The sequence below is a fragment of the Marmota flaviventris genome, chromosome 3, assembly GCF_047511675.1.
Source record: "Marmota flaviventris isolate mMarFla1 chromosome 3, mMarFla1.hap1, whole genome shotgun sequence".
Lineage (NCBI taxonomy): Eukaryota > Metazoa > Chordata > Mammalia > Rodentia > Sciuridae > Marmota > Marmota flaviventris.
Window position 1 is genome coordinate 49,361,636 of NC_092500.1, and position 144,179 is coordinate 49,505,814.

The window sequence follows — 144,179 nt, forward strand, 5'->3', positions numbered from 1 at the left end:
TTTATACTTCTTCCCCCCATAATGAAAGGATTCTGTAGTGAAAAGCATAAAGAAGAGGAAAGATAACTATTTATTTCAATTGTTCAGGTAGGTGTGTAAAGCAAATGAAGACACACAATAATGAACAGACACACCTTTTGTCTCTGTGGCTAGTATAATTCTTGACTGAATCCTGAAAAATTATAATAACACAGTGATGGCTTACCCAGTAATCCTTAAGAATTTAAATGTTTCATATAATTGAAGTTTTTCAGATGGTTGAAGCTAACTCTACCCAAGCATGAATATAAGTCAACCTTCCAGAGTGGTTACTAGTACATATTAAGTACCCAATAAATATTTACTGTCATTATTTGAAGTATCCAATTTTATTGTTTTACCCATTTCATTAGAGGTCAATCTAAAATTATTAGTTCCCAGATTTTCTGTTATGACTTAGAATTAACAGCAGCAGCAGTTTATTATCACTGCTCTCAAAGACTGAAAGTCTTTTAAGGACTATTGGGACCATTGAAGTGTAAGTCTCTCTATCCTATAAGTACTCCAGTCAGTACATTTCTTGTGTCTGTCATTTATGGATTTTTCTGTTTCTTCCATTACTAGTGGACATCATGAAAAACTTCTACTTCTAATATTCCATGAACCCAAAAGCTAGATACCCAAGCTTGAAAGACCTGTAGTCAATACACAGTCAACCTTTGAGTGAAAACGTGTGCCTATATGTACTCTTGAGAACAAGCACCCTGTGGTTCCTTTTGGCTTCTCTGTGTGTGTTCCAGATGTTGATGATGATGGCTAAGTAAACTCTGAGTTAAAGAAGTGGTATAATAATTAGATCTGAACTCAGCTTCTTTTTCCTCTCCTCTTAGATATTTAGTATGTTTTCATTTTTCCACAAGTTCTAGATGTAGGTGGACTTTTTTTTTTTTAAATCAGCTGGGCTGGGGATATAACTCAATGGTGATCTGCTCAAAGTCCTGGGTTCAGTCCCTAGTACTACAAAAACAAAGGAACAAAAAGCGCCAATATATTTTAAAATCTGACTTTCTCTTTCATCCCCTCTGGATGCTTCAGTTACCCTGAGTATTACTACTGTTTCTGCAGTGAGAGCTCTTTCTTTGTGTTCATTGTATCTGGAAACTGCTAAAATAATTAGAGCTGACTCACATAAATGTGTGAGTATATGCCATAAGATCTTCTAAATACTTATAAATCATATCCTTCCATTAAAGGTCATGGAAACTCTAGAAATTTCATAAGTATCATTATTCACATATCAGAGGGAACCAAATTTTATTTTCCAATAATATTCTCTTTAAAAGTTTTACTCAATTTGATTATGATTTGTAAGAGCACCCACAAGAAATGGAAACAAATAATTTAATAGTGATGTATTTACCTTTCTCAACATTTTTAACTAGGAAAACAATTCAAGAACTGCTCCCAGTATAAGGTGGGAGAGACTAGGGAATGCTGACAAATTGGGTAATCCTGTAGCAGGGATTATGCAGAGGTCTAAACTGGCAATTTCAATAGTTGGTATTTAATCTTAGGTTATCCATGTGTTGGGGAGATGCTGGTCTCTGCTGGATATCTGGATCACTGGGGCCTCTGGAAAAATCACTTTTAGCACATAGAGACTCTCCACAGGTTTCATCTTCCGCACTGTGATGTGAATTATTGGGTATCCACCCTGGAGTATAGACACTTGTGTGGCTGCTATATGCATCTAAAGGGAGTTTCACCCTCTAGATATCCAGAGCCTATATGAACAAGGTTCAGTTTTTCTTTTTTCATGCGATTTCAGTCACTCTTATTCAGGCACACTCTGCAGGTTATAATATGCAACTGGTAGCAACTTCCTTTACACATTCCTGATATGTCTTTGCTTGTTGCCATGAAGCATTTATAGTTAGTCCCTGGGCTGTGCCTGTGGTTGTTTTCTGGGCCAGTGATCTCAGTTCCCATGGAGTTATTCACTCTGAGTGTCCAAGCAATTTTTGTTCGGTTTCATTGAACCACTGTCTTTACCAACTCTATGTTGCTTAAGATCAGTCTCCCTCTCTAATCCACAGGTTTCCCAAACCAAAAAATATCTTTTAAACTTGTCTGTTGTTAATGCCATGCTGTTTCCTCTCTCTCTCTCTCTCTCTCTCTCTCTCCTTCTCCCCTCAGAGGCCACTGCTGTAAGCCAAGCTGGAGCATTTCTAACATTATTTCTTATATTCTGTTTGTAGTTTCCGACTTTCTGTATCTCTATAGTTTCTCTTATAGTCCATATTAAGTTTCAGAGAGTTCCTTTTGTTGCACTCCTTGCTGACGAACAGTCTTTCTGCTTTCTAAGTCTGGTGCTAAGGAACTGCTGGGTAGTACTTCCTTCCTTTAATCTACCATCTTCTCCTCTGAGGTATATAGTTTTTCCTTGGTGAGAGGAACTCTCTACTTCCTTTCTATTATATCCTTGGCTGCTTTCCTCTGCCATACCCTTCCACCATGATGTTCTACCTCACCTTGGATCCAGAGCTATGGAGTTAGGTGACCATGGACCCAAACTCTGAAACCAGTGCCAAAATAAAATGTTTCTCCTCTTGGTTGTTCTTGTCAGGTCTTTGGTAACAGTGGCAAAAGCTGACCAAAACAGCCATTTGGGTTGTTTAGTTTTTCCTAAGAACATTTTTTGTGTCATTTTCTTGACTTTTCCTTGGTTTATTTCTTTCAGTTATATTCCCACAAGTAGATTTTCCAGGACAGAAAGCATGATTAGTATTATGTCATATGTTTCTAGGAATCTTTTCAGAAAGTTTTGGCCAAATATATACTATTATGCCCATTTCCTATGTATCTATCATCATCATTATATTGTTTCATGTTTTATATGTTTTAGTGCACCAGTCATTTTTATTTCAGTAGCATTTATTGCTAATTTATCCTATAGTATATCTATAAATGTGCTTGTTTGCTAAAATTCTTATTTTCATTTATTACATAGATTCTGAAAGAATAAATATATCCTCACCCACCCATAGAAATGCATACATGCCAACATAGTTAATCAAAACTTGCTATCCCACATAAAAATCAATTGTATTTCTATACACTAGCAACAAATGGAACCTCAAATTAAAATATAATACCATTTACCATCTCTCCAAAGAAATAAAGTGCTTAGGTATTGTTTCAGACAGCTTTTTCACTGCTGTGACTAAAAGACCTGACCAGAACAATTATAGAAGAGAAGTTTATTTAGGGACTCATTATTTCTCATTTAGAGTCTCATTCCTTGGGGCTCAAGGTGAGGCAGGACATCACAGCAGAAGAGTATAGTGGAGGGAAGCAGTTCACATGATGATCAGGAAGCAGAGAGAGGCTCCATTCGCCAGATAAAAAATATGCCCAAAGGCATGCCCCCACGATGACCCACCTTCTCCAGCTGCACCCTGCCCACCTTCAGTTAATACCCAGTTAGTCCCATCAGGGATTAATTCACTGATTGGGTTAAGATTCTTATAACCAAATCCTGTGTCCTCTAAACCTTCTTGCATTGTCTCACACATGAGCTTTTGGGGGAGACTTCACATCCAAACTATAACAAGTATAGACTTGACAAAATGAATGCTGAACATTACAGAATACTAATAAAATAAATCAAAGACCTAAATAAGCAGACTGCTGTGTTCATTGATTGGTAAAGATGTCCACTCTCCCCAAATTGATGTAGAGATTTAACATAGCTCCTATCAAAATCCCAGCAAGGGTGTTATACACAGACTTATCCTACCATTTGCATGAAAAGGCCTAAGTCCTAGAAGAGCTGAAACAATGGCTTTTTATTTTTTATTTTTTTAAAGGATGAAGTGAAAGGATTCACTCTTCCTGATACTTAGGCTTACTATATAGATACAGTAATCATGATACTGTGGTTATTGATAGACAAATACATAGATCAATGGGATAGAATAGAGATCACACAAAATAGACCTACAGTCTTTTTGTGCAAAAGTTTCCTTTGTTCTTGTGTCAACATATAGTATTTTTGTCCTTGTCTATTTTTATTGTCTTCTTTATTCTTTTATTGGTGTTATAAATATGTTGTTATGTGTTCTCCTAGTTATAAATTTTTATTTGCTTTTGTTTTGTTTCACATTTTATTTTTACCCACTAGGAATTTTTTCATATAGGTTTTGGTGTGAAATACAAATGCAATTAGTTCTTCTCTATACCAATAAATTATATCACTTATTAAATAATTATTCCATTATATCTTATATGGTTATTTTGAGTTTGTCACACTTTAAAAAATCTCTTTCTAGACTCTTTCTAGACTCTTTCCTATTTAGTTGAGCAGTTCTCTGTTTTATAGCCAATTGTCTAGGATATTTTTTGTCGCTATAGTATATTCACCCCTTGACAGTTGTAGGGAATACAGAAATATTTGTATGGGCTTTTAGACTTTCCAGAATCATAGTTCTTCTCAGACTCATAAACTTGCTGTACATATTTTCATACCTTTTGGGGTCTCATTAAAGTTTCTTGTCTTGATTTTATTTTGCAGTGCTGGGGATTGAATCTAGGGCCTTGTTCATGTTAGGAAGTGCTATGCTACTGAGTAGTATCCCCAGCATCAGAGTTGAATACTTCTTGTGCATGTGTTCTTAACTTTTTTGAAAAGTTATGTGTTTAAATTTTCTTTTTTTTTTCATTCCCAGAACTCCTAGAAATGAAAGACATATCACTTTTTACAGAAGAACAGTGTTTTATTGCTTTGCTAGATTTATTCCTTAACTGATGATAAGGAGAGGAGTAAATTCAGGCACTCAAAAGGTATGGGTGCTGGGATGTTGAGTTGGTTCACTTGCTGACTAAGTGACCTGACCCAGATAATTCAAAACTATTATCTCAGGAAAATTATGAATGAGTAGAATAGTTATTATATTGAATGTTTCTGGGCTTTCTGGAAAAGCCAAAATTGCAAAAATTGAATCCAAAATTGTTAATGGCTGATTTTAAAATCTGGTACATCAAATCCAAACTGAGCTGTGTTATACATATAAAATGTACAGCAGATTCTAAAGATATACTGTGCCAAAAATATGCAACGTATCTTATAAATAATATATACTGATAAATATTGAAATGTCTTGGATATGTTGGTTTTCTTTATTATGTTTTTATTAGCACATTATAATCACCATAATAGCTTGATTCATTGTGACATATTCATACATGCATATAACATAATTTGTTCCATTTCATTTCCCAGTACTTCCCTGTTCCATTCTCTCCTCCATCCTGGTAATACCCTTCCTCTATTCTCACTTTTATTTTCATGAAATCCACCAGCCCCCCTTTTTTAATTCCTTTTTTTTCTTTCTAGCTCTCACAATGAGAAAAAACATTCAATCTTTGAGTTTCTGAGTCTGGATTACTTAGCATGATGTTCTCCAGTTCCATTAATTTAACAGTAAATGCCATAATTTCATTCTTCTTTATGACTGAATAGAAGTCCATTGCATATAAATAACACATTTTCTTTATCATTCACCTGTCAATGGACACATAGGCTGGTTCCACATTTGATTATTGAGAATTATGCTGCTACAACCATTGGAATACATGTATTGCTATAATATACTGATGTTAGTTCTTTTGATAAATTCCAAGGAGTGGAATACTTGGATTATATAGTGGTTTCATTGTCAGTCTTTTGAAGAATCACCAAATGATTTTTGTAATGGTTGTAGTAATTTGCAGTCCCACCAATGATGTGTAAGCTGTTACATTGACCCCATATCCTTGCTAGAATTTATTATTTTTTCTATTCTCAATGGTTGCCATTCTGAGGTGTGATGAAATCTCAGTGTAGTATTTTTTTATTTGTTCTTTTTTAGTTATACACTAGCAGTAGAATCTATTTTAATGTATTTATACAAATATGGAATATATCTTATTCTAATTAGGATCTCAGTCTTTTAGTTGTACAAAATATTGAGATTTACTGTGGTGTGTATATTTATATATGAATGAAAGTTATGTCAGATTCATTCCTCTGTCTTTCCTATTCCTAAACCCCCTCCCTTCCCTTCATTTCCCTTTGTCTAATCCACTGAACTTCTACTTTTCCCCTCCCCCTTCCCTTGTTGTGGGTTAACATCCACATATCAAAGAGAACATTTGACCTTTGTATTTTGGCATTTGCTTATTTTACTTAGCACAATAGTCTTCAGATCTATCCATTTACCTGCAAATGTCATAAAGTCATTCTTATTTATTATGGAGTAGCATTCCATTGTGTATATAAACCACATTTTCTTTATCCATTCATCTGTTGATAGGTATCTAGGTTGGTTCCATAGATTAACTGTTGTGAATTGAGTACAAACATTGATGTGGCTGCATCCTTATAATATGCTGATTTTAATTCCTTTGGATACATACAGAGGAGTGGTATAACTGAGTCAAATGGTAGTTCCATTCCTAGTTTTCTGAGGAATCTCCATACTGCTTTCCAGAAGGGTTGCATCAATTTGTGGTCCCAACAACAATGTATAAGTGTAGTCTTTTTCTCACATCCTTGCCAACATTTATTGTTACTTGTATTCTTGATAATCGTCATTCATGAGTAGAGGTAAAATCTCAGTAGAGTTTTAATTTGCATTTACTAGAGATGTTGAACGTTTTTTCATCTATTTGTTGACCATATTTCTTCTTTTGAGACGTGTCTGTTTAATTCTTTTTCCCATTTACTTATTGGGTTATTTTTTTCAGTATTAAGTTTTTTTGGTTTTTTATATATTCTGGATATTAATTCTCAAAAGAGTATCTGGTAAAGATATATTGATTTAAGTATAATATTTAAAAATATTTTTACATATTTCTTTTTACTTTTATTAGTGGAGCTACTAGATAATTTAAATTTAGCCTATGTGGCTTGTATTATATTTCTATTGGTCAGTGTTAATCTAAAGCAATTTGAATCTTGTAGTGGATATTGATCAACCATGATGAAATACTTCTTCACCCACTTGTTCCCAATCACAAACAGATGATCAATGTGCTTTGTTGATGAGGAGTCAATATTTTGCAAAGGCAAAAGGGGAAGATGCAAAAAAATAATTTCCAGACTCTGAATGATGTGAATTAAGAGTACTTTCAACGTACCCCTTAAGGATGGCATGTATGGGCACCATGGATTTGTCTCATCATCAGAAGACCCAAGGAAATGAAAAGAAACTACAATACCAAAATGCCATAAACCATAGTTTTCTATACAACCTGATAAGCATCCCTGCTTATCTATCACCAACTCATTTTTTTAAACTTGTGAAAATATGTAATCCTGAGGAGACTTTAATTAGGTATAAATACCAGCAGCAAAAGGAGATGTAGTATATTGTTCTGATCATCTCAGGTCAGCTATTAGTAAAGAAAGACCAGCCAGGTCCTTTGGAGCTGATCAGATTAATATAGAAGCTACTGATTCCAACATCCTCAACCTAACTCTCTTCTGAAACAATGAAGTGTACAAATTCCATCTTGGCTTTTCAGCTCTACATCATTTTTGGTTCTTCCTGCTGTTACAATGCAGCCACAATATAAAAAAAGAAGTAGAAAATTCAAGAAAATAATTTATAAGTATGACATTTTAATAATATTTGCTTGTAGTTGAAAATGACTGAATGTTGATCTGTAGTTTATCTGACAGACTGTCATCTCTACTTTACAGTCATTTTGAGAAGATGTGGTGCTATTTTGCTGATTGTGGGCAGGATGTTTCTTGGCAAAATAACCTAATTTCTACTTTACCCCTCTGTTCAATGTGTTATAGAGTCTTAAAGGGGATTTACAAATCTAAAATATGGTCATGACGTGTGTATTAAGCATGATGATAGTGATAATTTTATGGTGAGAAACCTGTTATAAGTTAAGCAGTGCTCATATCAAAAAAACTTAAAAAATGAAAAAAAAATGTCTGTTTCTAATTTCTCAGACTACTATTAAGGTTACAGAAAAAGTCAAATTTAGCAATAAAAACAGTAATAGGAAACAAGTTATCAATTAAAAATAAAGAAAATAAAGTTCTTAACATTTTGGATTTTAAAGTGTCACTTACACATGTTTTCTCCAAAAAGTTATTTCAGAATTCTACCATTCCATTTACATAATTGTGAATTATTACTATGGTCATTCACTCTCTCAGACAATGTAGGAGTTATGATTCTGGTTCAATGTTTTTTAAATTTTTGTTTTATGAAAAAAATTTTAAATTTATGGTTAGTATGTACCTTTTGCATTTAAATAATTTATTATTTGTCCAAAATCTAGCTATTATCATTGTAGCTATTATAATAATGTTCACACATTCACAATTGATTTTATTCTTGAAAGGAAAATCAAATCTCTCTTTCATATACGTATGTATTTAGAACTAATTTTTAAAGCTGAAACAACACGCTATATAAGGGCACAGGTAGATGTTATAGAAACAAGTACCATAAGGGAAAGCGTATTATAATGTGATGGCTTTGATGATTTTTTAAAGTTTGAAGCAGGCTTGACATAATTTCTTAACTTACTGAAGTTATTTGGAATACTTGAAGTGTTACCACCCTTTTCAGTTCATTATGACATCACAATTTAAGGGATATTCTAATAAATGAAGCTAAAAGAACATAATAGACTTTGGCTAAATGTAATCCAGAAGCTTTTGGGAGTACTTACTGTTTAAAATAAGCAGAAGTTTTGAAAATGAAAGAATGAGTATTATCAGCTTCTGAGTTCAATAAAACTTAAAATTCACTTTTAGGACAATTTGTGGAGTAATAATTTTTTTTCCCTTTTCTCAGAATGCAAGTAATCCAGATGTGGTAGATGGGGGGCCTATTTTCTTGGATATTTTGAATAATTGGAAAGAAGTAATTTGAACCTTCCATTTGGCTGATTTTTCTGTTGCTTATTTTCTGATGAGTAAACGAACACTGACCTCTCTTTGTGTTCTTTTTTCTCAAGGAGAGTAGCAAAAAAATAATTCAGAGCCAAATCATCTCCTTCTACTTTAAACTCTGATTAAAAACAAAAACAAACAAAAACAAAACAAACAAAAATACCCCCAGATCATCCAAAAAAGCATGGACACCATCAAGGAGGACCTGATTGTTAAGTTCTTCAGTAGAAGCACCAGCAAACTGGAAGACTTCTGAAGCTGACTCAAATTCCTGTAAAGTTAATTTCAATTCTTTGTTTCATTACAGGGGCTTTTGCAGAGTTTTAATTCTCAGAAAGTTGAAATTAGCTACTTAACAGCGGGCAAAAGCTATGAAATGAACTCCTGGCTGAAACTCTTCCTTACTGATTTCACAAATACTTTGGGTGACTTTGTCACATCAGTGTGGGAATCAATGTGTCATTAGGAGAAATACAAACATAAAACTATTGTACTAAGACATATGAATGGATAAATCCAGATAGAAGGAAGAAAGTGAAGCCATAGAGAAGGATATTTGAATATTTGTCTTTGTCCCTTATTCATTGGATGGAAATTCTTTTACCTTGGATAAGAGGCTGTATGTCTTAATGGAAAGATACATGGGGGTGGATGAGTAGTTTTTTGTTTTCTCAACTGACTTCGGCTGAATCACATGCTAGTTGGTGTCCATTTCCCTATTTTGAAAGGAACTTGCTGTGTTTACTACATAAGTTCTGTGATTTTCTTTGCCTTAAAACTTCACCATGCCGTAGATAGAAAATGAGAGTAAGACAGATGAAAGCTATAGTCTTTTGGGAGTAATGGGGGCATCACCCTGAAATCTTTATTCAAATTCTCAGATTATCCAACCCAATTAGAAGTGAGAATATTTTTGTCTATTTTTAGAGGAAAAAAAATAGAATTTTAACTTATGAAAGGATAATTCGGTTAATTTTCATATAATAGAATATCTCAGCTGGAGAAATCCTTAGATTCCTAAGCATTGTCTCATGATGTTGTCTTGGGTTAAATTATGGTTCCTAGTATCTGGCCTCTCACCTGGATCCCAGGAACTGAAAAGGAGAGATGCATCTGTTCTTCTTGAGCCTCAGGCTAGACATTGAGAAAGCCCTTGTTCCTAACCCAGAACTGCCCTGTCTTGCTCAGTTTTGGATAAGTCTCTTAGATTTTTGGTGATTCTCTGAACATTAAGAAAGAAAATTTGTCAAAACAGCATGTGTAATTTGACCTCTTCATTTTTTTTCCAGTCTACTTCAGGGCTTTATTCAGTATATAATTTTGAAAATTCCATAGTTAAAGATATGTGACATAACCAACCATATTATTGCCGAACTAGCAAATTTATCTTTTTGGCCTAATATTAAGCTAACAACATATTGGTACTCAGAATCACATTTGTTTAAATGACTACTTTTACTGGCCATGATCTTAAGAGGAGAATATCCTGATGGCTTGCCTGAAATTAATTTTGTTGTTTTCTTTCCCATTAGGTAATGGTCCACAGGTTCTACAGAAATAAATCAATGAACTCATCAAAGTGATGACTGACATGTCACCAAGATCTACCCTAAGGAAATGAAAAAGGAGTCAGATATCCTTATGGGGATACACAGCATCCAAATGTGGGTCTTCTTGCATGCAACATTTGAATTTTTAATTCTAAATCCATTTATTAATATTTAACATTATTAATATGGGGAATATGTTTTAGACTCATCTTTCAAAGATTTATAATAGCAATTTTATGTAATTAAAATAATGTCTATGTATTATTAATTATATGTATTATATTTAATTCCTTTATCTTATAACTGTTTCACTTCACCCTTTATTGTTTCTGAAAAATTAGGCAAGAGTATATGATTAAAAGTCCTTTCTCAGGGACCAACTAAGCAGCTGATCTAAGAAAGACCCCGTGGGTTGTGCATTTATTTATACAATGAACACTTATAAATGAAATGATACCAACCAGTTGTTGCCTCTTTGAGAACATGTCTGCATTCTGAGTCACTACTTTAATGGCACATCAGGCAGCTCTTGAATGTGTTAGATGATATGATCTGTTCCCTGATAAACTCAGCACCTCCAGAGATTTCATACCTGGTGCTTCTGAATATTGTTAACAACTGTGACTGCATCCAAATGGAAAGTAACTCACTTGTTCAGTTTATCAATATCTAATATATCTGAATAAAGCAGAAATTCACAACTATTCAAGTTGTGTCAGACTTTTTTCTGAGAGCGGACTGGGGTGATAGAACTGAATACTATTTAACTAGAAAGAAGAAAGTCATTTTTAGCTGTGGAAATCTTAAGAGTAGAATTAGGCCCCTTAAAATATGATATTTCTCTCTATTGGCAACTTGTTGGCTTTTATTGCTCCACCTGGTGGAATTATCTTCCCAACACATAGGTTTAATTATGTCACCATTCAATTCAAGAGTTTCTGTTATAGAAAGATTCTGCTTAACTTGGCACACAAAGATTTATTTACCCCATTTTCCACCTCCGTCTCTTCTCCCTCCCATACTCATCGTGGGCAAATATCACTGGGTACAGGATAATGAGTTTTAACTCTAGGGAGAAAGACCGTGTATTATGGTTTGGGTATGAGGCATCTCCTACAAAACTCCTGTAGTAATGCAGGAATGTCCTAAGGTGAAATGGTGAGACCTGTAACTTGATCAGTCCATCCTAGTTTGAATGGACTGAGTGGTAAGTGTAGGCAGGTGGAGCCTGTCTAGAGGCAGTAACTCACAGGACATGTGTATTGGAAGGGTTCATTTCAATGTGGCCCCTTCCCTCTGCTCCCTCTCTGTTTCCTGGCTGTCATGAGGTGAGTTTTCCTCCTTTGGCTATGATGTTCTGCCTCACCTCAGGTCTGGAGCAATGGAATTACCCCACCATAGACTAAACCTCTGAAACCATGAGCCAAAATAAACTTTTCCTTCTCCATCACAGATAAGAAAAGCTGACCAACGTACCTGGATTGGAATCTGCGTTATCTGCGTTATGCCATTGCAAATAGCATGACCTCTAATGGATTATTTATATTCTCTAAGCTTCAGTTTTCTTGTCTGAAAAAGAGAAATAATTATGTCTTCCTCATAATACTGTAGTGAGACTTATTCTGTCACTCACTTAGTATGTGCCTAGGTGCTTTATATATCTTAGTCAACAAAAATAGACAATAATTCCTGCCCTTGGGGAATTTTAATTTGAAAAAGGGGGAGATGGACAATAAACAAAATTCACATATGTAAGTAAATTACATGGTATGTTAGAAAGTGATTAGTGCCATGGAAACAATAGAGCTGATGGGATTAGAAATACTGTAAGTGGGGTGGGTGGTCAGGTTAGAGGCTTAAATATAGAGATTATAATTGGTCTCATTGAAGAGAAAACATTTAAAGAAGGACTTGTAAGGATGGTGCCCACTTGGATTCCAGGCAAGGAGGAATATCCATACAAAGACTGAAGTGAAAAATTGTCTGGTTATAAAAGAAGCAGACCAGTGTGGTGTTCCCTTAACATAGGAGAAGACAATAGCCACCACTAATAGAAGATGCAGGGGAAGCAGTATCCTTAGGGAAGAACCAGTAGGTAGAAGCTTGAGGATTTGATGAATTTGGCTAGTTTCACTTTGTAGATTTCAGATGATTCAGTGAATTGGCATAAGACAGAAGGTCAACAAGAGAACGTGCAAAAGATTTGTGTTGTGGATTTGGACTTCTTATGATCAGACATAAGTAAGGATAATGGATATAATGTAATTATTTCTGCTGGCTTTGGGATATAGACTGATGATAAGATTGAGAGTGTCAAGGATAGAAAAGGTTAGTGGTTATCTAGAACTTTCTTCGGAATAATTTCATTGAATTCTACTATTGTAGATGGGTTAAGTGAAATAAGTCATGTAAAGGTATCACTTTGGTCCTTGAAATGAAATCAGAGATGGAGCCTTATAGAACATCGAAATTATTTTGGATTTTACTCAGAACCAAAAGAAAAAACTTTGGAGGCTTTTAAGCAGATGATGGATGTGATCTGATTGACAGAAAACAAACATTCTGGTTACTATGTTGAGAACAGACTGATTGGAAAATAGACAAAGGTTATGAAAATGATTCATAGAAGAGGAATTACAAATGAACTATAAACATACAAAATGGCTTTATTTCTGGTAATCATGGAAATGTAATCAACAATGATAACATTTGTATACTGCATTAAATCCTATTTTATGTCTGATAAATTATCTGTTTCCCTAAAATGTAATATAATACTGCAGTTAAAAATATTGAAATAAATCTATGTATATGGAAATAAAATGATAAGAGATCTGTTACTTAAGAAAACTGTAATAATATATACATTATGTTAACAACTTTGCAAAACCCACTCTCTGCACAAAATGTGGATGCATAGAAATAAAGTCTTAATTGGATTCCAGAGAAGCAGAGTCTAAAAGGGTGATTCCTGTTCAAGTGTTTATTGGGAAAGGGCTCTCATGAGAAGCAGTACAGGACAGAGCAAGAATGCTTAGCAAGAATGTAGACTCAGAGGAGACCTGCTCTTCTGATCCCATAGAAGTGCTCTGGATCACAAATTGCCATCAGAGTGGGCCCACCTTGAGGGCATTTTATATATATCCCTGTGTCATCCCACTAGGGATGAAGGTGTTACCAAAACCTTAGTCCTTTGTCCCTGATTCCAATTTAATAATGTGGACATGGTTTTGAGAATAGAGAAAAGAAGGTTTATTGCTTTGCTAGCAAGGGAGAAACACTGGGGATTCTTGTTCCAGAGGCTGTGGGTCTGCCAATCAGGGAAAACAGAGGGCTTTTAAAGAAGTTCTCCAAAGGCTACATTCCAGGTGAACTCTGGCAGGGGGTCCCAGGTTCACACTGATGGTGTGTTGAAATTCACTTGTTAATTTGGGAGATAGTCACTTCCTACTTCTTTGGTGATATCTCCTTCCTGTGGAGAACAGACAACTCAGGTAATCTTGTTCCTTGTCCCCAGGTTAGGGAGGGGGAGAGGGAGAAGAGGAAAAGAAAAAAACATGTCCTTTTAAAAATAAACCTCACAGCAATGAGGGCTATATTCAAAAGGTGACGTGGCCCACTGTTACAAAAGGGGAGCAGTCACAGCTCTCTTTGGTAGAGGGTAATTCTCCAGAGGGGAAGAACTTTCTCACACTAAGCCAATTCCAGCAACAGCAGAACAGGGGATCTGGGGAGAGCAACAATGGTATCTATTATATCCCTACATAGACACTTCCCTGGCACACATACGCACACTCATATGCATGCACCTGTGTTAGTACATGTCCATAAATAGGAGCACATATGTGAGGGAGCAAAGGATTCGAGGGATTCATATAAAAGTGACAAAATGGTTATTTCTAAGGATAGACCCAAGGTTGGAGGATGTTCTCAAGGTGAGCTTTAGTTTTATATTTGATCTTTTAATAATAAAAATATATTATTTGACTTATATAATTAGAAAAAAAAACTTTTTAAAAACAAGCATTTTAATTTCTTGCTTAGGAAAGGACCCCATTATCCCACACCATATCTTGTAGTTTTATTTGTATATTAATTATAAATAACATTTATTCAAAGGAATTATAATAAAATACCAGTGAGTTTTTTGTTTTCATATTTCATAGATCAAGAAAATTGCAGAAAAATCTTAGGCAGATGACATTCCAATTTTCTATTTAATAATAATATGATCATCCACAGTCCAATTTGTGAAATATATATTTAGTTAAATAGAAATACAATAAATCTGTATTTTATTACTGAAGAATAAGTTTCATTCTTCAAGTTCTGTGATTTTGATCAAAGATTATGATTTTGAATGGCTTGGTGAAGACATTAAACCACCACTTACCAATTAGCATCCTTTTCTGCTGAAAGAAGGAAGGGAATCTGATATTCATTCTATACCTTCTGGTGCCTATGTTGTGAAAATTCATTGTCTACTCTCTTATCTATTTAGTCTGCTTATCTGCTAATAACTATTGTTACTATTTAGGAAGGGCCTCTCTAACTTTCTGTATTTAGCCATCACACATGATTTCATAATGTCCCATGATTTCAGATACCATGTTTAGGCCCACGAGTCAGTGCTCTTTTCGAAACTACATTCAACTGGCTAGTTGAAACTACATTTCAAACTGAATGGTTCAATTATCTTCAACTAAAAAGAACTGTTAACTCCCATTCCATGCTCTTACACTGCACTCTCCTTGTGCCAGATCAGTAAAAGTCATTATTCTTCTATTGCTTATGCTAACCATCTGAGCAATCCTTCATTCTCATTTTTCATCATTACCCCACAACAAATTAATCCACAAATCCAATTGACCATACTCCCAAGCATCTCCTAAATCTATTTTTTATCCACCCTCATTAATATTTCCCTTAATCTAATAATAAAAATCTATCTTATGGTCTATTGATGCAACCACTCTCTTTTATTTATTATTGCTTCCTGTTACGCACAATGGTTAGTGAAATCTTTTAAAGATATATATCAGAACATATATTTTTTATGGGTAAAACTCTGAGCTACATTGAGAATAAAATCCATGGTCTAATTGAGGTTTCTCAAAACCCTAAGAACTCTTTGAGGCTATTCTCTAAACTCACTTAATATTTTCCCCTTCTCACTATGCTTTGGCCACATGACTTCTGCTGGTTTCCTTATACAGGCCAGCCCATTTTATTATGAGGCCCTGGATCATGCAGATCTTGTCTAGATATCATCACCTTCTCCGAGAGGTATTCTCAGAGTGCTAATTCAATGTAGCCAGTCAGTTATTTTTTATCATATTTCCTTAATTCTTTCTATAATATTTGTGACCTCTGATTTTTTCTTTCCTTCCTTCCTTTCTTTTTGCTTTGTCTCATTCAAATTTAAACCTTAGAGAAGTGGAAACCTTGTGCAGTTCATATTCTCAGCATATTTGTGGACTAGGTTCTGACATATAATAAGCTCTCAATAAATTATTGGAATGAATGGATGAATGAATGCAGGCAAGCTTGGCTAGTTCTGTGAAAAGCATTATGAGAGATACATGATAAATATAATAATGGTCTCTATCACATATGGAATTTCCAATTTCCTTTGTGCCCAAAGAGAGAACATTGCATGACTAAATAATAGGCTATGTGGTACTGACCATACTGAGACAAGAGTTCAAAAAGATAACCTCAGTCTGGACTTCTGTCCCAGTATTTGCATGATGTATGCAAATCATTTAATTGAATATGTAGAATTTTCATCCATGAATGATTGCAACAGCAGTTAAAGACTGCTAAGACTGTCCAGTAATTTATACTTCAGCAGCTCATCCAGTCAACATTTTTCCAAAGGTTTCTCTTTTTAGTATACTTTCAACAGAAATTATTTGAGTAGGTTTTAAATCTTATCAAAACAGTTAGGCAAACTTCCATCCTTCCTAAGCAAGATACAGGTGTGGGATGACTATAAAGGTTTTTACATTAATTCATAGAATCATAAGTGAGAGCTTACTGATACCAATGTGCCAAAGGCTATTTGTATTTTTTTTTACACATAATTGGCTTATTTTTTAATCTTAATTCATTATATTATTTTGTTTTTTTGAAAAATAATTCTTGGAAATGAGCTCTTTTTGGAATACCTTATTAGCTACTTAAATGACTACCAGAGAAAAAATGAAGTTAGACCCCTTTCTCTCATCCTGCACAAAACTCAAATTTAAATGAATCAAAAACTTAAGAATTAAACCAGAAATTTTACTACTAGAAGAAAACATAGGATCAACACTCCATCATATAGGTGCTGGCACTGACTTCCTCAACAAGACCCCAAAGCACAAGACATAAAACCAAGAATCAGTAAGTGGGATGCCATCAAACCAAAAACCTCTGCACAGTAAAGGAAATGATTAAGAGCTTGAAGAGACAGCCTATAGAATGGGGAAAAATCTTGGTCAACTACAACTCCAAGCAGAGATCAATATCCAGAATATTCAAAAAACTCAACAAGCTTAACACCATAAAAACACCCAAATAATCCAATCAATAAATGGGCAAAAGAACTAAACAGAAACTTCTCTAAAGATGAGACATAAATGGCCAACAAAAATATGAAAAAATGTTCAACATTTCTAGCTATCAGGGAAATACAAATCAAAACTACACCAAGATTTTATCTCACTCCAGTCAGAATAGCAATGATCAAGAATATGAACAAGAATAAATGTTGATGAGGTTGTGGGGAAAAAGACACACTTGTATATTGTTGGTGGGACTGCAGACTAGTACAACTAGCCTTGAAAGCAGTATGGAGATTTCTCAAAAAACTAGGGGTGGAATCACAATATGACCCTGCTATCCCATTCTTTGGTATTTTCCCCAAAGATCAGAATACTAGAGCAATACAGCTACCTCAATATTTATAGCAGCACAATTTACAATAACTAAATTATGGAATCAGTCCAGATGCCTGTCAATAGATGAATGGATTACGAAATTATAATATATAAATATACTTATATTTTTATATACATTGTACACACACATATAATAGTGTTCTACTCAGCCATAAAAGAGAATGAAATTATGAAATTTGCTGGTTAATAGATGGAAATGGAGAATATTATGCTAAATGAAATAAGACAAATTCAAAAACTCAAAGGTAAAATATTTTCTCTCATATGCAGAAGCTAGAGTAAAATAGAGGGGAGGGAAGGATAATATTACATAAGAACAAATCAAATACAAATTAATAGATGAGCAAAAGGAAGTCTAGTAGAGTAGAGGAAGGAGAAGGGGAGAAGGGAGGGAGGACGGGAAGGAAAAGCTGGGGGATCATGAACTGAAATTGGTCTCCATGCACATTTGAGTTTGTCGGGATGAACCCAACTACTATGTATAACTATAAAGCTCTAATTTAAAAAAAGAGAGAGAAAGAAAAGAAAGACTACTAGAATTAGAGCCTTCTTGGCTTGTTGAGCTAATTGATAGTTCTGTCATTTGTCCCTGTGGACCTTGTGCTTGTTTCTAGGAGCTCCTCCTATTTTCACCATTGATATAAAAGTAAGCATATTATTTAATTGAATACTCCTTAAGTTGAGAGTAATTGTTTTAATTTTATGATTTCCTGCTTAAAAGTAAGAAAATAAGTTTTAAAGAATCTGTCAAGAACAAGTGGTTCTTCTGGACCAATCCTGACACAGTTCAAGTATTTACTGCTTTTACTTTTCAAATAAACAATTTGCGGGGTGGGGTGGGATGGGGGAACTGGTGAAAAGCAGCCACACTGCCCTGCCATTGAGATTTTTTTTGTTTTTGGAAGGGGGGTTCTGTATAACTTAGCTTTTATCTTCTCTGCAGCCCTGGGCTGGTGGTAATCCCCTGGCCTCCTAGAATTCCCTTTCTAACACAGTTACTTTCCATTTGTTGAAAGACCCTAAGAAGACCAACGAAGATCTTGTTGGTTTTCTCATTTCCTGACTTCAGTCTGCAGTACATATACAAAATATAGATTTCTACATGAATGAAAGTATGTTCAACTTTATTGGGAAAGTAACATCTTAGTGTAGTTTATTCAAAAGTTAATACAATGAAGTCTTACATAATAGAACCCAGCTAACCCAAGACTTTATTTAACTAGTATCTCTCACCCCCTAATTCAAGTTTTAGGGGAAGAAGAGAAAAGCAGCTGTTTCAGAAATACACTTAATTACTTTAAAAGTTTTTTAAATTAAATATAACTATAAAGTATAATACTTTTTGAAAATATGTCTATAATTTTAGATTCTATTATTTATAATGAAATGATGTTATTGACTGCTGTTTCATCCTATCCTTCAAAGTTCTAAATAAAGGAACACATACAAAATAATCACATTTAATCATATTTAGATAAAAATCAGAATACAACCTTATTAATATTAACAAAAGCCTGATATCTCCTAAAGTAGATGACTTCTAGTAAATAAGCAAGGCCCTTATGAACTGGTTTTAATATATAATTTCTTTTACATAAATTGAAGAAAATAGAACAGTGATGCAAACTGTATGATTTACTCACCCAGTCACCAGATGGGAAGAATGATGCTCTTTTTCTACCCCTGTTTCTAACTCAGAAGAAGCCCCAAATAGGGTGCAGAAATCTGAAGGGAATGACTGCCCTAGGCAGAAAGGAGGCTCCAACTACTGGACAGTGATCTAACCTTTCCAGTAAAACATGCAGCAATGAATATGTGGTGGTTTAGATATATGAGGTGTTCCCCAAAAGCTCATATGTGAGGCAATGCGAGAATTTTCAGAATTGAAATGATGAGATTATGAGAGGTATAAACTAATCAGCGGATTAATCCACTGATATGGATTACCTGAGTGGTAACTCTAGGCAGGTAAAATGTGGCTGAAGGAAGTAGGTCACTGGGCGCATGTCTTTGGGGTTTATATTTTGTCTTTGGTGAGCAGAGCTCTCTCTGCTCTCTGGTTGCCATGTCCTAAGCCACGTTCATTTGCCATGCCCTTCCATCATGATGTTCTGCCTCACTCGGGCCCAGGGTTATAGAGTCAGCCAACTATGGAATGAACTTGTGAAACTGTGAGCCAAAATAAACTTTTCTTCTTCCAAGTTATTCTTGTCAGATATTTGGTCACAGCAACTTAAAAAAGCTAACTAAAATATGATATTGGACTACAACTTAGCATATTAGCATTACAAATTACATTACAAATTAGCATAGAGAACGAGGGTGTTGGCTATGGAGGTGAGATACACTATATACAGAATTTCACCAAGGGTACAGGAGGAGAGAGGTCTCCATTCATAACTGCACAAGCCATAAATTGTAACATTTAAAGCACAGAAGGGCTTCACTTAGAATATGACACAATATGTCTCTGAGGATTGTTCAGCAATATGAGAAATCATCAGTACTTCTTAGGATGTGAATAGGAAGTCAACTATCTGTACTACTCTGGCTGAGTCATTTGATCCCATTAGCCATAATTTCCTTGGTCAGAGGATACTATTTACTTATCCAATAATCATTTACTGCTACTTCATTAGCATTAGATCCCTATATTGATGGGGATATATCTGTATCCACATTGAAATAAAGTATACTTCCCAGCCTGCCTTGCAGTTGGGAGTGGTCCATGGGACATCCCTTTAAATCAAAGTACCTCAACTGGTAGAGTGCACTTTCCCCTTTCTCCCTCCTTCAAATCAGAGCAAGACTATAATAGCGGAAACTGCTACAATTGAAAGGTTATCATGAGGTCACCCTGAGGATGAAAAGCAATACCTAAAGATGATGAAGCAGAAGGAAGGAGACTGGGTGCCCAATTTAGATGGAGCTACCATAGCAACCTTCACCTTTAGGTCTCCTTCTCACATGAGTTAAAAAAGATAATCCTGTTTTGGTTGAGATACTGTTGGTTTTGTTTTCTTGCATATGTGTCTAATCCTAATTGATAGATAATTCACATGTTATTATTTACTTGTGCCACTGAAGAGGAATAAAGATGACATATTAGAGAATATTTTATGAACAATAAAATACCATATTAATGTAACAGTTTTATGAGAATCTGGACTCAATCAGTTTTGCTTTGAGACATTAATGAAAAAATGATGTATAGCTGTGTACTGTGTCATTCTCCCCCACCATCTTTTGGTTCCAGACCATAGTGCCGCTTCCTAGGCCTGGATGGCCATTCCCTGAGGAAAGCTTGACCTGGCCTAGCAGCATCCTCTGCACCTACAGAAGAGTCAGCCATGAGATTCTCAGCAGGGATTGAATAGAGAACAAATCCATGAGGAGATTTGTCCTGAGAGCTGGCGGATTCCTTTCCCCAGGGTTTCTTGGGGTATGAGTCAGAGCTATAGTTCATGATGGGGAAAGTCCTGAAGCTATGCTGATGATGCATGTATAGATGACCTAGAGAATCCTTGGACATTCAGTACAAAGAACTTAGTCATATGATAAGCAATGGGCAAAAAATGATCAAAAACCATCTAAAGAGAATGACATATCTTCCTGGATAGGCTAGGGAAGTCACACCATCCTTGGATGCTGACTGAGAATCCACCTTCCCTGGAGATAGTGGAGAGAAAGAGAGAATATTGGTGTGCTGAGAACAGGATCAAGGAAACCAGGAAGCAATTATACAAATACCTTTTGCAATATTCTCAATAAATTGTCATATAATCCCTGTTTGCACACCAACAATTATGGAATGTTTATTACCTCCATAGAGCAACCAGGCTACTTTGAACTTCTTGTTGTTAAAAAATTTTCTTCTTTTAAGAAATCTAAAAGAGCTTCTACCCATGAAATACAGATCTATTATGGAAAGCAATAAGTCTAGACCTTTCCATCTGTGACCCTACTGTTAAAGTATCTGCAAAGAACTCTCAGAACATCTTGAAAGTCCTTTATGAAGAAGCAAGCTTCAAGTAAAGAAAAGAAAAATACAAAAACCTGAATTCTACAATTAGGGTTAGGATAAAATATTGACTTTATCTTTCTAGGAGTTGCTTGACTTTGCTAATTTGTTTAACTTTTTGCATCTTGTTTTCTTTTCTAGAAATACCAATTATGATTGTCAACTCTTATAATTCTTGTAGATATGATAATAGGTAAAATAAAAGCCAGGCACAGTTGTGCATGGCTGTAATCCCAGTGGCTCAGAAGACTGAGGCAGGAGGATCACAAGTTCAAAACTAGCCTCAGCAACTTAGTGAGGCACTAAGCAATTTAGCAATTCCCTGTCTCTAAATAAATAAACAAACAAACAAACAAATAAATAAATAAATAAAATAAAGGGCTAGGGATGTGGCTCACTTATTATGTCCCTCTGGGTTCAATCCCTGGTACCAAAAAATAAAACAATAGCTAACCTTACTGGTTATAATGCACATCAGTTATATACATTGTTTCACTTACTCCTAATAAGAACCCTATTGGTGAGTACATTGTTATCGAATTTTCAAATAAAACTGAAGCAGAGAGGTTTAGTAATGTACTGATTAGTACACAGCTGCACTTGATCTCTGTCTTGTTCAGCTTTCGGAATCCCAATTCATCTAGCAATTCTCAATATTACACTTTGAAATCCCCTCTTCATCTCCTGATTCTTTTCTTGACTTGTGTTATTTGATTCTTTTCTTGACTTGTGGTGCCCATACTGAATTTAATACATCTAACCAGTCCCCGTATGGCTCCATCATCTCCTCAGCTTCAATATATTCTACCAGTATCGTCAAAGATCACTTTGACTCTTTGGATGGCCATGACACCTGTAAAGTCCAAATCCTTTTTCTTTTGTTTTCCTGCCTGCCACTTCCTTCTTAAAAGCTCAACTAAAATATCACATTCAGTATATATTGGTGCAACCCTCTTGGAAAGTAATTTGACATTATATATCAAGTACCCCAAATATATGACCTTTTGACTATTTTCAAAAAGAAAAGAGACAATAAAACAACAACAATAATAATAACTCTGTACACTGTTGGTGGGGATGTAAATTGGTGAAGCTATTATGCACAACAGTAGGGAGGTTCTTAAAGAAATAAAATTAGAACACTATGTGATCCAGCAATTCATCTTGGGGATATATAATCAAAAGAAATGAAATTATCACCTGTCAAAGATAGTTGCACTGTCAAGTTTATTGCCACATTATTGGCAATAGTCAAGGCATGAAAACAACCTAAGTATCCATGTATGAGTGAAGGTATAAAGAAACTGTAAGATCTACCTATCTACCATCATACCTCCCTCTCATGGGATATTATTCAGCTTAAAAAGGAGATACTGCCATGTGATTTGACCCAGGGAACCATTTCTACTTTCTATTTTGCTTAACTGCAGTGCATTTAATAAAATGTAACAATAAAAAAGACATACATGTCAGTTGCTACAACATGCATGAGCTTGGAGAACATTGTGCTAAATGAAATAAGCCATTCACAAAAAGAAAAATATTGGTTGACCTCATTTATACATGGAATCTAAAAATAAGCCAAAATACACAGAGATAGAGAATAAAATAATGGTTTCCAGGAGCCAAAGGGTAAGGCAAATGGGCAAATGCAAATCAAGGATCCACATCAGCAGATGTGTAGGATGAACAAGTCTGGAGATCTGATATACAACTTGAAGACAATAGGTAATAAAAATTAATTGCTTTATACTTGATTTTTTTGCTAAAAGAGTAGGTTTTAGCTGATCTGTCCATTAGCAAAAGGGGTTGAATTTGTGAGATGGTAGATATATATTGTTTTGTTATAATGAACATTTTATTATCTACATACATCTTATAACATCATGTTATATATTTTAAATATTCATAATATGATTTATTTTTAAAATATAGATCCTTAACTACAGATTCAGAGAAATTAGCAGATTGGAAGCTTTCCTAAGTGCTAAATATGTTTTATAGCCAAAATGCTCATTATTTGCATAATGAAAATTTGGAATCAGCTAAGTGTCTGCTTCAGAAGTCTCTACTAGAAAGTAGCAGCTGAGAGGTCAGGTTGAAGAGTAGAAATGTCTTGCTTCTAGTTCTGCCCCTAACTAGCTATGTGACCTCATGGAAGTTGCATGACTTATTGGTGCCTTAGTTTCATCATCTAGAAATAGGGGATAAGGAAAGGGTTTTGTATAAAAATTAAACAGAATACTGCATATGAATCACCTCAGAAAAAGCCTAGTAGACACTAAATAATAAAAGCTAACTATTGTGTTATTATTCATTTGGTAAAATATTACATGAAATTTAAAAAAATACAAAATTTTATATACACTACTACTATAACTTGAAAGCTAACGTAAAATTACTGTTGAACATTTAAGATGAAAATGTCCTAAATTGTTAAGAAACTTAGCTCTGGCAGAGGTTATGAAAAAGAAAAGGCATTCTGATGAACTTTGCCTGGTTCTCCAAATCTGAATGGCTCTCTCTTCAGGGCAGCGAATTGAGCGTTGCTACTTATAATGCATTACATTTTTTGTGCCTCTCCTCCTTCCTCTGAATATGACCTTACTGGGTAGAAGGAGCAAACCAATCCCCATTATCCCAGATCTAACCTCAGAGGTAATATGATGCAAGTCAGGTTGAATGTCCTATAAGAGTTGCTGAATTCCCCATATGCAAGGGAGAAAGAACAATGAATTTTCTTCATTTATTTTTAAGAAAATCATCTTCCTTCAGGTTCTCAAAGGTGAGAAAGGAAAAACCAAAACAAAACTTGTTGCTCAGAGAAGGAGTGGAAAGGATCCTGGGTTCTTACTCTAACCTTCTGAAGTGAGATACAGTGGGTATCTCCAGCTTCAATCATTTTTATTACCTAGAGATGTATTCTAAGTCTGTGCTTCATCCCTTTAAAATGTGGGAGAAGCTTCTGGGGAGAAGCTTCTAGGGAGAAGCTCTGAATGGATATGTTTTTGGTCTTGACACCTAATCTAGGAGCTTAGTCCAGACTATTCTTATTTGAACTTTTTGGATCAGAAAATTAAATAGAAAAAAGCAACTGACTTAATTTTCATAGTAGGTGCAGAGTACAATCCTCCTAAAGGAAGTGAAAATAAGCATTCCCTATCTTTATACCATGTGCGTTCCATGTCCAGTTAAAGGAACAAGGAGAGCAAGTCTGGGCCAGAATGGCCAAATAGATATCACTTTGAAGGACAATGTGTTTTAGTCAGCTTTTTTGCCTCTGTGACCCAACCAAAACAACTGTAGAAGAGGAAAAGTTCATTTGAGGGCTCAGGGTTTCAAGGTAGCTTTTCTTCCTTGGGGCTCAAGGTGAGACTGGACATCATGGTGGAAGAGTATAGCAGAGGGAAGCAGCTCACATGATGATCAGGAATCAGAGAGGAGCTTCACTTGCAGGATACAAATATATACCCCAAAGCCACATCCCAATGTTCTCTCTCCTCCATCCACACCACATGTGCCTCCATTTACTACTCAATTAACCCAATCAGGCGATTAATTCACTGATTGGGTTAAGGCTTTCATAACCCAATCAGTTCTTCATTTTTTTTTAAGAAAACTTTCTTGCATTGTCTCACATGTGAGCTTTTGGGGGACACCTCACATCTAAACCATAACATACTGGATTTCTCTCTTACATACTGAGAAGTAAGGCGAGTTACTATTATCTGTAGAGAGCTGCCTTCTTACACACACACCAGAACAGCTTCTCCTTGGAATACTGGTCTTACAAGGAACAGAGCAAACTAAGCAAATCAATGATATCACAGCTTCTGTAGCCACACTTATAAAACCCCTCTTCCTGAGATAATGTGTGGATTAGAACACTGTGGAGGGAAAGTGCTCATCCAAGCAGCCTGAACAAGCACAATGAGGGACAGGGGGTGCTACTTTCTGGTGAATCACCAAAGTCACTGTGTAAAGCAGAGGTGTCTATGCAACCCATCATCCCTGGATCTTCTGGTGAAGCACCTGTTCAATCTGTCAGTGAGTCTCCCCTGTAAGAATTTTTCTGTAAATCTTATATCTCACATTCCATCTGCAGGTGTCTTCCTTGGTCTCTCAACAACCTATCCCACTGCCCTAGTGAACTGAGCTGTGAACATTATATGTTTTTTGACATTCTGTAATGTGGTAGGCAGAAAAATAAAGGCCAAAATGACCACATTCTTGTCCTAGGAACCTGTGAATATGTTTTATGACAGGGCAAAGGGGATGGAACTGAGGCTCCTAATAAGCTGACCTTAAAAGAAGAGATTACTTTGGATTATTCAGGTGGGCCTAGTGCAATCATAAAGATCCTTAAGGGGAAAAAAGAAGGAGGCAGAAAAGGTCAGGACAACACACAAGGACTTAATCTGTTGTTGGCTTTGAAAACAGAAGGAAGAGTGTCAGGAGACTTCCAGGATTTGTGAAAGACAAAGACCTAGAATTTCCCCTGCAGTCTCCAGATAGGGATGCAATGGTGCTGACAAAGGGATTTTATGGCAGTGAGACTTGTCTCAGATTCTTAACCCACAGAACTGTAAGATAACAAACTTGTCTTTTTTTTTTTTAAAAGTCACTCAGTTTGTGGTAATTTCTTTCAGCAGTGATACACTTAGGCTTTAAAAAGTCCTTTTAAAAGTATGCAGTGTTTGAGGTAGCACTCTATGAGCCATCATTAAACCTCTTTCTAGCATGCATACTCACTCTCTTTTCTCTCCCCCTTTTCTGCCACCTGGGAAAAAAACAAGCCCTGGTAAAATCCTACTTCTCTGGACTTAACTTTATCAGCACAGCTGAACATGGTGGAGAAAAGCAACCTAGCCAGCCTGGTTGCTTTTATGGACTAAGATCTCTGATACCATTAGCTCACTTGAAGTCCAAGATCACAGGGAGAGAGTGGGACCGCTCAGAAAGCAGAGAGATGACACATTCCTCCAGCCTTTCAGTTTCATTGGGAGTCCCAGGAAAGTGTCCAGAATTTTGACTGACCAAGAACACCTCCTGACTGTTGACTGACCACCTAGGAACTGCATAGTCTGACTCAAAAAAATGGTGTGGTGCTCAGAGGAAATTGAATCTCCCTTTTTTTTGCCTCAATTTTCTACCTCCTTAATCAGTTTGTTAACCTCTGAATACCCCTCAACAACCTTTCTTTGTGAGGGTCTTGATGTTTTCGTTACCTGGGTGATTGCGGATTATGATAGTTTGAGTGATAAGGGAGGGCCCAGGCCACCTGGTAGGGTGACATGATGTTGAAACAATAGTTTTTTTTTCTTTTTTCAGAGGATGTAATTTTGACTGGGGTTGGTTTTGACATACTAAGCCACATCTTCCAGGTGTTTATCTGTCAGATAAGTCTCCCTGTGGTTTTCAGTTGCCCTTCATTGTCATCACCCATGTTGGCTGACTAGCTACCTAAAAACGACCTTCACTTGCTCCTTCACCCTGTTTCCCTACCATCTGCTTCTGTGCCCACACACCTCCCTGTGCTCTTAACCCTTCTCTTGCCTACTCATGGATGTGCTCTAGGCATCCTCCTCCTCCATCATCAAACTCTCTTCAATAATTAATTATTCTCATTAGCATACAAACATTTAATTTTTATAATTCTGAAAATGATTCCTTAGCCTCATTTCTTCCTCTACCTTTAGCCCTCATTCTTTGTTCACCTTGAAAGCAAAGAGAAGGAGGTCGTATGTGCTCAATGTCTCCTCTTTTCTTCGCTTCCCTTCCTGAGCCTGTTATGATCAGGCTCTTTGCTTCCACCACTCCACAGATGTTGACCAATAACCACCAGTTTCTCTAAATCCAACAGTCATTTCTCCATCCTCACCCTGTTAACTATCAGTGGTGTTTGACATAATTGATCTATGCTTGCTTTTGAATTGTCTTGAATTCCTGACACAACACCACTCTCTTGGTTTACTTCTTACCTCAGTGGCCACCTCACACTCCCTTGATGGATCTTCTGCTTCTCCCCAGTCTCCAAATCTCCATATATTTGAACTTTCCCCTGAATCTAAGCTACATTTGGGAATATATATATAATTCAGTATCTCCAAAATGGAAACCCCTTAATTTGTCCCCTTTTGGCTTTCCCCATTTATTTAGACCAAGTATCATTGAGTCACCTCTTTTCTCATTCTCATGTACAATATCCAACTTCTTAAAAAATCCTAAAAGTTTTGCCTTTAAAATATACACAATGTCTGCCAACTTTCTTTCTTCTTTTAAAATAATTTGTCTTACCACCCTGAACTAATCTACCAAAACTCTTGTTACAAAAGCTTTGTACCTGTTCTTCCTTCCATCTTTGCTTATCTCAACAAGACAACCTCAACTGATCTTTAAAAAATGAAAATGAAAAACATAACTTCTCAAACTATCAGTAATAAAGGATTTTTTTTCGAAATTTCCATCCCATCATGAATTGATGCCTTTGTAAGCTATGTCGTGAAATGAATTACTAGAAAAAGAAAATTTAGAAAGGCACACAAAAATACAAGTTGTTTTTTATTATCAGATTCAAAAAGTGGAAAATTCCATTTCAATGATGAGAAGAAACATAAAATTCTTTAACAAGTTCTAAATGCTTGCTCCTAATTTCTGAATTTGTTATGTCAAGAACCTAGAACAAGCTGGTCATGGACTGGCACAGACCTAAGGATCCCACTTGGGAGAATGCAAGAGTGGATCTTGTCTGTTTCCTTCTCAGTCCTTCCAGAGGCTTTCTTGTCTTGCACAGTGGACATGAGAGGCCCTCTGTGATCTCTTATCTGGGTATCTCAGGCTGTGAGAAGTCACACTGGTCTCATGCTCTTCCCTGATCAGGCCATGCATCCTCTCACCCCACAGTACTTGTAGTTTCCTCTGCCTGGAATATATTCACCTGGGAAAGTCACTTGGCTCCTTTTCATTCCTTCTGCTCACAGCCTAAATGTTTATTTTTCATGCTGCCTTTCCTCAGCACTCAATTTAAAAATAGCAGTTCTCTCTCCTACCCAATATATTTTACTTTTATTTATTTATTATGTTTCCCCTTATTAGAATATGAAGTCCACAAGGTAGAAATTTTTCTGTTCTGTTCACTGTTCTTTATTCCTTATGTCTAGAATACAGACTGGGACATAATAGATACTAAAAAACATTTACTGAATTAATACATTAATTGAATGATTATGACATTTAGGATATATCATGGCATTACCAAATATCTGTTAAAAGTTAAATGTACTCAAATGCTCATAGTACTCTTAAAATGTTTATTGAACATTAATAGTGTTATGGTTTGGATGTGAGGTATCCTCCAAAAGCTCATGTGAGACAATGAAAGAAGGTCAGAGGGGAAATGATTGGGTTGTAAGAGTCTTAACCTAATCAGCAATTTAATTCTCTGTTAGGGATTAACTTAATAGTAATTGAAATGTTAGGATGTGGCTAGAGGAGGTGGGAATTGGGGTGTGACTATGGGGTATATATTTGTTATCTGGCGAGTGGAGTCTCTCTGCTTCCTGATGACCATATGAGCTGCTTCCCTCTGCCACACACTCTGCCATGATGTTCAACCTCACCTCAAGCCCTGAGCAATGGAGCTGGCAGCCTTCTTATGGACTAAGATCTCTGATACCATGAGCCCTCAAATAAACTTCTCTACAATTGTGCTGGTTGGGTCTTTTAGTCATAGCAGTGATAAAACCTGACTAAAACAAATAGTAAGAAATAATAATAAAAATTCTAAGTCTCCTATACTCCCACAAACAGGATATTAAGTGGATTATGCTGAACATCTGTCGTTTTGTCTGCCCAGTAAGTCTATTCTCATAGGAAATGTCTTTGCCCAGTCATATGTCTACTATGGGAATTGCCATACTCTAACAGATAATTAGGACAATGGTAGAAATTCAGTAATGAGCCCTTACCCTGAGGTTATGAACATTGTGCTTACAGATTATAAGTATAGTCACAACATTTCCTGCTATGTGAAGAAAGAACATGAAAGTGGACCTAAGGAAGAAAACAGAATAGAAGAGAAGTCTGCAGGTTGTTGAGTCCCTGGCTTTAGTTTTCCCTGAGGTTCCTCTGCACCCTTGCCCTTATTTCAATTATTCACCATTTCTTTGGATTCCATGATCTGCTTAGCCTCTTTTTAAAAATTAATATCCTCATCCATTTGTGTTGGTATTCCCCACTTGAAACCAAATGCACCTACAACAGAGCACGTTGTCGGTAACAGAAAAGATGATATACAGCAACAGTCACTTAGGAGCTCTCCATAATAGATTCCTGCATAGAAAAGCAAGTGGAAAGTAGACATGATACTGTTGTGTAGAAAAGAATGTATTGTGGATACATACATACATTTAGAGAACAGTAGAATAATGTACGACAAACCATGGTTGGTTTTGAGTAGTAAGATTTCTGATGACTCCTGTTTTTTTCCCCCACACTTTTGTAATTTTTTTGTTGTGAAAAAAATTATAAACATTATAATGATAATAAATCTTTGCAAATACAAAAGAATAAGCATAGCTTCCTCTATTGCTTTATTATCCTGATGTTTTTAACTCAAAATGCATTATGTGTAGGAAAGAAAATGGAGAAATGATGGAAAATATTTCTGGAACTTGACCCATTTTCCCTTTAGCTTGCTTTAATAAATTTAATGTCCATCATATCCCCCAAACCCCAACACAATTAATGGAAAAAATTAAAAATACAGTTTGAGCATATATCCTCTGAAATGTTCTACTTTCACTCTTTCTTTCTGCTCTTTTTTAAGCAGAAGATTTTCTTATAATTAAGGTTATTTAGTGTTTTTCATGCTTTAGGTTAGGTATTAAGCATAGGAAACATTAAGAACATCCTCAATGTGAGAAGCCTGTAGATTTTGTAAATAATGCCAAGTCTAGTCCTGCACCCAATAAATCTAAAACCCACATAGATTATAACACAGAAATGCCTGAAAATACAACTACCTATGCAAGACAGCGAATGCTAAACAGTGTGTAAATATCAGGACTTCTTCTGGGGCTGGGGATGTGGCTCCAGCGGTAGGTAACGCGCTCACCTGGCATGTGCCAGGCGGTAGGTTCGATCCTCAGCACCACACAAAATAAGGATGTTTAGTTCACCAAAAACTGAAAAATAAATATTAAAAAATTCTTTCTCTCTCTCTCTCTTTAAAAAAAAATCAGGTCTTCTGAAGGGTAAATTGCAGTACTGGCAGGGATAGTCAGAGAAGCTTTATTGGAAAAGGTTGGATTTAAGCAGGACAGAGAGGGATAAAAGGACATTCCAGGTTGGTGAGTATGTGTGAGTATGTATGGGTGTGTAGGGGTTATTTAAATGAGCACAGACAAGTATGGGAGAGCAGTATGAAATATCTCAGGGGGAAGTATGTAGGGCACTCCAAATGGAACCCAAGGAGGTGGGGTTGTTTTGGGTCAGGTTGTGAGCAATCTTTATGTCATGATTATAATCCCATTAGTTCAGGATTGCACGTAATAGCTTTTAGTTATTGTGCTAGTCCAGTTAGTGGTTGTCTGGGGTCCTTTGAGATGGATCATGAGACAATGCTTGGAAAATGGCATTGTGATAAGTGAATCATGCCAGTTCTAGGCATGAGAAGTAATAGTGGCACAGACTGTGTTAGGGTGTGTTGGATAGTCGGGAGCCAGATTTTGCTGAATTGTGCTTTCATTTTGTTTAATTCTTTAAAATTTTTTTTCATTGCTCACAAAGCAAAATTATTACTTTCATGCAAGTCTTCCTAAATAGCTTAGAGTGTGCAAATTCCTCTTTGCACATTCCTTCTTATGTTTCTAAGATATATTCCTATTTTGGGGAGCTAAGGTTTATTTTTCACTGTTGTAGGATATGTTGTTGAAACCAGCCAACCAGCCTTGCTGACTGAGAATTTTCATGAAAAGTAAAAAAAAAAAAAAGAGGCTTTGAGTATTCCTCTGCAGTTTTACAACAGATGAAGTATATACTAATCATCCTAGATGAGTATGTACAATATGAAAAAGAGATGCTTCTCATCATAAATACATATATTTGCATTCTGATGTCTTCTGAGCAGAAGAAAATCTCACATGGCTGGTCCAGAGCAGCTCTCCTATACTTGATAGTGAAAGGCAGGATTCAAGAGCCTGATACCACAATCGATAACAAAATCTGAGCCTTTTCCAAAAGGTTAACTGTTCCCTAATGATTTTAATCAATTACTCAGGCTCTGTTGGTCACCTTGTAAATACATTTGTTGTATAATATTTGGCATATGCAAAACAATGCAGTAAAACATCAATAAAATATATACCAATGGTTCTACCTCACAGTTTAAAAAAGCATATTGCCATTTATTGCTTGTAACATGTACTTCTCTGATCCTGCCTCTTTTCAGGAGGTAGCCAGTATCCTGTAAGCTGTGGTCATTATTTCCTTTCAGCTTTTTGTTGATCATTTTAGCATACGTGCATATGTAACCATGTGGTTTTATTTGTTTTGAGTTGTATTAAAATATTATATTATTTGTAGAATTTGGGGGAATTGCTTTTCCAATATATTACTTTTTTGAGACATAATCATGTTTTCTATGTAGTTGAAGTGTATTTTTACCTCTATATGAAGCATCGTATTGTGACTTTTATTTTCTATTATATTAAAAACATTTAAATTAGTTGAGATATTTTCACATTACAAAAATGTTTCTATAAGAATTCTTGAACTTCTCAACACCTGGGCAACACTTACTCCAGGTTATATATGCAGGAGTGGGATTGCCTGGATATGGGGTATGTCTATATTCATCTTTATGAGGTATAGCAAAAATCTATTTCAAAATAGATGTTGCCATTTTATTGTTCCACCATGATCTATAAGATTTTGTAATTCCTTAAGGTTTTGGACAGAGAAATTACCTTAAAAAATGGCATTTGGGGAACAGATAATGGATATTTATATTCAAGCTGGACTTGAAGGAGTAGAGATTTAAATTTGGAAATTCAGTAAGGAGGCTATTAAAATAATGAAGTAGGAGTCAGGATCCCATTGTAGAGAGTAAGCAATGGGCATGGTCAATCAAATTATTTTAGTCATTGTATTTGTTTATTAAAAAGGTTAGAGTGTTAGAAATGACTCCAACATCTTTAACCTGAGATAAAATAATTTATTCAAATACAGTAGACTGTGTTCTTGGGTTTCACATCTGAGGATTCAACCAGTTTGGATTCAAATGTTCTGAGGGAAAAAAACAAAACAAAACTGTGCTGAACCTGGGAAGACTTTTTGCTTATCCCTAAACAAGATAGTATAATGATTATTTACAGAGTTTACCTTGAATTAGTTATTATAAAGTAGTGTAGAGACAAGTTTAAAGTACCACAGGAGAACTGCATAGGTTATATGCAGACACTATACCATTTTATATAAAGATTTGAAAATCCTAAGATTTTAGAATCTCCTCTACAGGAAGTCCTGGGACCAATCTCTGAGGATACAGAGGGTTGACTGTAACAAAAATGCATTGAGAACTGTGTCAAGTGCTATGTAAAGCAATGGGAATATAGAATCAGAGACCTCTCTTCAAGACTCCCCATGTAAAGGAGAAACCACCAAGTTACTGACAGCTACCGTGCAGTGTCCTTAGCATGGCAATGGGAGTTAGCAGCAGGGTGACCAGAAGGGCAGAGAAGGGGCACCTAAGCCAGGCAGTTGGAGGGGAGGGGTAGAAGAGAGATCCCAGCTTTGGGAAGCCTCAGTTATCAGGAGAAAAAGTAGAAGGGCCTTTTAAGACAAAAGACATAAATTGTGGAAGGCCAGGATGAGCAAGGAGCCTGCTGCATGTGAGAAACTGTTTACTTCTTTGTGGCCAGTGCCTAGACATGGTGCAGAGAATGTTTAAAGAAAGTTTGAGTAGTATACAGGAGCTGGATCATATCTTGCTCTGGAGCCTGGACTTAAAGACAGTGGGAAGCAGTCAGAGTTCTCTCTCTTTCCCTACTCTCACCTGTTTTTCACCCTTTGCTTTTCAAACGTCTCCCATCAGCTTACACACTGTTATATCATCTAGTTTCTACTACTGAAGAAATAATATGAAAATCCTTCCTAGTTGAAGTGCAAACTACTTCATTTTCTAAGGGCTTGAAGCAATAGTACAGTGTATCCTGGACTTACTTCACCTCCCTGTCTAGCTTCCATCTCACTTCACACACTAAACCAATTTCTGTGTGCTCTGTGATCCTGCTTCACTGCTTCTTGAATGACCATGTAGTTCATCATCCAAACTGGGCCTCTTTATGAGAGTGAAAGGTGGTGCTACTAATAGTTATTCTGGGAAACAATGATAAATCAGGATTGTCCCTGGGCAAACTGGGATATATGTTCACCCTAGATTTATCCAGAGTGCTTCATCTTGTCTTTTTTTTTTCTGCTTGTGTCCTATAAACAATTTGTCAAGCTGTGTCTTAATGGCAAGATTTTGTGCATTTCTTCAGTAGGACAAGCTTAGCTGCTTAGATTTTTCTGTATGTTTTGGATTTTCTGTATATCTTAATCTGATGTCTTCTAAGATATCCAAGATCATCTGAAACTTATTCTTGGGTATCAGAACAGAAACCTGAGGTAGTAAGGATGGTGGTTGTTGATTGGGGAAGGCAAATTCTCTCACAAAAGTGGGCAATGATTTAAAACTTATAGGTCCCAATGTCTCTACTTGTTACTTAAATACCTTCTAACATAACATTTTGAAGTAAGGATTACATCCATTTGGAGGCTCAGAGAGATTAAAGAATTCTCCTGAGTCCCTGTATTAGTAAGGGTTCTTTCTCTAAAGGAACAGAATCCGCAGGAAGGATAATTATAAAAAGGGGACTTATTAGGTTGGCTTATGTGACCAGAAGCTGGATAGTCCAAAATGGCCATCTGCAGGCTGGAGAGCTGGAAGAGCCAATAGCTGTGCAGTCCAAGAGGCTGAAGCCCCAGAACAAGAGGGGTCAATGGTGCTACCTAGTATGAGACCAAAGGCTTCTGGAGAATCACTGGCAGTGTCCACTTTGGAAGAGTAAAGAAGTGAGAGTCTGACATCCTCAGACGATTGCAGCAGCAATCAAGAACTTGTTCTAGAACCAAGCTTCCATCTGCTGCTGCCTTTTATTCCATCCAAGCCATCATCTTATTGGTCTGTGCTGCCTATGCTTCAGGAGGATCTCTATTTCAATTAGCTATTCCACATCCCAATCATTCCTAGACACACAGCCCTATGTTCACAGAGAAAAGAAATTGGGGGATAATTCAAATGCAGGATGTGTGTTCAGTTATGCTGGGAAGACTGGGAGTGTTCAATTGGCCATCATTATCCTAAAATTCTCTTCCTCTCTCTCCCACCCCCACCCCCAAACAGTCTTCTGCCTCCTTATTCATTCAACACCAAACTCTTAGAGTTGCATTCTCTGTGGCCTGTCACCACCAACTCACCAAATATGCCAAGACAGGACTGAATTCCAACATTGTAAGCTGAAACTCCATTAATTGCTACAAATGGACACAACCGACCCCCAAACTAGAGACCACAAAACCAAAGAATATGAGAAAAGAACTTCCCAGACCTAATCAGGAGTACAGACAGGTGTTCATCATGGTGAAAGTAGATTTAATTTATGGTAATTATTCATATCTGGGAGGCCATAGTGTTTGCTTTCTTTTTTCTTTTAACTTTAATTAATATTTGACTGAGCTATCTGCCACTGTGAGGGTGTTGAAGGAGATCTAGAGAAGACCTCTATTTAGACTTTCCAGGTCCTCAACTGTTGCTAAAAGTAATTTAAGGATGATTTAAGTTTTAGCAAAGAGAGGAAAAACTTTATTAGGAAGCAAAAGGCAAGGGTGTGTACTCTTTTATGGGCTGGATTGGGAATGTCCTCTGAATTCATGTGTTGGAAGCATGAGCCCCAACACAGCAAACTTTAGAGGTGGCACTTTTAGGCAATGCTTAGGGCTTTGACCTTATCAGTGGATTAATTCATTTTTTTGATTAATCCATAGATGAATGGACTACTTATTGAGAACTGTAGGCAGAGGGGGCATGGCTGGAGGAAGTAGGCCACTGGGGGCATGCCCTTGTAGACTATATCTTGTCCATGGATGTTGAGAGCCACAGCCGAAGGGGCCCCAGCAAACTTCCAGCTGCCAGCAAATTTCCAGCTGCCAGTTGATGATTGGCTCACAGCGGCCCCAGCAAACTTCTAGCTGCCAACTGATTAGCTCCTCTGCAGTGATGCTCATTGGGCTGTTTCCCCGCCCTTTCAGACCATGGAGCTGCTCATTGGGGGACTTTTTTGGCTCTGCCCACGCGACCCAGCCAATCCTCCTCAAGAGCAGGAGGAGTGGGGGAGGTGGAGAGGCTTGTGGGAAGCCGGTGGTGGCAGTTGGGCTCTGAAGGTTTTTCCTGAGGAGCTGTGTGGTGTGGTGTGTGGTTCTAAAAATAAAGTTTGTTTCTTTTGACAAGTGGCTCCTGAATTGTGCCCAGCCAGACTGTGGCACCTGGATCCCCTCGTTCTCTTTCTTTTTCCTGTCTGCCATGTACTGAGGAGTTTGTCTCCATCACCCTCTTCTTCCCGGATATTCCTGCCTTGGAGCCAGTTGAGCATGAACTGAACCTTTGAAACTGGAGCCAAAATAAACTTTTCTACCACTAAGTTGTTCTTGTGACTAACATACACTCTTAGAGCAGGGTGTGGGCAATCTCAAGAGTGAGACACAACAACAGTGTTAAGGTTGTGTTTTTTATAAGGGCACACAATTTGATGGAATACATATGGTCCAAAGGGCTGGACTTCTCCCCTGGATAAAAAATATTAAGGGAGATTGTATTTTCCCATTAGGGAATCTGGTCTAATATGTAGGTTTCAGCTTATATCAACTTCTCTGGAGGTCTGGTGGTCCATTGGGTAATCAGGAAAGAAGGTCATGTTCTAATCAAACATGCTCCTGGAAAAAAAAACAAAAAAAAAACAATAACATGCTCCTGATTCACATTTTTGTTCAGATGTATGTGAGTCTCCAAGCCTCATGAGATTAATGGTTGCTTTCTGTTGAGGGTTGCTCCTGTTTTCCTATATTCCAGAAAAATTTAGGGAATTAGAAAGTTATAAATTAAGTTATGGGCTGTTTAGTATGCTGATACATTTTGGCTCCTTTCTTTCCCTTAGGGTCCTTTGTCTGGTTCATGAGTTGTTTGCATTGTATTTTAACAGGAATATTTTTCCTTTAGAGACTCTGTGTTCTCTCTGTATTCCTAAATTTCTATCTCAGATCTAAGTAATGTTGATAAAGTAGTAAACAAAACAAAAATACTGCCAGTAATTATATTCTTAAGGAAGAAGGAAACAATGAACAAGAAATCAAATACATACATAATAATAATTTCAAATAGTGATAAGTATGGTAAAGAAAATAAAGGAGGACCAAGTGATTGAGCAGGTACACGTTTGTCTTGGGTGGTCTGGAAAAGGTGATGTGTGAGAAGAGATCTGAATAACAGGACAGAGTGAGTCTGAAGAGATTGGAATCAGAGACAGGCCTGAGTCAAAAACACACCCAGGTGTTGGAGGAAGAGAAGGAAGGACAGTGCAAGTGTGTAGAAGAGAAGCCTGAAGAAATGACAAGGATAAACAAGGCCCCAAATTTGGAGGATCTTTTGGGCCACATTTAGGGATTTAGAATCTACTCTTAGCATGATAGGAAATCATTGAATTTTCTAAAATGAGCAGGGATAGGAGCAGATTTACATTTTTTCAATGGTTAATGTGTAAATAATAGGACATGTGGGGCCTACTTGGAGGGGAGGGAGCTTCTTCATAGGCTTTGCTTTAATCCAGGTAGAGATGGATTAGGGTAGGAGTAGTGGAGGAGGTGACATCAGATCAGATCAGGTTTGAGGTATATTTTGCTGGCAAGCGTGTTAGAACATGCTAATTCTTTGTGTGTGAAAATGAGAAAGAATCCAGCAGGAATTTCTAGGAAACCACGTGTTATACCAAAAAGGATAGAAAAATATGTTCCATTCCATATGCTTTGCTAGAATCTTGAAAATCCCCCATTAAGGGGTGAGGTCTATATTGCTATGCCCTTGGAGTTGGATGGGCTTTGGCTATTTCCACGGAGCATGGTAGAAGTGATACACATCACATTTGAGGTTAAGCCATAAAATGTGATACTGGATCTCTGTGTCCTCACAGGGATACTCATCTTTGTAACCCAGCTACTGCACTGAGGAAGCCCAGGTCATGAGGGAAGAAGCAAAGCCCCTATCTTCAGCCCCAGAAGCCAGTACTGACTTGATAACCATTTGAGGCTTCTTGGAAGTGTGTCCCCAGATGAATGCCTGGATCTTTATCATCACTAGACTTATTCAAGTCCTTAATTTTGTCTACACTGGTGTCTTGAACTATGAGCAAGAGCCTCCAACAAGGCTCCAAATGGCCTTTAGCTCAGCCCCCATTTTTGTAGGATGCATGGCATCTTTTTCCCCCAGCCCCCACCTTTTATTTCTCATGAGACAGAACATCTTTAATAAGAAAAATGAATCTATCATTGTGCATTTCCACTTCTGTTCTTATTCCTCTGCTGGCCTCTAGGGGCCATAAGCCACATTGCTTCATTTATATCCTTTATGTGCCAGGCAAAAAGCAATTAGCATTTATTTTCTCTAAAGAATCCTCCTAAACTCTTCACCAACACTTTTTTTCTTTTTCCACACAATCCCATGAGGCAAGTATTTCTATTAGCTCCCTGCTAAGAATGAGACAAAAAGACAAAGCATCAAGCAACTTGTACAAGCCAGGTCTCACCATGGCCAAACTGGGATCTGAACCAAGGCAGTCTTGTTCTAGAGTCTACACTCTTTCCTTCTCTTTCAGTAGGACAAAGTAATTCTGCTGGGTATCCATGTGAGTCCTGTTTACTTTATTAACTTGTAAAAATACATTTGCTTTTCAACTTTGGATTTTGCCTCTTGTATGGACTATAGCACTGTCTGCCTAACTAGTCTCCCTATTGCCGGTCTTTTTCTACCCAATCTGTTTTCCACACCATAACCAGAGTGATATGTTTTGTAAAAAATTTTTAATGAATGAATGAGCTAAAGAATGACTATCTAGCCACCTCTTCCTTATACAGAAAATAACATAACTGGTCTCATCAAAGGGGTAGATTAGTCAGCTAAGCAACTATCCTAACACCCTGAAACCGCAATCTAACATTGAGACTTCTGATGTGTGTTGGTAGCACTTAATATGCAGTGTTTTTCTCTGAGTAACATTAGCTTTTGTCATATTCTTCCTCACATTAATCCTGCAAAGAATAAAGCACAGCTTCATTTTATAGGAGAAAAATTCTACTGGATGAAACACTGCTGTGGCTAAAAGTTACCCAATAAACATGGTGGAACATTGGCATTGTTACTTCAAATAGAAGTATAATTGCTGAAATTGTAATAGTTTTCAAAACCTGTTTGAGATATACAGTAGAACCCTTTAATGCCAACTTTAAAAAGAAGCTTACTATATAAAACATAAAATCTGCTCAAGTCAAATAGGGGGCAATAAAAGAGTAGATATGTACTTGGCCCTCGGTAAAGATTTTGGAAGTATATTTGAGAAATCTCTAGGGCTCAGCTTCAAAAACATTACTGTAAAGCAGGTGTAAACCTGAAGTGAGAGCTCTAAGACCAGTGATGAAGGCAGAGAAGAGAAGCTGCCAATCCCAAACTCAATCAGTCTTTGTAGTAGTTTCTAACATTCCCCAGTTCCAGGAAAGCAAAAACTAAATAAAAAATAAAAACAAAACAAAAACAGCAACATGTGGCCTATCTAGTTTCTTGCGGCACATCAAAGAAACGTTAAAATAAAAAAAAAATGTTAACAGTGACACAAGTCATCTTTGATGGCTTCATCCAGAAAGAACTGGAGAAAAACTGTGCTTCCCTCTTGGACCTTCAGCTTTGCTGCTCTGGGTTCTTGACTTCATGTTGAACATCAAGATTTTTTTTTTTAACAGAGGTTTCAGCCCCCTAGCCTGGTGGATGGGATTGGGGAAAGGAACGGAAATGAGGAGACAGTTTAGCCAGTGTATTCTTGGGGGAAGGGGTTCTTTCCTGGTTATCAGAGCTATGCACCTGCAGAATCAAAAATACTATTCTTCTACTGAAGGGCATTTAGGTTGGTTCCACAGTTTAGCTATTGTGAATTGTGCTGCTATAAACATTGATGTGGCTGTGTCCCTGTAGTATGCTGTTTTTAAGTCCTTTGGGTATAGACCGAGGAGAGGGGTAGCTGGGTCAAATGGTGGTTCCATACCCAGTTTTCCAAGGAATCTCCATACTGCTTTCCAAATTGACTGCACCATTTTGCAGTCCCACCAACAATGTTTGAGTGTGCCTTTTTCCCCACATCCTTGCCAACACTTATTATTGTATGTCTTCATAACAGCTATCATTCTGACTGGAATGAGATGGTATCTTAGAAATGTGATTCATTCTGCTGTTATATATTTAAAAAATAAAAGCAATTAAAAAATACTATTCTTAAGCACCTCAGTGTTTATTGCTATTAGCAAAACCATTGTTCTCAATGGTGGGGTGAATCTAGATAATTGGGGCAGATTATTATTTTAGATGCAGATTTTCCTATGACTAAGTAAATTTTAGAGTGTTCATTTTTGTTGTCTTGAAAAACTTCAAGTTGATTCTGACCAAGCAGAAATAAAAGTTTACTGGAGAAATTGGAATTTATTGAATACTATTAACATTATTTCCTGTACTAATTTGCAAGTTTGTTATTAACCTAATTTGGAAAGCTGTGGTAGAATGACTGTGATCACACTGGTCCTAAGGACTGGACTATTTCCAGATCCATCTTCTCTGACAGACATGTGATTTATTCTTTGTCTGCACATTCACCCATCCTACCACTCTCCCCTCTTCACTTTATACTGTAAGTTTAAGAGCTTTAAATAGTTGGAAAACCCCTGTCTCTTAGACTGCTGCCATGGCTCATTCCTGACTGCTTTCAGCACTGGAAGAAAAAAGTGTTATCTTTGTGACAGGATAATTGCTGCCACCTCTGACAGCCCTTCTCCATTGTGACAGCTGCAAGGAACTAACCTGGAAGGGGAAAAATACACATGTTCTGGGATTAAAGGCATAGCAGGCATATGCTAAAAGTAATGACAGAGCTCAAGGCAAGGTCACTACCTTGTGAATGTAGTGACATGAGGTTTTTCTGAAGAAGTATTATGAAACCATTGTTTCAATGTTCAACTACATTTAGTAACCTGCAGCTCATCAGAGGAGAGTATGTTCTGGAAGCCAGCCATGAGAGTGGACTGGAATAGAGTGGCAGGTTATCTCTAAAGATACTTCTGTTTTACATATACAATACTTCATTTCATATTTTTTAGGCCATAGGGTTCCAGAACACAGAGTGTGATTCAGAGCCAGTCCTTCATTAAGAGGTCACTTGGTCTTGTAAAGTTCAAGGGGAGGACCCAGTTGGTTAGTTCCATAGAGTGAAGCCTAGACTTGGTTATCAGCCTTGAAAGGTAGATCCTTCCATTAATGTCAGCTGACCAATGGAGTACATCATACCATTTCTAAATGTTGGAAATCCACTCCATGTTTAGTTAAAGTTTGACACAAGTTCCCATTTTGTGCATATTTGTTATTCTTGTAACAGACAAGAAAAACTTACCTCAGGACTGGAGTTGGAAAGCTCCTAACCATTTAAGAGTTAGTCTCAGACTTTTCAGCTCATCTATTTATGTCTACTGAGTTTTCCACTTGACCTACCCAACTGGAAGCTAAGGTAGAGAAATGTTATCAGCATTCAGCTCAAAAGGCCCACCTACAAGGAGATGAGCTCTAGCTGCACTGGACAGTTCAAATAATAAAGACTTCAAGTCTAGAAAAATGACATTAGTTAGACCTAGGAGTCCTTAGTCATACATTAATTAAAATATTTATTCAACATGTTCTGCATAATATATATCAGAAAAGAATATGCATACTTTAAAATATTTAGAACAGTGGTGACTTTATAACATGGTTTAAAAAAGAAACAGCTTCTATCTTCTCATCTCTGACTTTCCTCTGAAAGAAGACATTTCATAGAAATTTAAAATAGATGCCCCTAGAGTATGGATACATAGAGGTAGCCAAGTACACCCCTATAAAAGACAGTCTTTCTCAGTTCCTCTTTATTAACTATTTAAAATGTTGACTAATTATTACTTTCTGGGATCTGCCTCTTGGCTGAATCTGGCTCAGTTTACCAATCTTAGTGTACTAATTCATAAACAGAAGTAGTAATGACTACCTTGAAAAGTTGTGAAGATTAGAAATTGTTAGGTGTGCAAAGCAGAAACATGGTCAGGATATCAAATCTTCTTTGCCTTAGGCTGGATGCTTCAGAAGTAGAGTGTGAAGAAGAGATTCTGGTCAAGTGAATTATCCTGAAGAGGTAACACCCTTCATGAAAGACCTACAACAGACAGAGGGAGGCAAGATAGGAATGAGGAAGTTGCTGATCAAACAGGTGGTCTCAGGTTAAGTTTTGTCTTGACCTGATAAATGTGGAATTCTGGAGCAGAGATAGTACTGCAGAATTATCATGGTTTGAGGCAGACTTACTGGTTTTTTGTGCTCCATATGACTCAGCCATTAGGTACTGGGGAGTTTTGGGGGCAGGTGATAAGTGATGGTTGTGTTGGTGGTAGGATGATCTTCCAGGCATGTCTGGGTGAGGTAGCTTCTGTTAGCTGAGGCCCATTCTCATATATTTTTAACTTCTGCTCTGCACATGAAAACTTTTAACCCTTAAGATTATGTCCCTGAGGACTCTATATTGAACTTAGTACATCCTATTTTTGATCCAGTTAGAAATCATCTTCTAGCTCACTTTAGAGTATTATTCATGCATTAAACAGAAGCAGTAGGCTTCAAGATTCCAGCACAATACTTTCCATATAATAGAGACTCTATAGATACTAGCATTCATTTTTTTTTAATTTTCCTAAAACTGTCACTCATTTTAGTGAATTGTTGACCAAGTATCCTTTCATGTCTTGCCAGAACTGAATAAAATAGAAGAGAATGAAATCAAAGCACCTGGAACATAGAATATGTAAGCATTAGTTACATTTCTTTCTTCTCTTTTTGTCCCAGGATGATTCATGTGTTTTGAATTTTCTCATGGTGTAGAAGAATTTATTTTAGCCAGTCAATTATCATGGAGACTTCTATCAACAATATTTACTATAAATGTTAAGTTCCAAATAGTTTTTGATTCATATTCAATTTTGGTGAATATAGTTGGAGAAAATAGCCAAATACTTTAAAAAATTGATTTTCTCTCCAGTTGTTCTAAAGCACACATAAGAGGCACCATTACCCAGTTTAGTACTTATATACCTGTATCTTTTTCCTATATTTTTAGAAAGATCCTAAGGGTAAAAATTTTTATTGTGTCCTTTCACTATTTCTATGTGTCCTGCCTCAGTCCCCACTTCACTGTTAAGAGAAAAGAAATTGCTCAAATAATACTTGCAGTAGTGAATAAATTAAAACATTCATGAATCAATTGAAAAATAATGCTTTACAAGAGAAACCATGCAAGAAGTTGCTTCTAGAATTTGGGGTCAGGAAAATAGCAATAATTAGTAATATTTTAAATGCTCAGATTTTTAGTCCAGTTATTGTGTTTCTATGAATATATACTTAAAAATGGAACTAAGCCATATGCCCATCAAATAAAAACCAGTTAGATAAAAGGTCTTTAAACAAGAATGAGATAGACCTGTACATACTGATGATGGATATTATACACATTTATATGTGTGATATTTTATACAACCTTCTTAAGCCCATTTGAAATTTTCATATTTAGCTGTGAGGTTGAGGTAGTTGGTTTTCTTATAGATGGATGAGTCAACAATTGTAACACCATTTATTAAATAGACCAAATTTCTACCCACTGGATTGAAAACATTAATTTAATCATATGTCAATTAGAAAACGGAAACATTTTTCTGGATGCTACTAATTTGTCTCTTCATTTAGTAACATCATATTAATCTTTACAAAGTACTGTTGTAAATAGTTTAATAGTTATACAGAAAGTACCCTACATTACCTTGTGAAAACTTATCCTTTTAAAAAGTTTCTAGGCACTATCATACATTTATATTTACTTTAATTTAAAATTTTTTCTTTGGTTTTAAAAATAATAGAATAGAATTGATATTGTACTAAGCATTCATTAATTTGGGAAAGATCAACACTTATATAAAATGACTTTTTATTCAGTGTTCAGAGGGAGGGGAAAAGAAGGGAGAAAGTACTGGGAACTGAATTGGAATGTGTTGGGTTCTATGCTTTTGTGATTTTGTCAAGGTGTATCCTTGTGTTGTATCAAAACTCAAAAGAATAAAAAACAAAAACCTCAGTATAATCTTTTTATAGGTTTGAATCCTCTGCCTCTCTTGTGGGCAAATTGGCTATTTCTCCATTTTTTTTTCTTACTGCTAATATAAAGTACAGTTTTTCCTTTATTTATTTACCTTGTGTCATACCATTTAATAAACTGTTGTTTATTCTGATCATTTTAAAATGTTTCTTGAAAAAAACATGTTACGGTTTCTTTTTAATGCCAATTTAGATAACAAGACAATTACAGTAAATGACAAACTTTTACTATCAAGTTCAGGTTGGTTTCAGTCTTATTCTCTATCTTTATCATTCTAAAGCCAGGTTTCCAAACTCTAAGGGAAGAATGGAAAGCAATAAAAACACTTGTATGGCCAGGGCTCTTGTTCTCACTTGGTCCAGGGCAGGGAGTCCACCAAACTCCTAAACTGGAAATTCCACTGGTGAGAAGAGGAGAACACAGCAGCTGGTACATGAGAGCCAATAGCCCTGGGAGTCCTGTCTGTGTCCTCTCAGGTGCATGGGATGTGGGACAGCAAGGCTTGTTACATTTTTACAGGACTGATTTGAAAAGTCAGAACAGGCACCTAGAGGCCAGCCTTCCTTACCCCATGATCCTAGGCTTCAGTCACTATTAGGACTACAGTGCCCTGGCCATACATTCCACTGAAGTCTTCACAGGACAGTAGTCTGTAAATGGGTCTTGCAAAAGGAGAGATGCTAAACTTATGCAGTGAGGCTGGCTCAAAGATGTTGTGTCCTAATTTCAAAAGAAGGACCTTAATCTTATTTCTTAAGTATTTTATATAAGCTGAAAGGACAGAAGGAAAGTCATCCATGGTTTTTAGCCCAAGGAATGAGCTGGCATGTGGAGTTTTCTTTTACCTTCAGAACACTTTTCTTCCTCAGATTCTGTACTGAACCTTTTAGTGCTTTGTCCCATCAGCATGTTGTGCTTGCCACTTACCATTCTAACCATCCACTCATAGATTACCCCCTAACACACCCAACCACTGTACCACCTCCACCAACAAATTGTGTGGAGGTGAAGTTATTTTACAAATATTTCATCTTAAAAGAAATGCAAATGCCCCCACATACTTCTTTCTTTTTTAAGAAGAGAAAAACAATAAGATTTTGTGAAGCACTTATCACACACAATCCATTTCTAGACAAATTCCTAGTAATCTGGCCACAGTGTCTGTTCCCACTGCCTAGAATTCTGTGGTGTGTGTCTCTGTTGAGTGTACAAGTTTTAGTCACTAGTATGTTCTTTTCTATAAGCAAAATTCTGCCTTGACTGATAATAACTGTATTACACATTGTTTTAAGCATTTTGAGCTGATAGACAACTGATATTCCTCTCTTCTGCAACCTCAGCAGATGCTGATGAATGGAAATAACCTTCTTCACTGAAAGATCTATTATTTTTAAGCAGATTCTTTGATAACAATCTGTGGACATTCTGATGCCTATTGGCTTAGTGTATGGTGTTAAACCTTCACCGCAATAGGGGAAGATATTTTTCTTAATTACTATCAAGTAACTATATGAACTTGTTACTCTAATTTTTTTCTATTATAAAATTAATAGATCATCAAACCCTGACACTTTTTTGTTGTTGTTTAAATCAAGAAGGTAAAGGTAAATGGCAGTCTCATAACCCAAACATGCTTTCTACTGCATCATCTTGCATTTATATTGAGTGTTATCAATTAGAAAAATACTATGTTTAATAGCAAGACAATTGCCTCTCAATGCTATTTTATTTGCATTTTCATTATACTAACAAGAAGTATGGGTTTATATGCTTATGCAACAAATAATTATCATTATTCAAATTTTTCTTTTGTACTTTTAATTTGTTTGTATTTTCCATGTGGAACTTATAGTTAATATAGCTTCATAACACAATAAAGGTGTGTTTTTAATATTTACTGTGGGCACATCCACAGTTTGATCCTAGTCTTATGATTTTCAGAGTTTATGTAGTAAACTTTTAAAATCTTACTTAGTTTAATCTTACCGTTTTCTTTATGTCTTTTATCATTACCATTTCTTTTTTTTTTAAAGAGAGAGGGAGGGGGGGGAGAGAGAGAGAGAGATTGCGAGAGAGAATTTTAATATTTATTTTTTAGTTATCGGTGGACACAACATCTTTGTATGTGGTGCTGAGGATCGAAGGGCCGCACGCACGCATGCCAGGCGAGCGTGCTACCGCTTGAGCCACATCCCCAGCCTGTATCACTACCATTTCTAAGCTTAGGAAATCCTTTTGCCAGTAGACATTTGATAAATATTCATTTCACTTTTTTTTTTTTTTTTTGCTCGTTTCTGTTGTTTGACTTTCATGTTTGTTTCTTTAATTATCTAAAATATATTTTGGCATAAGAAATAAAATAAAGCTCTGAATTGACTTATTTCCCCAAATTGTTGACTATTTCCTCAGACAGCATATATTGGCTAAATTTTCAGTTTTATATTGATTAATGCATCTCCCTTATTGAAACTATAGTGCTACAAATAATAGGTTGTTTTCTGGGCTGTCCATTGTTTTTAGCTTACTAATACATTACTTTTTATTTCAAAAGCAAAATAATAAATATATGTGTATATATTTATGTGCATTTCATATGATTAACATAAATTACATATATAATGTTATGTCAATGATATAAGTTCAGTCTTAATCTTGGTACTAGTTTTCTTTATATTCTCTGTAATATCCTTTTTATGGTTTTAGAAAAAAATTATTGTGTACATATGTGTCACTGGAATTCAGGAATTTTGATATTATGTAAATTTATTTTAGAGTAACTTGTCTTTTGAATAGTTAAGACAATCTTTTATCTTTCAGGCTCAACTAATAGTCATGACATTGAGTATATTCTCAGGACAAATTAAAGTGTTTAGAAATGGTAAACTGTAAGCAGTTTGTTAATATAGAAAAAACAAACTGGTTAGCAGATGAATACTATGGGTGAGTTTCATAAGCAGGAATCTATTTTATCATTATTATTATTACCATTACAATTTCATAAGAATAAAATAGTCACATCATTTTCAACCATAAGGAACAAGCTAAAAATAAAATTCATTAGCTATTGGTAATACCAAAGGCAGAAGACTTTTCCACATGGCATGTAAGTCTTAATGTGCTTTTATTCCTGCAGCCTTTATTCCCTCTGCCTGAAATGTCACTGTTTCTGTGTCTCTCCATCATGAAATCTTTTCTATCTGCCAAGATCTAGGTCATACATAACTTTTCCAGTTTTTCATCAAAATCCCTGGCCGTTAGTGACTTCCTTTCCTTTAGCCCCAAGTACCTTGTTTGTACAGTTCTGAACAACTTGTCTCTTTGAATTGTAAATATTGCATACGTTTCTATCCCTCAATAAATTTAAATTCTTCAGTGCAGGGACTTGGGTTCTATATAGTCGTAATTGTATGAAAGATAAATGCTGAGGGTGGACTTCAGTTCATGTATATTGAGTGAATGAGTGAATGTATAACTGAATAAAAGAAAACAAGTCTATTTCAAAATATTTCTCTCTGGAAAATACTGATACAACAATTTCTAGAAAATGTTTTGTTTTGAACATTCTGAAGCCATCTAATATAATTTGGTGAAACTCAAAAACATTAAGAACTGGTTTTGTGTGTGTGTGTGTGTCTGTGTGTGTGTGTGTGTGTGTGTGTGTGTGTGTGTGTGAGAGAGAGAGAGAGAGAGAGAGAGAGAGAGAGAGAGAGAGATTGTAGTTTCCTACTGAGATTTTGATTTTGTGTGGACTAGTTTATTCATGACTTTTATTTCAGTACAGATTAATGGATATAGTTATTCAAATAATGTTTAACATCAGAAAACATCATTCTAGAGCATATAGCAGACAATAAGTAATTTTTTGACCAAGCTGGAAATGTCACTGACATTCTGGACTTTCCCAGGTGGAAGGCCTATGTGCTAAATAGAAACTGCGGAGTCCACCTGTGAAAAACATTTCCATGTCAGCAGAATTGACTGTGTGGATGAGGTTCACAATTCTTTACATGGTATTCACTTCCTCCAAAAAAGTCTTCATGAACAGATCTAATACTTTCATTATTGTATTGCCCTTTAAGGTACATAAAGAAAAAAAAGCTTTGAAAGAAACGTGTTGTGGTTTCTTTTCCTAAGCTTATAAATGGTAATGATAAAAGACATAAATGTACCTCCTGCCTAGCATGTGAAAAGCTCAGGGTTCAATCCCCAGTAATGTAAAAATAAAAATAAATAAATAAATATTACAAGATCACTATGGTCTAGAACACTAAGTCAGATATGTGCTGGATTATGAATATTTTAAAAACACTCAGTACAAATGGTCAACTCACCTTGACCATATTGCAAATTCCTTACAAAGAACTCTAATGCATGCTCCATCTCCACAAACTTTTCTGTGAACACAATCCTTGATTCTTAACTCCATTTATTTCTATGGCCTTGGCTCTTTTCTCTCAGTTTTTCTGGTTCTCCACTTCCCAGATTCTTTACATGGTGGTTGAATATTGTACAAAAATAATATTCCTAATATTTTTAGGCCCTGGGAACCTATTGCTTTGTTTCTTCTAGGAATAGATGGAGCTTTTTTTGCCCCACTCTGGCATGAGTAGGAATTAGACCCTTCAAGGAGTGTGTCTGTAACATCAGTCAGGAGAACAAAAATATTTCAGGTGGCTGGTTTTAAGGGACACCAGCAACTGGGAAAAAGAGGAGATATTGTGTATTTCTGGCACTAAAATCAAGTTGGGACCAAGTATATCACATTAATGAATGTTCTATTATTTTAGACTCTTAACATTTTGTTTCTTAAAATAAAACTGAAGGATAAGTAGTGAGTAGTGAAAGGATGTGATGAAGGTCCATAGTGCTTCAGCTGCCACACTACATTCAATCAGGGTTTCCCACATTCCTCTGAGAGTCAATCTACTGCAATATATGAATAATTATTAGTATGTGAATTATTCACATTGTAGAGAATACTTCTATTTACATACTATTATTTGGTCTCCCCAATTTCAGTCTTTGCCTACAAAAATATGTTCTCAATAAAATCAATTGTAAAACACAGTCAAATAATGATATCCCTTCTCTTCTCAAAGCCCTGCAGTGGTTTTACCTGTATCTCACTCAGATAAAAAGAAGTCAGTCTTTACAATGAACTTGACAAGTCTGTCTTCCCAGCCTGCCAAATTTTCCCTGCCTGCTTGAAGATGGGCCTAACATCCCCACTATTATTTAGGGACACTAGAACAAATTGAGCCAGGTGTTCTGGAATACATGCTCTGGTCTTAATGCCCCAGTTCCCCTCACTTATTGAATCTCATCCCCATTCTCCACTCATTGCAGTCTCATTTCAGTTCCTGGCTTATTCCATCCTAGCTATACATGCCTCCTTAATCTTCCAACATGGTGCTTCTCGTATAAACTCTACATGGATGTGAGTGATTATCCTTTTTATATACTATCACACTAACTTGGCTGAAGCTTTGTGAAGAACTTTTGCATGTCTCGCGTATCAATACCTTTAATTGCTTCTTCTGGTTTTGTTATTAGCATAATGCTAGCTTCATAGAATGAGTTGAGAGGTGTCCACACCTTTTCAATTTCCTAGAAGTTTGTTGAGAGTGAGTTCTATGTATTGCTTAAATGTTTGGTAGCATTCAGATGAAATAATCTGGGCCTAGAATTTTCTTTGTGGGATTATTTTCATTCAACTTCTTTGTAGATAAAATTTTTAAAATACATTTTATTTCCTTAGCTAGTACATATTCATCCAATATCTGTCTTTCTTTTTGAATGTAACAAGGAAGCTCATGTTATGTAAGAAATTTGTACATTTTCATCAAGGTTGTCAAGTTTATTGTATGAAGTTATTCTAAATATTTCTTTATTTTCCTTTCATACCGAGAGAATATTTAGTGTCATTTCCCTTATTCCTGATATTGGTAGTAGTTTTCTTTCTCTTATTTTGATATTTCTTGTGACAAGTTTATCAGTTTTTATTGATTTTTATCAGGAACAAATTTTTTTTAATTTATTTTTTAATGATTTTCAATTCTCCTTCATTGTTTCCCCCTCTGATCATTAGCATTTTCTCCTCCTTACTTTGGGTTTTATTTTTTATTCTTTTCCTAGATTCTTAGGGTAGAAGCTGAGGCTGTTAATTTAAAAACTTTCTTTGTTTGTGTTTAATGTAGGTGTTTTAGTTGTACAAATTTAGCTGCATTTACATATTTTTTCCTTCTTTGTTTCATTCAAAATACTTCCCAATTTCCCCTTTGATTTCTTCTTTGACTCATCGCTTGTTTATAATTATGTTATTTTTCAAATAATAGGAAAATTATTTAGAGATGCTTTCTATTATTTATTTTTATTAAGTTGATTAATTCAGTTGTGATTCAAGAGCATACTTAGTATGGGTTGAATCCTCTGACTTTGGTAAGACAATTTTATGGCTTTGACACTGTAGACATTTTGTTTTTGCTTCAGGGGCTTTGCATTTATTGCCTCATCTGACTGAAATGTTTTTTCTTCAAATATTCCACATTCTCTCAACCCCTTCAGTCTGTTACCTCCTAATACATAATACATACATATACTGCATCAGATATGCCCAGTCTTCCCTGATTTAATTCTATTATACTCATTTTGTGTGCATGTATATGTGTGTGTGTGTGTAATTTTTCCTTCAGTGGAGCATAAATTCCATGAAGGCATGAATCATTATTTATTTTACTCATTAATATATCCCAGCACCTGGAACTGTGTCAAGCATATAATAGCTGGTCAGTGAATATTTGCAAAATTAATTTGGCTTAAAAAAAGTCCTGTGAGATAAGGCTGATTTTATTGACACCATTTTATCAACATAGTACTCAGTTAGAAAAATGTAAAATCAGGACTTTTTATGTTCCCTGCTTTATATAATTCTTTCCATTTAAAGAAAGCTGTTTGTTGCCAATTTATTCCATTTGCTGTGATAGAATTCAAGGATTCCAGGATGAATAAGCACACCTTTCTCTGTCAAACGGTAAGTATGGGCTGAAGCTCAAGTTGTCCAATGAGAATAGTCAGAGATGAAATAAAAAGTGTTAGGATCTTACATGTCATACTAATGCTTATATTTTACTCAGAGTGCAATGAGAAACCATTGAAAAACTTAAAAAAGGAAAAGGCATTTCAAATTTGCAAATTAGAATGATGTAGATAACATGAGTTATTTTCATTCAGATAATATTTGTTGAGTCTCTACATTGTATCAAGGATCATGCTCAGTGCTGGGGGTACAGCAGAGAACAAAAAATTCTTCATGAAGCTCACAGCCTAGTGGAGAAAACTAACAATAAATAAATAATCAAATAAAATATGATATAATTACAGACATAAGGAGGGTAAAGGAATTGAGTCATGGAGGTTGGGTGTATTTTTAATAGGTAAGTAGAGAAGGCCTTATGAAGAAAGTTTCATTTGAGCAGAGACATCAGTGAAATAAAAAAAAAAGAGGAAGATGATTTAGGAGAATTCTAGGCAAAAGGACAAGGACCAACACATGCAATGTCTGTGACACAGAAATTAGTTTTGTGTCCTTTAAGAAAAACAAGGAGTCCAAAGTGACTGGGATTAAGTGAGTGATAGTGGAAAGTAATATGCAATAAGGATTGAAAAGTGGGCAAGGATAGATGACGGTGGGTCATAAACTGTAGTTGAGTTTTATTCTTAGTGTAAAGGTGAGAGGCTCTTGCAGCATTCATCAGTAAAGCAATGAGATCTGACTTCCTTTTTAGGGTGACTTAAATGGATGCATGGAAAATAGACTGTGGCAAAGCAAGAAAGGAGACAGTAAATCCAGTTAGGAGATATAGCTATAGAATATGCAGAGGAGAATTGTAGAATCTGGAGTCCACAGTGGAGATGGTAAGATATGGAATTGGCAGAGCTGATGTAAGTTGCTAATGGGCCAGATGTGAGGCATAAGGGAAAGGGAATCTTAGATGATTCCTAAGGGTTAGTTCTAAACAACTGATCAATGGTTTTACCATTTTCTAAAATAAGGAAGATAGTAGGAGGAATTGTAAGGAACTGCATCCCATCCCCCATTCCTGTGTTGAATCTCTAGTCCACAATATGACCATATATAGAGACATGGCCTTTGAGGAGACAATTAAATTAAATTAATCACAGGGCAGGGTTCTAGTCCAACATGACCGATATAAGAAGATACACATGAAGAATGTATACCCATGGAGAACAAACAATGTGAGGATGAAGCAAGAAGATGGCCATCTCAGAAGAGAGATCTCAGGAGAAATCAACCCTGCTGTTACCTTGATCTTGGGCTTTCAGTTTCCAAAACTGTGAAGGAGAAAATTTCTGTAATTTAAGTGTTCCAACAGTGTGTGGCAGCCCTGGCAAAGCAATATAGGAGTGAGAGGGTAAAGAAAAAATAAAGAGCTCTTTCTTTAACATGTTAAGTTTGAAAGACCCATTAATTAGTCTTTTAAGCAAGGATTCTCAGTAAGCAGGTGGATACATAATTCTCAAGCTCAGGGATAGACTGGAAATTCCAATGGAAAGTCATCAGCATAAAAATGATATTTGCTATAGGGGAACATGCCCAATCTCCAGTCTTCCTCTGAGGAAGCTCCATCAATGTTATAGTCCTGAATTCTCACTCTTTCCTTTGTTACCTTTCTCCAGGGAGGAAAACTGATATGACTGCTTGGTCACTCTGGGAGAAAGAACTCAATATTTATGGTTCTTCAATTTTCAATTTTCTTGTATATTTTTAGGATGTACATCTTCAGAGAAAAAAATATATAAAATGAAACATATATGTTCTATTTCTCCCTGCTGTGAGGTTTTCATCATCTTATTTGCATTGGAAGAGACCTGTGGTTGTCCAAATGTCCATGTGTTTTTGAATGGGTTAGTCAGTGACATCAACATATTCTCCAATATAAATATTTTTAAAATAAGTAAAAGAATAATATTTGATCTACTCTCCTTGAGTCCTATTCTCTATATTGTAGTTAGTTCTGAATGCAAAGATTGATTAGATGTGGTCTTCTGTTCAGTGTCTAGTAATAAAAAAATTACAGGGCCCAACATAGAAACTTGGAGCATTATGACATTAAGAGAGGTAGATGACTCATCAAAAGATATTGAGAAATTATTGTTAGAGGAAAATCAGGGGAGTGTGATGGCTGGCGACCAAGTGAAGAAAATACTAAAAAGGAAGTCATTTGTTTCAAAACCTGCTGGCAGTTTGACTTTCATGAAAGGTATATGAAATTGGTGGGATGACCACCTCTCTTTCTGGGGTAGTGAATTACCAGCCAAAGAAAGAGAAAAGCCATAATTCCAATTAGCTTTAGTGGAGCAAGAACTTCAGCACAGACTCTCTTATACACTGAACCATTTAGTATACATTCAATCATATTTATTCAACATTTCTCTTAATAAGAGTGACCAGTCATCCTGATTTGTGAAGGAATGAGGGGCTTCCTGGTATGTAGGACTTTTAGTTCTGAACAAGGAAAAGTCTGGAGCAAATTAGAATGAATAGACCCCCTTACCTCAAGCAAAATTTAGACACCCACTTACATGCATGGGCACTCACAATCACACACTACCACCATCACACTGCTGTCACTAGTTGTCTTGTGTCTCTCAAGGTAAGCTAATACATATATATCCTTGTTAGTGATGATGTGTGTTTGGTTGGGGAAGAAAGAAAGGATAGTAAAAAAGTGGCTGGCCCATCCAATCATAGGTAAGAATATCAGCAACAAGCCTGTTTATACTTCTTTAAGACAAATAGAATGGTGTCCTATGGTAGGGCAATGAGAATGAGGTAGAGAGAAGCATAGTTTTCACAGGATGTGGTCACACATCAGTTGTGGAGGAATAAGGGAGAGAGAGGTTTCTGGTTTGGTCATATAAGTAAGTGGTCATTATCTATCAAAGTAAGGAATATGATGGATATGAGATTGGTGAAGGAAAACAGATAAGTCTTGGTTTGAACATGTAAATGTTGCAGTGCCTGGAGGTCACCTAGAGAGTATAGTACAGTATAGTACTATGCTTAAGGGTGAAGTTTAAACCTCCCTATCTGAATTCAGATTCTATCTTCATCAATTATTATTAGTTCCATGACTTGGAGCAGACTTAGTCTACTCTACCTCAGGCATGTTGACCATAACATGTGCACAATAATGATGATCTGCCTGAAAAGGTGATAATAAGGAACAGAGCCTTATCCACAGTAAGTAATTGCTACTCCTTATAGACTGGAGAAGCTGGATATGTAGGAATGGAGATAGTTAAATGGCTAAGCTGAAAATAGATCAATATAGACATTTAGAAAAGAAAAGTCCCAAAGAACATAGGAGCAAGTAGGTGGGATATTGAAGTGTGTATGTGTGTGTATGTGTGTGTGTGTGTGTGTGTGTGTGTGTGTGTACTGTAGTAGCAGCAGTAGTTGAAGTAGTAGTGGTAGTATTAGAGGGGAATTAGACATATAAAGCTCAAATTATGACTAGCCAGAAAATGATAGGTGGAGCACAGTGGCTCACACCTACAATGCCAGCACTTGGGAGGCTGAGACAGGAAGATTACAAGTTTGAGGCCAGTGTCAGCAATTTAGTGAGGCCCTGTCTCAAAATCCTAGTAGAAAGAAAGAAAAGAAAGGAAGGAAGGAAGGAAGGAAGGAAGGAAGGAAGGAAGGAAGGAAGGAAGGAAGGAAGGAAATGAGGAAATGATAGGTTTGTATAATGGTAATATAAAAGCTATTGATTTTCTTATCTTGCTGTAGTTTGAATCTCACTATTGTGAGATTGTAAAGCCTGTAAGAAGTAGGGCCCAGTGGTAGTTCTTTAGGTTATTGCAAGAATGCCCTTGGAGGGGATAGTGGGACCATTCTCCTTCCTTTCTCTCTTCTACTTCCCAGCAAGAGGTGACTGGCTTTGCTCTTCCACTTGCTCTCACCATGGTATAATGCCTTTTCATAGGGCCAAAGCAACAGGACCAACAAATTATAGAAGAAAACTTCCAAAAGTATGATCCAGAATAAACCTTTCTCTTTTTAAGTTGATTATCTCAGGTATTTTCCATGACAGAACACTAACATATATTGCAATTAGCATTTGAATTTTAATCAGTCAGCTATTTCTTCATAAAAGAGTTTGTTATAACCTGCTTTAAAAAATCAAAATTTTGGGCTGGGGATGTGGCTCAAGCGGTAGCGCGCTCGCCTGGCATGCGTGCGGCCCGGGGTTCCATCCTCAGCACCACATACAAAGATGTCGTGTCTGCCGAAAACTAAAGAATAAATGTTAAAAAAAAAATTCTCTCTCTCTCCCTCTCTCTCTCTCACTCTCTCTTTAAAAAAAAATCAAAATTTTATCTGCTTATTCATTCCTATTTCTCAGCAATTTGGGCTGAGCTCAGATGGGAACTCTTCTGCTGGCCTTGCTGGGGTCACTCATCTGGCCGAAGTCACCTGACTGCTCTGTTGAGGCTGGATGGTCTCACTCATGTGTCCGGAGGTTGGGTCTCCCTGTTGGGTGGGAGTGTCTGTCATCCTCCTGGAGCAGTGTTCTCAGGGCAGCAATAATAAACTGGTCTTAATTGGAGGAGTGGCAAAGTCATTGCAAAGAGGCATTTGCGCTAGCATTAAAAGAATTCTTGTAGCCATCTTTGAAAATTGTTGAACAATGCTCTGATAGCATGTTTCCCATGTCATTATTATATGCCCATCAAGTAGGACTTAGGATGTATAAAAATCTTCCTAACACTAACTATGGCCAGAACAAGCTTGTGTGTGACACGTTATTGGTGTGGTAAAGGTAAGAATGAGTGAGAGTGTAGGTTGATCAAGATCTGTACTTCCATGGGAATATGAGTAGCTGGCTACATGGATCAAGTGGTCATAGGGATAGACCTAGAACCCTGGGTTCTGGAACTCTGAGATCCAGAGAGAAGAAGGCAAAGCAGAGTGGTTGTGGATTTTCTCATTGGAGAAACTGAAATTGAACACAAAGAGCAGAACACATGAACACAAAGCTAAAAAGCCAGGGGGAAACTGAGACAGTGGCTGTGGCATTTATAGCTCAGCTCCACTTACCAGTGGGGTCTAACAGGCTGGCTTACACAACAAAATAGAAGTCAGGTACTTACTGTGGTGGTTGATAGGGGACTTGATATCAAAGAATGGTGCCAGACCTGATGATGTCCTGTTCCATGCTCTTAACTCCACTGGGGTCACTGATGTTTCTCTTCTCTTCCCTCTTGTCATACATCAACCACAGCCAGTAGCTAAGTAGAAAGAGAAGTGTTCACCATTTCAATAAGGAAGTGATGTTTTGTTTGGGATGTTTCTTTTATTTGCCACCACTATATCTACTCACACTTATCTTCACATTTCAATGACAGCTGCACATTAGTGCAACCATTATGGAAAGCAGTATGGAAAGTCCTCAGAAAACTTGGAACCAACATTGGACCCAGTTATCCCACTCCTTGGTATAGGCCCCAAAGACTTAAAAATCTGCATGCTACAGTGACACAGCCACACCAATATTTATAACAGCTCAATTCACAATAGTTAAGTTATGGAACCAACCTAGGCACCCTTCAACAGATGAATGAATGAAGAAAATGTGGTATATGTACACAATGGGATATTACTCAGCCATAAAGAAGAGTGAAATTATGGCATTGGCCAGTAAATGGATGGAACTGAAGACCATCATGCTAAGTGAAATAAACCAATCTCAAAAAACCCAAAGACTGAATGTTCTCTCTGATATGGGAATGGTAACACCTAATAATTGGGGGAGAAGAATAGATGTTCATTGAATTAGACAAAGGAAAATGAAGGGAAGATGGGAATAGGAAAGCCAGTGGAATGAATCTAACTTTCCTATATTCATATATGAATATACCACCAGTGAAACTCCACATCATGTACAACTGCAAGAGTGAGATCCTAATTAGAATAAGTTATACTCCATATATGTATATATGTCAAAATATACTCTACAGTCTTGTATATCTAAAAAGAACAATTTTTTAGAAAGGTTAAAAAATAAAAGAAGGCTTCCACACAAGGATCCAACAGTCATGCTATCCTTGGTATAGATGTTAGATATGTCCTTGTACTATTAAGAACCACAAAAATTATGAAGAGACATTGGGGAAATTTTTTCTTATTATTTTTTAAGGCCATAACATTCGTTGACCCCAAATCTTGTGGGAAACTTCTAGCTGGGATGTCTGACTTTCAAAACTCTTTTCACTTTGGAATTTGAATTCAATTTAAAAATATGTTAAAGGGACCATTGGAGAGAGTATATAATCTCGGAGAGACTGAGATTATATACTTACAGAGATTGTGACTGTGGTAAAGATACTTAGTCTACCTCTGCCTCAGTTTCCTTAAGTATAAATGAGCCAAACAACAGTATCTACCTTATATAGTAATTGCAATGATTAAATCAGCAAATACAGGGATGGCTCTTAAAACAGTACTGACCATATTGTTAGCAATAAAAAAACTTATTATTATTGTGGCTGTTGATTTTTATATGTTACATAAGATATTTTGGAAAAATTTCAGAAATATATTCAAATGTTTTCATTTTTAAAATGCTCAGAGTTAAATTGGGGAAACAAACCATGTATATATAAAATATTCCTGGAGTAATCAAAAGGCCTTTTTTAAGAAGAATATATACTTGGACTATCCACTCTCATTAAATCTGAGGCTGATGAATATGAGAATAGATGATCAATAAGGGGAAGGGTCATGTAGAAGAATGGTCTTTAAAGAGACTGAAGCAATGGCATTTGTTGGGGCTGGGTTGTAGCTCAGTGGTGAAGTGCTTGTCTCACACATTTGAGGCACTGGGTTTGATCCTCAGCACCACATAAAAATAAAAAAAATAAAGGTATTGTGTCCATCTACAACTAAAATATATATATAAAGAAAGAAATGGCATTTGTTGGGAGAACACATCTCTAGTATTGACAATCGCTTTAATTCCCCAGCCTCCCACTCCCCATGCTTGAATGTGCATGATGGGAAGTGAATGGTGTTTTCTATTATTCAAACTTGATTCTTTTGAAATATTCTCTTGCCTCACTTTTTCAGGGTGTGGTCCAAAAGTGCAGTTACTGTCACTTGACATAATACCAGTTTACTCATCTTGGGTTGCTGTTTTTGCTGTCACTTCAATAGGTGAGCTTCCCATAACACTACTGACTTCTCTTTAAGGGAATTCGAGAGTTGATTCAAAGAAAACAGCAGCAGGTCTTCTTGGTGAAGAGGACACACTTCTTAAGCTGTAAACACTCTGCTTCCTTCACACACTCTGCCCAGATTCCGTTCTCTGGTAGATACATATGTGATTCTATAATTCCATTTCTTTGCATGTCTGAAATTTTATGTGACAGCTTTAGTAGCAACTCCAAATTTTCAGTTTTCCCTTCCTAAAAGGTTCTAGAGATTTATTTACACTTCTAGTCCAGTAACAAATAACTTTTGGCTCTTTATTCTCAAGATTTTAACATGTTGATGTGCTTTGGTGTAGTTTAACATACTGATATACAAGAAAAATAAATGGTCCCTGTACTCTTTCTGTTGAGATTGATCTTTCTGTTACCTGAACTCTCCACTTTAATATACAATGGAAATAGCACCAATTATCTTGCTAAAGATCAAGTCAGATCATGTCCTCCCCAATAAAAAACTTTAGTTTTTGACTTGCCCCCTCCTCAGCTGCTTGTTGCTAGTCTTCTGTTATCAAAGGCCATTGCTGTTTAGAAGCATTGAAATATTCACACTTTTAGATCAGTAAAAGGTTCTAAAAAGTAAGCTTTAAAGCCCCTCATTTATTCAGTAAGTACATCCATACATCCATACATTTGCTGTTTGTGGAACTCTAGATATGTCAGGACTTAATTAGAATTTCTTTGTGTGTGTGTGTGTGTGTTTCTTTTTTTTAATTGGTTGTTCAAAACATTACAAAGCTCTTGACATATCATATTTCATACATTAGATTCAAGTGGGTTACTTTACAAATCTAGTAGTAGTAGTACATTATGAGAGTACATGTTGAAAATTAGAGACATCCTCTCCAGCCTGGATGCCCCTCTACTATCTAGGGTTCTACTTATATTATTTCCTTGAGTCTCAGCCTCACTGGGGGTGGCCTCACAGAATCCAGGAATCCCAGATTCTGAAAGTCAGACTGTGTACTTCTGGAACACCTGGGAGGCAGGGAAGGACAGCATGGATGTCTGGAGTGCACCTGTCTAACTCTTGTTTTCTAGCTTGTACCAGTTACCAAAAATTTCTGTGTATCAGATGCTTTCATTATAAATTATGATGGTAGTGTCTTCATTATGGGTTTCTGTTTTCTTAATAATTAAATAAGTTAAAGGCTGGGGAACTGGCTCAGTGGAAGAGTGCTTGCCTTGTCTGTGCAAGGTTCTAAGTTTGATCCTAGCACCACAGATACAAGAAAAGAATAAAAAAAAGAATATCTAAAGCACTTACACCAGGGCCTGTCATGTAGTCAGCACCTATAAGTGTTAGCTGCTATTATTACCATCATCATTATGTTTAGCTTTAATGAACACAGGACTAAAACGTGAGTGAATCAGAATTTGTTTGTTTGGCTTCAAAGACTGTTGGCTTGTTGCATATAAAATTGCTTCCGGATAGGCCCATTTCCCTTGAGATTAAAGAATATAATAAAAAGTCCTTTTAAAGTTCTCCTCCAGGGATCCAAGTTATTTTCATTTAAAGTTCATAACCAGTGTGTAACCAGGAGGGTGACGACTCCAGAAACATTAACATGAGAGGTTGAATTCTGCTTCCATACAAGGACATGCTAGAAACCATGGGTCATATTACAAAAGCTGTATTGGGCAGGTTCACTATCTTCTGTTTGCCTGCTGGTGTTTGGACCTGCTATCAAGGCCACGTGGTTGGGAAGGACTCTACCCAGCTTAGGCATGTTTGTTCATATGGTACATTCAGCCCCTCTCTCCAACTTCCTTACCCCACTGAGGGGTAAATGAAGGTTGTGTAAAGCTGTAGGAGTGTCTCTTCCTCCCGAACTACCTTCCCCCTTCCTCTGTTCTCCAGAAAGGCATGGGCCCCTCATTGCTCAGGAAGAACAAAGAAGAGGTGAGAGGCAGATAAGAAAGGTGTTATATTTGGCATGACTGGCTTAGGCTTAAGTTTGGGCCTAAATAGCCATTTAAGGTATTTTTTATATCCTTTGGGTATAGCTTGCTAGATCTGCATCCACATTCTGCTTTTAATTGAAGTTCAGTTAAGTACAACAAATATATTCTGATCTTGCATTATGATATCAGACTGGGCTCTATGGATATAGACTTAAAAAACAAAGGTAGTCATGCCTATAATTCCAGCTACTCAGGAGGCTGAGGCAGAAAATTGCAAGTTTGAGGCAAGCCTGGGCAATTAGTGATACTCTGTAAAAATAAAAATAAATAAATAAAATGTTCTGAGGATATACTTCAGAGGTTGAGCATTGCTGGGTTCAGTTCCCTGTACGAGAGAGAGAGAAGACAAGAGAGGAGAGGAGAGGAGAGACAGGGCCAACTACCTTAGATGTTCTAAGCCTTTTCCAAGAGACAATCCATTAACACAATGTGTTACATTCTATATTGGAAATATCCATGAAGAAATAGATATGAGTAGAAGAATGGCCCAAATGATTGACTGGAGGCAGTAGTGGTTGGCAGAGTAGTCAGAGAAAACATTTTTTAAGAGAAAATAGGAAGTCACTACATGTAAGATGATGAAATAAGCACATCAAGCAAAGGCAAGAGCTAAAGCTTAGAGATGTGAAGACACCTAGTTTATTCAGCTGATTTAAAAATAGTAGCTTGGAAGTGCTCTAAATGTTTCCTAAGATTAACACATTGTTATTGCTATTTTACAGATGAGGAAACTCACTTACCCAGTGATATAGCCAGTACGCAACAAGAGTTGTTTAAGGCTAAATAAATTTAAGTATTATTATACTACTCTCTAGCTTATCTTATTTTAGCCAAGATTAGTCATAAGAACCCCTTAGGGGGTTTTTAGAGATATAAAGACCCAGGATCTTCTCCTGGAGAGCGATTTACTGACTCCTCTTGGTTAAATGGCTCCTTCTATCCACTACCCCTTTGATCAAACCTGAGCCTTAGGAGCAGTTCATGATACTTTTTTCTTCTTTATCTTCCACATCCAATTCATCTCCAAATTCTTTCACTTCTCCATTGAGAATTCTTCCACTTCTTTTTTAACTTCCAGAACTAAAAATCCAAATGTCCAAACCAAGTGATCTCTCAATCTCCCTCCCAGTCCTCTTCTAATCCATATTCCAAATCAGAGCCACAGTCATTGTATCGTTCTCTGTCTCCAAATTCTCCAGTGGCCTTAAATTGCCCTTGGAATTCAATCCAGATCTCCATCATCGATCGCAGGACTCTGTTGGTTAGGTCTGTGTCTATTATTCTGGCTTATTTTAAGCCACCCTTCCTCTTGTTCTGCCACGTGGATATTTTTTTCACTTCATCCAATGTAGCAAGATATATTCTACCTCAGAAAGTTCTCACATGCTACTATTCTCTGTAAATCAGTCTTTTCATACCTGGCCCCTCTTCTGATCTCAGACCATCCTTGATCCCCTTGGACAAAACAGTCTTCATTCATTCTCTTGTAGGATATTCTGTTCTTTTCTGTCCTAGCATAATTTGTTGGAATCCATATATGTGCATACTTATTGATATAAATATCCCAATATGAGCTTGAAAGCTCCATGAGGGTAGTGATTGTACCTGCTACAGTTACTATTGTGTACCTATGCCAAGCCCAGTTCATGGCCCAGAGCAGAGGCAAAATGGAGTGTTAATGACTAAGTGATGGACAGAATGGATATAAAGCTGTATGAGATCGGAAAAAGATATGACTAGATTTGGCAAATATGTGACTTGACTGGCTTCAGTTGAATGGTGGGAAGAAATCAAATATGATGAATTATGAAGATGAATGACAAAGTGAAGAAGAAACAAAGTTAACAAATGTGAAGGAAATAATAATTACCATGTGATAGACCCTGAACTTTGCATTTGCCATTCATTATTTAATCTTTGCTTCAACTTTAGGAAGAGCTTTCTGTTATATCCATGTTTTGAGTGAGGGAAAGGGTCTCAGAGAGGTTAGTAATATGTTCAAGTGAGCCTACTAGTCAGCCTTTCCTCACATAACAAAAAAAAACCTGAATTAATTAATTCAAAAATAAGAAGGGTTTATTTTGTTCATGGTTTAGAGGTTACAGTCCATGGTCAATTGTCTTGTTGCTTTTGGGCCTGTGACAAAACATTACATCATAGTGGGCATGCTTGGTAGAGGGAGACCTGACCTCATGGTGAAGTGAAAATTCAGAACAGAAAGGGACCAGAGTCCCGATATCCCATTCAAGGGACTAACCCAAAGACATGATTTCCTTCCAATAAGCCTCACCTCCAGAAGGTTTTAGAACCTCCTTATAGTGCCACAGGCTGATGAACAAGTCTTTGACACATGGCCCTTATGGAGAAATTTAAGACCCAAACTATAGCACCATGATCACATATTCAGAACACAGCAAAACCAGGAGTAAGCCTGACTTCAGAGTTCATGCTCCTAACCAATGAGCTCATGACACTTGAGTGTACAGAGGAATCATAGTGGTAAACGCCTTAGAAAAACATTACCACCAAGATATTATAATTTGTAGACTTGAGTGAGGACTATTTGGCTTAGCATTTTGAGTTCTCTGTCATGTGACCCAAGAATCCTGTTCTGTACAGCATTGCTGCATAGTATCCTTCCCAAGAAAATAGATTTCAAGTCACTGACAGTTTCTGATCTAAACCTGGAGGACTGTAAGACTCCATATCACTTATATAATTGTTAAAAAATGTTTTCTTACAAGTTTATGATGATTAAATAAAATGACTTACAGAGTGATAATATATAGTAGATCCAAACTAAATGTTGGCTTCCCCTCTCTCTTACAGACTCTTCTTTCAGAAACTTTGAATGAATTAGGAATGAGAGATACAAGTAGTAATGTGAAGTGGCATCTATTTCTGAGAAAGTTTTATTTATATTTTTACCAAGTTACTCAACTGTTCCATATCTCTCCTTTCCTACCTGCACATTGGAGATAGGAAAGGAGAGGTATGGAGCAGTTGAGTAACTTGGTTGAAGGTTATAGCCAGTAGTAGTAGCCATGGAAACCCTCAAGATCTGCAGTTGTTGAGTTGAATCTCAAATTTTGCTGGTTTTTTAATTGCTTTTAAAACAAAGTGCAGCTAGATGCGGTAGTGCATACCTATCTATAATCCAGTGGCTCAGAGGCTGAGGCAGGGGGATTGCAAGTTCAAATGTGGTCTTGGCAACTTAGCAGGGCCCTAAGTTAGTGAGACCCTGTCTAAAAATAAAAAATAAAATAAAAAGGCTTGGGGATGAGGATCAGTGGTTAAGCGCCTCTGAGTTTAATCTCTAATAACAACAACAACAAAAAAACATAAGAATATAATCTCCGTTTTCCCCTTTATTTGTTGACTTTGACTTTGGCATTTGAATCTTCTTTATTATATGTTTTTGTGACTTTATAGTAAACAAAAGGTTTGTTTTAGGAGACCATGAAGTATCAAAGTCAAATACAGTCAATATGTGAAGCAATGAGAAAACCATAATAAGCAGAGTTAAGAAGAACTGTTTTGGATACTTGGAAATTGCTTATAGGAGCTATAGGAACTCTAAGGCCTCAGAGTAGTATTAGTAGAAGAGAAGGCAGAGCCTCTTCCCTGAAGTGTGGGTTCATTGCTCCTAATGCCCTATTGCACCCTGGGTGGAAAGATTAGTTAAGTGCCCTGGGATCTCAGGCTCTTCTCTTCCACATCTTCCACAGACTCTGTGCTTCAGAGGTGGCTTGTTTCCATTTTTTCTGACTCTCATACAGAGACACACAACCCCACATCTCTATTTATGTGGCTTTACTTTTTTTTTCCCTGAGGTTCTTTGATGGGTATTTGTTTTTTTCTTTTTTTTAATTAGAGAATTTTAGTTACACATAGAATTTGGGTTCATTTTGACAAAATCATACATGCATGGAATTTTATTTACTCCATTTCAGTCCCTATCCTCACCCCAACTTTCAGTATACTCCTATTCCTCCTTCCTCCATTTTCTTTCTTCAATTCTACTAATCTTCCTTTTTGCTCATTTATTTATTTATTTTATTTAGTTGTTGATGAACCTTTATTTAACCATAAGTGGTGCTGAGAATCGAACCCAGTGCCTCACACATGCCAGGCAAGTGCTCTACCACGGAGCCACAACTCCAGCCCTCATTTATGTATTTTTGATTGGTGCTTTCTACATATACATAAAGGTGAAATTCCCTGTGCTATATTTATATATGCTCATAATGTGACTTTGCAAAACAGATTCCACATTTCAGTCCCTTTCTCTCTCGTCCCTCCTCCCTCCCTCTCAATCTCCTTCTTCTCTGCTGATCTTTGTTGTATATTTATGATATCCTACACCCTCCACATCATCTTCTTCCCTTTATTTTGTTCCTTTTATTTTGTTTTTCTGAATCTGGCTTATTTCACTTGGCATGAGGTTCTCTATTTCCATCCAGTTACTAGCAGATGTTGTAATTTCATTCTTCTTTAGGGCCAAATAAAGATCTATTGTGTGTGTATAGGATAAAGCCACAGAGGTGTGTGTGGCTTTATCCTCTGTCTTCAGGGTCAGAAAACTTTAGGGTCATTTAGCTTGCCTTAAATGAGGCCTCAGAAGCATCTAGAGTATATTTTACTTGGTATTTGGGTCTTTTTGTATTTATGTGGGTGCTTTCTTTTTAAGCTTCATTTAGTTTTATCTGGCATGTTTAATATTTGATCTCAGCACTTGAATTTTTAACTGTCCTTTATCTCAAAATATGTTTGTATACTATATTAGAAATATGTACTTACCTATTACTCTTTTTGTCATGACACACAATTAGTCTGACCTTCTGGAAATAGATTTCTGTCTATTTTCCATATTTGCATTGGCTTAGCATATTAGTCAAGGTTTTTAAGAGAGATAGAACAAATTGTGTGTGTGTGTGTGTGTGTGTGTGTGTGTGTGTGTAAAGAGATTTATTTTAACTAATTGGCTTATGTGATCATGGAAGTTTGTTGAACGCAAAATCTGATAGGGAAGGTTCCCATTCTGGAGACTAAGGACATAGTCTCAGTTCAAGTCCCTAGGAAGAAGAGCCAGGAAAAACTGATGTTTCCTTTTTCTGAATGAATTTTTATTATCCAGTAGCACAAAACCCCAGATCCCTCATTGCTTGGGAGAGGATCAATTTTTGGTTCTATCAGGGTTTCAACTGAATGGATGAGGCACAACCATATTATAGGGAAAATATGTTATATCAAATCAGTATGCACTGATTTAAATATAAATCTCTTTTAAACAACCTTCATAGAAATATCCAGAATAATCTTTGACCAGATATTTGATACATACTGTGGAACAGATAAATGCACACATGACATTAAAAATTACACTTAGTGTTTTTCAAACTGGACTGAACAGAACAGTATTTCAGAAAGTATTAATGGGTTGGCAAAAATAAATAAATGAATAAGTGGGAGTAATCAAATATTAAATATATTTGTAACATATGTCTTATTGTACCTCCCTCTTTACTGTACCTCACTCTTAGACTATCATATTCTATATTCACCAACTAATGATTGAGAATTCCTGATGCCAAGAAAACTGCTTGGATTCTAGTATCTGCTGCCAGGGGAAGAGGAGGTGACTCACACTGTGGTGCTTCACCCAGCAGTCACAACCTCCGCCCTTGTGTTGGGAGGAAATAAGAGTTGGCTTGCTTTATCTATAAATCTCAAATCCTAAACCATGGCTCTCAGATCTGAAGTTTGCAGAAATGTTTGTCAAAGTGCTAAAACTATGAACTAAGAGCTGATGTGTTGCACTAGGACATCCATTTCATGCTGAGCCTATCCACAAGTCATTGAATAAGTCCCAGGCAAAATGGTGAAAGGGCCTGTGTTGCAGTGCAGCTGAGACCTCCTGCACAAAGTGCGGCTATTCCTGCTTTCTCATACTCTTGTTTGACAGTTGCTTTCCATCATGTTTTCATTTCTCTGCTCCATACTTCCTCTTTTGCCACTTTATATTTCATCTCCATCCTCAAGGGAGCTCCAAACAAAAGCAAAATGTGTGATACCATAGAAGGAGCAAATCTTTTGCTATTTTTAGATAATTGATGCGGATTCCTTCTGCACTTGATAGCAAGGGTCTTTCCTCTCCTGTGCATCATTAGTTGTCTTTCTTTAATTAAAGTGCCTTAAAGCTTTAACTAGGTCATGCATATGACAATAGGTATGGTTAGTGGTATACAAATGCATGCCTGTTGAATTTAATTGAGTTCAGAGAAGTTAAATCAACTGTGGTAATCCACACTCTCTATGCTCTTAAAACACTGGGCTGGGCTATATCCCCGACCATGGCCTGACTTCCTTTGAAATGTGCTCAGGAAGGAAGCTGATTGCACATCTCCTCCTATCTCTCTCTCTCCACATTGGAGAGCAATGTGGAGCACCATTCCCCTGGTGGAGTAGAGTTACTTCTCCTTTCCACAGGCACTTCTTTGCTGAGTTGGCACATCTGCATGTGCTCCCTTCTTCATTCAGTAGCTCTCACCTACTGCACTCAGAATAACTGCCCTGATTGCAGATTGAATGGGGAGGACCTCATGTGGGGCAAAATATGGCAGGGGAATATTAGCAGACTCATTGATCCAGTCACGGCAGATGGCTGATACCAGTTTTTCCTATTAGTTGAAAATTATTAGATCTTTAGTTAAAGTGATTTAGAAATTGGGCATAAAGGGTAAAAACAATTAGAAAAAAATCAAAATAATCTCTGAACTGCAATCTAGTGACTAGGGCTAAGGGAGGCAAAAAAGAAATGCCAGAGCTGATCTACTGTACTTCCACACTGCACCACTGAGAGCAGGGCTCTGGCGTTTATTCTGATAATGATGAGTTTAATACCCCAACATGAAAGAACATCAAACCTTTCTAAAGTCAAAGTGAATGCTTGTGTCCACTTTCCAGAGTGGCTGAGGGAAGCTTGTGAAACCCAAATAGAAGAGCTGAAGTCAGCCCCTCCCTCTTGCTTTGGAATCTGTTGTGTAATTCTCTCTAATCTTGCTCCATTAGAAATGCCTCCTGCCTCTAGGTTAAACAGTGTAGTCTGCAGAGCAGAGGTGAGTCTTGGCTCTCTGGAGGTTGGCTGTCTCTGTGAGGCCCCAGCAATGCCAATTTTGTACTTTGCTGGTCCTCTCACTGCAGCTGTATGGCACTAGCAGTGGAGGGAGCCACAGCCAGTGGATCGCAGCATGCTGTGCTCTGCCTGTTCTCTTGACAACCTCAGGCCTGTTCTGTGTTTTCTCCATTTGAGTTTGCTCATTAGGTAGGAGGTAAGCAATGCAGATGTTATCATTGAGCAAAACCAAGGCTCCAATGCCACTGCCATTAGACAGCAGAAAATAAACCTAAGAATGACCTTGGGAGCTTGCATTAGCTGGACCATCAACTCAAGACCTCTCCATGGTGCTTCTTAAATCCATGCTACTTGAAAAGTGATGTCAATTGAAATGTAGCTCCTCCTGCAGTTTGGGGGTTTTTTTGGAAGGAGTTACAGTATATTCGTGTAGTGAGTAATAGCAACATGTGTTTCAAAGAGAGACCACAAAAGGAAGAAGGCATTTTACAGTGGTTGCTAAAAACTGTTTAAATTCTTAGTAATCAATTATTGAACAATTGAACCACAACCCACAGTTTGATTAAACGAGGTCAAATTTAAGTTTATGGGACTTGACTTTTTGTAAAGTTAGCCAGTGTGGCAAAGCATCACCACAGAGGTTGTGCTAAACAGAGCCCACAAGACTCTGTTTATATGTGCCTCTGGTCATGGCAGTTTTCTTTTCTTACTGTGCTTTAGGAAGCAACTAAATACACTGAGTCTATATCACCTGAAAACCTCAAAGTTCAAAGGGCTCTGCCAAATTGATCAAGCCATTTAACCTTTCTTTGCCTCAGTTTCCTTATCTAAATACCCACCTCAAAGGTATATATAATGAAGATTAAATAAGGTAATACATCTAACACCTTACGGAAAAGCAAGCACACGTAGGAATTAAATAAACAGTGATTGTTAATTGAGCCTGGGCATTGTCACATTCCCTAGTTTCAAAGAGGAAAAGAAAGCTAAAGTGCTTGTTATTTCTCAAGGACACCCGAATAATAAGTCAAATGACTTCTTAGGGTCTAGTACCTGGATCTATGTCCTTTTTTCTCTCTGCCCTAACATGTGATCCAGTCAAGGCAAAAACATAGAAGGAGGGGACCTGCAGAGCTGAGAACCTTACATCTGTCAGGGCATTTAGCATGTGGAAAGTCAGGTTCTGATCACTTTATCAGGACAGCAAGAGTGCATCAAATTATAACAAGGCCTAAGAGGCAAGCTTGAGTGGTATCAGGGAATCAAATGGAGAAGATCATATTCTGAGATGCTTGATGAAAAGGACAGTACAAGAAATATGTGAGTATGTCAACATTTGAAATACTATCATCATTATTAATTTCTTAACAAAGTTGCTTTCATTTTATTTTAAAATAGTGTAATTTTACATTTTATGAGTTTAAAATATCCTTATACTGAAGGTTGAATATTTAGCTCAGACCATACCACATATCGCTTCCATATGTATCTCTACACAGTGACTAAGTGACTAGTGTTTGGTGGAAACACAAGTTGGAAAAGGATGAGATATCTCAATAGTCTCATGGAAGAGAGCTGTCTACTTGCCCAGGAAATTTTATGACAGCTAGAAATCAGTACTATTGTGTAAGATTCTACCTTATAAAACTTTTCCAGTCTAATCATTGAGTTGGAACAATATTAATTCTGATGCTGATACATATATATTCTTAGTTTAATAAAAGAATACCTTGCTTCCCCAACCAATACAATTAAAATAAAATATTTGGCAATATTAATGAAGTGCCAGTTATGATTCTTTTGATATTAAAACACATTTAATTTCAGTCTCACATGATTCTTAAGATGTGGGATGTTTTTATCCTCATTTTTTAAATGGAGAAAATGAGTCACAGACAAAGGAAATATTTTTTCCTAAGATCAGATAGCTCCCAAATGGCCAAGATTAAACCTAGATTATTTTGACTGAAAGGTCATGTTTTCATCCATCAAGTTTAAACTGTGCACTGGCTGTACATCAATATCACATGGTATGCTTATGGCAGATACTGCTTCCTATTCCCTGAGACTTACTTCCTCTTCTTGGCTCAGCAGTTAGACTGTATTTTCCTATCTTCCTTTTAGGTAGGTAGCATTATGTGACTGAGTTCTTAATGGGATGAGAGCAAAGGGAAAGTTCATGCTGCTTTCAGTCTGGCCCATTACCAATCCTCGCATGTGCCCTTCCATGCCTTTTCTCCTTCCATTGGGGGCGGCAAATGACAGTGAATCCTGAGGGCATGAGAGAGCCACAGAGGGAATGAGTCTGGGCAGCTGAACTACTGCATGAGGAAGACTTTCCATATCAATCTCACCATTTTGTGAACAAGAAATCCATTTCCATCGTGTTAATGTACCAACACTTAAAGAATCTGTTCATTATTTCAACTTACCTTCATTTAATGAATGCAGAGTGTTTTAAAGATACAGTTGCATGGTCTGTATTCCAGACCTTCTGGGTCAGAATTTCCTGAATAAAAACTATACATCTGTAATTTTAAATGTTCCCTGTTGTGATTCTGATGTATTTGATTTTACAGCAATATTACACTTCATTTTGCCACTGACTTTTTCCCCTTTCCTCAGCTAAATCCTTCTATCTAGTCAGATATATAAACTTGAAAATGTTTTCCAGTTTAAAAGTGCCTGAGAAAAAAATGTTGTAGCCCAACAATTTTCATTGATTTAGAAAAGTTTCACTCATTTAAAAAAATCAATAGGGGCTGGGGTTGTGGCTCAGTGATAGAGCATTCACCTAGCACGTATGAGGCCCTGGGTTCGATCCATAGCACCACATATAAATAAATAAAATAAAGGTATTGTGTCCAACTACAAATACAAAATAAATATTAAAAAAACAATGCATTTGACCTAGATAATTTAAAATGTATATGTTTAATTTATGATCAGGACCCCAAGATATCCATGGTTTTTTTTCCTTCTATCTATCTATCCATCTATCTAATTGTGCTAGTCAGTTTTCTGTCACTGTAACAGAAATCTCTGAAAGGAATAATTTAGAGGATAAAAGGTTATTTTCCTTCACAGTTTCAAAGTTTCAGTTCATAACTGACTGACTCCATTGTTCTGTGCATGAGGTGAGGCAGAATATCATGGCATAAAGGGATGGCAGAGGAAAACTAATTAGTTCAAGGCATCAGGGAAGCTGGGAGAAAGACATGGGCCCAGGAACAGATACAGTCCAGGCCATGCTTCCAGTGAACCACTTCCTCCAACCATGCCCTTCTGTCACGATGTTCTGTCTTGCCTCAGGCCCAGAGTAATGGAGTTGGGTGAACCTCTGAAACAAAGAGCACCAAATAAATTCCTCTTCCTCTAAGTTTCCTTGTTAGGCATTTTAGTTACAGTGATACAAATATGACTAACAGAAATTGTTACCAAGAAATCAGGCTTTTGTGATTATACCTGACCAGGTGGTTCACTCTTTGGAATTGGTTTGTGAGAGAAGTCTGGAAAAGTTCAGAGATACAGACTGGAAACGTCTTAGAATATTTTAAGCAGAGCTTAATGGGTGATTCTGGTGGGAGCTAAGAAGAATGAAATACTAAAGGAATGTGAACAGTCAAGACTATTCATTCACAAGGTTTCAGAGGAGAATGAAGACTCTCTTGGGAATTGGAGTAGAGGTCATTCATGTTACATCCTCGCAAAAAACTTGTCTAAATTATGTGCATGTCCTGAGACTTTCTGTAAGGCTGAATTTAAAAGAAATGGACTAACTAATTTGTTGGAGAAAATTTCAATGCAACATAGCATTTAGGCAGTGGTATGGGTATTTCTGGCAGCTTTTATCCAGTTTTATTGTGATACTGTAAAGTAGCTATCAGAGAGGAAAAACTTGAAAAACTTGCATTGAGACCAGAGTAAAAGCACAAATAAGAATGGTACCGTAGAAGTGGTGGTTGCTAAAGAGATTACTGCTACTACAGAGAAGTGAAGTACTTTGCAGTGAGACAACAGGAAAGATCTTTAGGGAATCTCAAAACTCACCACGACCACACCCATTACAGACTCAAGGGTATGATTGTGAAAACTTGTTTGAGAAGTGACCTTGGGATCATCTGATTTGGAAAGTGGTGTTTAGGTATTTGTTTCCCCAATATAAGAAGAATGTGGACTGTGGTGAGGGGGAATATCATGGTGAAAGGGTGTGTCTGAGTCAAACTTCTTAGCTCACTGCAGCCAGGAAGATGAGAGATAGAGATAGATAGAGAAAGTGGGGAAGGACAGAGAGAAAGGAGAAGGAGAGAGAGAGAGAGAGAGAGAGAGAGAGAGAGAGAGAGAGAGAGAGAGAGAGAGAGAGAAGAAAAATATATAAGAATGAGAGAAGGACAAGATACAGTCTTCAAGGACATTCCTCCAGTGACTGACTTCCCTCAGTCATACCCCACCTGCCTACAGGTTCCAACACTTCCCAGTAGTCCATTCAAATTATTATCCAATCAAATGGATTGATTCACTGATGAGGTTAGTTCCCCATAATCCAACAATTTCATAAAAACCCCATCACTGGACATTACTACCAACACTTGAGCTTTGGGGGACATACAAGATCTAACCATAACACTGTGAAACTGTCACTCATGCCTAAATCTTGAGGAACACGGATGTCTTAGTTCACTGTATACTGCTATAATAGAATATACAAGGCGGAGTTCTATATAAAGAAAAGAGTGTTCTATAATTCATATGTCTGGAAGCTCAAGAACATGGCATCAGCATCTGATAGGCTCTGGTGAGGGTCTAGGAGCAGATGGCATCACAGTGAGAAAGGATCACATGTGAGAAATGAAGCACGAGAGACTTATGGGAGATATCAGGTTTACTTATAATCACCTGCTCTCTTGAGTCTTTCCTTGAGAGCAAAGCATTCATTCCTCTTATGAGGTTGTAGCGACCCTGATCTATTATCTTTCGTAGGCCTCACTTTGTAAAGGTTCTACTACTTCAACACCACCACAGTGAGGACCAAGCTTCTAATACCTGAAATGTCCAGAAATATACCCAAAACATATCCATAGAAGTGAGCATTAAGAGATTTTTCAGATGTGATTAGGCCTCCAATAATTATTTTTGCAGTTTAAGATTAAGACTGTACTTCTTAAATTATTGAGTTCATTTTTTTTCTGGATGAAATTGCTTATTGAAACTCAACCCATCAATATTGCTGATCTCTTCAAATGCCTTGAGTGTTTATGATAGGATGACACTCTGATTTGTTAAGAGGATATATATGAAAAAAGGCTTTGATGCTTTTAGATCCACTGATAATGAGAAGAACATTTTTCTATTAGGCTAGTTAATGTTTTACAGAGTGCTTTCTGTGTGTGGTTGCCCTTCTAGCGACTTTGCCCATCAATCCTCAAAAGAATCCTGTGAGATAAAAACTATATTTATCCTCATTTCATAATCTGGAAATTGAGGCATGCACAGGGTCACACACCTAGCAGATGATAGTGCTGGGACACAAGCACATATAGTCTGACTTTAGGCTTTATGCCTTTAACCATCACCCACTGTTTTTATAGATAGGTATTGACTCCTTGTGATTTTCCTTATCACTGTTAGATATATTCATTTTTTGTTGCTTCATAATAAATTACCATAAATTTAGGAGATTAAAACATCAGATACTTATTATCTCACAGTTTCCATGGTCAGGAGTCCAGGATCAGCTTAAGTGGGCCCTCTGTTCAGGGTTTCACAAAGATGCAATCAAGATCAGGGTCTTATCTGAGTTTCAAAGTCCTCTTCCAAGTCAGGTAGTTACTAGAAGAATTCATTTATTCATAGTCCTAGAACCAATGGTAGCTTGCTTCTTCAATGCCACCAGGAGCATCTATATTTGTATATCAGTGAAATGCAAAATTCCATTGTTAAAGGTTTCTAAATTTTTGAGTCAGGCCGGCCCACAAAGGTTAATTCTTCCTTTTCATGACTTTTCAACTACTTTGGTGTCTTAATTACATCTTCAAAATATTTTCACTCTTGCCATGTATTTAAAATAATTCTGGATGTAACATCAGGGACAGAGATCATGGTGCCATCTTAAAATTTGTCCTAAACAATGGCACAGTATGACTGAGCTCCTCTTCTATGAGTGGGGGAAATGGTTAAATACTACCACACTAGGACAATGAGATGATATTTCCATGAGGAATCCATTCATAAATCTCAGCTTATACAAATATCAAGGATTTGTTAAAAGATATTTTTATTTTAAATTTTCTTTCTTTAACCTTTTTCTAGAATTCTTATTATACTGAAGGAAAGTTCATGGCATAAACAATATTTTTTTTAAAAAAATTGTTTTGTAAATTTACTCTTTTGAGTAAAATTAATGCCAGTTTTCCATGGTACTAATTATTCATAAATAAGTTGAGTTCATAATAGTATAAATCCATGATATTCAAAACAGGAAAAGATAAAATTTACAGAAGACATTATAACACTGAATTTTTAAGATGCGTTTACTTTGTATTGATTTTAGGAGACTTGTCGTAGTGACCCTTTGTTTTCTTCTAATAAGCTTATGTCTCTTTATAAAGCACAGATATGTACTTTCCTTCACCAGGAAATATAAGTATATAAGGAAGGCAGCTGAAGAAATTTTCATCTGATCTCTGGAGTTCTGAAAAAGAAAGAAGTGAACCAATAATAAGTAATATTGAGAATGGAAGAGCAGAAATAAATATGCAAAAATGGTAGATTTAAAGATGAAAAATTTGCCCCATTTCTTAAGACAGGATTTACTCCCTCATCTTCTAGGAAAGAAAAGCTCTTAAAAATAAATAGGATGTTTGTCCTTCCCTGTCAGTAAACTATAAAAGGGTAACAGGAAAGAGAATGGAGGAAGCAGGGTTTTGGTGCATGTATTCTGCTCAAAGAAGTTCAAGAAAGAATCTAGTTTTACTCTTTTACATTTTGAAGCTCTGGGAGAAAAGGGCCATAGTTCTTTGTCCACATGTGAAGTGGTAAAATAACAGTGGCCTTCGCAGGCAAAGAGATGAGGCAGAACTTTGAATCTTAGGCTGTCTGGAAAGTCCCATAACTCTCAGTGAGTGAATCTGTTGGTGCTAAGAGGACTAGACAACTGACAGAGGTCTTAGGATGCACAAAGAGGCTGTGGTATGGGCAGGCACAATCAGAGACCAATGTCAGGACCAGAGAGTGTGCCAGCAAAAGATTCCTAAGACTCATGTGGACCAAGTAATACATCATCTGGGAGAGGGCCAAAGCATTCACTGAGCATCCAGAGGGCTCTGGCATTCCTTGCCCTTGCTGCCATGTGATTACATCAGCTCTGTCTTCTTTCTATTTGGAAAGGGCTGGGGAAGAGAGATTTACTATCTATCCAGACACAATCTGTTTTAGTCAGCTTTTTTTTTTTGCTGCTGTGACTAAAGGATCTGACAGGAACAAGTTTAGAAGAGGAGTAGTTTATTTGAGGGTTCACAGTTTCAGAAGTTTTAGTCCCTAGAAGGTCAGCTCCATTCCTTGTCATTCCAGGTGAGGCAGAACACCATGGCAGAAGAGTGTGGCAAAGGGAAGCAGCTCACATGTTGATCAGGAGGCAAAGAGATTTCTCTTGCCATATACAAATATATACCCCAAAGCCATGCCCCCAAGTCCCACTTCCTCCAGCCACACCCTACAACTTCAGTGACCACTCAGTTAATCCCTATGGGGGGTTTGATTTTTCTGATTGGGTTAAGACTCTTATAACCTAGTAATCTCTCCTTGAACTTTCTTGCATTGTTTCACATGTGAGCTTTTGGGGGACACCTCACATTCAAATCATAACAGCATCATAGAGGAGTCTATTTAAAAGAATAGAGACTTTAATACCTAACATTGGTAAGTGTCAAAGAGTGTTTTCCAGTCTCTGGTATCTAGCAAGGTGGTTGTTTATGAGAAAGAGTAAACTATAGAAAACAGAAGGGCTATATTTCTTCATATATTTGAAGTAGTGTTTGAAGTTCTCACCCCTGCTACCTAAAAGGCATATCTAAGCCCATTCAAGAGTGATGGGTGTGCCCTCCCTTAATCCAGATACCCAGGGTAGGGACCTTTCCAGTATACCTCAGCCTCCTGTTATTGAATGTCAGTAATGTCAGGATGCCCTACAAACTGTTGCTACAGATAAGCTAACATAGCCTTGCATATTTGCTCAAATGTGATTCTGTGAGTATTGAAGCAAGGGAGGTACTCAAGTTTAGAAATGGAGCAGTCCATCTGACCTGAGTTTAGGAATAGAAGAATGTGATAGGGGAAACTCTGAGGGGCACATCAGTCCCCTAAAGTGACTGCAGATGAGCAGATGAACTTTTTCTCTATGTCATGTCCATTGTGCACTCATGCAGGTTAGACAGGGGCTCAATGCAAAATAATAGGCTCAACTTCTATGGGCCTGCACTGAGCAGTTTCTGGGTTGGTCAAAATATGCTGAATTCAGATTTGGTTTTGGAAACTCACTCAATTCTATGACAGAAGGTTTGTTCCCAAAGATTTCAGAGCAATAAGAAAACCTGGAATTTGCAGATTTAAAAGATGATTTGCATATATCAAGTAAACGTAACCGAGGTTCAACATTACCCATTTCTGTTGTTTTTCCTAAGGTCAATTTCCTACGATTGGATATGGGGCCTCCTGCATGGTAGGCAATTATACCACTGAGCTACATCCCCAGTACCTTTTGAAATTTATTTTGAGACAGGGTCTCACCAAGTTCCCTAGGCTGGGATTTTTGCAATTCTTCTGCCTTAGCTTCCTGAGTAGTTGGGATTACAGGCATGCAACATCATGCCTGGCTCAACATTGCCAGTTTCTAATGAAAAAAAAAATGAATCTTACATTAGAAGATATTAAAAAGCTGAAAGTGAGAATATATGAAATAGTCAGATATTTTTAACAAAATGAACTTGAGTAATTTTAAGATCGCATAGAATATTTATTTATTTATTTATTTATTTATTTATTTTCTTGTTTATTTATCTATTATCATGATTGAACTCAGGATCACTTGGCCACTGAGCCACATTCCCAGCTCTATTTTGTATTTTATTTATAGAGAGAGTCTCAGTGAATTGCTTAGCGGCATGCTTTTTCTGAGGCTGGTTTGAACTCGTGATCCTCCTGTCTCAGCCTCCTAAAATACTGGGATTACAGGCATGTGCCACTGTGCCTGGATGCATAGAACATTCATATCATGCAATTATTTGGGATTATTAGAAGCTTTGCAGTTACCTAAAATATATTATAATGGTGAAAACATCCTAAATAGCACATATCCTCCTACCCCATCACTTATAGAATATTTTGACTGAATTGTCAAGATGATTACTTCCAGTTTTCCAGTTTACTTTTACCTGTTTAGAGCAATTTGGAAGTGGCATGTAAAAACACATAGCTCATGTTATTTTCAGTTGCACAGATGCAATATTATTCATGATCATCCTCCAATTTACAAGAACTTCAAAATTTCCTTCAAAATTTCTCTTCTATGCAATGAACACTAGTGATTTTCAAAGAAGAAAATGATCTCATTATAATGTGATCATTACAGTGCAACCTCATGCAGAGGATGGGGATAAATCAGTTAAGTCTAGGTCCACATCAAATATCACCTGCCCAACCAAGCTATTTCTATTGTTGAAAAAGGTATTGGCTCATTTGAAGTATTTTTTAAACCATCTAAATCAGTTATCAACAATTTTTCCATATATAATCTATTATAGGAAAAAAACAAACACATGTGGGGCTTAGATGGGAAGGGAAATGGAAAAAGGGGGGATCATGGTAAGAGAAAGAGAAGTTATAATTGACTCTTAAGTAATTTCTAACCCTGAGATCAAAATAATATCCATTTATGAGTAGAGCCATTGAGTCAATATCAGTAGAATAAGCACTTGATTCAGTTTTTCAGGCAGTGCTAGACCTGTGTGGATGTGTTCACACTCATCCTCCCCAGGGACTCACCATGGACTTCTCTGGGTATGGAGGGAGATGTGGCCCTCAGGTAGAGATATATTTACTAACCTATATACAGATCAAACTGAAGAACATGGCCACACTGATTCTGGACTAGCTCATTCCTTCTTTTCTGCAGAAGATTGCATTAATCAGTCAGTGTTTTCCTCAAACATCAACAGGAAAGAAATCATCAAAATTTAACATTGCCCATCTATTTCAAGGTTTAACCTAAATCAATAAAGGAATTAATACACGCATAAAGGTGAGCCTTTTTGAGACCTGAGGATTTTATTATGACGAAATAAAGATTTTTTAAAGAATCATTTCTAACCTCTTTTCCTCATTGCACATAGCTTATTTGGATTCAGAAAAAGTTTATTTCTTAAAGTAGCTATCAAAAAATTTCAAACCATGTAGTCAGAGAATCTCAAGCACAAACAGGCTTTGCTTGCCTTATTTCTTAATATTTTATGCCCTCTGGTGGCAAAATCAGGTGACCTGCTGTATTTTTCTTTGAATTCTCCAAAGTAAAACATTTCATTAAGATAATATAAACTCAGCTCTCTCTCCCCTCCTCAGCCATGATACTGTCTCCATTCCTCAGTATGACTTCTCACAAGACTTTCAGGATCAGCAATTCCCAGAGAAGAAACAGAAGCAAAATAGTTCCATCCCCCACTGGAGTCAGATGCAAACTCATGATAAAATCAGGTACAACTCCAAGCAGAGACCCTGGAGAAAAACAAGCTGAGTCTATGAAGAATTGCATGTGAGATGGCACATCTATTTATTCTGTGTTGGAGCCACTATCATCTTACCACACTAAATTGAAAATATTACTACTCTCTGGGTAGTTGGAATTGATTTTTCTCTTTATTTCTATATTCAGTAATAAATGCGGGATCTTTTGTTTGTAAAAAAAAAAGCATTATAATTATTAACTCATTGAAAGTGTGTGTGTGTGTGTGTCACGAGCTATCCATGGGCTGTGTGTGTGAGCTATGAGCATTTGAGCATATGAGGTGGTGTGATGTAAGGTGCCTTTCCTCTTACTCTGCCTGTGATCTCACACAACACCTGAGATGGGTGTGGCTTGCCAATATGTCAATCAATCTGCTGACCAAAAGACATCACCACCTTATTTGGATGGAATATTCTATCGGATATCTTTCCCTCAATAAATAGAGGGGTTTCAGGGATGCTCTCTCTCTCTCTTGCTCCTTTTCCAGCACTGCCAAGCATGGACACTTAAGGTTGCAGAGCTGTTGTACCCTCTTTCTTAGAAACTTGTGTTTGTGTTTTGCTCAGTTCATTGCTGCAGCCAGCTCCTTTGAACCCAGCTTGTTTCACCAGTCTGGCTAGCTGGGGACAATTGGAGGCCCCGCTGGGATATTTTGAAGGTAATTGGTGAAATGTATATTGTTAAACTCAGCCCTCTCTCATAGCAAAAGTGTGCTTATTGTGGATTTTTGTGGATTCTTATTGTGGATTTTTTGTATTTTGAAATATTAAGGTGAGAATTTTTAAGATTTGTATACTGGGGATGGATGTTTCCAGAGTAAGAGAAGAGGATATATATATATATATATATATATATATATATACATACACATATACATACACACACACACATTAATACGAGGAATTCTTTACTTCTAGAGAAACAAATATTTTCCTACAGTTTTTGAAATATTCAGGCAATTTAAATTGGGACGATAAAATCTTGTAAGCTTGCCGTATCCTTATTGTATACCGAAATCAGAATAACTGTAACCTTGCTGCTGTTGGGACAGATGTGAGTCTCTAGCCCGCCAACTGTTGTGGGATCTATGACCCATGTGCAGGCCTGCCAGAGCAAGCATCTGCCACTGGAACCCACTTTGCGATTGAAAGATTTTTGAGACGTCTTCAGGAACACTCGAGCTGAGAGGGGAATGTGCAGGGAAGCGAGCCATTGACAGCAGGAGTACAAACGCTGAGGCAATTCGCAGAGACCAAAAGGTGGCTGCTGCTGCCTGAACTTCCACGACCCTGGGGCGACTGGTGGAATGCCCACACAATAAGGTCACGGAGGGATTTAAAGTGAGAAATGCAGGCATACAAGCCCTGGGCCAAGGACTCTTACCTAGGAACTGGCATGGTGCACAACAACAGCCCAAGGAATAGGCAAAGCCAGTCATCTGAGGGGGCCTTTGATGATCACAGTGGCTGTGCCACACTAGCTCCATGCTGCATGGTAACCAGAACAACTTCTCCTGGGAGCACAGAATGAGCGACACAAAACCATGGACCCAAGCACAGTAGGGATTAGCCAGGACTGTTGACAGTGGGACATGTAAACCACACTGGACTGGGTGATGCACAGGATGAAACTCCCACGATTTCAGGCAAAACTCTGCTTCATAAAGAACATGGAAGACTCCTCCAACCACGCAGCGGAACAAAATGGCGGATAAGTCCCGCCTCCCACACTTTCCAGGGGGCTTCCATTTAGTTCTTCCTCCTGCCACTCAGACGGGGCTTCCGGCCCTGCCTGCCAGCTACTAACCTGCACTTCCTGTTTCAGAAAGGCTCACAGCCAGAGTTAAGGAGCTTACCTTTACAGTTTCCTTAATAATGCCCACCTATCAAAATTATTTTTCCTTCATGATTTTCAATACTAACAAAATATATTTATTTTCAGATAGAATCTGATTCAACAAACTCCTATATTGCAGCCCTGAGCCTGACTTAATTCTCAAAGCTAAATAATCTGACTTTTTTTTATCTCTTGACAAGTTCCTTTAGGAATCCTCTTTCTTTTCTCTGTGGTTGTGTTACTGCGTAATGTTATATTGATAAGAGATATTATGTATATGCTTGTTTATATTGGACTTTTATTTTGGGAGGTTATGGGGATAATTTGTTAGTCACAAGAACAAAAAAGCCAGCAACCTGAGATGTTTTTCTCACAATGCTCTGGTGATGACCAAAAACCCTCATTCCTTTGATTTCTACCTGTAGAAATAAAAAAAAAAAAGAGTGTCCTAACTACATTACATGATGTCACATAGATATAAGAGCACACTTGTATTGTTGAAAGTAAATTAAAATGGATCCAAATACTTTTAAAACCACATGGTTTAATAAGATTTATTTTAAATTCTATAATTTTATAATAATGTTATACCTTTATTCTTGATACAAATTGTTCCAGTTACTTAAGTAATTTATAATATTTAATTCACAGGATAAATAACATATGTCTATTTACTTCTAGTCATTTTCTCTCCACAGAAAACGTGTAATTTATATGTAGCTGCATTTATCTGATACTCTGCTTTTTATAGTTAGAGGTATTTAAGATAAATGTACTTTACTATAAAATATTTATTTCAAGAGATACTTATTAAATTATCAGGTTGAGATACAACCATCAAGTAATCTTTAATTCCTTATTATTGTTCAGATTTTTATAAAATTATAAACAGATATGATTCTATAAACAGGATATCCAAGGGCTTTGGCTACATTTCCATTGAGATATCTCTTCTTATCAAGGTATAATAATTTGTTTAGAGTCCAAGATTTACAGGAATTATTCCAGGGTATAACCAAGAGGAGGAGTTCTAGAAGGAGAGAAAAAAAAAAAGTGCTTCTGCAGAGAGGAAATGGAAATTGGAGATCCTAAAAGGAAGAAAGAAATCATCTCTGGGTAAAAAGAAAAGGTCTTTATGTATTCAAGACTTTAATGATGAAAAATTTTTCCTAAATAGAGAAATCTTTTTTATGATTATCTAGACAGGTGATAAGGAAATTAAAGTAATTGAGAAGCAGATTAATGTATAACTAGATTGGCTATAAATACATAAAATGATCAGTTTTGGGATGTTTCAGGCTTATTCCTGATGTTATTCTGCAGATATGAACCAAGATTTTTGTCCATATTTAAAGATGACAAAAACTTACTGGAACATTAAGTTTATCCTCATTACAATAAGGTCATTACTTATGCTTAGTGATTCTTGCTGTTTAAACAAGGACTAATTTTTAGCAAATTAAAATTTATACATCCTTGATTATGCAATGAATGTCTTCAGATACCACCTTGAGTTCCAGTTTGAAACTTCTCTTTAAGGACTAAATTTGATTGATTAAAAAAAATCAATAATTATGATAATTATTACTAAGTCTTATGTATTAATTTCATTGGTTTACTAAATATGAGGGTCTTTGGGGTATGACATTTGAGAGAACATTTTATCAAAACTGGTGTTCCCCAAACTAAAGTTCTATGTTAATTCTAAACTATAGAAATTACAAATTTTATTGAAAATCATTTGTATCATTTGGGGTTCTCTAACTGGACCTATTATCAATAAGATATATTGTAAGACTTGTTACTTTCTACACTGGGAAATAAGCTGATCATATTTTTTAAAGATAATTGACAGATACTGACTTATTTAAAAGGTACTATTATGAGCTATAAAGTTATTTTGAGACCTTCTCTCAGGAAGGGATTGAAGGTTCTCTTAATTTGTACATTTATGGAAAATTACAAATGACCAAAAAAAAAAAAGACTCATTTTTTTGGTGTTGTTAGGTCTAGCCTCCATCACTATCATAAGAGAAGGCCTTAAAAAATCACCTACTAAGGAATAGAAATCAAAGCGACCTTTCCAACTTAATACAGACAAGAACAAATTCAGGGAGATTTTCAAAAGGTCCAAATGTGTATATTGTAATGTTTCAGAACTTACACCAGGTGTCTGATCTCACCTAGAAAGATATTATGCTATTACTTAACTAAAGTTTAAAAGGTGAGGCCACCCTAAAAACAGTTTGAAAAGATTTATCTTAACCATGTCCCAATAACACAGACTAGGGACAAACCTGATTATTAGTCTGGAGCACAGACAATTCCCCAAAACAGATTAGGATCCAACAAATAAATAGGATGCCTAAGAAATAATTTTAATAAGCCTTCAGGAGAGTTCTACTGTTTTTATGAAGAGACTCAAAGAGACAATATACACCATACCCTAAATTTATAGAGAGCCACCCATTTTCAAAGGATGAGTTTATCATCCAGTTGGCCCCGGACATTCCAAAGAAATTACAGAAATTGACATGGCCCTGATCAATCATTAGATGTTACTCCAGAATTTAAATAGAGATCAAATAAAAGAAAGAAAAAACATAGAGACAGAAAAAAACCTAAGATACTAGTCTTATCCTCAGGAGGAATAAGCTTCCTGCATGAAATAAACTTCCTTCTAAGTTATAAACAAGCTTTGGAAGCCTCTATAACATTAAAACAGGGCCTTACTTCAAGCCCCTGCCATCAGTTTATTACTGAAAAAAAATCCCCTAAAAATAATCAACCCTAATATTCTAGACAGACAGCCATGAAAAAGTTAGCTCAATAGCCAATGGTTTATCTCAATAATAAGCTTAAACATGATAAGTCCATTCTCAACTTTAGCTGAAAACAAGGTAATGCCCTACAACACACATTGATATCTTTAAAATTAGTAAAGTCATGGCTTACACATAATTATTAAAGCTAATATTACCACATTAAGTTATTAAAGATGTTTATACAACCGTTTCTTTATACATAAAGATTATTTTGGCATAAGTCCCTTAAGATGTCATTGCTAATTCAACGATACATAAAATTCTAAATTCTAAATAATTCATTAAATTTAATAATAATAGTGACCCATTTTTCATAGATTGGTAAGTAAAGGACTATTCATTTTTCTATTTCATTTTTTAGATATTAATGAACCTTTATTTTATTCATTTATTTGTATGTGGTGCTAAGAATCTAACCCCGAGCTTCACACATGCTAGGCAAATGCTCTAGCCCTGAGCCACAACCCCAGCCCTCTATTTTGTTTTTTGTCAATGGTAAAAAACCAAAATATCTTTCCTATACATATTAAACATGTACGCTTCCTATTTTGGAAAGATGTCTGTATATATCTCTTATGCCCCTGATAAAGGCTACTTCTCTTAAGTTAAAACTCTGTCTCTCACCTCATTGCAAATTAAGATAATTATTTAAGTTCATTTGAGCTAATCTCAAAATACAAATCTTTATATACAACTATTATAGTCTTCATATTGTAATTCTGTTAAAGTCAAAATCAAATGATACATTTGATAAAATTCAAGTTTTTATTTACCATGGTCCTGTTCTAACTCAATAATTTTGGCCTTAACATAGCTAATAAGTAACTCTTGATAAGTTTCATGGCCAACTAAAGATAAAAAAAATCTCTTCTTATTATCAAAGTACTAGTACTATGCTAAACTATTGTCTATAACTTAAAACTAATGATGCTATGACTTATGTCAGCCTTTTATTCAATTTTAAAAATAAAAAAGGGGAAAAACAGGACCCTACATGCACACACTAAATCTTATGGAATATTTCAAATTTTTTTAAATTGTGATAATAAAAGTCTTACTGCTGCTGAACATGATTCAATAAGTTAAGTCAGATTTCAAAGGATAAAATCTAAACCTGTCCTCATTGAAATGACTGAAAAACCTGACACAAGAAGGTAAATCTCCAACCACAGAGTTTATAGCCATGCAATCTTCACCAGCTTCCAGGTAAGAAAAACCTATGGTCCTGGGGATGTGGCTCAAGCGGTAGTGCACTCGCCTGGCTTGCGTGGGGCGCTGGGTTCGATCCTCAGCACCACCTAAAAATAAAATAAAGATGTTGTGTCCACCAAAAACTAAAAAATAAATATTGCAAAATTCTTTCTCTCTCTCTCTTAAAAAAAAAAAAAAAACTATGAAGAGGCTTCTGTGGACCCATTTCCCCAGTTCACTTTTAATATACTTTACAGTGTGGGCTGAAAAATCCATTCGTGTGTCTAGATTAATTATACTGGTTATGGTAAGCTACCTATATGTTGATTCCATGATAAGAATGCTGGCTGTCTAAGGGTATCTTTTGAGGAAAAGGCAGCATATGGAAAAACTAAACCAACCAATCATGCTGAATTTAAGACTATACTTATATATCTGAACAGTTGTCAAAATAGAATAAATTTTATTATTTAATAGTCTATTTTAAAATAGACTCCATACAGGCCAGTTATTTACATAGACTATCCACCAATATTTTATTGCCCTGATAAAACAGAATTCTATAATAGAATTTGGCATCTTTCCTAAATGGATGGCTTGTGCAAATGTCTTGCCAGTAAAACAAAGTATCTAGAAATAGTGAACATACTTTAGACTGTTCTCCTAGAATTGACAAAGAGAAGGATGCCATGACCCCTGGAGGTTTCATTGGTAATACCCTAATCTTCAGTGAGGTGACACCCAGATGGATGTTGGCACTTAACTGCTGCCCCAGAATTTTTGCATTAGTGACAGACCTATGCCTGATTTTGTAGACAGGAATTGTAAGGAAGTTTCCTGCTATGGCCTTCGAGCCTATGTTCAATTTTCTTATGCTCTAATTATTGTAAATGTGAAAGTTAAGAGAAAGGATGGTAAATACCTTGTAGCCTGTAAAAAAAAATACAATTTAACTAACTATATCACTGGTTATAATAGAGGAAGGGAATTTTGATCCTTCATCAACCCTCTTTTGTCTTATTGCCAGCTAACATTTCATAATCATGGTATGCTGAAGTTGGTGTTCAGGCTTTGCAACAGATGCATGCCCAGTTAACCAGACCTAGGTGAGCTCTTGGTCTCATGATCCTTGGAGTGGCCACTTTACTTTTATTCATTGTTTCTACGCTTACAGCCTCTGTGGCTATATTTAAAACTTTCAACATGTTAATTTTTTTTTAATAATTTGGCTTCAATTACTTTCAAAGCCCTCCATAAACAGATGAATATTGATGGAAGGATTGAAACTAAGTGGAATGCTCTAGAAGCCACTGTAATAAATATTGCAAATGATCTTTCTTCTCTCAAGTTTAAGGAAAGGCTTGAATGCCATGTTGATTATAAATATGTATGCATTACTGCAGCCAAATACAATGCTTCCCAATAGGATTGGGAAAAGATTAAAAATCTTCTAATGAGTATTTGGCAGAGCAATAATAATAACCTGGATCTTTTGGAGTTAGTCACCATATCCAGGGTGTTCAAAAAAGTAAAATCAATCTTTTGGATCCTACCTCTCTAGTTGATCAAATACTGCAAGAAATAAGTGGCTTTAACCCTAAAAACATGTTGAAACATTCTACATGATATGTTATTGAAATGATATGTTTTCTACTAATTCTTTTTTATGTTATAAAAAACTCGGACCAAGTTTCCAGGGACTGGAAGTTATTGCATTTATAAATTAAGAAAGGGGGAGATGTCGCAAGACATCCATGGACTGTGTGTGTGTGTGAGTTATGAGCATTTGAGCATATGAGAGGACCGGTCTGGCGTTCCATGCTGATTGCGCTGTGTGACGTAAGTGTGTCTTACCTCTCACTCTGCCTGTGATCCCACACAGCACCTGAGGTGGATGTGACTTGCCAAGATATCAATTCATCTGCTGACCAAAAACATCACCAAGCAAGACTCAACCTTTTGAAACCCTATCCTTTGCCTTATTTGGATGGAATACTCTATCAAATGTCTTTTCCCCAATAAATAAAGGGGTTTGGAGTATGCTCTCTTTCTTACTCTCTTTCCAGCGCTGCCCAGTATGGAGCTAACCCTTAAGGTTGCAAAGCCATTCTTCCCTTGTTCTTACAAACTCATGTTCGTGTTTTGCATGGTTTCTTCACCGATTTCTCAGTTTATTACTGAAGCCATCTCCTTTGAACCCAGGTCATCTCACCAGCCTGCCCAGCTGGCGATGTGTGTGTGTGTGTGTGTGTGTGTGTGTGAAAGTGCTCCAAAATAGTTTATTTGAGGCTAAGAATGTGAGGTAAGGTAACCATAAAGGAGTGATGAGACCCGTGATCTGTAATTTTGGCCTAAAGCTTATAGGGCAAGAATGCCAAGCCTGTTCTTTTCTCTTTTTTAAGCTGAAGAAGAAAATTTCAAAATTGCACAGGAGCACTTTTTTACATGAGGGTCAAGTTTTTTTTTTTTTTCTGGTGCTAAATTTACATCATATTTTGGACAGAAATAAATCTTTCTGAATGCTGTTCACTAGAAAAATATATACATAAAATCAAACTGTAAGATGCTCAAAATTAACTGTAATAAAATGATTGTTAGGTTTGGTGTAAAAAATAGTTATTTCATCATTCAGATCATATACTCTGAAAATACCAGCAGTAGTTGGAAAATTAAAATGAGCAAAGAGGAACACATTGATCTGAGGAAGAATTTATGTAATAAATATTTCTTTCTAGGTATATTTTTAGTTTTTCATAAAGCAAAATATATTTAAATTGTTTACTTTGAGAAGAAAATATCCTTTTGTTTTAAGAATATTAAATAATCCTTTTCAAAATACAATTTTGTGACTGTAGTTGGAAATATTTTTAAATGCCTTTTTTTCTTTTTAACATTTTGTTAACTTATTTCCAAATTATTTTAGATGAGCAAAAAATTGATAAAAACAGCACAAAGAGTTTCCATATACCCTTTATCCAACTTAGCCAAATGTTAATGTTTTACTTAACCATATTATAATCTTCCAAATCAGGAAATTAACATTAGTTAACTCTACTGTTAAATAATCCCTAGACTTTTTTTGCTAATTGTCATATTATTCAATTTTAATTTTTTTCTAATTGTCACATTAATGCCTATTAAGTAGTCCAAGATCTGGATTATGATTAAATCCATATATTTAAATTCAATAAGAATAAGGTGAGAATACTACAAAAGTGATATTATAGGCTGCTGAGTATATCATATGCAGGGAGTCCATTTAGTTGAATATTCTTTATCATTAATAATGTTAACTTGTGTCTGCCAAATTTGTTCATTTTTACTTTTGTACTTGGGAAGTATCTTGTACAGAGATGCTTTAGAACTATGCAAATGCTCTGTTTCTCATATATTCACCAGTTAATATCCAACTGGTAATTTTTCTACTTCCATAATTTCTTTGCTATTCAATAACTGGAAGTCTATAGTAAAGAATTTTCCCATACCTTTATTAGTTATTCAATTATACAATTATATCAGCCAGAGTCATGGGTATTTATTTTATTCTGTATTTTATAATTTGTTACTATTACCATTTACCTTCTTCTGCAAATTGGCCCAGGTTTGACCACTGAGTATCCTTTCAGTTTGCTGCTTATGTCCCTCAAATATCATTCCCTTAGCTTTTTGAGCACTTCTTCTCTATTTGGCACCATCAGCTGTTCCAGGATCATTTGTTCTTTCCCTGCTCCAACCCTGAGGCTAGTCAGTTCTCCAAGGATCCTGGTTTCTTTTATTAGAGAATGGTCTCTAGCCATGTGGATATCCTTTTCCGATCTCCTGTCTGCCTGTCTGTTGTCTGTCTATCTATCTATCTATCATCTGTCATTCACCACCATGAGTTCACACCAATACATATGATTCCAGTTCACCACAACAGGATTCATTCTACCCTCTTTCTTTCCTTATTTGTAACTCCTTTCTCTGAATGTAAAAAATCTACCTCTCACTATTTATAATATATTTACTAATTTGTCCAATCCCAAAATATACATGAACTAACTGAAAAATTAATATCTCATGCATCTCTGGGATCAGGAATTTACTAACTAGTATACAACATTTGTGTACACTCCTTTTTGTCTTTGATTTTAGTGGATATTGTCAAAAGACTGGCTTTCAAGTTTTCTTAAGTTTATTTTTTTCTTTCTTATCCTCTCCAATGTAGTTTACAATAGATATAGGCTCATCTGTTATTTATATTAAATTTCAGGTTGTCCCATCATCCTGCTTGACTTTAATCATTTATTTATATTTTGGCATGTGAAACATTATTATGGTTTCTAAAAGTCTGAAATGTTCATGGAATTGTATTTGGGGGAAGTGTTCTTTTCCTACACCATCATCCCTTTCTCCAATTGATCCTGCCCCTTAACCCTGTATTTGTTCAATATTTTAGTCTGTGGATTAACTTCTATTTCTTTTCAAAAAACTTAGCAGATATATGTATATTTAATTTGTCTTTCTTTCAAGAAAATATCCATGACATTCTTCACAGAACTAGGGAAAAAAGTTCTAAAATTTGTTTGGAACAATAGACCCAGAATAGCCAAAGCAATCCTAAGCAAGAAGAGTGATACTGGAGACATCACAATTTCAGACTTAAATTATATTATAGAGCTACAGTATCAAAAACAGCATGGTAATGGCACCCAAATAGACATGAAGACCAATAGAATAGAATAGAAGACACAGTGAAAACACACATTGATACAGGCATCTGATCTTTGACAAAAGTGCCAAAAACATATGTTGGAGAAAAGATAGTCTTTTTAACAAATGATGCTGGAAAACTGAATATCCATATATAGAAGAATGAAACTATTTCTCACCCTGCACAAAAATCAACTCAAAGTGGATTGAAGACCTAGAAATTAGACCATAAACTCTGCCACTTCTAGAAGAAATTGTAGTCTTAATATTCCAACATATTGGCACAGGGACTGACTTCCTTAACAAGGCTCCTAAAGTGCAAGAAATAAAACCAAAGGGGATAGCATCAAATTTTAAAGCTTCTGTATAGCAAAGGAAATAACAGTGTAATGAAAGAGCCTTCAGAATAGGAGAAGATCTTTGTGTCTTGCTCCTCAGATAGGTGATTAATATTCAGAACATATAAAGAACTCAAAAAAAGTTAAAACAAAATGAGAGAGCAAATAACCCAATTAATATATGGGCAAATGAATTAAACACTTTCCAAGAGAAGAATTACAAATGGACAATAAATATATATGTGTTCAACATCTCTAGCAATGAGAGAAATGCAATTTAATCTCTAGTCAGAATGGCAATGTTAAGAATACAAATAATAATAGATGTTGATGAGGATGTGGGGAAAAAGATATACATTGTTGGTGGAACTGAAAATTAGTACCATTCTGGAAAGCAGTGTGGAGATTCCTAAAATAAACTAGAAATAAAATCACCACATCAATCTCCTTGGTAGAAAATCTAAAATCAGCATACTATAGTGATGAAGCCACAGAAATGTTTATATATATATATATATATATATATATATATATATATATATATATATATATATATATGAATGATATTTTACTTAGCCTGAAAGAAGAATGAAATTATAGCATTTGCCAGTAAATGGATGGAGATGGGATAAGTGAAATAAGCCAAACCAAGAAAGTCAAGGATCAAATGTTTTCTTTTATATGTGAAAGTTAGATCAAAATAAGTGGGAACAATAAAAAAGAATTTCATGAAAATATAAGAGAGATCAACGGAGTTAGAGGAAGGGCATTGAGAGGGAGGAGGAAGGAATGAGAGAAAAAAAAGAATGATGATGTTCTCTAATTCCATCAATTTATCACCAAATGACATCATTTCATTCTTTATGACTGAATATAATCCATTGTGTATGAATACTACATTTTCTCTATTCATTTATCTGTTGATGAACACCTACAATGGGTTCCATAACTTGAATATTATAAATTGAGTTGCTATAAACATTGGAATACATGTATTGCTATAATATGCTGATTTCAGTTTTTTTGATAAATGCTTAGGAGTGGAATGGCTGTGTCATATGATGGTTCCATTACTAGCCTTTTGAGGAATCTTCATACTGATTTTCGTAGTGGTATTACTAACTTGCTGTCCCACCAACAATATCTAAGTATATGTTTGTCCCTACATCCTCACCAGCATTTATTATTATTTTTATTTTTGATGGTTGCCATTCTAACTGGGGTGAGATGGAATTTTAGAATAATTTGATTTGTATTTCCCTGATTGCTTATGATGTTGAGCATCTTTATATATTTGTTGATCATTTGTATCTATACATTTGAGAAATATGTTTTTAGTTGATTTGCCCATTTATTGATGGGGTAATTTGCTTTTATCCCATTCTGTATGATGTTGGCTTTGGGTTTGCCATATATAGCATTTGTGATGTTGAGTGAAGTTCCTTATATCCCTAGTTTCTTTGATGTTTTTAACATAAATGAGTGCTAAATTTTGTCAAAGGCTTCTTCTGCATCTATTGAGATGATTGTATTTATATTTATGTGATAAATTTCATTTATTGATTTGAGAATGTTGAACCAAACTTGCACCCCTGGAATGAAATCAATTTGTTCATGATGTATTGTCTTTTTAATGGGCTTTTGAATGTTAACTGCTAAAATTTTATTCAGGATTTTTGCATCTATCCTCATTGGAAATATTGGTCTATGTTTCTATTTCCTTGATATGTGTTTATCTGGTTTGATATCAGGGTGATAATGACTTCAAAGAAAGAATTTGAGAATGTCACCCCAATCTTTCTACTTCATGGAACAATTTAAGGAGGATTAGAATTAGTTCTTCTTTAAATCTGGTAGAATTCAGCTAAGAATCCATCTGGTCCTGGGGTTTTCTTGTTGAAAGGCTTTTTATTAATATTTCAATCTCATTGCTTGTTATTAGTCTGTTTGGGTTTTCTATATACTCTTGGATCAATTTGGGTATGTCATATGTGTCTAGCCATTTGTTGCTATTTTCTAGCTATTCCAAATTATTGTAGCAAAAATTTTCAAAGTAGTCCCCAATTATTCTCTGCATTTCAGAAATATCTGTGGTGATATCTCCTTTTTCATCTCTAGTTTTATTTGTTTGTTTAATTTGGCTAAGGGTTTAACAATCTTGTTTATCTTTTCATAGAATCAACTCTTGTTTTATTGGTCCTTTGTATTGTGTTTTAAAATTTTCTGTATTTCATCAATTTTGCCTCTGATTATAATTATTTTCTTTCTTATTCTCATTTGGGAATTTTCTTGCTCCTTTTGTAGGGCCTAGAAATGTAATATTAGATTCTTTATTTAGGATCTTTCTTTCTTTTTTAATGTGAGTACTCAATGCTATAAACTTTACTTTACTTTTCTTTCCTTCCTTCCTTCCTTCCTTCCTTCCTTCCTTCCTTTCTTTCTTTCTTTCTTTCTTTCTTTCTTTCTTTCTTTCTGAATAGTGCCCCAGAGATCCTGATGTCTTATATTTTTTTCTTGTTTCTTTGTAAGGATAGTTTCATTTCTCCCTTTTTGTTTTATGACACATTCATCATTCTAACATGTTATTGAATTTCTATGTGTTAAAATGTTTTATGTTTTTTCTTGTTTATGATTTCTACTTTCAATTCATTACAATATGATAAGATGCAAGAAATTATTTTATTTGGTAAGACTTGCTTTGTGTTCTAAAACAAGGTCAATTTTTGAAGAAAATTCTATGAGAGCTGAGAACAGAGCAGATTCAGTTGCTATGAATGGAATGCTATATAAATGTCTGTTAGGTGTATTTGATGAATAGAATTTTTTAGGCCTGAAAATTCTTTTCTTAGTTTATTTATAGATAATCTATATGTTGGTTAGAGATGTGTTGAAATCATCTAGTGTTATTGTATTTAGTTAGTACCCTAATGTTTGGGACATAAATATTTACAATAATTATATCTTCTTATTAAAGTTCCCTTTGCCAGTATGAAGTGACTCTCTTTGTTTCTTCTGATTAATTTTGGCTTGAAATCAGTTTTATTGGATATGACGGTTAAAACTCATTCTTGTTTTCAGTCTTAATTTGGATGAATATTTCATTTTTTCACCTTCAACCCATGGATGGCTTTGCCTGTAAGGTGTCTCTTATAAGCAACATATTTTTCCATCTTACTTTTAAATCCTCTTTTCTCACCTATGCATTTTAATTGAAGAGTTCAAATGATTTACATTCTGTGTTATTATGGAGAGATAATAATTATTTCCTGTCATTTTGATATGTTTATAATGTTTGCTTTAATCCTGATTCTTCTTTACTTAGCTACTCTTCTAATGAGATTTACCCTTCACTGCCTCTGAGATTTGTTCTTAATTTTTGCTTGAAATATTTTATTAAGTATTTATATAGTGCTGGCTTAGTCATCATGAATTCTTTTAGTTTACATATATCTCAGAAGTTTTTTTTTTCCAATTCTTCAATTCTGAAGGATAGATGTGTTATAATAGCAATCAAGTTTGGCATGTTTTTTTTTTCTTTTGGAACAGGCTATACATTATTGGAATTCTTCTTGGATTTTAGAGTCTGTAATGGGGAATCCAGTGGTAATTCATATTGATTTACCATTACATCTAACTTGTCATTTTTCTCATGAGGTTCTGGTTATGCAAATTAGACATTTTAATTTTAATGTGACTTGGAGATGATCTTGTTTATTTGGGTTATAAATACATTCTGTATCTGGAGTCCCATTTTATTCTCCAGGTTGGAATTTTTTTTCTGATATTATTTCACTGAAAGGGTTATGGATGCCTTTAGTTTTTATATTGGCACCCTTATCTCTGTCAATGATCCTCAACTTTGGTTTCTTAATGAACTTTTAGATTTCCTGGACTTTCTGGTCATAGACTTTTATCATGTTTTCTTTATTTATGACTATATTTTTGCTGCCATATATCTTGTGTCTGAGGTCTGAAAATTAGTCTTCTATGTGGTCTAATGTACCGGTGATGCTTTCAACTGAATTTTAAATTTGACTTATTGAGTCTTTCATTTCCAAAATTTTTGCTTAGTTCTTTTTCAGAATCTCTATCTCTTTATTAATATGTTCTTTAACTGCCTTTATTTTCTCTCATAGTTCATTCCTTAAATTTTCTTTTTTTTCATTGATCATTTTAGTTATTGATGTTCTAGGTTTTTTTATTCATCATTTCCTTTATTGAAGTGTTTATATGGTCAGTTTTTGAAGTTATGTGAACACTTGAGGACATTTTAATTCCTTGATTTTTTTTCTGCTTTTATTTATATCTATCTACCAGGCAGTTAAATATATAAGGGAATGTTAAGTGAATAGCTAGCTTTCTCTTTACTAAGTGACTTAGGCTGAGAGAACGTCAGGGTGTCAGTATTTCCACTCAACAAGAACCTGTTGCTATGTCTAGAATCCAATACCATTTTGAGTGGAAACAATATCACCAGTAACTGCAACCACTTTAGAATAAGTCCCTATACGAATGTACCTTTAAAAAGTTATTGAAAATCTTCTCCACAAATCATCTTATCCACGTAAAAAATGAGATTAAAGTTCTTGAATAGGTTGGGAAATTAGGGATTAAAGAGTAAAATTATTATTAAATAATATAAAACTTGAAAGGAAAAATAGAAAAAAGGATATAAAAATAATAAGTGGGACAGCACAGGAGCAGGTGTAGCAAGTGGAAAATAGAGACAAAAGAGCAAATATAAGCATGAGCAAGGAGAAAAAAAGTAATTTCAATAAATGACTTAGAACACTAAAAGAAATACATCAAATTTTATTGAGGAATACAGTATTAAATAATAAAACATCAATTCACTACAGATAATATCTATAAAATCAAAATTGACATTAGAGAAATTTATGTAACTTCATGCCCAGGTATTTGAGGTGAGGATATATCTTATTTGTTCTTCCTGATTTGTATTTCATTAGATTTGGGGAGGCTTGGTAAATTCTCTTAGCTCCTCGGCTTTGTGTTTAAGTTTCTCTGGGTGTAGAGGTGATAATCTCACCAGCACAGCTCTGAAAGTTTTAGGATGCTGCCGCAGTCTGGCTGGGCACAATTCAGGAGCCACTTGAACTTTTTATTTTTAGAACACACACACCACACCACACAGCTCCTCAGGAAAAACCCTCAGAGCCTAAATGCCACCACCAGCTTCTCACAAGCCTCTCAACCTCCCCCACTCCTCCTGCTCTTGAGGCCGATTGGGGGGGTCGTGTGGGCGGAGCCAAAAAAAGTCCCCCAATGAGCAGCTCCATAGTCTGAAAGGGGGCGGGGGGAACAGCCCAATGAGCATCACTGCAGAGGAGCCAATCAGCTAGACGTTGCTGGGGCCAGCTGTGAGCCAATCATCAGCTGGCAGCTGGAAGTTTTCTGGCAGCTGGAAGTTTGCTGGGGCCCCTTCGGCTGTGGTTCTCAACAGGATGCCCCCCCAATTTTTTGTGTGTTCAGACACCTAAAAGCTTTTTGGCAGATGGGAGGAGATAGCCCCTAATTGTCTGTAACTTAGCAGCCAGGTCTCCCTGGTTGAGGATGCTGAATTGTGTGCTCTCCTATGGCAATGCTTCCAGTATCTGAACCTATAAAATCTGGTGTGGTTTCATCCACATAGATTTTAGAGTATGGGTCTTGGTAGTCTAAAGCAGAGATGTGATGGTCTAGCTGAAGTGGCACTGGATAGCCAGTGTGAAGTGTAGAGCTGTAACCCCTGCTGGGAGCACATGGTTGGTTCAGTGTGTATCTGGGCACACTGGGCAGTGACATGTGTCTGTGGGTCACTCCTCTGTAGTGCCCTGCTGATGCACCAGGGCCTCAGCCCTGTGCATTGCTGGGGATTGCAGTGGTTTCTGACTGCCAAGAAGTGGTTTCCATAAGTCTCCTTCTATAGCTTGTGGGATCCATGACTGTGAGCCCTTTGATAGGTGTGGGGCAGTGCTGTGGGATGGGAATCTCTATCCTGGTTTCCACAGTTTCCACAGCTTATGGCTGTTGTTGGTTCCTGTTTACAAGCCCACATCTGTGCCTACTCAGTGGTCAAAGCATCTGCAATCTATTCTTCTGAGCATAGGACTGTCACTGGCTAGTGTGGGTCATTGAGCTATTATCTGCCCAGGTCTGAAAATCTGGTGACTGTCAGTGGCTGTGAGATCTGTGTGTGCAAGCCTCATGAGGCATCTAGTAGTGGCTAATGCATGGGACATTGTGCCGTGGCTATTGTGGATTAGTTGGACTTTGCCTGAAGTTGGAACAGCATTCATCTAGCTCAAAGACCAGAGGATGTGGAGTACAAAGGGTATGTTTTAGTCAGATTTTAAATTTCTGCGACAAAAAGACCTGACAAGAACACTTAGAAGAGGAAAAGTTTATTTGGGGGTTCATGATTTCAGAGGTCTCTGTCCATAGGTCTGACTCCATTCCTCAGGGCCAAAGACAAGGCAGAACATCATGGTGGAAGGGTGTGATGGAGGGAAGAGGCTCAAGGCATCACACCAGGAAGCAGAGACAAATCTCTGCTGGACCAGGAAAAAATATATACCACAAAGGCACACCATCAGGGATCCACCTCCTCCAGACACATCCTACCTGCATACAGTTACCACTCAGTTAATCCCTAATGAGATTAATGCACTGATTTGGTTAAGCCTCTTATAACCCAATCATTTCATCTCTAAACCTTCTTGCATTGTCTCATACATGAGCTTTGGGGAACATCTAATATCTAAAATATAACAGGATGTGAGTGTCTCTGCCACTTTGCTGGGGTTTCTGTGAGTTCCCTCAGCCACTTGTATTAGCTTGGTAAGTATGTGTTCACCAATTCCAATAGTGGGCTGCTTTTGTTAGGCATAAGTCTGAAATCATGGGGCCTCTGCTAGCTATTACACTTGCTGGGGATTTTGTTTATTGTGTAAATTGGCTATGTAGTCTCATATGAATGGGGTGGAGGGTTTCTGCAGGCAGTTAGGGGACCTTCTACTGTGGCCCTATGCTAGGAAGCTTGCTAGTTTCAGGTGCTGCACTCTCTGAGAATATCTGTCTCTCAGATCAGCTCCACCCCATTCCCATTGTCCATGTGGAGGGACAGGGTTTCAGCAACCTTCTGCTAGCAGGGAACCCTCTACAACCATTACCAGGAGCATCCATTTCAAAGGTTTTTCATTTGAAATGGATTATTTATTTATTTCTGTCTGAAGATGTGGAGAAGCTGTATGGATCTAATTTCTAGGAATGGGTTCTTAAGTGTGAATTCTACTATATATGGCTTCCAAGCAGATTTCTACATGCAATTTGAGATAAATTGTACTCTTTTTAATTTCACCAAGTATCTTTGCTGCTCCCAGTTTAACTGAGACCAACTTTCTTTTCTACTCATGTTAAGGAAGTGAGCTTTTGAGTTTCTCCCTCTTTCTCCCTTTGTTATCCCTCTCCAATAATCCTTTCTGGTCAGAGTTGGAATTAACAAATTCTTAATTATTTTCTGCTCTAGTAGCTAGTTTCAGAGTCCCTTTGTCATAAGTGAGCTCTGTCATTAATATTGACCATTAACAAAGACAACAAACACATTTGTGTCTTTACAAAATTCCAGAATATATGAACTAACAATAAATTCACAAGTCACACTGCTTTCTGAAATTGCAGTTCACTGAATACTCATGGGTCACCTGAAAGTCAAAGGCAGGCAATCATAAGTTATTTTGTTCCAGTTTTAATTATTGATATCTATAACACTCAAGTCATACACAATACTTCACATAATGAAATATATATCACAGACTAAGAAAGAGTTAAGTCCAACTGTAGGGTTACAGATTACTGTGCCAAGATCACAGGCAGAGAGCAGATATGAATATGAACCAGTTCTACAGAGTTGTCAGGCGGAAGGTCTGGATTGTTGGCAGTTTCAGAGTGTCAGTTGAAGTGTCAGCTTGAAGTGGGTCTTGCATCACCAACATAGGCAGGAGAAACTGAACTGCATTGAAATTGAGGGGCAGGCAACTTGCCACGTGGACTCAGAGTAGACTAACTTGTGGCAAACCAGTGCTTTAAAAAAATGGTGCAACTTGCTAGGCTTGGTGGCACATGCCTGTAATCCCAGGAGCTTGGGAGGCTGAAGTAGGAAGATTGTGAGTTCAAAGCCTGCCTCAGCAATTTAGTGAGGCCCTAAGCAACTCAGTGAGACCTTGTCTCAAAATAAAAAAATTAAAAAGGGCTAGGGATGTTGCTCAGTGGTAAGCGCCCCTAGGCGCAGGAGGGCATAACCATCTCTCCACAGTGAATGAATGAATACGTTTTTCCTACCTTATATGATTTCATGATATCTGCTTATCTCTTCAGAATACTTTTTCCTTCCATGCCCTGGGGAATGATTTTCCTCTCTCTTCAGGATTGTCACCACTATGAGTGGTGAGTTTTTACAAACTTTTCAAACTCTTAAGAGGAACCTTGAATGAGGAATATATGATTTTTTTTTAAATAGTCAATTGACATGCATTTGTCTTCTTACCACTTATGTTCTTCTTTGTGTGGGATTGATTTTCACTTGTCACTGAGATGAATAATTCTTGGCCTTTTATAAAATACAACCTGAAAATATTATTTGTAAATCTGACCCTGACATTTTAAAAAGGCATGCTTTAATGCCAAAAGCTTTGTCTAACACTGACATTAATATTTAACAAGTATCATATGTTTTCTCTGAACTAGTTTTCTTGACATTTGGTAGTAATAAGAGCTATTGCTCATTGAGTTCTATCTATGTATTAGATACTCTTCTAAGCACCTTTCATATGGTATATTAGTGAATATAGAGAAGGCATAAAGAGATTAAGTAACTTGTCCAAGGTCCCTTAGACATAGCCAGTATAGAAAGAGCTGAGATTAGAATTCAAGGGAGTTAAGTCCAGAATTCAAATTCTAAAACTACAATAGGTAAGTTTCTCCATCTATGTACTTCATCCTACTTAATCTCCTAACATTTATAATGCTATTTCTGTCCCAAATATGTGTCTCTTTAAGATCCTAAGAACTTCCTTTGGAAGGAGCTTCTTATCTGTTTTGCTTTCACAATATTTAGTATGATGCTAGACACATTGTGTGGCCTTTTTATAAACATTTGCTAAGTTGTTTTGAAACATTTATTTAAATTCTCCTAGTGTTAGGAAATTGTATAGAATGTTTTTAGAATAAATATACTAAAGATAAAAAATCCCCTAAATTCGTTCTCCAAGAAATAAATTTATGATTGTGATTTTAATAGATGTAACTGGAACTAAGAGGGGAAGGAGATCCCTATGACATGTTACCTACTGTCTGTCTTTTCTATTGTGCTTCTATGATGAAAATAATGATGATTTGATGGATACTGAAAAATCTGAGTGCTTTATGACATATCTGCTTTGAACCAACACTGTGTAATCCACTATGGATTTAACACATTCTCTTTTGTAACTTCCTTTACTGGGGGCCATGACACTTTTTTAGAGAATGAGTATGGAGTTTGTTGTTAATATATTTAGGGCAATGGTGCAACTGAGGTGCTTTCTTTTTAGCCCCCAGGTCAATCCCAATTCAGCTTGTGTACTCTAACTCTCCTGTAATGATGTATGCCTTCTTTACTACAATGCCTCTCAGATCTTGTAAAGTTGGAAGATTTCCCCTATGCCATAATGCATGGGATGTCTGGGAGGACACAGTGGACCATCAAGAAAATAATAACTTCTGATTACCAAGACTCTCCATCCTTCACACAAATAAACTGTAGTAGACTGCCAAACTTGCTTGCACTTGTAAAATATATTGAATGTGTATTTACAAAATATATCTGGAAAGTTAAAATCTCATTATTATTCCCCCAAACCTATGTTAAACTCAGCAAGAGTTTACAGAAGGAAAAAAATAAAAGAAAAACAAAAAGGAAAATAATTGTACACTATTATCTTTCCTTATGAAGCTTTGATGCTGTAAGACAAACTTCCTAGAATTTTTGTTACATTTATTTTATTAATGAGTACCTTCTATTCTCATCATTTTGAATTACAAAAATAATACATTAATTGTAGAACTATTGGAAAATCATAAATAATTCACAGTTTCTTCAAAGAAAAATATTCACAACTGATATTTTGGTGTTTTTCCTTTGTCCAATTAGATAGATGATAAAGAGAGGCAAATATTATTGATATGCATATATAGATATTTAGTTCACTTACAATGTGTAGTTTATTTCTAATAATAGCCTTATCTCATAAAGATTTTTCAAATCACTTAAGATTCCTCAGTGACTTTTTTGAAAGATTTTAGGATGTGTATTGTATGACTAAATAAACTGTTTAATTTAATCATCTGATAGTTTTGGATATTTTCATGTTTTCATTGGGATGAATACCAGATTGCCTTTCTAAATTCTGTTTGGATAAGAATTGAAAGTACATTGTGAACTGAATAAGGGCAAAGGGGATTTTTGAAAGAAATGAAGCAAATTTCATCTCCCCCAATAAAATCCTGAATTTAAAACAAAGAAAAAGAACTATTTTTTTTGTAAAGAACCCCAGAACCTAGAACCTAGATGCTTAGTTGAGCTTTATCAAAGTAATTCAAGTCCAATGTGCACCTGTTTGTGTCTGAAAACTCTAACCACTATACAAGGGCAGGAAAGTGAAAAGAATACATTCTTGTTAGATTTTTCATGATTTTATTTTCTCAAACCAAGAATCAACATTCCACATATAACTTTACATGCGGTATTGTGTCTGCTCATGGCTACTGGTGGGAAAGCAGAAGGGAAAAATCAAGGAAGTTTTCTTGAACCTTAATGGTGGTACTATTACTTCTACTTGAACCTCAATGGTGGCAATATTACTTCTACTTTTCAAATAAGGTATCTTTCTCTGTTACCCTACAATGTAAATTCCTGCTGTGAAATATATTTTCTCAGAGAAAAAAAGGTGACTAATTTGGCAGCCCAAATATCATGAACTAAAAGTATTATATTAGTATTATAAAACTAATTATAAATTAAAAGTATTATATAAACTGAAAGTATCATATACTGAATACTAATAATACTAAAAGTATAAACTAAAAGTATTATATTAGTACTAAGAGAAATTAGACTGGTGTGCCTAGCAAAAGGAATTTAAAAAAGAAAAAAAGATTCCACTCAGTATTCTATACAATGGAGCAGAAAAGGCTTTTACAGCATGGAGAGGCAAATTAAAATAATATACTCTTTTATACCTATCATATAAAAAGTGATCAAAATACTATGTGTGAGAAAAGATGTGAAGAAATGGAAACTCTCAAAAAGTGATGGGGAAATACAGAGCAACTCTGCTGTATCTGGTAAAGCTCAAGAAATAGATGCTGCAAGGTGGATCCCAGGGAAAGTTTCCTGTATGTACAGGGAAACACATGCAAGGGTATCATTGCAACATTGTTAACTATAGAGAACTATAACAAGCAACTCTAGAGTCCATTAACAAGAGAACAGACTGACAAATTTTGGAATAATTGTTCTATGGTATATTTTACTGTATGGAAATAAAAATAAATAAATGAAAATATTCTGTATCACCATGAATAAACTTCAACAATCTATGTTGAATGATCAAAACAAGATATGAAAAGACACACAAATATGATACCATTTATAAAAAGTTTTAGAACATAAAACAATAGGAATATTGTTTTATATTATTTGTAGTTCTCTGTGGAGCATAAATAGAGAAACACTATAGAAGTGATAAATGTAAAATTAAAAATCTGTCTGCTCCTGGAAAGAAAGAGGAGGAGGAACAGAATTAAGCAAAGAAGTAGTATACAATTTGTTTAAACTCTATTATTAATGTATTATTTATTTTAAAAAATTTGAAACATCTATGAGAAATTAAACATTATCAAAGCTCAACTATAAGCACATGGTTATTATTTTATTCTAAATATGTTTCTTTATTATTGAATTATTTTATATTACAAACAAACTAGTGTTCAAAGGTTCTGGAACTCAGAAGTGACAGTATTTGAATTGTAATCCAGGTTGTTCTGAGTCCAGACCCCATGCTAATTTGCCCTATTTTCCATTGCTTCTTCCATCAGGAGGAATTTTTTACTTCTTCTCCTTTGCTCTGTACTCTGCAGGGACTTTCCTCTCACAGCATCTTCAAAGTGTATTACGTTTCCTTGCTCATGAATCCATCTTCCCTTGCTTGATGATAAGTTCCCAAAGGTTCATTGGTTTCTATCTGGAATAGTGCCTGGTGCCTAGTTGACTTGTAAGTAAACATTTACTGAAAGTAGGAATGAATTAAGCATAGGAGAACTAGGAGACTATTATAATTTTGCAATCAAGCACTAATGAATGAACTAGCAAGTGACAATTAGAATAAAAAAGAAGAAAGACCGAAGATGTCTTTGTAGCCTACAGAGTAAGGAGTATAGAGCTTGGAGAACATGATCTTAAAAACCCAGAGTTATTGAGCATGGCTGGATTTTGAGTGTTTACTTTGTGTCACACAAATTTCTAAATACCACCTGTACTGATTCATTTAATGTTCTCCCCCAAACCCTATGAGGTATGTACTATTACTATCACCACTTCCCAAAGGAGGAAATAGAAACACTAAGAGGCCAAGTAACTTGCCTAACTGAAATTTAAACCCTGAAAACTGGCTTCAGAGTCCATATGTTGATCATTATGTCCCAATACTAAACAGAAATTTGGTGAGCCAGATAATGAAAAAAGATGTTTTAAAATGTGTGGTTTTTTATCTTTTAAAAATGAGATATAGATTAAAAATATAACTTTAAGTTCAAAATTTCCTGTATCCCTCCTAAGGCTCAGAAAGAGACATAGACTTTGTAGGACTGGTGACCAGGGAATGGTAGTAAGAATGCCCCCTTCAGGCATAGGTCACTGGGAGTCTTGAGTGCAGAGAATTCAAAATATAATACAAAAACATAATAGGCAAAAGTCTGTTCCCTTATTTTTGCTATATAGCAGCATTTATAAACTACCACAAACTATCTTCCATATTTTGTCTAATTTCTATACAATTGCTGTGGTTACTGTACACCTTAACCATTTCAGTTATTTTTAAATTATTATGGTTGGAGCTTAGTGTGTAGCTCAGTGGTAGAGTGCATTCTTAGTATGTAGGAGGTTCTGGGTACAGGGCCAAGCACCCCAAATATTATTGCTATTTCCATGAAAGCTTTTCAGTTAATCCCTGACATTGATAGACGCAACTACATAGTACCTCAGGGGATAACAGGATTGAGGGAAGATTTCTAGAACAGGGCAACTTCACCAAATTGGTAGATTAATGGGAAGCCGTCAGTGGAATAGGAGAAACCAAATAGAAGGAGTTGTCCATAAACAACATCTAAAGTCCTGTGGGTTTTTAGTATGGCCTCCTTTCTTTTGTACCATTGGGCAATACTAGACTTGAATGTAACTTTGCTTGACTAGAGGGAGGTTAACAAGTCTGATGCAAACAGAGTTTTATAGAGTCTTGCTCTTTTTTGTGGCTTTTGGGAATCCTGCAATCACCACAACATGAACAGACCAAAACAAGACATCTGAGTGATGAGTGACCCATGGCCTAACTACCTCTGTCATCCTGGCGGATATCAGGCCAATTGCAGACATGTTAGTAAGGCTACCCTAGACCATCTGGTCACAGAGAAGTCTTTAGCTGGTCATTGAAGTGTGAGTAGAGTTGAGAAAAGCCAAGTATGGGTTACATGAGCAGAACTGTATACGCACACACAAATACACAACATTTCTGTATATACACACACACAGTTCTGTATATATATATATATATATACACACACACACACACACACACATACAGTGTGTGGGTGCATATATGTGTGTGTGTGTATATATACACACATACATACACATATATGTGTGTGTATGTATAAATACACACACATACACACACACAAAATAATATGTACCCAGGGCTACAAGAACAAAAGCATGCTCTGGACTGAGACTACATAAATTCAAAACATGTTTCTTTCTTTACTGGTTTAGTGATCTTGGAATGCACCTTAAACATCTGTAAAATATTTACCTTATATGATTATTGAAAAGATTAAGAGATAACATATATAGGGATCTGGGTCATGATAAACACTTCTCACATGCCAGCTGAGTGAGGACATGGGTGTACAGAACAAACATGAGACATAATGGTGGGAAAAGTTGAAGGAATTTGCATGAGCTAAAATCAAAATCCTCAATATCCTCAGTATAGGAGATGGTATATAAGGTATCTTTAGAGAGCAAAAGGTAAAGCATTAAGAATTTAAAGAAAAGAAAATTTATGGTAGTATAATTTTAAGATAATGCTTACAGAATAATTTTTTCAACAAAGTATTCTCAGTAATGTCTAATCAAGATAATCAAGATATATATATATATATATATATATATATATATATATATATGTATTTGTGGGGGACAAAGCACAGTTTCAATGTTCTACTAAACTTCTAGGAGCTTAATAGTAAACTTGGGAGCAAAAAACAGCAGATGAACAAAAAAGTAATTGGCACTAGAAAGCTGGGACAAGCATCTAGAAGTAGCTGGCCATGGTGCTAGAGTTGGACTGGAGGCAAGAGGGACCATGCAGGAACAGAGGGACCTGGGTAAGAGAAAGAGGCCAAAGGACAATCAGAAGTTATGCAGATGCTCTTGAAAATAGAAAGCTGCTACTCTCTTGGTGGATAGTGTCAAGGTATCTTTAGTGTCTCCCTCCCCAGCTAAGGACAAATGGCCTTAATATCCTTATTGTTGCACAGGTTTATTTCAGAAAGTTTTATTTTGTGAATGTTTTTAAGAAGTTAACAATTTATTTTTCCACCAGCCAATATCACCTCATTAAAAAAAATCAATGTTTTAAAAATAGTACTTGTCCTATCTTTCCACTTACATTATTATTAATATGTGTCCTATTAATCTTGGATTCACTGAAGATTAAGTATATAATAAGCAACTTATATGATTTTTGAAATACTAAAACTCTCAGAGTTTCTTAATTTTTTTTGATTGTTGAGATAAACCAGGCATCTTTCTGATCATCATTTAGGTTTTCATTAGGAGATAAATGTTGATGCCACAATCAGAGCAATGACTTAATTTTGACAACAAATTTGAATCACTTGGGGATGTTTGTAAAATGTCTAAAATAAACTAATTGACCTGGGGAAAAACAAAAGAAGTTAACAATTTAAAATTGTGGAATATGGTTACAGCAAAACTGAAGTTTGAGATGAAATTGGATTCTCCTCTTTTGCTGAAGTGAGGTCTATATGAGCTGCAGGCCTCTATAACGGAGAAAGTCCATTTGGGTTGCAGGCAAAGTGACAACTTTTCCACTACTATCAAGTGACATATGGCAGCTCTCAATGCAAGGCCATACCCTCCAGTGCTGCAGCAGACTCTAGTAGCTCACTACCAATTTCTTTCCAAGGTGTTTTCTTGTGAATTAAAAAAAAAATGAAATCCATGGACAATAAGAATGGTAAGAGTAAAAAGAATAGGATTTATTTAAATGTTAAGAGAAAGAATGCTCCCAGAGTGAGAGGGGACCAAATACTAGGTTGCTGCTTACGTGTATAGTCTAGGGATTTATATAGTAACTGAGTAGGAGCAATGATCAATACTTATGCTAATAAGGTCTTGAAAAAGTACCCAGTACTATTCGTCAAAAATCTGTGCTAAACAGGTCCTAGAAAAGTACAGTTCTATCAATCCTTGAGTTTGGACTTTCTTGTGGCTTCCATTCAGGCCTGGAAACCCACTTCCATTTTTGCTCAGGGACAAAGGTTTGGCTGGAATGTTTGGAATGTTTCTACAGGTTGACCTTATGCCTTGGCACTTGAATTTGAAGAAAGCCTTAATTGGGACTCAGAAGTATCATATCTTATTCGATAATTAGTTGCACTAGGCAGTACAAACTGGGAACTCCCCTATATGGAACAGTCAAAGAGCCTTTGACCAGTGTTCTATGTTTAAAATCCAGTTCACCTTCATGGCTTTCCCCTCAGGAAACTGCTCATTACATCATCAGTCTCAGCTACTAAAACTTTCTGCAATGACCATTATTATCCTCTTCAAGGAAATAAGGAACAGAATTTCTTTAGCACTCAGATGTGTGCCAGGGGCTCTATTTAGATCTAGCCATTTTTAAGCCTTCCATGGTCTCCTCCACATGCCCTGTGAACTCCTGCCCCTCATCTCTTCCTTCTCAGGTTATGTATTCTAGGTCCTGTACACATGGCAGCCCCACAGAAGGTTTCTCAATTGCTCCAGCACTTCAGTCTCTTTTTTTTCTCAGAACCTTATAAGGACACATCTGCCACTGAGTATGAGCTTCTTTTATTCCAGGTCTTCTGAAGCCTATGAACCAGTGCATTTTAAAACCAGAGGAGGTTTCACAGAATACCCAATCCAATTACTTTATTTTGCTAATGAGAAAATGGAAACTCAGAAAATGAGTAAAAGACAGAACCAAGATAGACTTCAGCCCTCCTTTGTTGTTATTTGGTGACCTTTTTACTATGCTATGTGTGTGCCTAAGAGGATGAGGATATTCCTTCAGGAATGGGACTTGTTTAAATCTGTAGCATGAGAACACTGTATCCTCGACAGATATTCACACACAATGTTACCAAATCATACAAGGTAAGAGGAAGAAGAATAAACACTTGTGTAGACAGATATTACAGTTTAAGAAAATCATTAATGTTCACAAACCTTAGATATATAAACTTTCTTAGAAAAGGGGTTAGAAAGTTTCCATTTGTCATATAAGATGATCAGGTGTCTCTTTTTTATACAAATAAAATTACATTAATGGCTGTTAACATCATTCCCTTAATTAATCTTTAAGGATGATCTTGTTTAGGGTTTACATGAACCATTTCTGACCAGTGCAGATATTTATTTGAATCCTAGAAGAGAAAAATTTTACCATGAGCTCTTGTACCAGTTAACTTTGTGAATTTTAATTTAAAAAACAAAAATATTTACACAATTTCACTTAATTTGGCAATATGGACTGGGAAAAATGGAATGAAACCAAAGCAAATATAAGGCTAGATACTGGGAACTAAACCAAACTGTTATTAGAAATTGCCAGTTTCACCATTATTAATTTTATTATTCAAAAATCAAGCTATTACCCAAGATTGTTCAAGATCTATGACGTGTGATTTGGCACTCATCACCCTGAACTATTCTAAATTGCTTTGAAAAGTGAGTGCAGAGTCCTGCCATTCCCATTACAACCAGTCCACCTGTGACCATGTGAAGGAGAAATCTCCTAGAATCATTCCATTAAAGCTTGCTGTGATATTATCACAACATAAGTAGTGCTCTACCTGCTTATTTCAGGATGGATGTAAAATCTCAGAAAGGGCTTGTGAGCTTCCAGAAATAGACAGATTGTTAGAGTAATTCTCCCCCAGAGCTCTGTTGGGACAGTCCAGCTATGCAGCCTCCTTCTGACTCCCCACCCTAGCTTTCCTCTTTCCTCTCCCTCATCATGGGAGAAATGACAAACACCACAAACACTACCCATTTGCAATCAGTTCCCCTAATTCTACCCCAGGCAACAAAAATCTAAAGGAAATACATTTATTTGTTTAAAAATGTAAAATGGAGACAGCATGTTCACAAAAAAAGTGTTCCTACCCTCTTGGTGCTACTCTTCAGGATACTTTTCTTCCAGACTTGCTTCTTCCCAAATGACTACCGCTTGTGCTGCCATTTCTCTGAAAGTATATTCAAGACTTCCTTGAGAGTCAGAAAAGCTACCTAAATTTGCAGGCAGCTTCCTGTTGGGCTTGTGTTTTGCAGAATGCACACTTGGTGGGCAAGGTGTCTGAAAAAAACAGGAAGCACTTCTGAATGTGTGACTTTATTTGTGGGAGCAGAAGACTCCCTCTGAGATAGCTTGAGAGGCTTCTTGATGTTTTGCCTATGAGCATTTTTTAAGACCTTGAAGTTCTTACGAATTCAAGAAGAGGCTTCTGAAGGGCAGGATTATTTGGAAAGTCACATGTATTCACAGGCATAGTGGAAATTCATAGTTTTCAATTTAATTTTTTTTTCTGTAGATATTGATCTGCATGGAAATGAAGTTGGCTTTTAATTGCATTAGGGAAATTTCAATGAATTGAAAATATGAGGTAACAGATTTGTGCAGCTTTTTAGGTTCACACTTTAATAAGAAGATATTTTCATTCATCGATTCATTTTTCAGTCAATGGTTGAGTGCAAGTCACTGAAGAGACCCTGGGAATATATGGGGACACACACAAAAAAGTTTCATCCCTGTCTTCTGGTTCAGCCCCAATATTACCTACAATAAGGCATCATATTTCAGATGTGCATTTTTATATTTGCAGTATTTATATGATTTAGTGAGGTGTTTAATGGAACTGTCACTGATAAAAGTCCCTTCCTATGTTGGATATTCTAACCCGTTGTTGGGAGTTATTTAGCCCAGTTTGTGGCAGTCCCTGCCAGTGACATCCAAGCTATGCATTTAGTGTTACTGTTGGTAAATGAGATTAACCCTGGTTTTGACTGGAGGTAACACATCTAAATTGCTAACTTTTCAAATACACAGTTGGCCATAAGCAAACTGAACTGCAAAGTGTCTCTGGATAGTCGAAGAGATATTTCTACTCTGTTCTACAATTTGTCAGTAACTTTATATTTATAATTGGGCAAACAAATGGCATACGGTGATCAATGTATTTCCCTTCCTCATATAAATGCAATAAGAAAAACAACACACCTGTGTATGGCCTGAACAACTCATGTTCTCATCAAGGACTTCAGTTTCCTCATCTAAAAATGAAGAGTTGGATCAGGTAATCTTCCATATATCTTTCAAGATGTAATATTTTACAATTCTAGGAAAGTCTTTTTCCTGTAGAGACCTTCTTCCTGGGGAAATACTGAACTCATATAATGCCCAGGGAAGAAAGTGATTATTTGGTGGAAAACCGGAACATACCTGATTTCCTTGTGTACTTAAACAAAGCATCTGAAGGTAGATTAGTGATTGTGCAGGAGTAGAGGAATGAGAAGGATGTTTCTAGCACTTTTTCCAGCTCTTCTCTGGATATAGAGAGTTTCAAACAGATTCAGAGTAGGCAGGCAGTGTGGCTGACTCCCAAGGTCATTCCTAGAGGACTGAGATGTTCCTACCCTCTTGGTGCTATTCCTCAGGATACTTTTCTTCCAGACTTGCTTCTTCCCAAATGACAGCTTTATGAGGTTTTTGAAGTTTGTTTCTATTGGGTTGCAATGCTAAGCGAGTCCTCCAATCTTGCCAGTTCCTTTAATTTGAATAATTATTTCCTGAATTTCCATGGCAAGGGTTTCCAGTTGTAGAGCCAGATCAATGTCTCTCCCTCCTGCTCCCCACCATACATTCACAGCCAGGCAGCAGGAACACTACAGTAACTACAGTATCTGAAAATGAGGCCCTCCCAGCTAGAGGAGGTGTAGGGCCCATGGAGACCACTCAATAACAACATGTGACCAAAGGAGATGCATTAACATTTAAGGAACACCACTTGTGATGTATATTGCACATGTTGGGGCAGAAAGGTTCATTTTCACAGTAAAATTGAAAAGAAGGGGTTATCCTAGTGAAAATCCATGAGCCATGGCACCTTCCATCAAGAAGCAAGAGATGACTGAATTAGAAATGATCCGCAGGGATGTGGCATCTAGAAAATAAAAAGTGAACTATTTTCAATGAACCTACAGGCATAGCTGAGTGAATGTTTTAATTAGAACTCTTTGATGACTTGAATTTGAAAATCTCTTAAGTAAACAATGCTGATCTTTCGGCAGTATACACTGACAAAAATGTAAAGTGGCTGAGGAGGATGAAATCTGGGTTTAAATTGCAGCCCTGCTGCTTACTAGCTGTGTGCACTTGGGCAAGTTGTTTAGCATTTCTAAGTTCAAGTTTCCTTTCTAATACATAAAAGTCATTATCATACTTAATTCTAACAATTGTTATGAGAACTTATTATATGAAGTATATTGAGTACTGCAATTATATTCCCAGTTGGGAATATGGGATGAATATTAGAAAGGTCCCATTGCTCTATGTGCCCTATACAACCCTAGCATAAAGATAAATAACAATAATTTGGCTCCTATGAATTTATGGAGCACCAATAGATAACAGTCACTGAGTTGGAGACCATTGATACAGGAATAGGTGCCATGGTTCCTCACTCAATTAAAATGAAAATCTTATTTTATATCAGTTATTAGGAAAGGAAATAAATTAATTTTTTCTGAAGTCAGAATGATACTCTTAAGTATTAACTAATTGCCAATAACTCTTAAAGGACACTTTCCACATTCTGTAGTTATAAAGAGCACTGGCATTGATGGGCAGCCTGAGGATCAGGACTGGCTCTATCATTTATTAGTTGGGTTACTTTGGGCAAGATATTTCACTTTGCTAAATCTCAGTGTTCTTTTTATAATGTATAGGCAATAACAGCATCTATATCATGGGGTTCTTGAGAAAATTAGTTGAATTTTTAAGAAATAAAGAGAAAGGGAGAGAAGAAGAAGGAATGAGGGGGAGGAGGAAGGAGTGGAAAGGAAACAGGAGAGAGAGAACAAACTCTAATGTTGCATCTACTAAGTGTCATTAATTACAACAAACTTTGAAGATGCAAAGAAAAAAGAATATTCTGTATTGCAGTCTAATTGGAAAGGAAAGTATCAATAAACAAATTGATTAGCACATTATACTATTATAAGAGAAGTATGGAAGAGGTCTCAAAAATCAAGAAAATAAACTATAATATTTTTACCGTGAAGCGGTTCCATGTTAGGAATTAGTGATTAAGATGTTCATAGAGTTGTATCTCAGAATCATTAAAGGGAAATCAAGCTGTCCCTTTATTTCTTAGCCTATGGATTACTCCATGAGCAAAAAGGAGGCACTTTCAGGATGTGATCCCCTAACCTATGACATCTGAGATTTTTTCCCTCGGGCTCTATACCTGCAGTTGCGTAGGAGATTACTTTTTCTGAGATGAAACAGGCAACCCTGGAGTTCTTACGTATTAGGAAACATTTTATCTGGAAAATAAAATGTTTTATTATTATTTCTTTTGCTCGTAAAGATTAATCTCTTCACCAGTGCATCTTCTCTTATCTCTTGTGGACCCCACTATGAAAACATTTGCTTTATTTTATTTTTATCAGATTCCTGTCTCTGGGTTCTTTTGTGCCAGTTAAGGAAGAGTCATCTCTGCTCTGGGCTTATGAATCCTTCAATGCATCTTGGGCTTGGTGAGGGGAGCACAATGCATTTTAGTTCCAAAGTGCACTTATTTGACAGAGGGCACAACCTGCATGTTAAGACACTGACCCTGCTTTTACTTCCTCTCCCAGACTTCCTGTTCTTCACAATTCAAAACTGAGTGGGGGACTTGTTAGTGTTGGAATTGTGTCCCATCTTGTGAAAATGTATATAAAAGTGAATGTTAAATAATATATTAGTCAGGTGTTCCCAGAGAAATGGAAAGAATAGATAGATAGATAAATTTATTTTAAGGAATTGGCTGATGGGACCATGACAGATAAGAAGTCCCATGAACTTCTGTCTGTAAGCTGGAGGCCTTTTTTTGGTAAAGTGCCAATTTTACCCAAAAAGCTTGAAAATGAGAGGAGCTGATGGTATAAGTCCTCATCTGAGTCTGACGGCCTAAAAACCAAAGTGTCAAAATCCAAATGCAGAAGAAGAGAGATTGTCTAACCTCAAGAACACAGAGTGTTATGATTTGGATGTGAGGTGTCCCCCAAAAGCTCACATGTGAGAAAATGCAAGATTGAAGGAGAAATGATTGGGCTATGCCCTTAACATAATCAGTGAATTGATCCCTGATGGGATTAACTGAGTAGTGACTGGAGGCAGGTGGGGTGTGTTTGGAGGAGGTGCGGCATTGGGGGTGTGGCTCTGGAGTATATATTTGTAATATTGCAAGTGAAGCCCCTCTCTCTGTGCTTCATGATCATGTGAGCTGCTTCCCTCTGCCACACTCTTTCGCCATGATGTTCTCCCTCACCTTGAGCCCCAAAGAATGGAGCCAGTCTTCAATGGACAAAGACCTCTGAAACTGTGAGATCTCAAATAAAATTTTCCTCCTCTACAGTTGTTCTTGTTGGGTCTTTTAGTCATAGTGATGAAATAGCTGACTAAATCAGAGAGGAAGCTGGGCGTTGTGGCACATGTCTATAATCACAGCAACTTGGGAGGCTAAGGCAGTAGGACTGCAAGTTTGAGGCCAGCCTCAGCAGTTAAGGAGGGCTTAAGCAACCTACTGAGACCTTGTATCAAAAGAAAAAATAAAAAGGGCTGAGGATGTGTCCCAGTGGTTAAGTGCTCCTGGGTTCAGATCCCATTAACAAATAAAATAAACAAAACAGAACAGAGAGAAAATTCACCATTTCCCTACCCTTTTCTTATATATGGTCCCTCAATGGATGATATCTACTTACATTGGGGATGGTGAATCTTCTTTATTCAGCTTACTGTTGCCTAAATATCCTAGTGAATATGTTAGAAATAATGTTTTACCAGTTATCTGGATATCCTTTAGCCTAGTTAACTCATAAAATTAACTATCACAAATTTCTAATTGCTGGTCCCTCAGAATGTGACCTTATTTGGAAATAGGGTCATAGCAGATGTAATTATGTTAAAGTTATATCAGATAGGATGAACCCATAATCCAATATGAACCAGTGTTCTTATATAAAGAAGTAATTTGAAAACAGACACATGCACAGGGACAATGTCTTGTGAAGATAAAGTCAAATATTATGATGATGTACGTCCATGGTAAGGAAAACCAAGATGGCCAGAAAAACCATCAAATGCTAAGAGTCAGGAATAGAGAAGCTTCTTGTTTACAGCCTTCAGAAGGAACAGATCTTGTTGACACCTTGATTTTCGGCTTCTGGTTTCCAGAATAAGAGATAATAAATTTCAGTTATCCGTGCAAACTAGCTAGTTAGTTAAGGCAGCCTCAAAAAATTACTATGGGGCTCTAACTGGATCTAGATAAATGGGGTGTCAACTTCCTGAAGGACTAGTAATATTTAAATTATTGGGTTAAATCAATTAGCAGACTCAATTCACCTTTCTTGTCATGCCTTTTGCTATGTTCCCCTTCCTACCATGAAAGCCAGTGGGCTTCTCTGCTTCTGGACCTTGTGACTTGTTTGGCCAATAAAATTGGGAAGATGTGACATGGTACCAGTTCTGAGTCTTGCCTTAAGAGGCCTTATTTGTTTCTATTTTTCCTCTTGTACAGTCAACAGAGGAGAATGAAACATTTTGCTTCTTGGTCCCAGGAGGGGAATGATGGTCTCATGAAGCAGAGGCTGTCCAATAGAGGTGTCTTCACTAACCCAAAAACTTGTGAGAAATAAATATTTGCTTTTATAAACCCTTGAGATTTTGAGTTTGTCATTTAGCATCATTGACTAATACTGTTGCTTTCATTCATTGTTTTCTTTCATTCTAGTCTTGCCTGTATAATATTACATCTTACTATGAATTTCATTTCCTGTTTTCTGAGAGTGCTTTGCAAAATATCTACTATAAAAAGAGAGTATTGGGTCAGTTAGATATAAAAAAACTAATGTATTGGATGATGTCTTAAGAGTTTTTATAGTATCAATACATCTTGTGCTCTTAAAATGTTGAATACAATTAAGAACTTTAGCATTCAAATTTTAAGTGTGGAAAGAGACTTAGCTATTTGGACAATTTCTAGAAAATAGCAAACTGTAACCTTGATTGTGTCATTTAAACTTTCAGAACACCAGTTTTCTAATTTGTCAGAAGGAAACAATAATAAGGACATGTGAGGTATAAATTCATTATCATGTCAAGTAGGAGCAATTTTGGGTACTAAGGGTCCAGTTCACAAGTGGCTTTAGGCTATAATGACAAGAAAACTAATAAGAGCTGTGGTGGAGATAAACTTGTACATTTCCGACATTATTTCCTCTTTCTGAAAACTCATGGAAGTTTACTGTTTGGAACAATGAAATACCTAATTGGTTTCCAGACTTGGATCCTCCAGACCTTACTTCTACAGTTCCAGCTAACTCTTGGAGTCACATGAATAAATGGTTTGACCACAAGATGGGGGATGATCTCCAGACTCTGACTCAGCAATGAGGTAACTTTCACTGTGGTTGAAACTTGGAGCAGGGTTGTTTCATAGAGCAACAAACATGACTTTATGTATCCAAAACTATATCTTAGACCATCATCACAGGAGGCAGTTTCTGGCTAAGGAAAGTGATAAGCTCCCCTTTTCACTCAATATTCAGATCACTGGTGTGGATCTGCAACCCGCACCTTAAGGGAGATGATCTTGTGGGAGAAAAAAAAATAATATGATAGAAGAAGACAATATCTATAAATCATGAAATCATGAGGAAAGTTTGAAAACACTGAGAATAAAATGCCTGGAAAAAAGACTATATTTGGAATATTTTAGTGATATTTAATTCAATGAAGTTTGGGAGTTTTTCTTTTTCTATGTGGTTGCAGGTGTCAGTATTCAAGCAAATGGTCTGAAAAGGATACATTTTGGTTTAATATACAAGAGAAATTTTATTTTCTCTCTGAAAATAGCACAGACTACTTATCACTGAATGTGCCTAATATTATTTTGAGAACCACTTATAGAGGACTTTGAAAAAAGAATTCACATATTAGATAAAAAGCTGAATTGAATGGCTTCTAAATTTCTTTCACTAGCATAGATTATGCTTCTAACAACCATCACCTTGGATTATTCTGACTTTTTTTCTAAATTATGCTTTAGCATGCTGCAATTTGTTTAAATCAAAGCACACTTGAAATGCAGGGCAATATACCTGCACTTGCTCTAGTCTCAGGTTCTCCAAACCCACAGCAGGTTCAATTTGGGTTCAGAGGCACACCATGCTCTTTTTCTTCAATCTAATTCAAACCTAGTCAGCAGTGAGCTAACAATGGAGCAGCATGTGGAGTTTTAGGTCTTCTCAAGGAACAGAGGACATGTCACCAAACAGGTGGCTCCAATCACTAGAGCTGCTGCCACCCGGAGAAACCAGAGGGAAATAATCAACCCACCAAGGAAACCTGATAGGTAAACAGGGTCAGCCCTGGAGTCCTCTGGAGCATTGCCAGAGAACACAGCATCACCCGACCCCAGCTTAGCAAAGATTAAAAGAAGGCAATAAAGCATTGTGTATTCTGTGGATGTATCTGTCTGTGGCAAACCCAACTCCCTTTCCAAAGATTTAAGGCAAAGTTAAAAAAAGAAGAAATAAATAAAAAGAAAAGAAAAAGAGCAGAAAAAAAATACAGAGAGAATGAGGATGGTATTTAATGAGACAAGAGATAATGACCTGCAAATTGTGAATGAGCCTGTAAAACCCTGAGCACAGCCCTGTGACTACACTTAGAATGTTCTCTTTGTGTTTAGAGCCCTCCTGTCCCTGTGCCTGCTGGAATACAGGGCCAACTCATTTGCTCAAGTCAGCCCTGAACACCAACACTGCCCCCCTCTCTCTTTAGGGTGTAATGGCAAAGCAAATGTTCTCTAAGCACAAGGCCAGGAACAAGCTCTAATAAAAATATCACAAGTTCATTTTATTTTTTTTTTAAATTTTTTTATTGTTGGTTGTTCAAAACATTACATAGTTCTTGATATATCATATTTCACACTTTGATTCAAGTGGGTTATGAACTCCCATTTTTACCCCGTATACAAGTTCATTTTAAGGGAAAAGAATGAAAGGGTCAAGGAAGAGGACAAATTGGAACATGTCTTTGGTTGATAGCTGCTTTAATTTATTTCATATTAAAAAGTCCTCTTCAGAGCCTCTGACCACAGGAGCATTTCTAAAAATCATTTTTAATTAGTGCAGATTCTACATGACCAAAACCTACAAAGTGCTAATTCAGGTAACTCTATGTCCCTGAAGAATGAAAATCCAATAATTAACAAGTGAGCACTCTGCAAACCTGATATTCTAGATAGGCATCTTCTCTATTATCTAAATAATATTACCAAAAATCTGTGTGACGTGTGAGTAAAATGCCTGGTTTTCTTCCAAGTCAGATGATTTCTGACTTGCTCTGGCTGTAACTAAACCTTGTGTTGCTGCAGAGGTTATAAGAGAAGTTTTGGCACCACTTAGCAGTTCCATGAAACTCTGAAGATCACTCCTATGTCCCTGAGGGGCCATGAAGACACTTTCCATTCCTGCCAATTTTTCCTTTAATGGATTCCACAATACAAGAAAATAGCTTTGTAAAACTTGATTTAGCAACAACAAGAATTTTGGTTCCAGAATACAAGAATTTCTGATCATTTGTACTAGAATAATTTGAAAAAGTAGAAAATAAAAGCATTTTTTAAATTAATTTTTTATTTATATATGACAGCAAAATGCATTACAATTATTTTTAAAAAAACATTTATTTTTTAGTTGTAGTTGGACACAATACCTTTATTTCACTTATTTATTTTTATGTGGTGCTGAGGATCGAACCCAGGGTCTCGCATGTGCAAGGCGAGCACTCTACTGCTGAGCCACAACCCAAGCCCGCTTTACAATTCTTATTACACATATAGAACACAATTTTTCATATCTCTGGTTGTATACAAAGTGTATTCACACCAATTCGTGTCTTCATACATGTACTTTGGATAACAATGTCCATCACATTCCACCATCATTTCTAACCCCATGCCCCTCCCCCTCCCACTCCTCTTGGCAAAGATGTGGGGAAAAAGGTACACTAATACACTGCTGATGGGTCTGGCAAATTGGTGCAGCCAATGTGGAAAGCAGTATGGAGATTTCTTGGAAAACTGAGAATGGAACCACCATTTGACCCAGCTATCCCTCTCCTCTGTCTATACCAAAGAAATGACTTAAAAACAGCATATTGCAGGAGCTGGGGATGTGGCTCAAGCGGTAGCACGCTCGCCTAGCATGTGTGCAGCCTGGGTTCGATCCTCAGCACCACATACAAACAAAGATGTTGGGTCTGCCGAAAACTAAAAAATAAATATTAAAATTCTCTCTTTCTCTGGCTCTCTCTCTCTCCCCCCTCCCCCGCCTTTCAAAAAAAACACAACAGTATACTGCAGGGACACAGTCACATCAATGTTTATAGCAGCACAATTCACAATAGCTATAACTGTGGAACCAACCTAAATGCCCTTCAATAGATGAATGGATTAAAAAATGTGGCATATATACACAGTGGGATATTACTCAGCAATAAAAAAATAATGTGGCATATCCATCCGGTAAATGGATGGAGTTGGAGAAGATAATGCTAAGTGAAGTTAGACAATCCCCCAAAAAACAAATGCGAATATTTTCTCTGATATAAGGAGCCTGATTCATAGTGGGTAGGCAGACGGAGCATGGGAAGAATAAAATAAAAGCCTTTTAATTTTAGTTTAACATTCATGAAACTAAAGGAGGTACTGTGACCATTGCTTCCCTCTTCTACCAGTGAAAGAACTCAGGTGTGTCAAGCAGCCCGGGATTTCTGACTTGGCACAGCTTCCTTCTCAGAGAGGCAGAATCAGAGGGCCTTGCCCACCACCACAGGTAAGCCCTGTGCACACGGTGGAGCTCTTGCTTCAAAGGAAAGATCTTCCCCAGGCAGATCCCATAGGCTCTTAGTTAGTTCACAACATCCTTATCCCCTTTGCTATTGGTGACATCTAGTTACCTATTTTTTTTTTTCCTAATAGAATCCCATGAGGCAAACCAGAAATCTCCAAAAGAACTTTCCAGTAGACACTCTGGATTCTTTTGTTATTTTCTTCTGCTTTCATATAATCCATGTTCTCTGAAAGAGGCTCTCAGACATTGGGGAAATTCTTATGCTTTCTTAGGAAGAATAAATGATAGTCACATTAACTTTGTAAGCCCTCAGAATGAAGGAAAAATATTACATGTAGAATATGATAGACCTCTAAGTCCATAACACAAAGATAGGTTTTATTTTCCAATTAGAAATATACTACATGCCTTCTGTGTAAAATTTTGAAAGTGTAGAAAAACATAAAAATACCAAAATTGTCCATATTTCCACCATTTGAGGGTTCTACTAGAGAGTCAAATCCTGTTGATGGTCAGTTTCCAGCTAAGAATGGTTTTTAAATTATTTGAGTCGTAAGTTACACTCAACATCATACATGCACAGAAAGAGATGTTGTGAGGCCCACAAAACCTGAAATATTTAGTATATGACCCTTTTCAGAAAAAAAAAATTGTTGACCTTTGATGCAGAAGTAACAATACTATTTTGGTGCCTCTTTATCCAATTTCTGATGAGGAGCTATGCAAAATTTTAAAAGAACCCTGTTTTTTTTTTTTTTTTTTTTTGCATTTTTCTTTCATTTTAATATTGCATCATGAGTACTTCCCCAATGACATTAAGCTTTTTTTTTTTTTAAAAAGAAGAATTATTTATTTATTTATTAGTACAAGAATATTTAAAATTTTAAAAAGCCAAATACAAACAACTACTTTATAGAAAAGACTTTTTGTACTTAGTCCTACCTCTCCCAGCCTTCAAAAGTTTCAAAGGATAAACATGGTCATCATTGTAAAATTATTTTTAATTGTATTAAAATACACTGACTGATTTTACTATCTTAACCATTCTGAGCATGCAGACCTTAAGTGCATTCACATGATTGTGCAACTATTAGCACCATTCATTTCCAAACTCTTTTCATCTTGAAAAAATGCTTCTGTGTACCACAAAACAACTCTCCATCATCGATCTCTACTAAAAACATGATTTTTAATAGTTATATAATATTTATTTTGATTTTATGCTTCCTGGCTGTTTTCATTTGCTATTTCTCTATTAACATTGGTAATAAAGCTATCTTGTGAATACTGCTATTTGAAGCAATGAAGGGAAAAGTATAGAAATCTTATAAAAGAACTGTCATCAGTGCTTATGACATCAAGCTTTGAATTTTTTTTTGGCTAAAAGTTCATTCATAGTTAACTAAATGTCAGTTTCAAATTTAATAGAAAGTTTTTGAACTGTAGTTAAAATTCTGACCTATGACTTAAAATTTAGGATTACTGAACAAATCAGAGTCTCAACGTTCTTGTCAGAAAACCAAGGGTAATAAAACTGATAGGATTGGTGTGATGTTCAAAAGGGATGAAGTATATTAAAATTATTAAAAATAATATCATATGAATATTATTATTATTATTATCATTATTATTATTATGGTGTTGAGATATTTGCTATCAATAAAGTTGCCATTTATCAGAGAAAGAAATATTTTAATAGATTTTTTTTGAGTTGCGAGGTCATTATATTAAAATAATAAAGAACAGAGGAGAATTTCATAAATCACTTTATAGCAGTTCAATTTTTCCCTGGAAATTTACTATTGTCCTGGGAATACTGTGATGTTCAAAAGTTTTATATGTCTCCATGAAATTTAATTAAAATGCAGCCTGATCATACCATGTAAAGCATTTTAAATAGCCTTGCTCTCTATAAAATATGCCCAATGTCACCATGTTGTCTTTTTTTAAAATTGTTTCCTCATCAGAATATATTTAACAATAAACTGATAAAAAACATAGATTGGGATTTTGTAACTTTATCTATGCTTCTTAATAGTCTATCTTTGTTTTATAAATATTTGACATCTCTGCCATCCCATTTGCAATGCTCTAGGAGAGTAGAATTTAAAAATATCTATAAAACTCATACCACCAATCTCTAGAAAACATGAGTCCTCAGGTGACTAATGCCATAAAATGGGATAAAATAATCTTAAAAAAAGCATGATTCTTTCACAAGTAACACTTTTTCAAAGCTTCTGTTTATGCAGGCAATGTAAAATAATTTAAAAGTCACATTTTATGAAGTATTTGAGGATTTGCTATATTATCAATTATCTACTTCATTCACCACTGTTGATAAAGTACACTAGGTGACTTTTCAACTCAATTGTTTTCTGTAGCTTATTTTTACACAACGGTGTTTACATTTGAATTAAAGGATCAGATGGTGACAATGATTATTTGGAGTTGCTAGGACCCTAATAGGAGGGATAAAACTAAGTTTATGGTCTTTAAGTTTGTTTAAATTCTTTTAGGAAAAAAATCCAACATATTATGAATATGAAAAGAGGAATATTTGTTTGTAAGAGACTAAAGAAAGTAGAGGGCATCAGAAGAGTCAGTCTCAGGGAATCCTTAGAGCAAATCTGCTTTTGCCCAGGAAGCCTGATCAGGGGGCTTCCTTTCCTGGATGCCTTTGGTTTCTCTCCATCTGCTTCTGCTTGCCTCTTGCCTTAGTGTAAAGATCTGGATGGCCTATACAGGAGAGGTACTCAAAGATGTGCTTACTGGAAGAGCCAGTTGTATGTTTCTCAGACTTCAGGCTATGGTTGAGCAGCAGAGGCCAACTGAAGATTCACACCAACTGCACAAACAGAAGTGGAATCCCAGTAACTTTTCCACTTTCTAGGCGAATCTGGCAGCCCATTGATTTACTATCACATCTGGAGCTATTTTCTTATGTCATGTACACGTGACAGACAATGTAGGGAGGCTATAAACAGGGCTTGCTGATAACTTGCCACACGCTTGTGTGCTCTCTGAGTGTATCATGGTGACGTTTCTTAGGAAACTCACATGTGGCTTGTTGGATGGATTAATTTCCTTGCTAGTTGTGAAGAAGGAAGTTTCTGAAAGCTATTTGGATGACAAATTGCAGATAAAGTGACATTTATTTTCTGTCTGAATGACAGTGTGCTGAGTGGTGGTCAGTTGTGTGATGATGGCTAGGAAGCTCTAAATAGCAGGGTGTTCTCTAATGAAGCACAGGTAGCTGGTGGAGATGTTAAATGATGGGAGTTAACAAGCAAAGGAGAGGACTCAGAAATAACTTTAAAATTAATAAATGTACAATTTTTTTTGAAAGTTGTTCTTTTTAAAAAAATTGATTTATTTGCTTGTAAATTTCATGGTGATGGGATGTCCAAAGTACGGATGTGGATCCATACTGAATGAAAGTAAGATGTTTGGGAAAACAATAATTTAATATATTCTTGTTTTGATTTAATTTCATAGTTCTTCCCAACTAATTTCTGGGCTTCAGAAATATCATACTTTTAAAGTATCATGTCACTGTTCCGTAGAAATTATCCACCCAACACGACTTGGAGCTATGCTAGACATTGTATAAAATGGGTTCTAGACTGAAAACGAAGCATAAAGGTAAAGTTTGTTTTCCACATTTTCTATCTTCCTCAATAGCCACATTCTTAATTTCTCTCCTGGGCTTCATGCTCTTTCATTCCTCTCTCTGTCATCACATGCTCACCCTCACTATCTTCTGCTATTTTGTCAACTGATGAGGTGTTTGTCCACTTAAAAGCAAGCCTAATTCTTCAAGGTGACAGAAAAATTGGCAAAGTTTGCACAATATAAAATCATGCTGTACCGGTGGAACGACAGGCAGTAGGGACTGAATGAGGAAAGATTCCCCTGGTTTCTTCTTCATAGAACCATGAGTTTAACTTCCTATCTCACTGCCTTGTCTAACAATGTGAGATAATCAGTAAGTAAATTAAACATATACAGAGGAAGCCAGGCTCCAAGTCAACTAAGTATTGTAGTTTCAGAGTTGGAAGAGATCTCAGAGTTGGCTTTGCCAAACCTGGTTTTCTTCATCAGGAAACTTGGCCTCAGAGAATATAAGTGAATTGTACATGCTCATTTAGCTAGTGTATTCAAAAACTTGGCACAAGAACTAAGGTCTCACAAATTTCTACTCCAGTGCTACTTTGATCAATTATATCATGCTGCCTCCTAACATGTTAATCCCATAAAACAAAGTCAAGTGGAACATATGTAATGTTTGTTTTTAGTATGAAATAGAAACTATGAGAAATGAGACTCAGGTTTTAGGATGACTATGGAGAGAGAAAAAAAAATAGCAAACGATTATAACAGACTAGGGTGGTATTTCTGGAAACCATAATAGAAAGGGTATGAGGGAAAATGAGTATGCATGCAGATGGAGGATAAATATTGCCTGTTCACCTGTCATTCAAATCCTAATTCTCTTCCCTTTCTTGGTCAAGGTAAGTCAAGGTCATAGTCAAAGGTTATACTGAATTATATTGAATGCATGCTTTTTAATTTTACTATCAACCTTAAGCACAAGGAGACAACAGTCGATGACTCGGAGACACATTTATGAAGATTTATCAAGGAAATAGAAGTTTGACTAGATCTACCCTTGATGTCATCAGGCAGACATATTTGTCTGTTGAATGCCTCTAAAATGTTTCTTATAAGAGCAGAATGCAGTGCATTTGCCTGTAATAGCACCTCATTAGTTATAGTCCTACCTTTATCTCCTAACCCTTCAGTGCACGCTAGGTGGACTTCAACTCCCAGTCCCTGCATTTCTTCCCTGGAGGGCTTTTCTGACTGCTAAAGTCCAATTTGTCTCCTATATGGTAAACAAATATGCTAGGGCTTTAATATTTCCTGGGGATAGGCTGCAACTAAGGAACAATAGGATCTGGCGTAAAAATACCTCGGTAATCTTACTCTTCAATAGGATATGTTATCTAATTGTTTATAAAGTTTCTCAACACAGGTAGCTGGCTTGATACTTCACCATTTATTGGCTGTCTCCTTTTTCTCTGTCTCACTTCCCTATCCCTCTCCTGAAGTCTCTTTTCCCCTCTCAAATGAATTGTTTGCCCCCCTCATTCCCAGGATCTACTTTTGAGAGATCCTAAACAGGGATGTCAGTATTATTTATTATGTTGGCAATAAATTCTCAGGAGAACCCACCTATAGGAGGCATTCATTTACAAGCAACAGAAAGCATAGTATCAGTAACTTGAAAAAATGGGGTTAATTTGGGGGAATAGGCTCAACCTCCCAATGATCCCATCAAGGAACGAGCCTTTTCTATATTTCTGTTTTATCATCCTTACCTTTCATCCCTGGGATTTTGGCTATGTCATAAAATATGTTGCACCTTAAAATCCAGAGTCATATTCCATGCATGCATAAAGAAATAGAGAAAGTCAAAGCTTTCACTTTTATACAGCTTTTGTCTTTTGGGTATGAAACTAAACTCTCTGCAGGTTTTTCCATATCTCAGTGGACTAGGTCACCTGTCCATCACCAATCCAATCACATCCAAGGAGGTGAGATCAGAATGCCTGGTTTAGATCAGTTATGGTTCATCTTTGGGAAAGGTCTCTGTCTGAACAAATTGGAATTCTATTAACTGAGAAGAGGCACAAATGGCTTGAGTAAACAATAGACAACATCTTACACTCTTTCTATAAATTGTACTACTTTTTCAGCATCATGGTAAATATATCAGCTTCCTGGGTCCATATGATCTTCTTCAAAGCAATGGCACATCAACAGATTATATGACAAAGGCAATGAGAATACAGAAGCAAAGGAGAGTATCTTTAATGTGCTTTTCCGATCATTCCTTCCTCTTATTTTTATTGAGACTCAGCTTTAGAAAGTTTTTTCTAATTTAGCCAAATCAAATTTTTCTATAGCCTAAAAATTGTTAGCCATGTTAATCAACTACTGTTCAAATAAGAGCTCTGTGTGAAGACTGAATTCCAAATCATAAAGCTATTTAGAAGAAACTTGTTCATTGAAATTGAAGGCCAACAGTACTCCCAAGATCAGAATCTGAGTCTTTATTTAGTTATCATGAACACTTCTTGCAAAGATGTCTATAAGAAGTCCCTTGGGAAACAGCTGGACTTCTAGCATCGATGCTGTCTACTGTGGAATGTAAGCATTAATCTTTAAACATGGTATGCTGATTGGATGTTCAAGAAGAATGCATTCAACCTGGTATTTGAAAGCTCAAGAAAATTGAAAAATTACTTTGTTTTTTGGGGACAAAAGCTTCAAGCTTTGTCTTTCTTTGCATTGGCTGAAGGGAAATTAGTAAGTCACTGATTCTGTTAGATGCCTAATCTTAAACTGCACAAGATATTTTCTTTCAACAAGAACAAAACATCCTTGTTCTAAGCAGAACTTACTCCATCAAGGTCCAATCACATGGTAAATTGAAAGGTCACTCCTGCTTTTCACAGAGCAATGTAGAACAATTTAAGGAATTAAATGTAAATGGAAACTCACCAAAGCCAGTTCAGCTGAACTAGAATCTGTTCTGCTTCATAAAACTTTAAGAAGCAGATTCTGTTAATTCTATTTATCCAGTATTTTGTAGCTTAGAAATTCTTTTAATTCCTCATGGAAGTCAAAGGTAATCCAGAAAAAGTCTGGGTATAATCCAGATAGTCTCAGGTGCTTCAGATAAATTAACTCATAATCTTTTCAACAACCCAGTAAAATAAATTCTCTTATTTCCACACCTATCATACAGATGTGGAGAAGCACATAAAGATCAAATACATGCCTGAGAAGACACACAAAGTACATAAAGAAATAAGATTCAAGCCCCTCCATTGTAATTCTGGAGAAAACAGGGTGAATATCTGAACTGTATTAACCGAGTGTGTGTGTGTCATTATCCTACATCAAAAATTAGAAAGGGAGATCCTTCAAAACATTGACTCTACATAAAGCTTCCGTTTTTGCAAGAAAAACTGCTTCATTTACTGGACCTAAAGGTAATAGTATTACCAGAGAAGTAATAAATCTTCTTATTCTGTGACAGAGTCTCTACTGAGGGGTTTAAAATGTTATCAAATTATGATTCTCTTAGAATCTATGTATTTCTTATTGCTTCAATCTGAGCAGTTTCTTAGATGTTGGTGGAAATAATCTTGATAATCCAAGCCCTATAGATGGTCATGTTCTGAGGGACAATGTGTCTAGTCATCTGAATTTATAGGAACTTGATATTAACTGTGGTTGCTGTATCAGAGACAGTTTATTACAAATAATGAGAAAACAGTGCTTTTATTTAAAAATTTGAAATAATGTATTATTTTGGTATATAATATTGGTATATAGCAGAAGTTTTTGCTAGAAGTAAATTACAGTTAAATAGGGCAACTTCATTTTCACCTTTGTATAAAAGTGAAATTAAGATGTAATTTAATTTAAAAGTGAAAATAAGATATAAATCAACTAACAAATGTCCAATAGTCTGAGATCTTCAAAAAGAAGGAGAAGAAGGATGAGGAGAAAGTAGAAGGTTCTGGGTCAACTAATACTTTCAAGCAAGGGAAAATAGAAATATGTATTGATCTACCCTTTAAAAAAACATTCTTAATAAGAACTCCTTTTCTGATACTTGATGTATATTTTCCCCATATCATGTCCTACCCACCTCGATAAGAATAAAAATAAGAATTTCCTTATTAATAAAAGATAGGTTCCATTATTTCAATCTGGTATTGAAGTCTATTGGTAAATGATCCTCTTCTTTAATTGGTATAAGAAAGAAATGTTGTAAGTCCAATTCTAATAAATAAATTTGTCTAAACTAACTCTACTACTTTTGTGAAGGGATCACCCAGCTTTTACTGATAATTTGCAGAAATCATTCATTCATTCATTGTCAATCAGTCAGTCATTGATTCAGCAAACATTTATTAATTATTTATCATATATTGTGTACTCTTTTAGGTATACAGAGGCAGCAATAAATGAAAGAAAGTCCCTGCTCTCAGTTTATTATCAGGTGAGGAAAGTCTATCAATCATCCTACAAACAAGTGCATTTGTGTGTCAGGCTATGGTAAGTGTTTTCTAGAAAAAAGAGGCAGGGTGGAATGGGGTGGTCAGAAAATAAATTTCTGGTAGGGGACTTATATTACCCTTAAAATTTTTCAGTGCTAAAATTATGAACATGATATAAAACTTTATGGTTTTGATTTCTCATTCATCTCCAGATTAGAGTAGGTTCAATAAATGTATCCTGACACATACATAATATCTTAACTCACTTTCGGACAGGGTTCAGAGAACTTCTCAGGTGGCTGACCTCATAAGCACTTCTTTATTATCAAGAAAATTCAACTCTGTCCTAGCTCAAGTTTCTATTAAGCCACCTTGGTAAACAACAACAATTGCATTCTGAATGTTTTCCAAGGAGTAAAATTTAAAACAATAATAAAAGACTAAAGAAACAACAGTACATTTGAATACTTCTCTTAGCATAGTGACATGTTAAGTATTGTACATCTATTTCTTGACTTTGTTATCATAGTCACCCTCTGGGACATGTCGCTTTATTTTTTCTTTGAAAAATTTGGATAGAAGGTCTAGAGAGGTTCTATCACCTTCCTCAGGGACACAGCTAACTGGTGGCTACATAGGATCAGTCCAAGGTACATGAGCTCAATTGCACACTTTCTTTTTATTTATATTTATGTAAATTTTATAATTGTGAGATTTCCTAAATTTTTTTCTGGAGTAAGTCAGGGAATAAATAAAATGTCCATTTCACAGGTTTTTTATTTGTTTAAAATCTCGCTTTCAGACAGGGTTCAGAGACCTACTCAGGTGGTGGAGGCATCTTGGCCTGTGGTTGGAAATATGGCTTTCATAATCACCTATTTTCTGTAAGTATCAGCTTCCCAAATACTGTTGATTCTTGCTTCCCAGTCTTATTATGCAGGCCTCTGCACTACTGTATGGTACTCTTTGTGTTCAACCCCTAGACTATTTTCTAGAATCATTGTTTAAGAACCCTAATAGCAATTCAACCAATTTTGAAGATAGATATTTCCAGTCTTTTCTCCACATGAATTTTAAGCCCTGCCTTTATCTACTTTTACTTATAAAATTTTATTAATTTTACATATTGAGGAATAACTACATCAAAGGGATGGAGTGTAGAAGAATTGAATGAAGCAAGATACTCCTGAAAGCTTTCTGTTCTTCCTGTACTCTTTCTTGTCCTTCACCTTCTCTCTAATTGTCTATGCTTGAGTTTATACATCAAAGTTTTCATAATTAGAGTATTCTGATTTGTTAATATTTTAAAGATATAAGAAGGCAATAGAAATATATGAGATTTTAAATAATAGATGATTGAAAAGTTGATGATATTAGAGGGAAAATATGTGAATTTAATTATTGCTACTTATTATTATTTTAGTTGCTTTGAGTATAAAACAGATTCCGCAAACATGGTGAACAACCTAAATGTAGTTCACTTTCCCTCTATTCCTCATCCTGTCTGTCTGCAGGAATGAAGGGTGGGTCTTGGCCTCTCCATGATGCTCTTTAGGAAACTGGTATGGGATATAATCCCTGAGAATACAGCTGGAGGCTCTGAGCCTGGTTTGGGAGCATGAGGGCAGGAATCAGAAGTGAGGGGTCTTTAAGAATTTGTGTCCCTTCAAGGGGTGAAACCAGCCTCAGCTCCAGATGAATACATCCTTTCTTGTTTACCCCAGGAGGTAAAAGAAGAGTGAGCAGTTGGGCTTGGCTTCCACTGAGTGAGAAGACAATTGAGCAGTCTGGTTTCTCCCTGGAGCTAGAAAACACATGTACATTTCCCACTTATGGTGCTAGAGACATCTGATATGAACATAAATGAGACAACAAAGACTTTTGTAGCTATGTGTTTCCATCCATCATTCAGACAGAAATATAACCAAAGATGTAGGGGCTCAAAGAGCAGTACCCTTGAGGAGTCAGAGTGAGTCTGCCCCAAAGAAGTGAAACAAAACAAAACAAAAACCAAACATGATTTTCAAAAGAAAACAACAAAAACAAAAATCAATATGATGAATTAAAGAAAAAGAAGTATGCACTCTGTTGATATCTGTATTATTGACCATAAATGCCAAGTGAAAGCAAACAGAACAAAAATCTTAACTTGGGAAAAATGAAAGAATGTCATGGTTTGGTCCAGAGATTTAGCATGAGATTATCAGGTTTTACACACACACACACACACACACACACACAATACACACACACACACACAAACACACGCATACATATATATATATATATATATATATATAGAGAGAGAGAGAGAGAGAGAGAGAGAGAGAGAGAGAGAGAGAGAGAGAGATAGAGATAGATATAGATATAGATATAGATATAGATATATGATGAGTGAGAGACAATGATCTTACAGATAATAGATGAAAATTTTCTGGACTAACACTGAGTTTATAGCTTAAAAGGAGATATTATATTCCAACTAGGTTTGTTAAGAAAAATAAAACAAAATAACATATCTGGGCATATCATAGTAAAAATTTTGAATTGTAAGAATGAAAAGAAAAATGTTCATACTTCCAGAGAGAAAAAAACAAGATACCTCAAAACAGAAAGAGTTAAAAAGTATAGTGATGGGCTAGAGTTGTGGCTCATCAGTAGAGGGCTCACCTAGCACGTTTGAGGCCCTGGATTTAATCCTAAGCATCACATAAAAATAAGTAAAATAAAGGTATTGTGTCCAACTACAACTAAAAATTAAATATTTTTTTAAAAAGTCTAGTGAGTTGACATAGAGATTAAAGAAGAGTGACTTGAGGTGCATGGTCTACTCATTCCTCCCTTACAGCCTGAGTGACCCTGAGTAAATTTCTTAATTGTTACTTCTGTGTACCCAAATGTAAAATAAATGACAGTGATGTCAATTAATCCATAATCTTTTCTGAGGACTAAATTAACTACTTGTTAATTGATACATAGTGCTTAGAACAGTGCCTGACACCTAGTAGCAATATATGTGGTTACTTATATTGTATATCTAGGTAGTCATCCCTCTATATCTGCAATGGATTTGGTTTCAGGATCCCTGGGGATACCAAAATCCATGGATACTTAAATCCCTCTACAAAAGGCGTAGTACTTGCATTATAACCTGCATACATCCTGTACCTTTTAAATCATCTCCAGATTTCTTATGATAACTAATACAATGTAAATATGTAAATATAATGTAAATAGCTGTGATACTATATTATTTGTGGAATAAAGATAAGAAAAAAGCCTGGGCATGTTCAGTATAAAAAATTTAATAAATATTTTGGATACTCAGTTTGTTTCACCTGCAGATGTAGAACTTACAGGTATGGAAGGATATATTTTTAATCTCAAAGCTGTAAGACAGAAGGCAGAAGGAAATAAACTATATCAAAAGAACTGAAGGATCCTATATTCAGTCACATTATTCCCTGTCCTAGTGACAGACATCTGTGATTATGCAATGATTCAGGAAGTGTACCATTCACAAACTCCATCTGGAATTTTGAAAAATACATCTTCCTCATCCTACAAGAAAATGAAGAAGAGAGGAAACAGAGATCTCCTTCATAAAAGAAACAAAATGAAAAGCTGAAGCCCCAAACTTTACAGGGCTTCTCGGATCATAGACAGGCCAAAAAGAAATTTAATGAAGAATATTTGTACATCTTTAGATCTAGATACCCCTTCATGTCTACAGCCAGTTTTCCATACTGCAGTAAAAATATTCACTGCAAATACCTATCTTAATATAGCATTATCCAGAGAAATGCTTCTCCAAGCCTCTTTCTGTAACACTCCTACTTAGGTTAGAAAAAGAAAATTCAATGAAATATCAAATTCTTCCTCTCAGACAACATGAATGCAATAGCCCTTCTATATCAAAGTATTGTTTTCCAGTAGAAGGACCAATATTCCTGCTTCTCTTCATGTTTCTATCCCTGCCTGGCTCAGGAGGTTCTCAAAAAACAAAACAAAACCAGTATGCTGTTTGCAACAGTTGTATAGAGAGACTGAGGAATATTTTTTAGTATTAACAACGGAAATTACTTTTTAACTTGCACATATGTATTGCACATATTACATATAGCATGTATGATATCTATTTTGAAATCACTGACACTGGGTGAATACTGATATTAAAATTTATTATACTTTTATTTTGTAAAAAGATCTATTAAGATTTATTAGATGTTTAAATTATATCAAAATTCATTCTTTAAAATAATTTGAATTTAGAAAATGTGACAATTTCTAAGTATAAATTGTATTTTAATTTCAACAAATAATTTTAAGTGTATTTAAAGAATATCTTTGAAAATATGAAAACATATTATTTCCATTTATTTTACTTTTTTTGTGCACTTATTTTTTTTTAAATTTTTTATTGTTGGTTGTTCAAAACATTACATAGTTCTTCATATATCATATTTCACACTTTGATTCAAGTGGGTTATGAACTCCCATTTTTACCCCATATACAGATTGCAGAATCACATCAGTTACATATCCATTGACTTACATATTGCCATACTAGTGTCTGTTGTGTTCTGCTGCCTTTCCTATCCTCTACTATCCCCCCTCCCCTCCCCTCCCCTCCCCTCTTCTCTCTCTATGCCCTCTACTGTCATTCATTTCTCCCCCTTGTATTATTTTTCCCTTTCCCCTCACTTCCTCTTGTATGTACTTTTGTATAACACTGAGGGTCTCCTTCCATTTCCATGCAATTTCCCTTCTCTCTCCCTTTCCCTCCCACCTCTCATCCCTGTTTAATGTTAATCTTCTTCTCATGCTCTTCGTCCCTACTCTGTTCTTAGTTACTCTCCTTATATCAAAGAAGACATTTGGCATTTGTTTTTTAGGGATTGGCTAGCTTCACTTAGCATAATCTGCTCTAATGCCATCCATTTCCCTGCAAATTCTATGATTTTGTCATTTTTTAATGCAGAGTAATACTCCATTGTGTATAAATGCCACATTTTTTTTTATACATTCGTCTATTGAAGGGCATCTAGGTTGGTTCCACAGTCTTGCTATTGTGAATTGTGCTGCTATGAACATCGATGTAGCAGTGTCCCTGTAGCATGCTCTTTTTAGGTCTTTAGGGAATAGACCAAGAAGGGGAATAGATGGGTCAAATGGTGGCTCCATTCCCAGTTTTCCAAGAAATCTCCATACTGCTTTCCAAATTGGCTGCACCAATTTGCAGTCCCACCAGCAATGTACAAGTGTACCCTTTTCCCCACATCCTCGCCAGCACTTGTTGTTGTTTGATTTCATAATGGCTGCCAATCTTACTGGAGTGAGATGGTATCTTAGGGTGGTTTTGATTTGCATTTCTCTGACTGCTAGAGATGGTGAGCATTTTTTCATGTACTTGTTGATTGATTGTATGTCCTCCTCTGAGAAGTGTCTGTTCAGGTCCTTGGCCCATTTGTTGATTGGGTTGTTTGTTCTCTTATTGTCTAATTTTTTGAGTTCTTTGTATACTCTGGATATTAGGGCTCTATCTGAAGTGTGAGGAGTAAAGATTTGTTCCCAGGATGTAGGCTCCCTATTTACCTCTCTTATTGTTTCTTTTGCTGAGAAAAAAACTTTTTAGTTTGAGTAAGTCGCATTTGTTGATTCTAGTTATTAACTTTTGTGCTATGGGTGTCCTATTGAGGAATTTGGAGCCTGACCCCACAGTATGTAGATCGTAGCCAACTTTTTCTTCTATCAGACGGCGTGTCTCTGATTTGATATCAAGCTCCTTGATCCATTTTGAATTAACTTTTGTGCATGGTGAGAGGAGGGGATTCAGTTTCATTTTGTTGCATATGGATCCAGTTTTCCCAGCACCATTTGTTGAAGATGCTATCCTTCCTCCATTGCATGATTTTAGCCCCTTTATCAAATATAAGATAGTTATAGTTTTGTGGATTGGTTTCTGTGTCCTCTATTCTGTACCATTGGTCCACCCGCCTGTTTTGGTACCAGTACCATGCTGTTTTTGTTACTATTGCTCTGTAGTATAGTTTGAAGTCTGGTATCGCATTACTGCCTGATTCACACTTCCTGCTTAGCATTGTTTTTGCTATTCTGGGTCTTTTATTTTTCCATATGAATTTCCTGTTTGCTTTCTCTATTTCTACAAGAAATGCCATTGGGATTTTGATTGGCATTGCATTAAACCTATAGAGAACTTTTGGTAATATCGCCATTTTGATGATGTTAGTTCTGCCTATCCATGAACAGGGTATATTTTTCCATCCTCTAAGATCTTCTTCTATTTCTCTCTTTAGGGTTCTGTAGTTTTCATTGTATAAGTCTTTCACCTCTTTTGTGAGGTTGATTCCCAAGTATTTTATTTTTTTTGAGGATATTGTGAATGGAGTGGTTGTCCTCATTTCCATTTCAAAGGATTTGTCGCTGATGTACAGGAATGCCTTTGATTTATGCGTGTTGATTTTATATCCTGCCACTTTACTGAATTCATTTATTAGCTCTAATAGTTTCTTTATAGACCCTTTTGGGTCTGCTAGGTATAGAATCATGTCACCTGCAAATAGTGATAATTTAAGTTCTTCTTTTCCTATTTTTATGCCTTTAATTTCTTTCATCTGTCTAATTGCTCTGGCCAGTGTTTCGAGAACTATGTTGAACAGAAGTGGAGAGAGAGGGCATCCCTGTCTTGTTCCAGATTTTAGAGGGAATGCCTTCAATTTTTCTCCATTCAGAATGATGCTAGCCTGAGGCTTAGCATAGATTGCTTTTACAATATTGAGGTATGTTCCTGTTATCCCTAGTTTTTCTAGAGTTTTGAACATAAAGGGATGCTGTACTTTGTCGAATGCTTTTTCCGCATCTATCGAGATGATCATATGGTTCTTATTTTTAAGTCTATTGATGTGGTGAATAACATTTATTGATTTCCGTATATTGAACCAGCCTTGCATCCCAGAGATGAATCCTACTTGATCATGGTGCACAATTTTTTTGATATGTTTTTGTATCCGATTCGCCAGAATTTTATTGAGGATTTTTGCATTTAGGTTCATTAGAGATATTGGTCTGTAGTTTTCTTTCTTTGAAGTGTCTTTGTCTGGTTTAGGTATCAGGGTGATGTTGGCCTCGTAGAATGAATTTGGAAGTTCTCCCTCTTTTTCTATTTCCTGAAGTAGCTTGAAAAGTATTGGTATTAGTTCCTCTTTAAAGGTTTTGTAAAACTCTGCTGTATACCCATCCGGTCCTGGGCTTTCTTAGTTGGTAGTCTTTTGATGGTTTCTTCTATTTCCTCAATTGCTATTGGTCTGTTTAGGTTGTCTATATCCTCCTGACTCAATCTGGGCAGATCATATGACTTAAGAAATTTATCTATGCCTTCACTATCTTCTAATTTATTGGAGTATAAGGATTCAAAATAATTTTTGATTATCTTCTGTATTTCTGAAGTGTCTGTTGTGATATTGCCTTTTTGATCCCGTATGCTAGTAATTTCAGTTCTCTCTCTTCTTCTCTTCGCTAGCATGGCTAAGGGTCTGTCGATTTTGTTTATTTTTTCAAAGAACCAACTTTTAGTTTTGTCAATTTTTTCAGTTGTTTCTTTTGTTTCGATTTCATTAATTTCAGCTCTGATTTTAATTATTTCTTGCCTTCTACTTCTTTTGCTGTTGTTTTGCTTTTTTTTTCCTAGGATTTTGAGATGAAGTATGAAATCATTTATTTGTTGGTTTTTTCTTTTTTTAAGGAATAAACTCCAAGCAATGAATTTTCCTCTTAGAACTGCTTTCAATGTGTCCCATAGATTCCGATATATTGTGTCTGTGTTTTCATTTATCTCTAAGAATTTTTTAATTTCCTCCTTGATGTCTTCTATAACCCATTGATCATTCAGTAACCTATTGTTCATTCTCCAAGTGATGTATGCTTTTTCCTTTCTTCTTTTATCGTTGATTTTCAGTTTCATTCCATTAGATCAGATAAGATGCATGGTATTATCTCTACTCCTTTATATTGTCTAAGAGTTGCCCTGTGACATAATATATGATCTATTTTTGAGAAGGATCCATGTGCTGCTGAGAAAAAAGTGTAACTGCTTGATGTTGGGTGGTATATTCTATATATGTCAATTAATTCTAGGTTGTTAATTGTGTTATTGAGTTCTATATTTTCCTTATTCAACATTTGTTTGGAAGATCTATCCAGTGGCAAGAGAGGTGTGTTGAAGTCTCCCATGATTATTTTTGGTGGTCTATTAGACTCTTGAACTTGAGAAGAGTTTGTTTGATGAACATAGCTGCACCATTGTTTGGGGCATATATATTTATGATTGCTATGTCTTGTTGGTGTATGGTTCCCTTAAGCAGTATGTAGTGTCCCTCTTTATCCCTTTTGATTAACTTTGGCTTGAAATCTATTTTATTTGATGTGAGTATGGACACTCCTGCTTGTTTCCGATGTCCATATGAGTGATATGATTTTTCCCAACCTTTCACCTTCAGCCTATGTATGTCTTTTCCTATCAAATGCATCTCCTGTAGGCAGCATATTGTTGGGTCTTGTTTTGTGATCCATTCTACTAGCCTGTGTCTCTTAATTGGTGAGTTTAAGCCATTAACATTTAGGGTTATTATTGAGATATGGGTTGTTCTTCCAGCCATATTTGTTTATTTCTGTTACTAAACATGGTTTGTTTTCCTCTTTGATTATTTCCCCCCCTTTACTGTCCTACCTCCCACTGTTGGTTTTCATTGTTATTTTCCATTTCCTCTTCCTGTAATGTTTTGCCAAGGATGTTTTGAAGAGATGGTTTTCTAGCTGCAAATTCTTTTAACTTTTGTTTATCGTGGAAGGTTTTAATTTCATCTTCCATCCTGAAGCTTAATTTCGCTGGATACACAATTCTTGGTTGGAACCCATTTTCTTTCAGTGTTTGAAATATGTTATTCCAGGATCTTCTAGCTTTCAGAGTCTGTGTTGAAAGATCAGCTGTTATCCTGATTGGCTTACCCCTTAATGTAATCTGCTTCCTTTCTCTTGTAGCTTTTAAAATTCTCTCCTTATTCTGTATGTTGGGCATCTTCATTATAATGTGTCTAGGTGTGGATCTCTTATGATTTTGCACATTCGGCATCCTGTAGGCTTCTAGGATTTGGGATTCTGTCTCATTCTTCAAGTCTGGGAAGTTTTCTCATATTATTTCATTGAATAGATTGCTCATTCCTGTGGTTTGAAACTCTGTCCCTTCCTGTATCCCAATGACTCTTAAATTTGGTCTCTTGATGTTATCCCATATTTCTTGGATGTTCTGCTCATGGTTTCTTAACAGTCTTGCTGAGCTGTCTATGTTCATTTCAAGTTGAAATACTTTGTCTTCATTGTCTGATGTTCTATTTTCTAAGTGTTCTACTCTGCTGGTAGTATTCTCAATTGAGTTTTTAAGTTGGTTTATTGCTTCCTGCATTTCTAGGATTTCTGTTTGTTTGTTTTTTATAACCTCTATCTCCCTGTATAGTTGATCCTTTGCTTCCTGGATATGTTTGTGTAATTCATTGTCGAAGTGATCTTTCATTTTCTGATTTTGCTGTCTAATGTCTTCCTTGATACTCCAGATCATCTGAAGCATGTATATCTTGAATTCTTTATCTGACATTCCATCTGCTGCAGCTGTTACCTCTTCTAAAGTTGAGTTGACCTGCATTGCTTGTGGTCCTTTCTTTCCTTGTCTTTTCATACTGCTTGCGTTTCTTTCTGCTTGGTGAAACTGTTGTGTTTTTGTAAATTTTTCCCCCTATATATTTATATTGCTCTTGTATAGCTGAAAAGTCTCCCTTGCAGGGTCGGGCGGCGGTCTGCCTACCTTGCGGTAGGCTCTGCTCTGCCCCTCCTCCAATTGGTGTGAAGTGTCTACCACGCCCGCGGACCCCTGGGCCTGTCCTGACGGATGGTCGCAGGTCTGCCTACCTTGCAGGCGCGGGCGCGGCTGTGCTCTGCCCTTACTCCAATTGGGGTGACGTGTCTACCACGCCGGCGGGTCGCTGGGCTTATTCTGGGCGCGGGAGGCGGCTCTGCTCTGCCCTTACTCCAGTTGGGGTGACGTGTCTACCACACTGGCAGGTCACTGGGCCTGATCTGCTGGTCGGTTGCAGGTCTGCCTACCCTGCAGGCACGGGCGGCGGCTCAGCTCTGCCCCCCCCTCAAATTGGTGTGACTCATCTACCACACCCGCGGACCACTGGGCCTGTTCCGGGCGCAGGCGAAGGCTCTGCTCTGCTCCTACTCCAATTGGGGTGACGTGCCTACCACCCCGGCCGGCCGCTGGGCCTGTCCCGCTGGTCGGTCGCAGGTCTGCCCACCTTTCGGGCATGGGTGGCGGCTCTGCTCTGCCCCTACTCCAATTGGGGTGACGTGTGTACCACGCTGGCAGGCCGCTGGGCCTGATCTGCCGGTCTGTTGCAGGGCTGCCTACCTTGCAGGCGCGGGCGGCGACTCTGCCCTGCCCCTCCTACGACGCCCGCGGACCGCTGGGCCTGTTCTGCTGGTCAGTTGCAGGTCTGCCCACCCTGCGGGCACGGGTGGCGGTTCCGCACCACCCCCACTCCAATTGGGGTCACGTGACCACCACACCGGCGGGCCGCTGGGCCTGATCCGGGTGCGGGTGAAGGCTCTGCTCTGCCCCTACTCCAGTTGGGGTGACATGTGTACCACGCTGGCAGGCCGCTGGGCCTGATCTGCCGGTCTGTTGCAGGGCTGCCTACCTTGCAGGCGCGGCCGGCGGCTCTGCCCTGCCCCTCCTACCACGCCCGCGGACCACTGGGCTTGTTCTGCTGGTCGGTCGCAGGTCTGCCCACCTTGCGGGCGCGGGTGGCGGCTCCGCTCTGCCCCCTCTCCAATTGGGGTCACGCGACCACCACGCCGGTGAGCCGCTGGGCCTGCTCCGGGTGCAGGAGGCGGCCCGGCTCCTCCCCTCTGGCTCGACGACAAAGCAAGAGAGACTCGGGTGTCTGTGACTCACCCTCCCTATCAGGAGACCAACTGTTTCTGTCGCCGCTGGTATTGATGAAGTTCTCTCCGCCGCCGCTTTCTGATGACATCAGATCTCTGCCATGTTGGTATCCTATGCGAATGGCAGCATTTCATTCCCTTTGCCGGGTGACCAAAGCAACGGGTGAGTCCTGACCGGCCCTCACATGCCCCGTCTCAGTTCTGTTGCCACTGCCCACGAAGGCTCGGTTGTTATTTACCTCCACAGTACTCAGCAGGACCCGGACCGAGAAGCAGTTTCCACGGGCTCCTTAGCCCTGGGCCAGAGCAGTTCCGGGAGCCGGAACTTGGCCGCTCCATGCTCAGTGTATGCTCTGATAAGAGCAGGCTCCAAGAAGCAGTTTCCGCGGGTTATTTAGCACTGAGCCTGAGTAATTTGTCTGCAGGCCGCAGGCGAATGGCAGCCTGAAATTACCTGTTCTATGGCTGAATGAGCTGCGATCAGTCAAAAACAGGGATGGTGACGTCAGCTCTCCAAGATGGTGGCCGCTGGCCTCCTCTGTGGTCTGACTGGTGTGGAGAACCGAATTGGACCGCTTCCTTCCCCCGTCTCGAACCCAGAATTCAGCACTGAGTAAGGTGCTTGCACAGCTGGCAGAAACTGCAGCGCTGTATCCCTGCGTCGCTATCTCCTCATTTCCCAGCGCGCGCCGCAGACTCTAGCCGCGGGGCGATTTGCTGAATAAGCAGTGTGACCCTCCGTGCGACAAATCTCTCGGGTTTGAGCCCCCCGTAGCCGATCCTTGTGCGATGGAAATCCTTCCTCCAGGTTCCAGAGCACCCCACTATTGCTGGAAGTTCCTAACAAGATAGCCTTTAGCCGTCCTGACTCGTCATTCTCCCACACAGTGACGCGGCACACGGGGGCAATGCACTCCCCTCGCCACCATCTTCCCTCACCATTGTGCACTTATTATTTTACTTTTTAATGAATTGATATCCAATTTTTATGTTTGTGATTGGGCCATATTTTACTCTTAGTCTCAGATAATTTTAGAAAACATAACTAGTAATTTTGCTTAAAAGAAGGGAATAAAATAAATTTTAATGGGATAAATAGTTTGAGAGTTATGTATGGTTTTATTTTATATTCAACTAAACCTTACTGGATTATCAATAGGCATATTCAGTAATAAACTGCATTAAGTTTCATTTTATACTTTGCTATCTTTGGGTCACTTAAAAACCAGAGCTTTACTTATGCTTTTTAAATTTTTTTTTTCATTACATTCCTTATTACACATATAGAGCACTATTTTTCATATCTCTTTACATACAGTATGTTCACACCAACTTATGCCATTATACATGTACTCTTTTTTTGCATTACAATTCTTAATACACATATATGCCACCATTTTCATATCTCTATTTGTGTATAAAGTATGTCAGCCCCAAATTCAAATCTTCATACATGTATTTTGTATAAGGATGACCATCACATTCCACCATCCTTATTAATCCCTTTCCCACTCCCTTTTCCTCCCACCCCTCTTCCCTATCTAGAATTAATCTAATCTTCCCATGCTCTCCCTCTACTTATGCTTTTTGATTTGAAATTTTTTAGGTATATGTATTCAAGTTTGGAGCAAAACAGCACATTTAACTTAATAGCTTGTTAACTTTTATTTATAATTTTCATATATTTATACATCAGTGTGTATATAATTTTGTCCTTTTATCCTGGGGGTCAAACAAATATTTGGGGTAGGCCTGATAATGAACAATGAGAATCAATTAAATGCAAATAAATAATGATGGACTATCTGGGAAGTAATGTTAAGAAATAACTCTTGAAGTTTGGGGAGAAAGCATTAAGGAAAATTCTAATAAGAGCCCCAAAATGTAATGATAGACAGTTTTAGCAAACCCAGGAGTTAGTCCTTGGGGAACAGGGTGAATGTGAAGTTATTCTGAATTAAGATGTTATAGGAATGTTGAGGGAGAAGCATGAAGTAATATTTGGTATCTCATTTTCAAATATAAGAAAATGAGATAAGGATGGAAATATATTTTACTTATATAATTCAAGGTAAGAGTATATCTATATATAGATATAGGTAGATATGGATAGATATGTTGTGAAGAAAGTGAATTATTCATCAAATTATATGCCACAAACAATTTAAAAGCTAAATACACAGAGAAAAATATCACAGATATAGGGAATACATGGCAAAAATACATTTATAACAGCATACTCTAATGTCTCTCAGAGAATGAGTTCTAACATTCCCAGATAAGTGTATTGATAAATCAAAAAACTCCATGTGTGACAATGTGTTTAATCCTTAGTTTATGGAAAATTTTATAAAGATATTCACTTGACCATAAAGAAAATATTATTGAAAATTTTCAACAGACATAATCTAGGACATGATATTTGATCATAGTCAATATACTTAGAAATAATATTTAAAAGGTGACCAAAAATCACCAGCACTTGGAAATTCCTGGCTAACATTCATATCAAAGACATCAAAAGCAAAATTAAAATCTATCTATGTGTCAATTAGTAGAACATGAATTATTTTGCAAGGACACAGCATGTTCTTACACTGTCAGAATTTCTGGATAAACAGATGCTAGGTTTTCAAGAGATTCTTGGAAGAAATCCCTGTGAAAGAATTAGGGGAAGTGGGGCAAGGGGAGCCTTCAGTGAGGCAGGTCTGCTGTATGTGAAAGGGGTATGAAGAGAGGGAAGATTAGCCAGGAAGATGGTTGCCACACATAGATAAACTAAAACAAAAATGATGAAAATGACATATAAAACTTTTATTACCAACAGGGGATTTGGCTATATTAAAATAAGAAAGAAAAGACAATTAGTAAAAAAAAAATTCTATCTTTATGAAGTTAATCAGTCTCACTGGTTTCAGGTTTACCCTTCCTGTATTTCTCTTTGCAGAAACAAACATATTTCTTTTAGACAAGTGTGAACATTCTGTATTCTATTATTATCTGGTTAACATATTCTATTTTAATATCCTATTAAGAAATATTCTTTTGAGCTTTGCATTTTTCACTTCATAATATGTAATGAACATCAGTGTATATCAGTTCATGGAGATATTCCTCATTAAGTTTTATACCCACAGAGCACTCAATTGTATGTCGTATTATAGTTTATTCAACATGCACCTAGAAAAACAAACCCAGGAAGAACAGACAAGAAACTAAGAGATTGGTAACCTATGTGAGTAGCTGGGGGAAAAGTAGAAGGTAGGGAGTAGGGAAGGAGAGTGCCAGTTCTCACAACGTATTAGCATCAATTATTTTGAGGGGAATAACTGATAGAGAGATGATAGATAGATAAAGTTATGGTTTGGGTCTGGAATGTTTCCCAAAGTCTCATGTGCTCCAAGGTGGGGCTTTTAGGAAGTGATCAGATCATGAGATCTCTGACTTCATCACTGGAATTATCCATTGATGACTGAATGGACTACTGGGAGGTGGGACCTAGTTGGAGAAAGCAGGTTAATGGGAGCATGTCAAGTAGGGCTTATCTTCTCCCCTACCCTTATTCCCTCCGATTCCCAACTGCCATGAGCTGTGCAACTTTCCTCTGCTAGGCCCTTCCACCATGATATTCTGCCTTACTTAAGGCCCAAAGGAGTGGAACCAGCCAATCATGAACCAAAATCAATATGTCAAAATCATAAGCCAAAATCAGTCTTTCCCCCTTTAAGTTGTTATTGTTGTTAACAATAATAAAAAAACAGACTAGCATAGATAATAGATGATAGATGAGAAATAGACCTATCTGTGGGTATGTTAACCAGCTTTTTGCCATCGTGACCAAAACACCTGATAAAAACAAATTAGAAGAGGAAAAGTTTATTTTGGCTCACATATTCAGAGGTTCGGTCCACAGTCAGCTGACTCTATTGCTCTGGGCTAAGGGGAGGCACAACATCATGGTAGAGAGGCACAACATCATTGTAGAGAGTTTTGGCAGAGGAAAACTGCTCAGCTCAATGGTAGCCTGGAACCAAAGAGAAAGACCATGGGAGGAGTCAGTGTCAAAATTATAACCCCCAAGGCCCGACACCCAGTGATTCAGTTCCTCCAACTATACCCTACCTGCTTCCAATTACCACACAAGTAATTAATTCAAATTTATTATATATCAAATGAATTAATCCATCAAATGGATTAATTTTAGGAAGTGAATAATTGAATAATAATAAATTGAATAATAATCAGACTCGATTAATGGATTAATCTACAGATTAGGTTGTGTCTCTCCATCTAATCGTTTCACCTCTTAGACTGACACAGGAGTTTGGTGGGGAGATACCTTATATCCAAACCATACCAGTGAGCATCTCTTATTCCCCTCACCAGAGAAAGAATCTAGAAGCAAAAACATCCATATTGCAATAAGCACCCCAATCTTGCTTACTAAATGCTATTCTTCACTACAAGGAAGTTGGGCTCTTTGTAATAATATCTGGTTTTAGGGCTGATTTTCCTATCTGACAGGAAAACTACAAGATGAGCAAGAAAAAGTTGAACATGATAGGAAAAAAAATGAGACATGTCAAAAGAATATAGAAGTCAGCCTAAAGAGGAGGGCATACCTGGATTAGACCCTGAGCATGCTCTCAGGGAAAACTACTCTTTCCTTGTTCTCTGTGGACTCCATGTTCTGAATATCTCTGTTCTTTCTCTCATGTTTTCCATGGTCCATCTGAAGTAGGCATTAAAAAATGTGTTTTTCCACGGGGCCTGTAGCAATTCACTACCTAGAGTTTGTTTATGAAAGTTTGGGGTCTATAGGATTCTAAAATTTGAATAAGCAAAGAATTATTTTACTGTTGTCTTTGGCAGTAGACATCCCTCAGAAACACCGTAGGCTTCTGAGCTACTCGTTTCTAGTCAGTCCATGTACCAGTAATCACATCTCAAATTCTTTCCTCAAAGTAGGTTCAGTGTCTGCTTTGTTTCTTCTCTTCATGTCTCACCTCTCAACTTAATGGTAGCTACATTAGAGGCATTTGGAAGGGCAGGATTGGGTGGGATTGCAGTAGTTTTATGCTGATTTTTGCCACAGGACTAAATCACTTTATTCATCTGAGAATTAAGTTTCTCTAAGATTTTAGTTTTCAGTCTTCTACTTCTTAGATTCTAGAGGAGTGAGCTTTTCCATCCTGGTGAAATCACGTATTTCTAGAAATGATTTCAAGGGAGCATATTTTTGCACATTTTAGTCATTTTTCGTTTTCTGGCTACAAGTAGCAAGAAAAGCCACTACACAGTAATGTCCTTTCCAACCATTTCTCCTAAAGCTCAGGAGACATACAGTGTGTCCAAATTATGACAAGAGGCAATTTTACCAAATATTTTGCCTCTGTATAAAACTGAATTCCAGTTTGTCTAGTGTGTGTTATGTATTTCCTCACTACCTACCCTTGATCACTATTCATATAAAATCTAACCTGTTAGTTACTCCTACCTAACATCATGGTCCAGTAAACATCTTGGCGGGTAGGCTATTTTGCTCTACACAGTAATTCAAGGCCTTACATGCCTTACATCTTCTGCATCAACGGTTGGATATGAGATCATGAAACCCCAAAGTGACACACATCCCTTCAACTCAGTTCATGGGTGAGAAGTCATCCTATACTCCCTACTTGATTTCCAACTCAATACTTTAGAGGAGGAAGCTGAAGTTGTGTGAGGATAGCTGGCTTTCTCTACCAGGATTTGCACTTCATCCTACATTACTCTTTGGTAACAGACAATCAGCTGCATAAAACCCTCCTTGTCTGTTTCCACTCCTAACATTGGTCAAAATAACTTATTTTTCTGTGTAGTGAAGCCAAATCCCTAATGGAAAAAAATCATTTTTAAATGTAAGGATTTCTCTTGGTTAAACTTCACCATGGCAACAGCATCTCTGTAAGCATCGTGATAGTTTAGGGAACATTTTATTGAGTGAAACTAGTTGATAGAAAGTGGAAATAATACAATTGGTGTTTATGTATGCTTTTTAGGGTTCCTTCTACTTGACAGTTTTATTCTGTTGTGTCTTTGCAGAATAGTTTGTTCTCTGTGCTCTCAAGGTTAAGAAAATAATACTTAAATTACTCTCACATTTCTCAGAGAGGCAGCATAATTTTAGGTACATTATAGATTGAATTGTGTCCATTTAAAAGATAGATTGAAGTCCTACCACTAGTACTTCTAGGTGTGATCTTATTTGTAAATAAGATCATTTTAGATGTCATTAATTAAGATGAATCCATTAGGTAGGGCCTAATCCAATGTGACTGTTGTCCTTATGGGAAAGATAATTTGAAGATAGACACACAGGAAAAGAGGCCCTGGGGTAACCGAGGCAGAGACAGGAGTGAGGCAGCTGCAAACCAAGCAGTGCTGAACATGAGGGGCCACCACCAGAAGCTAGGCAAGGAAGGATTCTACCCTGTGTCTTAGAGGGACATGGTCTCAGTGGTCCTGCTGACTCCAACTGTGAGAACCTGCTTGTGGTACCTTGTTGTTGCAGCTCTAAGAATTCAACACCAGGTCAAGGTTTAAAATGAAAGCAGGTCTGGGTTTTAGTACCACCTCTCATACCCACCTTCTGTGTGGTCCTGGCAAGATAATTTACCTCTCAGAGCCTGTTTCCCGAACTAATAAAGTGGGAGAGAATAATTGCTACCTTTCAGGACTGTTAGGAGAATTTTAAAACCTGCTAAAGATTTTTATTAAAAAATTTGAATTAAATCAATGCATTATAAATTCGAGATTTAAAAGTCTTTTGTGTAGATCCTGACACACCATAAATGCTAGGTCGGGAAAAAATCATTGTGGTATTTTGTTTGTTGGAGAATTAAGTAGCATAACAATATTCTTCCAGATACCAATGGTGCAACTTTGGACCCTGGAAAGCATTTTTTAAGGAATTGATTATTTGTTCTTTTTAGTTATCCATGGAAGTAGAATACATATTGCCATACATACATGGAATATAACTTCCCATTTTTGTGGTTGTATATGATATGGAGTTTCACTGGTAGTGTATTCATATAAGAACATAGGAACGTTATGTCAGATTCATTCTACTGTCTTTCCTATTCCCATCCTCCTCCCTTCCCTTCATTCCCCTTTGTCTAATCCAAAGTACTTCTGTTCTTCCCTACCCCTCGCCTTATTTTGTGTTAGCATCCACATATGAGAGAGAATATTTGGACTTTGATTTTTTGAAACTGGCTTATTTCACTTGGTATGATAGTCTCCAGTTCCATCATTTACATGCAAATGCCATAATTTTGTTTTTCTTTAAGGCTGAGTAATATTCCATTGTGTATATGTACCACAGTTTCTTTATCCATTCATCTACTGAAGGGCATCTAGGTTGGTTCCATAGTTTATCTATTGTGAATTGAGTTGCTATAAACATTGATGTGGCTGTATCACTGCAGTATGCTGATTTTATATCCTTTGAGTATAAACTGAGGAGTTGGATAACTGGATCAAATGGTGGTTCCATTCCAAGTTTTCTCAGGAATATCATACTACTTTCCAGATTGGGTTGCACCAATTTGCAGTCCCACCAGCAATGTATGAGTGTACCTTTTCCCCCACATACTCACCAACACTTATTGTTGCTTATATTCTTGATAATTGCTATTCTGACTGGAATAGGTGAAATCTTAGAGAATTTTGATTTGCATTTCTCTAATCAATAGAGATGATGACCATTTTTCATATATTTGTTGTCAACTATTTCTTCTTCTGAGAAGTGCCCGTTCAGTTCCTTAGCCAAGTTATTGATTGGGTTATTTTTATTTATTTATTTATTGTTGGTATTAAGCTTTTTTAGTTCTTACATATCCTGGAGATTTATGCTGTATCTGAGATGTGTGTGGTTAAGATTTTCTCCCATTCTGTAGGTGCTCTCTTCACATTATCCACATAGTCCTGGAAACTCTAGCCAGAACAATTAGACACAAGAAATAAATTAAAGGGATATGAATAGAAAAAGATGAACTCAAACTATCACTATCTGTCTATGACATGATTCTATATTTAGAAGATCCAAAAAACTCCACTAGAAAACTTCTAGAACTAATAAATTAATTTAGAAAAGTGGAAGGATATAAAATTAATATCCATAAATCAAATACATTCTATATAGCAGTGATGAATCCACTGCAAGAGAAATTAGGAAAACTACCCCATTCACAATAG

General features: G+C 36.5%; 1 long non-coding RNA gene across 1 annotated transcript; it reads right to left on the bottom strand.

Annotated features, from left to right (window-relative positions):
- Window positions 1-36,270: 36,270 nt before the first annotated feature.
- Window positions 36,271-106,891, bottom strand: LOC114084056 (uncharacterized). Its single transcript, XR_003581257.2, has 4 exons — window positions 106,819-106,891; window positions 56,199-56,336; window positions 41,874-42,038; window positions 36,271-36,489 (listed from the first exon to the last, which is right to left on the bottom strand). It is a non-coding gene; the product is annotated as an uncharacterized lncRNA (long non-coding RNA).
- Between the last annotated feature and the right edge of the window lie 37,288 nt (window positions 106,892-144,179).